The sequence below is a fragment of the Scleropages formosus genome, chromosome 25 (assembly GCF_900964775.1).
Source record: "Scleropages formosus chromosome 25, fSclFor1.1, whole genome shotgun sequence".
Lineage (NCBI taxonomy): Eukaryota > Metazoa > Chordata > Actinopteri > Osteoglossiformes > Osteoglossidae > Scleropages > Scleropages formosus.
This window is the reverse complement of record NC_041830.1, coordinates 10452925-10556968: the sequence shown is the minus strand read 5'-3', so window position 1 is coordinate 10556968 and position 104044 is coordinate 10452925. Positions and strand designations below refer to the sequence as shown.

At 44.1% G+C, this 104044-nt stretch overlaps 4 protein-coding genes and 1 long non-coding RNA gene across 6 annotated transcripts; 2 read left to right on the top strand and 3 right to left on the bottom strand.

Annotated features, from left to right (window-relative positions):
• Nucleotides 1–10434: 10434 nt before the first annotated feature.
• Nucleotides 10435–17806, bottom strand: LOC108921484 (G protein-activated inward rectifier potassium channel 4-like). Its single transcript, XM_018730957.1, has 3 exons — nt 17744–17806; nt 16564–17437; nt 10435–10775 (listed from the first exon to the last, which is right to left on the bottom strand). Exons 1-3 carry the CDS (start codon nt 17804–17806, stop codon nt 10435–10437), a joined length of 1278 nt encoding a protein of 425 aa, XP_018586473.1.
• Nucleotides 17807–29759: 11953 nt separating this feature from the next.
• On the top strand, nt 29760–34883 carry LOC108921485 (ATP-sensitive inward rectifier potassium channel 1-like). Its single transcript, XM_018730958.2, has 2 exons — nt 29760–29777; nt 33765–34883. The coding sequence occupies exons 1-2, from the start codon at nt 29760–29762 to the stop codon at nt 34881–34883; spliced, it is 1137 nt and encodes a 378-aa protein (XP_018586474.2).
• Nucleotides 34884–38338: 3455 nt separating this feature from the next.
• On the bottom strand, nt 38339–55004 carry LOC108921725 (Friend leukemia integration 1 transcription factor-like). Of its 2 annotated transcripts, XM_018731374.2 has the most exons (9): nt 54856–55004; nt 51282–51487; nt 50815–50966; nt 48636–48839; nt 44968–45036; nt 41682–41729; nt 41025–41084; nt 40534–40581; nt 38339–40345 (listed from the first exon to the last, which is right to left on the bottom strand). In XM_018731374.2, the coding sequence occupies exons 1-9, from the start codon at nt 54871–54873 to the stop codon at nt 39843–39845; spliced, it is 1308 nt and encodes a 435-aa protein (XP_018586890.1). In that variant the 5' UTR covers nt 54874–55004; the 3' UTR covers nt 38339–39842. The 2 variants fall into 2 exon arrangements, with proteins under 2 accessions (XP_018586890.1, XP_018586889.1); XM_018731373.2 differs by lacking the exon at nt 54856–55004 and having other exon boundaries at nt 51282–51695.
• Nucleotides 55005–73285: 18281 nt separating this feature from the next.
• Nucleotides 73286–97171, top strand: LOC108921688 (protein C-ets-1-like). The gene is made up of 8 exons (XM_018731298.2): nt 73286–73507; nt 86726–86845; nt 87349–87549; nt 87737–87811; nt 87944–88171; nt 89606–89866; nt 93740–93858; nt 94172–97171. Exons 1-8 carry the CDS (start codon nt 73447–73449, stop codon nt 94385–94387), a joined length of 1281 nt encoding a protein of 426 aa, XP_018586814.1. The 5' UTR covers nt 73286–73446; the 3' UTR covers nt 94388–97171.
• Nucleotides 87465–90663, bottom strand: LOC108921689 (uncharacterized). The gene is made up of 3 exons (XR_001965078.1): nt 90349–90663; nt 88530–88668; nt 87465–87539 (listed from the first exon to the last, which is right to left on the bottom strand). It is a non-coding gene; the product is annotated as an uncharacterized LOC108921689 (long non-coding RNA).
• Nucleotides 97172–104044: the final 6873 nt, after the last annotated feature.

Here is a 104044-nt window from a genome sequence, read left to right as displayed (position 1 = left end):
GACCAAGCAATACACAGTAATGTGAAGCAGCCAGGTGTGGCCTTTGTCACATTGTTGAATATTTAGGGAGAAATATGAATCATAAATAACAACACTGCATTTCAGTGTCTTCTGAAAAAGATGGGAGACAAACATCTTCCAGTGTCTCTGCAATTACTGCACCTTAACACTTGAAACCTGTATGGGATCTTCTGAAGAACAGAGAGCAGGCTCCCGCGTTCTTCATTCCTTAAGAATGGATCCTGTATCTCACTAGACGCAACGTTGTTACATGTATGACGAAGGTCTTTGCGAGCAGAAGGCTGGCCCAACCCGTGGTCAGTTTCCTGATGTTCAGGTATTGTTTGTTGTTTGCCAATATGAAGTGTACATTAATATATGGACCTCATTTATAAAAGTGGACACGGTTCAAGTTTTATACATTTGTGCGATGAATGCCAGAGCATATGGTGAAGGAAACTAACTGTACTTAAGTCACACATCTGCAGCTATGTCTCTTTCTGCTAATGTAATGAACACATTGTATTTTCTACGAGATGTACGTAAATGTAAATGGGGACATGTATATGGATTTCACTTAAAATGACTGTTTGTGGGTTAAAAAAAAAAAAATGAAAATACTGGTTTATGAAACCAAGCTGATGTGAGGAGATGGCCAGCTCCAGATTTGCCATCACAAAGTTCCCTCATGCCTCAGAGACATTAGAGGGTGCATTTAATGCCACAAAAAACCTGTTTGTCCCTGGTGTCTGGTGTCGTGTTGGTGTGACTGTATGAAAGGAACTCATCTACAAGACCTGATCACTCACTACACCCCAACCAGACTGGTCAACTTCTCAGGGGAGAAATGAGTGCGAAAGAGGTGAGTTTTGAGACCCTCTTCTGAGAGCCCCTGATCTCTTAAGTGCACGACAAACATCAAAATGTTGATATTTAATAATTTTGTGAGTAGAAATGGTTGAATAATGGATGAACTTTTATGCAGTTACTCATCTGATGTGTACTGGTTCATACTGACAAATTAACTGTACTCTACAATCTTGTGTCTGCAGCCAAATCGCTCCTTCTCTTGATGTAACGTACCCATTGTATTGTTTGTATTTGTAATTTTCTATGAAATCTGCATCGCTGTGGAGGAAAGCATCTGCTAAATGCATAAATGTAAATATCAAGGCTCCACACGTGGATGCGTAATGTACTGTATCAAGTAGCTACTCTCTGATACATAGTGTAGGGTCAGGTATTTTTGTACCATCGGTGTAAGGTAATATTTACTGTATGTTACAATGAACAAACGTTTTCTACGAACTGGTGTTACAGAAGTTGGCCCAGCTATAAAAAAAAAAAAAACAATAAATATTTGCAACAAAGGCAAAAAGAACTTTTTTCGAAGTCCAGCTGATTATTTCATTGATTTATGAATTCGGCGAATTCATTTAATCATTAATTTCATATACATGTATATTAATACAAATGAATAAATGATCAAATAAGTTCGTAATGCAGAATGGATCCGTGTTGGAAGCACACACACAATTTCCTTCAAGCCTCATTATGTCATGAGTGTTCAAGTTCCTCCTTCAACCTCTGACCTCCGAATCCTGTAATATGTTTGCTTTTGACTCGTAACTTCTATCTTTGTGAAGATTAGTTGGCTCCACAAAAGCGCTGGGCTGTGTTTGGGTGACGATCCTTTCCAAAACATCAACCTACTTCTCCCAATTATTCCAGGAAGGAATCAATATCTTAAAGAAATATAATTGCGCTGATACAGTACGTGTATTCATTTACCTGACGCTTTTCTCCAAAATGACTTATAATGTTAAGGTTATTACGAACTTACCCATTTATCAGCCGCGCAGCTTTACTGGACCAATTTAGGGTAAGTTTTTCCTCAAGGGAACTACAGCCAGAGGTGGGGATCACACCCGCAACCTTTAGAGCCAAAGGCACTAGCGCTAACCTCTACACTACCAGCCATCCCCGGTCTTTAAGTAAAATATACTTGAATAACTTTTAGGTGAAATACACTTGCATAACCTTAATGATCTGTTCTGTCGAGAACTCTCAAAATTTTCCAGTTGGGACTCGACCAATGGCTGTGCAATATTTACACGTTGCTTTATCCCAGACATCCACTTGGTGGCACTAACTGTGCAAGACAAGTGCGTTGGCAAGAAAACTTTGCGCGAGATGTCATTTTCCTCTTGCTGAGGTCCCTGAGTTCACAGGGACAGGATAAATGTCCTGCGTAAGCTGTGGATCTTAAACCTCTTGATGATGGCTCATACGGTGTCTTTAACAGCACGTAGGTCATTCAAGGTCAACAGGAGACTTATTCGGGCTGACTTTTCCTAATTTCTGACGAAACCTGCAGCCAGGAGAGTTGGCTTTATTTCAGCTGGTGCGTGAGTGTTCGCTGAAAATGAACGAAAAGGATCTTTGTTGCCCGGACCATCTAACTGGGGAGGGGATCGATCCAAATAATTCTATTTCATAAAATATTTTGCATCTTAAAAATCATTCTATTAAATTAAACATATATAGCTTCTCCATACATTTCAGCCCAAAATATGACTCATGTTTTTTTATTTTATACATGAATTTTTGCTCATTTTCAGGAAGGGCGACACTTCTTCTTGAGATCACTGTAAGTGGTCAATGAGGGACCGCACTGACTCTGCAGATCTCAACAGCAACAAGGAATCAATCCATCAGATCACAAAGTGTATTTAAAGCAGGGCACTGAAAAGCAAGTCCCAATATGGCTCATTTTCCAGTCAGTAATTATGAAAAATATAAGTAATTATGAATATTGGGGAAATGTGAGAGGAGTATGAGATGTATTCAGGGAATAAATGCGACATCAGGATAAGCAAGTTTACATTTATTTAGCAGACGCTTTTCTCCAAAGCGACTTCCAATGAATTCTATGTAGTGTTATGAGCCCACACACCTTATTCACTGCAGTGATTTACACTGCTAGATACACCACTTACGCTGGGTCACTCATTCATACATGAGTGGAACACTCTCTCTCTGTCCCTCACACACTATGGGTGAATCTGCACAGCATGTCTTTGGACTGTGGGAGGAAACCAAAGCACCTGGAGGAAACCCACACAGACATGGGGAGAACATGAAAACTTCACACAGGCTGAGCAGGGACTGAATCCATGTCCACTTGTACCACCAAGGTGCTGTAAGACAGCCACGTTAACTCGCTGTGCCACCATGCTGCCACGATCAGTTATGAGTATGATAACCATAATCTTGAACGGTGTCCCCTGGAGGAGTCGGTTTACACCAACCCCATCTGTATAACTCCGTACTGCTTCATTCACGATTCATTATTCGAATTGACTGATAACTTAGATTTCATTAAATTGACTCAAAACAAATGAAAATGGAAAAAATCAATTCACAAGCATGAATTTAACTGGATAGGAGGGATTTTTCTTTATTTTTTTTTTTTTGCTCAATTGCACCAGGCCACAGCAACAATCGCCAGTCTTTGTGCACAGTGGGCTGCGAAAGGGGAGACAATAACATGACACCACAATCCAACAAAGAACCACATAAAGGACGAGTGCCGCTTTGCGGCATGGTCTGTGTTTACTGTGTTTTACCATGTTTTCTACAACACGGGACTAATGCATGTGGAAAAGGAGAGCTACACCTCCTCCAAGGGTGAAATGCAGCAATTCAGCTGCATTAATTGATTCAGATTTTTTTTAACTGTTATTTTTACAACTCAAGCACTTCATGATGCATGCTGTTCAATCATTTCTTGAGCGCACACACTGTCTGATGCTGTTTGTCTCAAGCGGGGTCGTGGCAAACCGGAACCTAACCCGACACCACAGGGCACAAGGGGATATACCCTGGATGGGATGCCAGTCCGTTATAGGGCACTCCAAGCAGGGCTCGAACCCCAGACCCACCGCCGAGGAGGACGCGGACAACCCTGCTCCGCTATTGCGCCCCCCGCAGTTCTTGAGCAGTGCACTGGTTTTCACACCTGCTTTTAACTTTTTTTTGTCATAAAAACATGACTTCTCAGGCCCTCATGTACTTTACCAAAGATGTTGGAATGCAATGAATTCTCACTTGTTGGCCATTATGTAACGACTGGGTTATATAAAAAGAAACGAGTTTCAGAGAGACCATCCATTCACTTCTGTGGGAAATTATGTATCATCTAGGAGTCTGGTTTTGTGTGTTCGGACACCACCGAGGTCCTTCTGAGACACCTAAACAGCTTACTGCTTGAGGAATTCATCTCTAAGGCTGTTCTGCACCTGACGCTCAGCTCCCTTCAAATACCAGACAAATTGTGGTTTAAAATAGAATAACCGCAACAGCACATTTTGACCAGGAGGTGGCGTAGCGGTTAGGGGAAAATGTGCCCAATTTGAATCTCTCTTCTGTTATTTTAGCCTTGGTCAAGGTTCTTAGCATGAACTGATACAAAGGCATGATAGTGATGGTAGGTAAAAACTAACTAACTGTTCATTTTGGGCTTGTCTGGTATGTTTCAGCATGTTTATGTGATTCTGAAGTGACTGCGGGCACAGACGTAATTCTTCAGAGGAAAACACTAGCGGTTGGACTTTTTGTTATGGTTCTTGGCAGAGAAACTCGAGGACTCCTGAAACACCGCGGCTCCACGATACCCTGGAGTTGTGCCCACGAGTTCAGAACGCCGCCCAGTTACAGACACGGTTCCCGGTGATGGCTGTAGCGGAGCTCCCTCCTGAGGAGACACTCAAGAATGGACATCTATACTTCCTGAAAGTCCCGTTGTAGACATGCAAGATGCTGGGAGGGTCAGCTTTGTTCACCTTTCGGGGTTGGCCCTCCATGAAAGCAACCACCTTATCCAGAAATGGCCACAGATCCTGGGAGAGGAACAGCAGTTCTCTGTAGGAGGTATGCAGAGATCTGACGGGGTCCACAGTGACTCTACGAAAACAGCATATTGATTCGTACCGCAGCAGGAACGTGGTTCAGTCCTGCAGCGTGGTAAACATCCCCTTTTGTAATCTGCGTGTCGGTCCGTAGGAGGGAGTGGGCTGCTGGATGCTCTTTGGAGTTCTTGTGAAGAAAAGATTCTCACTCGGTGCCTATAGACGCGTGCTGTGTTTCAAGGGCAATGTCTGCGTTAGACATCCCAGACAAGACCGTGGCTTCGACATCACGTACTGGGAGCATAAACACGGTACACTACTGCACAGAAGAGAACAACAGCATCTTCATTTGCACACTAGAAAAGCTTTTTTTTTATAGCGCAGCCACTGCACCCCCCTCTTTGCTAAAAGTATTTACTCTCAATTAACATAGTAAAAATTACCCAGTTGTAAAAATGGGTACATCAGTGTAAGTAGCTTAGTGTACAGATCTGATGTTGTCCAAGTCACCTTGGGAAAAAACGTATTATTATTATTATTATTGTTTATTAATGAACCGTTATTATTAACAATAATAATAATAATAATAATAAAACACAAACTTAGAGATGGGTAGAATATGGAAAAAACACACACACACATTTGCAGAACCGCTCATCCCTTACGGGGTCACGGGGAACCGGAGCCTACCCGGCAACACAGGGCGTAAGGCCAGAGGGGGAAGGGGATGCACCCAGGACGGGACGCCAGTCCGTCACAAGGCACCCCAAGCGGGACTCGAACCCCAGACCCACCGGAGAGTAGGACTGCGGTCCAACCCACTGCGCCACCGCACCCCCTCGTATTGAAAAAACAGTGCTCAAGTAAAATGATACAAGTAAATTAAAAAAAAGGGGTAAAAGAACTGCTCAAGCTACTTTGATTCGAATGAGTTATTTTCCAAGCCGATAGCAACATTATCAGCTTTAATATACAGATTTAACTCAAGCAGAAAGTATATTTATATTCCTTTTCATTGAATAAAATCTGTTATGCCAATAAAATTATGTAGATACTGTCGATTAGACTAAAATAAACACAATACAAATGAAAGGTCACAGTCAGCTAGTTACTGTTGACCATTATTGGCCATTATATATAAGGTTTGCACTGTGGGCTATCTACAAGTATTTACCCAAATATTTCATACAGCAGAGTTATTTTTACTGTGTCGATTCAGGGTACAGTACAGCAGTAGTGGAGAACCTGTGTCCTTCTAAGTGCAAGGTGGCGTCTGTCACCACTATTCCACCTGGTGTATCAAACAAACACCTCTTCATTTGATATTTTCCTGACACCTTTATCTGCAGTGATTTACAGCTGGAGCAGGATTCAAACTGACAACCTTCAGGCTACCAGTCATTCCCCCTACCTGCTACAATAATGATTCCAATAATAGGAAAACCCAGACACAAAATGTGCGGGATTCTCCCATAATTGCGTTATACAACGCTTTTCACACTTTTTACACATTCTCATTATACATGGCCAGCTGTTTACCTGAACTATTGAATGAAAAGGCCCTTCAGTGAATGAAAAAGATGGAAGCGGCCCTGGGGCAGAATGATCTGCGCCCTCATTTCTTTTAGTCAACTAAGCGCATGTTGACACACACACACATATGCACACATACACGCACACACACCCAGACCCTGGTAAACTGTGCCATACAGGACCAAGATGTCCCGAATGTTGTTCTGCAGTTTGTCACAACAGATTACCGCCTTTTTCGGAGCGCGAATCAACACACGAGCGCTATTTCCAATGACGTCCGAAGCACGTTTTCCATGCACCTCTGACGACAGCGGAGGAGTGGGGATGTGGACGTGCTCAAACTCTGTCACCTTCACTCATTTCCCAATACCACTTTGATTTATCCAAACCTTGCTTAGTTATCTCTCAGGAATACTAACAAAAATTATTAGTTATCTATGTTGTCCAAAGCGGTTTAAACCATTTTACCGAACTACAGAGCTGGGAAGTTTATACTGCATCAGTTCAGGGTTAGGACCTCAGTCAGGAGTACTACAGCAGGAGCTATAATGATAATAATAATAATAATAATAATAATAATAATAATAATAATAATATCCCTTGTCCCAAGTGGGGTCACTACAAATCGGAGCCTAACCCGGCAACACAGGGTGGAAGGCTGGAGGGGACACACCCAGGACGGGACGCCAGTCCATCACAGGGCACCACAAGCAGGACTCAAACCCCAGACCCACCAGAGAGCAGGCACAGGCCAAACCTGCTGTGCACCGTGCCCCCTAATAATAATAATAATAATAATGATACATTTTGCCGATGCTTTTCTCCGAGATGAATTACAATATTACCTTTATACTGCAAGCTACTTACTGTGATTTACCCATTTATCTAGCAGGGAATTTTTACTGTTTCAATTCAGGGTGAGTACCTTGCTCAAGGTAACTAAAGCAGAGTGGGGATTTGAACCCAGAGCCATTAGCTTAAAAAAACCCCCCAATCATCCTGTTCCCCACTGTCCTTTAATGGAGCAGTAAAATCTGTAACATTTATTAGTTCCATTGTGTATGTTTCTGTTAATGTGTTCATGCTTCACCATACATTTTAGGTTAATACAAGAACACAGTAGTTAATGATGAAATTCTTCAAGCCTAGTTGTGTATAATTTTATATAAAAGGTTAGATGATGCAGCAAAAGTGTGATTTGTCTAAAATGTGCTTGTTTTTTTAATATAGGGAAATACCTGCATAGCAATAAGTCAAAGTGTTGCTAACATGGAAAATACACTTCAGAAGTGATGATTTGTTTTTATTGTCAATCTCAGTTTGCCAATAATAATAATAATAATAACGCATATTCGGAAATATGAGAACTGCTCTGTCTTCCTTCGTTTTGCCCTTCAGCAACACCCCTGGCCTGTGGTTACTGCCGTAGGCGCCTCCCACATAAGCTCTCCGCTTCCAAACTGTTACAGTTCCCGCTGAAGTGAATCACGCTTCTCAGAAATGCCTCCGATTATTTTTGGACGTCCGCGTTATATTCCAGTTCAGGGGAATCAGGGGTTCGGAGTCACGGCTGCAGCAAGCACTTAGCCCGTTCATTGAATTGCAAATTCTGAAAGCAGAAAAATAACTCCTGTTAAAGCGATTGTAGTCGATTGTTCTAGAAGAGGAAGAATGCGCTCGCCGTTTTGTCATCGCCCGTCACCCGTTTTCATCTGTCCGCCGTCTTCGACTGCTTTAAGCCCCCACGGGCACCGGTAATTACACTAATTCATTTATCCGACAATTTCCTCGAAGGTGGCTTAATGCATTAGGGTTGTACTTTAACTACCTACAATGATTTACTCATTTATACACCAGAACAGTGTTTCCTGTATGAATTCACAGTAAGCATTCAGTTTATTTTTATAGAGCGCTCTTCTCACGCAGTGACACAGAGCGCTTTAACACAGGCATGAGGCAAGAATAACAAATAGATCAGATAAGAAACAAAAAAGGCAGTTGACTAATGACTACCATAATAAAGTACTTTCATAGAGCTATAAGTATGCCTACCGGCCACGGAGGAAAGGAACAAAAACTCCCAACTGAAAGTTGAGGGAGAAAAAAACCTCTGGGGGTCCAAGGGCCAGTGGTTGCCCACCCCTCCTGGGGACTCTAGATTGAGTAACAATCCTAAGCCAGTTAACAAGTAACAATGATATTTTTGCTATATGGTACCTTGAATCCCCAGCTCAGCATGGAACGTCTCATCCATCACGGCAGTTGCTCATCATCTTCAGTCAGCATGGGATCCGTCCGTCACCGCCGACCGGCCTCCTCAAGTCTTATGTAGCGAGGCCGTGCTCAACAAGAAGCACTTTGACCAAACGTACCACAGCAGCAGGTAGGGTTCGAATCCCAGTCCTTCGATTGCAAAACAACAGCTCCTACTGCTGCGACACCCCCGACATATTCAGGAGGAGTCGTATAGGGGTAACAAAAACTTTTTAGTAATTCACATCATAATAGAAGAATTAGAATGCAGTACTGTGCATTGCATACCTTTGACCTTTTTCATTTTAATTTTTCACTGAAATTTTAAACAGTCTCTCTCACACACACCTGTAAATGCACCAAAGCTAAGTGAATATGAAGGATTCCATACTGAACAGACCAAACAGACACCTGCATTTTATTGAAAAATCACAGATTTTAGTATTTGAGCAATTTTAATTTGGCAAAAAATTGACCATTAGACAGGATAAATGTAGACTGTATACAGTAGATGAATGTAACACTTTCGTAATATTAAAAGCTACGGTGTGTAACTGTCGGTACTATTCATGGGGCCAAAGAATAAAGTAATGTTAAACACATAAAAGTCAATTAACATAATAAGTCCCATGAGGAGTCATGTTTAACCATAAATGAAGAAGCTGAAATGTGCGAATAGAAAACGCTTTGTGGGGAGGGAAGGGCCTGACTCATCGATAAATACAAGATGATGATGTTACAGCTTCCTTCCTATGTTTCATGTATTGTTCAGCGCTCATACATCATTTTTACTCCAACCTGCCCGTGAATGTGCTGGCAGCGCTTTTAAATGCAGAACATTTCCATGTACTTTCACTTCAGCTTGCCTGCATGAGTGACATTTCTCTGTCATACAATCATACCTGGGGACAGAACATTTTCATATTTAGCCAGCACTTTTCTCCAAAGCAACTTCCAATGAACTCTATGTAGTGTTATGAGCCCACACACCTTATTCACCAAGGTGACTTACACTGGGTCACTCATCCAAACATCAGTGGAACACACTATCTCTGTGTCATTCACACACTATGGGGAACCTGAACAGCATATCTTTGGACTGTGGGAGGAAACCAGAGCACCTGGAGAAAACCCACACGCACAGAGGGAGAACATGCAAACTCCACACAGACTGAGCAGGGATTGAACCCACATCCTTCCACACCACCCAGGCACTGTGAGACAGCAGCGCTACTCACTGTGCCACCATACCACTCCGCAGGAGAACAGGAGAGCTCCGCTGCTCACGGGGCCACCGCTGCTAGCTGACACCAGCACTTCTGATATGGTCATTATTACTGCATCACTTCAGGTTAAGTTCCTTGATCAAGGGTACTACTGTACAGCAGGAGGTAGATTTGAACCTGGGACCTTTAGATTGGAAAGAGACAGCTCAAACCACTGCTCCCACTTGTACGGTGAGGGAGGATGAGCACTGAGTATTTTAACTCTTTAGTAATTTAACTGGCACTTTTCTCTACTCATTCATACAGTAAGGTTATTGTTACTGTATCAGTTCAAAGTAAGGGCCTTGATCAAAGATATTACAAGAAGAGGTGGGATTTGAACCCAGTGTCTTTAAGTGCAACGTGGTGGTTCTAACCACTATATCGCCTCCTGCCATGATCAAAGGCAGTCACTGTCCGTATCACTGACAAGGAAACCACCACCACCTCCACCAACCCACACCCCGCAGCCTTCAGGACCGGTGTGGATTGGCAACCGTGGAACCGTTCGCCTCCTCCAAGCCCATTTCCTCATCACACTCCATGAGTGGCAGGTTGTGGATGGCAGGGAGGTCCAGAAGACGAGGTCTGTGCTCCAAAGGGAGGAGTGGAGGCTGGAGGGGGTCCTGAACCCCCCGCTGCCCAGCAGCCAGCTCCCTGGCGCTGCATGAGGGGGTGTGGGTGGCGTAGATCTCATGGAAGCTGTTGTAGTCCACCTCATAGAAGCCCTGCTCCAAGGTGAGCACAGGGGTGAAGCGGTAGCCCCACAACACCTCCGTGTCCAGGTATGAGCTCCTCGCCTGACAGGTCATCCCTGAATGGATGGCGGGTGGTGAGAGAAGAACAAGACAGGTGTGAGATGTTACATGTGCTGCTTCAACAACCTACACTTATGACAGCTGTCCAATTAACCTTCTTCCATAAAGCGACAGCTTACAACGGGGGGGGTTGCCACTGCTGCCTTTAGGTCCAAAGGTTGGAAGTTCAAATCCGACCTCTCGTTTTAATACCTTTAAGGAAGGTCTCTACCCTAAATTGTCCAACTGTATCAATTGGTGTAAGTGGCTTAATATCATAAGTGTCTTTGGAGGAAAGCGTCAAATAAACACATTGCCTTTGAGTCCCAAAGGTTGTCCGCTATGTCCAAGGATGACGTCGGCTCATCGAGTATTTAATACTGTCTGCGTCTCAGTCAGCGTCTGCATGTCTAGTAACCACTGTTCATTGTCTGTAAAAGACTTGATTTGTGATTCTCTACAAGTTATTTTTTCTTTAAAATGGCTAGGAAACAAAGAAGTGAGTGTTCTGGTGGTGCCGAATAGGAAAAATGACAGACAATTGATTTAGAAATGAAAGTGAAAAGAGTAGTACTGCATGGAAATACAATGCTGTACTGTATTCATATCACTATTCTATATTAGTATTATTTAAACACAAATAATATATGAAATCAGGGCCCACTGTATGGTGGGTCTGGGTTCGAGTCCTGCTTGGGGTGCCTTGCAGTGGACTGGCGTCCTGTCCTGGGTGTGTCCCCTCCCCCTTCAGCCTTGCACCCTGTATTGCCGGGTCAAGCTGCGGTTCGTCGCAACCCTGCTTGGGACAAATGGTTGTAGATATGTGTGTGTTTGTGTGTAATATATGAAACTGATAAAGAAAAACATTGCAAAATCTGTGTAAAGGAAGGTATGCAATCCTGTTGTAAGTGGAAGATCACCTGTATAATAATAACACGGACCTTCTCCCTCTGCTCTTTGGTTCATCTGAACGTCAAGTATCTGGACTTATGATCAAAACGTCCACAGTTGAGCTCCCCGGAGGGCTCTGCCTCCGAACCCTTTGCGGAGTCCCTCGACCTTGCCCCCTTCATCCAATACATCTAACTTTTTTAATAAATAACACTTAAAACATCATGATGTGAGCAGGTGAGTTTAAACAAACATCTCAGAGGCAGCTTGGCTGCTCGAAGTCATGAAGAGCCGTGTTCTTGTGACTCAAAGTCACTGTTCCAGGTCACTGTTCCTGTACCGCTGGTCATGTGAAGGTGCAATAATTGCTTTGCATTCATTTTGCTCTAACATAAATAACTGATTAATAACTTGGGCCGTGCGCTAGCTGTCTGACTCAGACGGGGGGGGGGACGGGGGGTTGAGGGCTTAGTTTGCATCTCTGCATAACAAATTATATAATAGCGGAGACCTGTTTTTACCACCAGCAAAAAAACCTCTCCTCTGAGTTTTCTTTGGACTGATTCAGGACTGCACCACGTGCTTCACGAGGCAGCAGGTGGCATAGTGGTTAGCACTGTAGTGCTCTGGATTCGGACGGGGCGAAGAAGGGCGCACGGACAGCATTTATTACGAATGTTTATTGGAACACCGGCACACAGCGAGAAGTATGGGTGCGAACTCATGGAAATAATACTCTTGGCCCAAAGACCCCCTTTCCTCAAAGACCTATACCTCAAACCAGCCTTCCCAGCCTGTGTAGCCTTTCTCAAGCTTTCCTTCCTCTCCCACACTGTCCAACAGACACTCACCTCCTCATAATCCTCATGAGACCCCACAGCGGTTGAACAACTATGTCACATTTTACCCACAATTCTCAGCTATTTACAATAAGCATCTTTTCCCGGTCGAACACGACACCCCTCAGTAACACGGGTCGTTACAGCACCATTATCTTCTACTTGAAGTATTTATGTTTGAATCTCACATCCCGCTGCAGTAACCTTGAGCGAGGTACTTACCTTGAATCAATACAGTAAAAAGTTCTCAGCTGTATAAATAGATGAATAATTAGTAGCAGCTGAAGATTGCAGGCTGTTTTGGACCAACAAACAAGCAAACAAATAAATAAACTCTTCAAACTCCAGACAAGGAGGTTGAAGAGAAGTTTCCCCTTGCTCTTCGGTTGTAAGATACAACTGGGCTACTTTTCTTTCACTGGAGCAGTTCTTCAAGGGCTCTGTAGTAGGAGACCATTGGCTATGATGAAGTGCAAAAGGAGGGAACTTCTCTTGTGTCAGAGGAGCAGAGAACCATGATGCTGAGAAAGACAAAAAGACGGTGGAGAAGTTTGATCTGGCAAATAATGTCTTAGCCCTTCCGAAGCGTGTGGCATCTAATCTCATTCCTGTGGCTTGATCAGAGTCCTCGACTTACGAGGTATGCGACTTACGACAGCCTGGACTTACGACAACTTTCTCATCAACCTTTTATAATTTTTGAGTCCCGATATTTGGTTACAAAATATGAAGACGATTGCTCTATCTGCTGTACGATGACATCGGCTGGCCGCGCTACAACGACGCACCGTTTTTTTTTTGTTGACTGCGTGTCGTTATTTACAGAAACGAAAAATCCTACAAAAATGCTATGAGATCGATATTGTAAACTCGATGCTTTACCATCCTTCGGAAGAAACTACTAAGGAGGGCATCTGAAATTTTAAGATTGACCTCAAAGAAGGGATCTGGTGAAAACTGACTCCAGTCGTTCTAGAAGGACCCTATATGAAAAGAATTTCTTCCATCCAGGATGCATCACTGAAACTGTGCTCTGCCAGGGTGCGTCCTAATTATTGCCGAAACTGGAGACCTGAGAATCACAGGTACAGGAGTGAATGGGAACATTTCACCACAAGCCACTGAATAAAACATGACGGAAACGGAATGTTTTACCGCCCGTCGGAAAGGGCGATGGCAGAGGTTTGTCACTTGTTAAAGGGAAATGACGCATCATCAGATGTCACACCTCTGCAAAAACAGTGCCGGCCTCTTTTCCATGCGCAAGATGTCAGATGGCAATTTAATTCGCGAAACCCTGAGAATGTCAAGGAAAATGAATGAGACATTTAAGAAATGGAACGTGCAATTGTATTTTTATGTCACTCACTTACATTTACAATAATTTAGCACGTGCTTTTTTCTGAAGTGATACACAGCTCAAACAAAAGTAAACAAAAGTGCTTGAACAGCTGGCTAAACATTAGACGATACTTTTAGCTCTTATTTTTCACCTCGGCACTTGCTTGTCAAACAGAGCGGGTGTCCAAAATCAAAAGTACACGTGTCCTTGATTTTGCCCCCAAAATGGCTATCAAGCTCTCTCTGTCTCTCAGAACTGCTGAATCCCTCCCAGCATTCAAGAAGGGTCTCAATCCCAACTCTTTCAGACCCATGGCAAAGCAGGGCGGCATGGTGGCAGAGCGAGTAGCGCTGCTGTCTCACAGCGCCTGGGTGCTCTGGTTTCCTCCCACAGTCCAGAGACATGTTGTTCAGGTTCCCCCATAGTGAGTGAGTGACAGAGAGAGTGTGTTCCACTGATGGATGGATGAGTGACCCAATGTAAGTAGTGTATCTAAGCAGTGTAAGTCACCTTGGTGAATATGGTGTGTGGGCTGATAACACTACATAGTATCTATAGGAAGTTGCTTTGGAAAAAAACGTCTGCTATGTAAATAAATAAATGTAATGTATCATATAATCTGACCTGGATTAGACTGAGTATAATAGTGAAGCAGTGCAACTTCATGTTCAGTGCCAGAAGTTTCTTGAGGGGTTTACAGGTCTGTGAAAAATGCACCCATATGTTGCAGGATAATGTGTGCGATATAAAAAACTTGCATTGCAAATTGTGCTTTGATTTGAATAAAGTCTCTGGACTGGCCTTGGCATTAGGCAAATAAATTACCAAAATTGCACTTTGGGCCCCATTATCTGAATTAATGATCTGCTGGCTAGTGCCCATGAAACCAGAGTAAGGAAACAATTAGCAGGGAGAAATAGTCATGAGGAATACAAGAGTTGCTGTTTTTTGTTCTTGGCAATAGACATTGATTTTCTGATGCTTTTTTTGCTTACCTTATATTTTCTTTTATATTTAAACTGCAGCTGGAGGTGACTTCTGAGGGTTTTGTATAATATAGCAGTTATTTTTTATTTAAGACCCCCTAAAAAATTAACGAAAAATTAAAAAATTAAAATTCCTATCACTTCAACTTGAATTAATTAAAAAAATGTTGTGTAAAATTTTACGGACGTCAAGTATTTAGGGCAGAACAATGGTTAGAGCTGTGACCTTGCAGTTAAAGCTCCCAGACCTTGTGACAACTGATCCTCTTTGCCAGTGCAGTTTTTCAGGGATTGGCAAATGTTGTCGTTATTTTTTAGATAGTTTCCCATGACAAATTAAATAATTTTGCAGTTTTTGTGACAGATGCAACTGCAGCTTGAGCAACTTGGGCCCTTTGGAACTCTATTAGTGGACTCATGCTGCTTTGAAAATTCACATATGCAGTAAGTATTAATTTTCAGATCTTTTTCATAGCTGACACACACTGCTCAATAGCGAACATATTGTGCTTCTGTTGTTTTGTCCACTCCCTGTACATATCATCGTTTTCGCATTTTCAAAGATGTTATTCAAAAACGTTCTTATTTATTATTCTTTGTCATCAAAAAATCCAAACAAACCACTGGTGTTTTATAAAATATATAGCATTAAACTGGTCAAAGAATATAATCAGTTACAACATCACCAAAAATCCATCTGTAGTCTACCTCTATTTACATTGATTTGGTGCTTTTCTACAAAAAGACTTGCAGTGGTGAGGTACTTTCAATGATTTACCCATTCATCCAGCTGAGTAATTTTCGCAGAATCAATTCTGGGTAAGTACATTACATTTATTTATTTAGTTGACACTTTTCTCCAAAAAGCAGATTAGAATGTTAAGTTACCTAAGAATTATGCAGCAGTTATTTACCCATTTATACTGGTGAGTAGTTTTCAGCAGAGCAGTTTAGGTTAAATACTGTCTCTAGGGTACAACAGCAGGAGGTGAGATTCAAAGTGATGATCTCTAAGCCCACAACCAGCAGTACTTACTTCTATGCTACTCGCAGTCTGCATAAGAACCTTGCTTAGGGCTATTACAGTAGGGGGTGAGATTAAAAGCTGGGACTTCTAAGTTTTACCACATAGCTTACCACTACACTACCCATAGCCCTCATCGATGTCTACAGTGACTTTTGTTGAAGTGGTTTGAAACGTCACTAATTCATCAGAAGTGAGAAACAAGAGCGTGTGAGCAAGGACAGAGAACAAGGGTGGATATGATGTGGAGAACATGGACATGTTACTGGAGTAGACGCATCCCCTGAATTTGAGGATCAGACTTCCAGCACAAAACTATATTTGCTTATATGAAAGTCTGGGTTAGCTGACCTGTGGCTGTATTTTCTGGCATTGTCATCTTACTTCACAGATCCACATTAAGCAGTCAAACATCAGAAGTGTGGACAACTTTGACTTTGGGTTGTTCAGCAATAGGTGTATGATCAGATTCCTCAACTCTACGGTATTCTTTCCAGCTCAACAGTTCAACACAGGTACTCCTCTTAACCAGGATTTGTTGCAGTTGCCATGGCTGAATGGCTTCATCATGAAAACACATCACATGGGCATCACTGAGGCAAGCTTTTGAAAAATGGTCAATATGGTCATACATGCTTCACAAACACCAGAAATGAAATTGAGATGAACAACAGAGAACAATCTAAAATAAAATGTGTTACAGAGCTATTAGCAAAGACCCACCTGTGGCCTCCACCATGCCTTCCAAGATGACCACGATCTCAAACTCCTCCTTCTCCATCCTTGCCTGGCTCCAATCCCAGAAAGGACTACGCTCGTTGATCTCGTGGGCGATGATGAGCGGTGAGACCAGGAACAGGCGGTCGTCGCCTGTGTCAAACCCCACGTTGATGTCTGTTTGGTTGAGTGGGATGAACTCGCCCTCAGAGGTCTGCTGTGAGCGGATGAGCTTGGCGCGGATCGAGGCCTCTACAATGTGAGAGTTGCGCAGGTCGCCGACCCGGAACATGAGGCAGAGGCGGCCATTGCGCAGTGACACCACAGCCTTGTGAGAGAACACCAAGGTCTCAGCTCGCTTCTTGGGCTGCGAGATCTTCACAAACATACAGCCCACCATCATAGCATTGACGATGGAACCCACGATAGCTTGCACGAGCAGCAACACAATGCCCTCAGGGCACTCGTCAGTGATGACACGATAGCCGTAGCCGATGGTGGTCTCCGTCTCAATAGAGAAGAGAAAGGCTGACACAAAGCTGTTGAGGTTCTCCACGCAAGGTGTCCATCCCTGCTCATCGCCATGAACTAGGTCTCCTCGGATGTAGGCGATTAGCCACCAGAGGAAGCCAAAGAAGAGCCAGGTAACACAGTACACCAAGGTGAAGACGAGGAGGCTGAAGCGCCACTTGAGGTCCACGAGCGTGGTGAAGAGGTCACTGAAGTAGCGATAGGTCTCCTGGACATTACCATGGTGCACGTTGCACTTGCCATCCTTTTGGACGTAGCGCTGCCTTGGCTTCTTGATATTGTCAGCAATCAGACACGTGCAGTCAGTAGCCACATGGGCCTCTCTTATGTGTTTAGGGAGCCTCTTTACCTGTAACACAGTGACATGGCGAGATGAGCTACAAGTTATCTTTTTATTGACAGGGTTTTACAAGGTCACCAATTTATATTGCTGAGCAATTACTGGGACTTTGTGTTACAAGCTTAGATCATAAACCCCTACTGTCTCACTTCTCATTGCATGTCGGTGTTCCATTTATGAACCTCAGTGGAGGTACAAAAGATATAGTTTCGTCCTCAGGTTGAATCCTGCATGTCAAGATTAACATACTGCAGTTATATTAAGAGGTGTGTGGATCATAGACGTGTTCAGAACCAGTAACTTTGTGTATCTCACCTCTGTGGCCATAACTCCTGTCTCCATGTGATGATCTGTGTATGCTTGTGAGTCACCAGCCATCATCAGCTGGCTTCCTGGACCAGGGAGACGGAGAAACAAGCTTCACTCACTTTTTCCCAAGCTGCAGAGGCATGTGCATGGCTCAGTGGTTAGGGCTCTTGGTTTTTAGTCAAAATGGGTAAATTTAGAGCAGGAACTGTGTTTCTGTGATTCAGCAAATATGCTCAAGCATATAGTATTTATGTATAAAGTTGGATGGGTCTGGGGTTCGAGTCCTGCTTAGGGTGCCTTGCGATGGACTGGCGTCCCGTCCTGGGTGTGTCCCCTCCCCCTTCGGCCTTGTGCCCTGTGTTGCCGGGTTAGGCTCCGGTTCGCCATGACTCCGCTTGGAACAAGCAGTTTCAGACAGTGTGTGTGTGTGTCTGTGTCTGTGTGTGTGTATAAAGTTGGCCAGTACATTACTGTCTCCTGACAAAAGCATGTGCTGGTAGTGTAGTGGTTAGAGCTGCAACCCAAAAGTGACAGGTTTGAACCTCACCTCCTGCTGTAGTACCCTTGAGTAAGGCACTTACCTTAAAATTGCTCTTATAAAATTACCCAGCTGTGTAAATACTTGTAAGTACCTCAACGTTGTAAGTTGCTTTGGAGAAAAGTGTTAGCTAAATGAATAAATGTATGTACATTAAATTGACTATCTATGTCTCTGAATGTCACTTCTATAGGCAACTACTCTAGTGATTTGAACCGGTAACATGATGGTCTCCGACAAATAAACTGTGCATTAATAATCTTGCATCTGTATCTAAAGTGCTTTGTTTGTTATTTTGTTTCTTTGCAATTTTCTTTGCTCTGAGTTGTGCATAATTTGAAAAAAATTGTCTGACTAATAAATATAAATATCTATATAATTATAAATATAAATATAAATAGAAATGCAATTTGTAGCCCTGGTAACGTATGTTCAAGTGTTTTGCATTTCATCACTAATTAGATTTGAAAAGTGTCAGATGTACAATTTAAATGTTAATTGATTTAACAGGATTTAAAGGTCATTTACATTTGAATGTCAGAGCTCTTGTCCCCATCTGTGTAATAATCAGAATGAGCTAAACATGCTGAACATCGGAAGCGATCCTGATTTTTATTGAGGTTTTTTCGTACTCATGACATATAGGTTTTGTAAAAGAGCTGCATGCACTCTCAAACCCTGCCTTCCACCTATTGCTGGACCCCAAGGAGTAACCCTTTCAAGTTCATTGTGACTCAAGCTCTCGGCCCACCACCTTCCCACCGGCTGGACTTGGGCTCCTTGGGGGCCACCTGCGGATGTGGAGGGTCCTTTCTGCCAAAGAGAGCAGAGCACCTGCCCATTCTGGGGCCGACACCGAGCGCCTCGCGGTGCCCGCGCTTTCACATCTGCTGCGCCTTTCCAATCACACGTTCGCTCCCACGCACAATATGTGCCGTTTGAGTCGAGACGCTTCGGCTCCGCAAGAGCCCGGCTTTCTGCAACACAGCTGTTCTGGGAGCAAATTGCAAATCAAATGGATCTCGAACACGCATCGGAATAAAGGCTTGCGAAACGCTGCCTCGTTCTACGCATCTCTTGCCTGCAGGTTTCAATGTCTATCATTTAGAGGAGTCGTCATGATACTGTACATTTAGTATGGAACTGCAGAGGTCTAAACAGGCATATTAAACATAATAATATCAAGCACATTTTCCAGTTGCTCGGGGCATTATGGTTTTCTGTAGGGACTTCTGTAGATAAGAGATGGAGCATAGCAGTTAAGAACTTTAAGAGGGTGTTTTGTTGTACACTTCTTAATATTTTCTTATTATTTAGATTGACTATGATGTATCTGATGCCTTCTCTAAAGGTCTAGGTTTCTAACAAAGAAGCTGCTTCTTTTTTTTAGAAAAATTTAAAGAAAAAATTTAATTCTTTTTAAGATGCTTATAATTTGTTTATACATCTTGGTAATTTAGTGTTCTTCTGATTACAGGGCAACAGCTGTAACCGCTGTGCTTCTACTTGTCACAAATTCTGTATCTACATCTTAGTCGCTATGTTCGTTTCTGTGAGCGAGAACATGGGCCATGCAGTGTAATAGTACAAGTATCTCCGAATTAAGCTGCCTTTTGTTTACATGTGATGCTGCTAACAGTGGTTTGTGAAGTGATGCAGTGACACACGCACACACACACACACACGCACACACACACACTCATGTCCACATTGTAATTCCTTCCAGTGGGAAACGTCCTGCAATGCCCTTTGGAAACTGTTTTCTCACTCCTTCCTTTTCGCTTTGAAAAATGAACATCTAGTGATCTTTTATCAAAATAAACCATCCAACAAAACATTTATACATATATATATATATAGGAAAATTTTTTGTATAATTAGATATATTGCATATTACACACACATTCTCTCAGTTTTTGACACTTCTTGAGATTAAATTGTCTCATGTCTTTTTGTCAGTTCAAGAAATATATGAATGGGTGATATTTGAAATATATGTGAAAAAAATAACGCCAATATTGTTTTAACATAATTTCTGTATGTAGGAGGTAGTGAGATGTTCATTTCTTGAACTGTCACACTTTCGTTATTGCTTTTCTGGTATAAACCAGTAAGTTCTACTGAATTCCATGAGTGCTGCCTTTAATCTGCTGATGCTAACAGATCTCTGCTTCCAAAGCAATTACAGATGCATGTTTCCGGTAAGGCAATTAAGATCTGCTTGAAGTACTGAACTGCACTGCTACTTCTGGGTTTTAAAAAAAGCAAAATTTCGGTCACAGTTAACCACAAGAACAGTAGCTGCCGTGTTACGAGTACTAGATTGCAGAGTGTGGACCTCATCATCTTTCCCTTTCATTGTAGAAAGTGTTTGTGGGTCTTACCTTCGGTTCCTGGTGGGCGACACTTCCAGATGCTTGGTGTGGCATCACCTGGCTGCTCCCCCAGCCCCTCTTCTTCTCCCAGGCTCCCAGATCAGAAGCCTCCTGGTCCTCTGACTCCTCAACCGCCTCCTCCTATCTCCTGAATGTTTGTGTGAGAGTGATGTTGAGTTGCCTCGCCTCCGTTCCTCCGCACCTCTAACTTTGTCCTGCGAGTGTGTCAGTGTGTGTGTGTGTGTGTGTGTGTGTGTGTGTGTGTGTGTGAGGTATCTTTTTTCTCTGTTTCTACATCACAGCTTCATGAATTTCTGTGAACCTTCAGTGTGTGAGTGGATGCCTGAGAGACAATGCATGAGTCTCCCTTCCTCTCTCCCTCGCTCCCGGACGGAGGTCCCCTTCGCTCTCATTGTGTGTGTGTATGTGTGCTTGTGTGAGCATGCGTCTGACTATCAGCTCCATGGAAATGGAGAAGAATGCCCCCGGACAAAGAGGAGAACATTGAGAGGCTTAAACCTCAAGGCATGCTCCATCCATCAGTGGCGAATCTGACTCCAGGAGCAGCTGACGCAAAAGAAGAAAACACATCAGAGGGGAAAGCTGGAAGGCCAGAATGCTGCCAGAACAGCTGGAACCCATCAATGCTGTCCACCAGACGTTCAGGTAGGATAGATGAAGTGGATGCACTTGTCCAAAAGGGGCCTCCAGGGACTCAGCTTGATGAGACTGGCTGGGTTTTACAGCGTAAGCCATTATTCAAACCCCACATCAATGAAGAAGAGGCCCTCAATAGCAATGGGGCAAACGGATTTTTGTGGTACAAGCCACCCTCAGTTCAGAATCTGGAAACAGTCCACTACATGGGACTCAGGGGTACCTCAAGCAAACAGGCCAATATGTAGACAAGATCTCGGGAATTTTTTAAATAAGACTCCTCCCCGTTCTGTGACATGTGTGGCCACTAAAGACCCATTTAGTTTCTCCTTGACTGAGTCACCGAGGGTCACGGCACCAAGGATTGAGGGACATTTCACACGGACGGCGAACCGTATGCTTGAACAAACTCTTTATTCGAGCAATTGCGCTGGTGAGGGTCAGAACAATTCTGAAGCGGTCACACTGAAGACTTGTTGACGCTGGTTTATGTAGTGGTTCATAGCATAGGATAGAATAAATCACGTCACAGGAATGAATTGTAGGTAGTCAACCCTGGACCATTATAAAATCCACCACCCTGCTGTACAACAACCTTCACAGTAACTGTTGTACATTATTTTTGAGACCCTACATTTGGTTGTAAGGTCTAACGACAGCTGCTCCATCTGCTGCATGGTAACATTAGTTTGTCGTGCTGCCACAGGGGTAAATTGGTTGGCTGGAACAAAGTGGACTAACTGTGTCGCTAGCCACCCGGAGGCGTCTGGTTCGTATTTTTGAGAGTTGTAGTGCTCCTCTGGGCTGTGCCTGTGATCTGGAAAGAGAACTGTACCTGCAAACCTTATTAGTGTGGGTAATTCTGTGCAGACAGCTAGCACTGTAGTAGTTAGAGCTGCTGCTGCTGCTGCTGCTGCCTTTGGCTCTAAAGGTCACAGGTTTGATCTCCACCTCTGACTTTAGTACTCTTGAGCAAAATACTTACCCTAAAATTGCTCCAGTGAAAATACTCAGCTGTACAAATGGGTAAATAATTGTAAGCTTGTGATAATTGTTACCTTAACATTGTGAGTTGCTTTGGAGAAGAGCATCAGCTAAATGAATAAATGTAATACTGACACAGTAAAAATTACTCAGTGCTGTGAAAGGGGAAAATCTCTGTAAGTGTGCAAGTTTCTTATTCTAAGGTGTCTTGGACAGAAGTGTCAGATGAATATGAATTTTGTCCTTAGGACAGGAGTTCCCACAGTTCTGATATGAGCTAAGCTCAGAACCATGGTAATTGTCACAAGACCATCCCTGTTTTTGTTCCATTTCCTTTCCTCTGCCCCCTTCCAGCCGCTATTCCTCTGCGCTTTGTTAAAATTACGGTTGGACTTTGCGTTGAACGACCCAAGCACTTTTATTTAGACAGCCCGTGCATTCCTCTCTTTATCAAAGACCTCCTGTTTATATTACCCATTTTCAGAGTACGACGTGTTATTATAAGCAAACTGTAGGCAGACAAAAAAATCCGACAGAGAGCAGAAACATTATGGTGAAAGGTAAAAACGCTTTAGGGTCGGACTTGAAGATGATAGCTTAATGTGACACGGGTCCATTAGCTGAAGACTAGGGTACAAACACACCGGCCAGCGACGCCCTGTGGAGATCATGGGTATCGCAATGTCCAGTGAAGGCGAGGCAACGGCACCGGTGATAAGTGTGAGTCCACCTGGGCAATCTGGTCAACCCTTATATGGGACGCACCGGACAGATGGGTGAAAGAACAGTGGCCAACAAGTGTTCCACACACACACATTTTCAGAACCACTCATCCCATACGGGGTCACGGGGAACCGGAGCCTACCCGGCAACACAGGGCGTAAGGCCGGAGGGGGAGGGGACACACCCAGGACAGGACGCCAGTCCGTCTCAAGGCACCCCAAGCGGGACTCGAACCTCAGACCCACCGGAGAGCAGGACTGCGGTCCAACCCACTGCGCCACCGCACCCCTCTACACAAGTGTTCCATATCTATGGAAATTTATTTGGGATGCTGGGCCACTTCCTTCTCAAAACTGTTAGCCAAATGCCTTGTTAGTCTCCTCCAAGTGCGCTCACACTTTTGACTGGACATCACAGACCTGTTCATTCCGCATTAGTATGAAAAGAAGTTCCAGTTCACAAGGTTGTCCATAACAACATTTGTCATGTGCTGGGGGCTCCAGCTCTGAGTTTCATTGCGGGACCATGATTGTGAGCTGTTCTGGTTGCACCAGGTTTTTAAAAATAGCTTAGAGTAATAATGAAATCACATAAATAGACTTATGCATATAAACTTTCACATCAGTTGTAAACTACATATGGTTTATCCTCACACGGCTAGACGCATCATCTGAATGTCTCATGTATGTGATTTTTTTAAAAATCATTTTGACGTAATAGTAATTTTGTGTCCCAATGTTTCTCACTGTTCATTATAATTTTGACAAAGCAGGATATTATATTAATTATAAGACAGAATAATAAAATAGACATTATAGAAGATGGCACAGCGTTTGCGACACTTCCTTACCAAATCCGCCATTATAATAAAGTATTTGATGCTGTTATTATTAAAAATTTTAAAAAGTAATATCAAAATGTCATTTTTGTCACTCTTCGCTCATTTTTTTGAACATTTGAAAAATAAAATTAAGCTGGAGGATATAGGAGGTTTCTGGAGGAAGTGATTAATCTTCCTGCTTGCATTCCGTCTGCAGAACCCCCCAGCGACACCAATACCAAAAAGTAACATTGGAAACCAGCAAGAAATACGGGGTGACCCACAACTGGGGCTCGACGAAGCAAGGAGGTGTACTGCAAAATAGAAGAAACACACAAAAAACAAACTAGACCTGTAATATGAGGTTTGTAAGAAGAGAACTGCCCTGAACTGACATTCAGCTTTAAAACTGTGCAGAAAAAAGTTAGTCACCCTAGATCAGTGTATCCATAAATCAGGCACTAAACTAGAGAGCGAGAAGCAGAATTCGTGTCTCAATAAAATATAATGCGGAGCCGTGACCCGACAGGGAAACGGGTGACTGACTTCCTAAAGTCACATGTCTCTGTATTGGAAAGTTAAGTAAGGAAACTAACCATGTGATTATTTTGTAGAAATGAATCCTCACAGACTTGTGTCCCCAACCTAGTGATCGAAAACACCAAAATTGAATTTTAGTTAGGTATAAGTGCAGAACGAGATGGATTATTTGTATTTCTTATTTGGCAAAAATTATACAAAGCAATTTAGCAAGTTGACAATTTTATTTAAGAACATACTGTAAATCCAAAACCCTTTACACCAGAGACTAGGTCCAAGCCCACTGTTACCTTTCCTGCCACCTGTGTTTAGGGTCCATCCAGATTCATTGTGAATTTAAAACCCTTTATTAGCTTCTCCAGCTATATTTCTGCAGAAGGTGATCAGGTGCATGTGGTTGTTTTACTGGGTCATGTTCTGGCTGTGTCTGTCACCATCTGTCCTGTCCTTCAACTCCCTCTGTAGCAATGAATTGTGGGAGTTTGAGGCTTCAGAGTGTCCTTCATGTCCAGCTGGTAGGGTGTCCTTCTTCATATCTCACATTGTTGTGCCTCTCTTTGGAACAGTTTTGCCCAGCAGGACCCAGCTGGAGACTTTTCAAAGAGGACAAACAAGACTGGTGGACAGAGAGTCTAGACACACCGGTTCTGCAGCTCTGTGGTTCCCGGGCTTGATCTCAGGCTCCCTGCGGGGCCCAGTCCACTCTTGCTCATGGGTCACTGCTGCTCCAGACAAACACCTCTGTAAATCTTCATACCTGCACACATACCTACGTACCTGAAGGGGAGCTGGGACCCGGGTCTCTCAGACTTCCGCTCGCCACGATCCTCTCCATGGACCAGGGCAGCCCGGATGATCCCCTTCAACTCGAGGACTTTTTCCAGGTTTTTCTCATGAGTTTGCTTTCCCAGATCTGGAAATCTACTGTTAAGAAAATGCATGAAGGAGATGCATGCGGTGTCTTATTTAATTTTATTTTGTATTGAAAAGTTTGAGTAATGCTTAGTAGTGTATTTAATAAGTGTAGTGTAATGATTTAAAACACCAAAAAATGCCCCCAATTAACCTCTATTCTAATGAAGGAACAATATTATTCTCATCAGATTTTTTCCAAATAAAATCGATGCTAATGCACCACACAAGTGCTCAGTCCTGTAGACGAAAGAGTAGGAGACCTGAAAGAAAAGAAAGCTTGTCTTCTAATTTAATTAAGTCTTTGGCAGAGTGTGACCTTTTTCTCTTTTAAAACAAGGAGGTTTTGCTGACTGAAGCCCTAGAGCAACAGAAAGGGGGCAGAAGATTCTGAAACGAGAGTTTTGGCGCAAGCTTTTGGACAGTCACAACTTGAGCTGTAATACCATGGTACGAAGTAGGCCCACAGAGGAGCAGACCTGGGAGGTTCTACCACTCATCAGTCATTGCAGGGTTGCTTTGTTATATGCGATCACGTTGCCTTCACAAAGGAACCCAGCACTTGCTATTAACAGGCTTCCTGGTCCCTGTGTGGGTTGTGGGGAAGGTGCAAATTCCATCATTGTTTGAGAAACAGCCTGGCTCTCCTCCCAGGCATTGACCCCACACAGTACTGTTCACACATCTATGGGTTTTCCTGGCAGGTGACCAAGCCATTGCACGGGAGCTGTCCAGTGCTTAATGCACTGCAGGGTGACTGGGGATGCGGACCGTGAATGCGGCCCGTGAACTCTGCCTCACTGACTGTAAACCTGAACATTTTCCTGGTAAGGCAGACACAACACGGCACTGCAAGGACAAACAGGGCGAGTGGTCAAATGGAAATTTACAGTGTGTTGACCACTGGGGGACAACAGCAAACGCAATGTGGTGTATACAATAGGAGTATCATATTATACAATCTCCTACTACGCATGAGCATGTTCAGTTTGTTCCATGCCTTTTCCTAAACACCCAACAGCAAATTTCTGTCAATTCTGAAAATTTCTGAAGCAAAATAAATAACATATTGAACACAATTTGTTATCAAATACAAATGAGGATGAGTTTTATTGGCTAAGTCTGCACACGCATACAAGGAATTTGCTGTGGTTCTTGATGTTTCCAGTATTTACAGATGATGCAATAAAACAAACACAAATGTACATATATAAAATATGTGGTATATTTTAAAAGCACGGAATATCTTCTGTAAGGTGCATCAAGACTCGACATTGTAACATGTACAGCTTTTGAGACACACCTAAAAAAATGTCCCCTACAGTGGACAAAAATGTGAATGGCTGGTCCCCAGGAGCATGATACAATTAAATACATTTAATTAATTTAATTTTCATTAAATACATTTATCAACAGATATTTTAAGGTAGGGGTGGGGTGGCGCAGTCCTCCTCTCCAGTGGGTCTGGGGTTCAAGTCCCGCTGGGGGTGCCTTGCGACGGACTGGCGTCCTGTCCTTGGTGTGTCCCCTCCCCCTCCAGCCTTGCGCCCTGTGTTGCCGGGTAGGCTCCGGTTCCCCGTGACCCCGTATGGGACAAGCGGTTCTGAAAATGTGTGTGTGTGTGTGTGTGTGTGTGTGTGTGTGTGTGTGTGTGTGTGTGTGTGTGTATGTATGTATGTATGTATTTTAAGGTATATCATAGTACAATAATTTTGATATGTGTTTTAGTACATATGGAAGCAGGCCAATATTTTATTTTTCAAATTTTATCTATTTGGTAGTTTAATGATAGATACTTAGAGGGGTGGGGTGATGCACTGGGTTTGGCCAGGCCCTGCTCTCTGGTGGGTCTAGGGTTCAAGTTCTGCTCGGGGTGCCCTGCAGCAGACTGGCGTCCCGTCCTGGGTGTGTCCCCTCCTCCCCCAGCCCTACTCCCTGTGTTGCCAGGTTATACACCGGCTCACTGCGACCCCTGCTTGGGATAAGCGGTTTCAGTCTGTGTGTGAGTGTGTGTGTGTGTGTGTGTGTGTGTGTGTGTGTGTGTGTGTGTGTGTGGTAGATACTTAGTTAATCGGTAGAACCAGTTAAGCCTCCAGATAAACCATGTTTCAAGAATGAAGGTTTCAAGCGGCAAATGAACTGAAAGGAACAGCCCCGTGTTTACTTTACTAAATCCCCATTTCTGGCTCCGTGTTCCTCTTTGTTGAAATCAAGAATGGTTACCTAATAGAATTAAAGGGACTGAATGAAATTGTTTACTGAACCTAAGAATAAATTCAAACCCAAAGTATTACACCTGAAAAAAGTGACAGGATTAAATTATTTCTTTATTATCTGGAGGAACCTGGGGTGACATGTTGCACCATGGAGGCCTATACTGTTATGAATAAATGGGGCTCTAGGTATTATCTCTGAGCTTAGTTTGGTTCCAGCCAGTTATCTGTGGGTATTTTACTGATAAGGTCTAGAAAATTGAAAGAAAAATTGTCCTGAAACAGCTTATAGGTATTAAAAAACAATACCACCCAAGTGTGAGTAAACCAAGCATGCAGGTTAAATCAACCTGTGAAATAAACTGAAAAAAATGGTGAGCCGAGCAATATATTCAGAATTCAAATGTACTAATCTACTATGCAAATTACATTCCCATCCTGTTGTTTTTTGACATTACAGAACATATTTAAACCTTCTGTGGGGACAAGAAATTAAATCAGAGACTGCAGTCCCTTTCTGAGAGTTAATTTGAGTCACCTTCCTTTCATTTGGGATTGTTGTTCTGAAGAAAACTCATGAAAATCATGAAGGCAAAAATCATTATCATCACCCATAACTCTCTTTATTTTAATAGCAATGTTACCAAAGTATTTGTCTTCTTCCTGAAAATTTTTTAAAATTGTTTAAAATGGTTAAATTTCACTTGTTAAAAGGGATGTCACTGATGAAGAATCCATGGTTGCTGTCAACCAGCTTCTTTCTGCCACTGCATCCTCTTCAGTCATACAACGTGTATTTAGCTCACCGCGACCCTGCTCAGGACAAGTGGTTGTTCACAATGGATGGATTTAATTCATTCATGTAAGTACTTTGTGCTGATAGTTTCCTGGAATTTAAAGCTTTCAAGTGCTTCTAGACGTACCAAATAAACCTTGTGAGACTTACTAAACATGGCATGCTGGCACAGCGAGTAGCGCTGCTGTCTCACAGTGCCTGGGTGGTGCAAGAGGATGTGGGTTTAATCCCTGCCCAGTCTGTGTGGGGTTTGCATGTTCTCCCCGTGTCTGTGTGGGTTTCCTCCCACACACCAATAACATGCTGTTCAGGCTCCCCCATAGTGTGTGCTAGAGAGTGTGTTCCACTGATGTATGGATAAGTGACCCATTGTAAGGAGTCTATCTAGCAGCGTAAGTCACCTTAGTGAATAAGGTGTGTGGGCTTGTCACAGTACATAGAGTTCATTGGAAGTTGCTTTGGAAAAAAGTATCTGCTAAATAAATAAATGCAATGTAAATATATTGAAAAAAATCTGGAAACTTGCTTTAGATCACACACACACAATGTCTACAACCACTTAGCCCAAGCAGGGTTGCGGCAAACCGGAGCCTAACCCAGCAACACAGGGCACAAGGCTAGAGGGACACACCCAGGGCAGGATGCTTGTCTGCTGCAGGGCACCCCAAGCAGGACTTGAACCCCAGACCCATCAGAAAGTATGACCTGGCCAAACCTACCGCGCCACCGCATCAACGGTTTAAAAAGAAAAAGAGATTTCATTTAAATCATGATTTGAATCGGTGATTTAAATCGGCTAGCTCTGGTGCTCTCTCTGTTTTTTCATAATTTTCCACTCTGTGACTATCCTTTCTATACCCCCTTCACCGAGAGATCAGGGTACCCACGGTAAAGTCTATCATTTTGAAAATTCTTCAGGAAGAAAATTTTCCAGTAGCAAAGTATGCAATTAAAAAGCAGTCAACTTTCCTGCTTATCCCCCCGGACCATTAGCACATGGGATCATAGTAGTTTTGAACCGTAACCCTTTTGAAGACCATAGCCCTTGGCAACACCACCTTCTGAGAAACAGGTCATTTCAGTTTTCGTGGAAAATTTGTTTTCGTCAAGAAATGCTGCTGAATGTGTAAAGGGTAAACAGCGTACTGTGTTGTTACATCTGGAGCTGATCACTGATAGATTGACTGCCGTCACCGAGGGGGTTAGTCAGTTCTCAAATGGTTGCATAGGTGGTGCAAAAGTAGCCTGGGGTGGGGACACCTGATGGGCCACCCCAGTTGTGGGGTAAACACGATACTGCCCCACATTTTTCCATGCCACCATATAGTTCCAGATATGGGCTTGCAAATTGGAAATGTTTCAGGTGGGTAGGGGGCAAATAGGGGCTGGGTGTGTGGGGGGGGGGCTTTCATGCCTCACTGGCCATCCTGCGGCACCTATAAAAAGACACAGGTGTGGTGGCACATGACAAAGCACTTCCCTGTAAGTAGTGGAGTGACCCCTTCAGCAAAGCATACCTCCATCAGACTGTGGTCACCACATCTCTGCTGTCTGCCTCCTTCACAGCACCTTGTCTTCTGAAAGGTAAGTGCTCTTACTCTTGCCTTTCTGCTCCGGAACAGTGTTACTAACACGGACCTTAGCCAGACCTCTCATCTATCATCTATCATCCATTGTCTATCATCCATACGAGTTAGTGTCATAGTCTCCACTGGAACTTTTCAGTTTATCCACTGCAGCTTCAGATGATCAGGGAGTTGTCAGGTAGATAGTTTGGTCAAAAAGTAATTTGTTGAAAACGTTTTTTCGTAAGAACAGAGAAAAAAAAACAATTCACATCATTATTACTTTCAAAGAAAAATGCTTAGCTACTGTAAATGACAGTCTTTCATGCAAAATATCCTAATGAATTCCAGATGGAATGCTAAACTAATCAGTCATGAGTGTAATTAATGCTTTGTTTTTCCTATTCCTAGGACTGCTCTAACATTATGCTAGTGTTAAAGAGTTTCTGTTTTTAAGTGTGGTCCTGGAACATGTGTAATCCTGCAACAAAATATAGTTCACGACTAACAGATTTTTTTCTACACGAATGTAGTTCCTATTTTGCAAAGGAGAGGGGTATGCGGTTAAGTCAAAAGGCATCGTTTTAAATTGTCGCTGTCCGATTTATTCTACCGAGCACACCTGCACTACTTAAAGTCCAAATGCATCATATAGATGTTGGTATGAAGTTTTAAATTGTCACCAGCCCAGTACTGACCTGCAGCTTGTAACAAGCTGATATAAGTTTGACCAACCACATTCTCGTTAAGAAAGGAGAGTGCACTGGACCGACCAGGACCAATACTATTCTGGATGTCCTCATTTCCATGTTGTGTTCTTTCAAGTGCGAGCATGATTATCAGTACATTTACTACTCTCACTCATTTCAGTATTTGGTTAATGTGGCTAATGTTACAAATGCACGACTGAATAGATGAATGATTAAAGAAACCACGTAGAACAGCAGATGGCATAATGACTGGAACTGTTACCTTGCAATTAAAGATCCCGAGTATAAATCCCACCTGATGTTGTATCCTTTATCAAAATAATTTCCTGAGATGACACAGAAAAAAATTGCCCAGCTGTATAAATGGTAAATCAATGTAAGTAGCTTAGTGTACGAACCTAACATTCTAAGCTGCTTTGGAAAAAGATACCAGATAGATGTTTTTTCAAACACTGCTAAAATATAACACATTACTTTCTGCAAACCGTCACACCTCCTTACTCCTTACACTACACCTCCTTCCTAAAACTGTAAAGTGAGCCATGAAAATGACCCCATGCAAAAATGTATGTTCAGCAGTTACATTTCTTTAATTCTCCAAATTCCTTTAACGTGACCATGTGGAAAAAGATATGGGAAGTTTCCCATTGAGAAAGGCATCATGGTATGCTAGCATCACAAATGCTTTCAGAGCATGTATTCCAAACAGCACGTTGGAATGGAGTCTGCAAGCAGTGCAGACACGTGGTATGTGGTACAGTGTTGGCGACCTTCCTATGTGTCCCTGAACTGCCGGACTGCGACGGACTCATGACCCTTACTCATGACTTCCTCCGAAACCTCCTTCCTTTCCATACACCTGACTGCATCTGTGTTCAGTGAGGAGAAGTCAGTACTGCACCCTGGTTGGGAATTTCTACTTCATGAGGACACATTACTAATTCCCACTTAAGACCTGCTAGGGGCGGAAGTGATTAAGGACACAGGTTGGATGCAAAAGATTCATGTCCAAGTAGGTGCCCTGTTTGTGAACATTTCTTAGGACGTGTGTTAATTCAGTGAATGATTCAACTATAATAATCTGCTAAAATGGCGAAATACAAAATCCTAGATCTGGCAACCCTTGGTAAAGAATGAACCCTCATTTCCCACACTGAAATAAGGAGCCTTAATCACCTACAGGGCAAGGATTATGCAGGATTGTCACAATAAGAAGCGCAGCGAATAATGTTACACTTATGGACTCATAACCTCAACTACCACTTGTAACCTGAAATTTATGAATGATTACTTTTAAAAATATGTCCCGATATAGTTTTTAACAAGGTGCTTAATCTGAATGTCTTATCAAAATATCTACCACATGTGAGTAGAGAAGTTCAGTTCAATTCAGTTCAGCTCACTGGGGCAGAATGTTCTGTAGTACTTTGAGCTTCTGCCTTATACCTAGATTTGAATCCCACCTCCTGCTGTTGTACCCTTGCTCAAGGTAGTTACCCTAATTTGCTCTGCTAAAAACTGTCTAGCTGTATAAAATGGTAAATTGCTGTAAAGTAACTAAAAAAAAAATCTAAGTTGCTTCAGAGAAAAACACCAACTAAATATGAAAGTGGCGTTTTGAAGCTGCAGAACCTGCAAAGTCCTTTTACCCATTTTTACAGCAAGATTATCATTTACAGTATTCCCCTTTTGGGACTGAAACTGGCAAACTGTCCTGCCAGAACTCAGGATGCTATTACTGACAGAGCAAACTGTTATTGTTAACTGCAGAACTAATGTCCCTTTGCTTTAAATGCCTAAGTGTAACACACTGCTTTTACAGGGCTGCCATTGTAGGGGGAGGGGTTCGGGGGTCCTAGCAAATGGGAACAAAAAAAGCAAAATGGGCTTGAGGGAAGTTATTGTGTGGTGACGGCTGGCCTTCTCTGCAGCCTCAGAGGGGTTCCATGCCAGCCGCACTCTCCTCTGATGCTGTCAATAGGTCGGCGACTGCATTGTCCCCTGGTGCAAAGAGCTGATGTGTGGGGGATGGTTCAGCACCGCCTCCTCCTGCCTTAATACCCGGTGGACCCACAGCTTTCTGAAGGTCTTCTAACGGATGCGTTCCCTGCACTTGGCTGAGTGGGGGTTGCAGTGTTGAGGATTGCCATGGTGGTGGAACGCAGTTTGGGGGGCGTGAGGGTCAGGCACACACTCACATCAGGATGGCTCAGCAGGACTGCCCGGTAGCTTTGTGTTTGCAAGCAGACATGTGGACACGTGGGCCGTGAGCAAAACGCGTTTGGACCTGGAGCCTGGGCCTCTGTACCAGGGCACCATAAACTGTGGCATGTGCCTGGGATTAGAGCATTTCACCAGGGATTAAAACACAGAGCAGCTGCAAGGCTGCAAGAGGGACCTCATTGAAATCTGACTAAATCCCGTCTGCAGAGTTGGGCAGTGGGCATCAGGCAGCAGGTACGTGAAGCGGGTCTTATGTATTGGTTGTTTACTGGCTGGTAGTGTGACAACCGTATCATTTCAGCAGTCCTTCAGGGATCTGCATCCAAATGAGGTTTCTGCAAGAAAACGTCTCCTCGCAGCCAAACTTTTCTCCACTTAATTTAATTCCTTAAAGAGTTTTGCCTCATTGGTTTTATTAGACTGCCACTGACCTGTGTTAAAAAGTAACTAACATTTTTCCACTGCTGATTTACATATTGGTCATAAAACTCAGGGATGCATTATTTATGTTGAATTTATGAGGAAGTGTTTCTGCTGAACGTTTTTGCACCACATTTGCTTTACCTGTAACCGTGAAGAACTTATAGGGAAATATATGCACCACATGAGCGTTAAAAAGTTGGCATGAATTTCCCTGAGCAAGTCTGAACTTAAAGATACTAACAAGAGAAGATAAACATCACATAAAAAAATACTTTGACAGTAATAAAATGCATATTATCTCTAACTGGTTATCAGTATGGAGAGAAAGTTCATTTGATTTTGTTTTTTCTCGGTTCGCACCCAGTCATTTAAATATATATAATGAAGAAGTACTTTTTCTATTTATTCATTTTGAGGAGCTGAACTTTCTGTCCTCAATGTTTTAAACTTCTTGCAACTTAATTTCCTTCTTTATATTTCACACACAATTTCCTAAATTGTGGTGTTCTTGCTTCTTTCCAAGTTGGAAGATGTTCCAGTCCCTTCAGAAGAGGCTCCAGAACCGGTTGATGGAACGCAGGATATGTCAGAACCGGCTAGTTAAGAAGGATGGCCATTGCAACATCGAGTTTGGCAACGTTGACTACCATAAGCGATTTGTCTTCTTTGTGGACTTTTGGACCACTGTTGTGGAGACACGCTGGCGCTATGTGCTGTTCCACTACGTGGTCTCCTTTGCTGGCAGCTGGTTCATTTTTGGTCTGGTGTGGTACTGGATTGGCAAGAGCAACGGGGACCTCCTTGAGCAGAATCCCTCAAAGAACCACACCCCATGTGTGAACAACGTCTATGGCCTAACCACTGCCTTTCTTTATTCCCTGGAGACTCAGACTACCATTGGGTATGGCCTACGTGCCATCTCTGGCGTCTGTCCTGGCTCTGTTGCCCTCCTCATCATCCAGACCCTCTTAGGTACCATACTCAACTGCTTCACCTGTGGTGTCATCTTGGCCAAGATCTCCCTCCCGAAAAAAAGGGGGAAGACCATCAGCTTCAGCCAAATGGCTGTCATTTGTCCGAAGAACAACAACTTGTGCCTGCAGATCCAAGTGGCAAACATGCGCAAGTCACTGCTGATCGGGAGCCAGATTTACGGAAAGCTACTGAGAACAACCATCACGCCTAATGGGGAGACCATCATTCTGGACCAGGTGAACATTGACCTTGCTGTGGATGCTGGCAAGGACAACCTGTTTTTCATCTGCCCCCTTACCCTCTACCATGTGATCGATAAGTCAAGTCCTTTATATGAAATGACCGAGGACACCCTGCACCAGCAGGATTTTGAGCTGGTGGTCTTTTTGGATGGTGTATCAGAGTCCACCAGCATTTTCCTTCACGTCCGGACCTCTTACATCCCACAGGAGATCAAGTGGGGGTACAGCTTCCTGCCTGTGGTGTCTCGTACTAAGGAGGGAAAGTACTGTGTGGATTTCTCCAACTTCTCCAAGATGGTGCCTGTAGCCACACCACACTGTGCCCAATGCCTCCACAACAAGGAGATCCATCAGGATCGCAATAACCACCACGGAGCAAAGACAGGCATTGACAACCATGGCTTTGAGGTGATTGACATCCTTGATTCGGGTTACCACACAACTATTTGAGACAGGATGGCTTTCAGATTTTAGCTCATAGGAATTTAAGGTGTTTGGCATGGAAAGTCATTGACTGACTTCCATCAGACTCTGGAGACGGAATCACCAAAGTCAGTTGGTAGGGAAATTGGGGTGTAAATAGACAGACTAAATGTTGTTGTTCTAGTGACACCTTTGTCACAAAAACATGTTCACAAAGTGGGGAAACGGAGAACTGTGCCTGATGCCTGTGATAAAGATGTTACTAAATTCATAAATAATATTACTTCCTGTCTACCATGGGGAGACTGACTGTGCTGCTATTTCTTGAGAACATATGAAACTACTGTAGGGTTTTTAGCTTTTGTAAAGTAGTTGTACATCTGGCCAAATGGAAAAATAGAGGAAAGAGATATGTTAAGAGGCCCCCCCCCACCCCTTTAGCCTTGCGCCCAATGTCTCCGGGATAGGCTCCGGCTTGCCGCAACCCCACTCAGGACAAGCGGTGCTTGAAATTGGTTGGTTGGTTGGTCGATATGAATTACACACTTGCAAGCTTTCCGAGGATCTTCTGTGTTGCTGTGAAAGTTTTTTTTCTTAAATGTGACAAAATTTAAATCACAGAAGCTGAAAAGAACCCTGAACTTGCTTATAGATCCTCTTAAAAATCCACTAGCCTATAACAGAAGAATGGTTCATACAGTGTCGGCATACATCGTGAAACAGAAGGGGACATATCATGGGTGAACAGAGGAGGATTATGAACTAAGTAGTTTTTAATGAAATATTTAAAAGCTGAATGGGCAACAACTCTATTATTGCCTGCATTTTTGGTGTGTGCTTCCTTTGGCGGTCTCAAACAATAACAGAACTTAAGTATTCTGTAAATACTCATTTTTAACACAAAGGTGGCAGAGTATAGCAATGACAGAAAGAAGTCAGAAGTTATAAGCCATTTTATTAGCTGTGAATTTAGAAAAGTACCTCTGAATTTAATCTCAGGGGATGACATACTAACACAATAAGAGCACATGGTCATAATAAAGTTATTTTTGAAATAATTGTTTATTGTTTTTATTTTATCTTTACATATTGACAGAAAGGCAGAAACACACACATTATGAGGATTTCACACTGACATTAAGTGCAACAAATGATGTCCATCCATCCATCCATCCATCCATCCATCCATTTTCATTAACTACTCCCTGTCCATCAGGGTCAGGGTTATGGAGATTCTTAGCCCATCCCAGAGAGGTGTTGCTTCTCTTAGTTTCATTAAAGAATCTAAAATGAAGACCTTGTGGTGTTAAATTAATCTTGTGGATGAATTAACATTTTTATTAAACTAAATTATGACAAAATGCAACATATAAGCCTATACACCAAATGGTGTTGTTTCAGCACACTGATATAAATGAAGATGTTATAGAATGTGTGAATTAGTTTACTAAGGATAAGAAAATCATGTTGTAAATTCTGGGATCAAATAAACAATTAAAGTTGTGAGCTTGTTGGTTCAAACCTCATTCCCTGCTATACTGTAATAACACTGGGCAAGTTGTTTACACTGAATTTGTTCAGTAAAAACCCAACAACTGTGTAACTGAGTTAACCGCTGTAGGCACTTAGTAAAAACACCACTTCAGCAGCAAATCAATGTTTCTGATCTACCCAGAGTATTTGTTTCTTAACATCTAGGCTGTGTTTTGCCTTAAAGCTTCTTTTGACATGAGGCAGAGAATCTGAGAAGGATCAGTCATTGAAAACTGTGAAATAGCTGCTAGATGAAAGATAAACAATAGAAAATGGTTTCTGACATGGTAACCTGCATTACTGTTTGACGACGCTGACAGGATTAATTTGAACTCGATTTCAGAGGCAGTCTTTTTCGTTTTTATTTGTCATATCTGAAAATTTTAACAGAAAATATTTGGTAGAGGAAAAAAGAAAATTAAACTGTTTTTTAAGGAAAAGTACATTTTTAAACGAATGTTTGTTTGAACACGTCAGAGGCGCTCGCGATGCCGTCTCTGCGTTTCGCGCCCTTTTCTGTCCCCTGCGCTACGTATCACGCGGATGCTGACCTGAGGTAAGTAGTGTGAAGTACAAGATTTAGTGTTACGTGTTATGAAAATGTTAATAACTCGCAGTAAATGTTAAAACGCTAACCTAAAATGAAACACTGTTGAGCTACTGTTGAAACACTTCGAGAAAGTTGTTATTCGTTTTTTAAATACGATAATGAGTTTTGTGGAGCGAATATTATATATATATAGCGCACTAGCCCACCTCCTTCAATCATGTTTGTACTTTTGAAATGTGCCTGAAAATGGGAATCTTGTTTACGTTCTTATGCAGTTGTTAATATATTCTCTCATTTTGTCTTATTTTCAGATGAGCAACTTTAAAGTGATTCACCTGTTTTATGCAGCACTGAATAGTTCTTAACGGAGTAATTCAGGATAAGTACCTTGATCAAGTGTAAAAGCGGGACAGAACCAAGAGCCTTTAGATTTAAAGGTGACTGCTCTAAAAAACTAAACTGCCCACAGAACTTTGCTTGTATTTTGAATTATATTCTTATTCGAACAAGTTACATGCGCTATATTCAAATCACCTTAATTCTCCAGCCGTTTGATCTGGGTACAGGCAGGACTGATTGGAATCCATTAGCAGTACATGGGGTTTGTCCTTGTTCTATTAGTATATACTGTAGAGTAAGTACAGTAGTGCAACCGCTGTAAAGTTAAATTCAACTCATGGTGACTGAGAGTTCACATGGGTTTTATTGTAAGGGTGGATATGGAAGTGGTTTGGCATTGGCTTCTTTGGAGCATGTCTTTCGATTGTGAACACAGGAAGATCACACAGAGTCTGTACACACTGAGCCGGATTCAAATCCGTGCTTGAATGCACAGCTCTTGCACTGAGAGGCACCAGTATTACTGCTATGCCACCATGACTGAGTTGTATTTTCTGTACATATACTGATACAGGTGGACTGGTTGCAATGCTAACTCAGAGCAAGAGAGTTAAGGGCCTGAATCTGGCCTGAGCTGTTTCTTACATTTTCTTTATATCAACTGTAAGAGTGACTAGGTGACATGAAAGGCCTGCTGTTCAGCTGAATTGGTTACTCTTAATTCCCTTTAGCGTGTGTGGCCTAATGATGAACTCGGGTCACATCCCGGCTATAGCTGTCTGCCCTTCCAAGCTCACCAAGTGGAGTAGTAGGGACAAATCCAGCTAACAAATCAACATGGCAGTACTGGTCACACTGTGAAAAGGCCACTTTCAATAATGACACATTCACATCTCCTAAAGAAAAAAAGAAAATCTTCCTGCCACCCTACAGTTAATCTATGATTTACTGAACTTGAAATCTTTTTGTTAGGAAAGGTAGCATATACACAAAATAGACAAACTCGAAAAAGAAACATTTATTTTTTATCTTCTATACAACAGCCTTTAAATCTCTCCTGACCCACTGGAACCAGAATAATAAATTTATTACATGTAACTAATAAATATTTCCTGTTCAGTGTCCATTGCATATATAAGGTAACACATTCACACAGTCATGACAAGAAATATGTTGATCTGCAAGTGTTTATTTCTGACACAATAAAAAAATATTTTTAATGTCAGCAAGTATAGAACAAATTTAAAATTTATTGTGGGTGAAACTGAGAACAGGCATTTTATTCAGGGCAGAAAATACGGTCGTATTATTTTTAATGAGCCCATCATAAAATACACCTGTGGATCTTTCCCTTTAGAATATTAAGAAATATGTAATCAAACTATCCTAAATTTTAATCCAATTTTTAGAAAAATGTTCATAACTTTAGAAGGGGTTGAGATTATGTTTATTCCTTTGTCAGTACAAAGGACTAACAGATTAGTTGTAATTAGTAATAAATTCAGTTAAAAAGCTCTTGCCCAATGTACAAATACAAAACAGTAAACAGATGTAGTCATTATACATCAGAGACTCCTTTCGAAAGTAAGAAAAACTGCATTTCCGAACAAGGTCAACCCTAGTTATTTCTTTTGTCGCTTTAACGATGCATCACATATGAAAATAACTCTGCATAATTTATACAGTAAGTTGTTTTAACAACTGTCCAAAGTTTAAATCAGAAGAAAAAGCTTTGATGAACGCACAGCGTTCGCAAATTAATCTGAGGATTCCTGATCATGCTATCATCCTCATTCATCTCCTCTTGTTTGGTTTTATTTGGATAGACCTTCACCTTAAGACAGTTTTAAGCCTGATAACTATGTATGAGATTCTTTGGTTTACAGGAAGCAACCCATAAAAGCACCCTGAGAGGAACGGGAATCTACAAAGGGTAGAAAATACAGATGTTCACTAAGAAAAAAAGTAGGATGGTACAATGTAAGAGAGAATGAGAGCCTCAGGGATTTGATTAAAAAATGCTATGTGCTTCAGAGATATGACTCAAAACTCAGCATCCTTGACGTGAACATTTCAATTCACTTGGTGTCATTTCAAGACCCCTGAGACAGACCAGAATCTTTTGGGCATCAAGGTAGATACCAAGCTAACTGCGACTATGTTCCCAAACTATCACCGCTGTCGGTGTGAAACCAAAAAGTGCTGAGAACATTCAGGGGAAGCATTAAGCTGTATTTAGTTGAAAAGCTCAGACTGAGAGAGGGTGGGTCTTTGTCTGTTCCAGGATGGAAAGCCTGGAATGACACGCCTCTTTGTTTCAGGAACAGGTCTTGTTGTCCTTAACATTGACAAACAAGGAACAAAGTTTACCTTACAGGTAAGCATGTGGTAATTCATTTGGAACCCGTTTTTGTTTACATCCCTTTATGAACAGTTAATTTTACTCCATCAGTTCAGGTTAGAACATCTTGAGAAGGACATCCTACTCACCAGCTTCTTCATAGCCAGTGCTGACAGCTTAAAGCCTGTTTCTGTGCTTGTGGACATGGAGGGGCTGGATGGCTTCAGTAATAGCTGCCTGGATGGGATGGCATGTGAGTGCTGGGAGCACGAGGAATGGTAGGACCCGGGTAGATTCCCCCACTGGGGGAGCTCCAATAGGGAGGTGCGGGACCAAAGAAGCTGGAAGAAGTGACAGGCATGGGGGAGGGGTGATGGGCGTGGTAGGGGGGTGCATAAGCCAAGTCTGGTGGGTACTTGTAGGTGGGTGGTTCAGTTGGGCTGGGCTGCAATGCCTGGGCAATGCCATGGAAGTCAAAGCGGTAGGCGTAGCGCTTGCCATGGACCTTGGTCATAATGTTCTTGTCGTAGTAGTAGCGTAGTGCACGGCTCAGCTTGTCGTAGTTCATGTTGGGCTTGCTCTTACGCTCGCCCCAGCGCCTTGCCACCTCATCCGGGTCAGTCATTTTGAACTCGCCACTGGTTCCCTCCCAGGTGATGATGGGAGCGTTGGCACTGTCCGACAGGAGCTCCAGGAGGAACTGCCACAGCTGGATTTGGCCGGAGCCTGTGTGTGTCATGGGAGGAAATGTTAATGAGGGTTTAAGACAGTGCTCTACAAAGACCAAAAATAGCAAAAAAAAAAAAGAGTACTGTAATAGAAAGCCACATTAAGCCTTATTTCTGCTAAATGCATTCCTGCTAGCATCTAAATTCAGGAAAAGTATGGAGAGGCTCCAGCGCAGATGAACTTACCTGGGTTGGCCAGTCGGCTGCTGGTTGGACCAAGGATCTGGTAAGGATCTAATTGGGAAAACATTCAGGGAGTTTGAGAAAAGGAACCCCAAAACCAAGCAGTAGTCTTCACTTACTCTTTCTGTAAAGAATATTTTTTTTTGTTGCCTGGTTTTCATGTTAATATATAAATTATGGTAGGGTTGAAACAAATCTCTGAGTAACTCAAGTAACTTGATTAAGTAAAGTGCTCTATTCAAATTTTCTGCCTCAAGGACTTGTTCCATCTATATATACCTTCATCGCTATACCGGTTACTGTGGAACAGTGACATTGGAGTGTGTGGATGGTCATTCCTGTTCTGCCAAGAGCTGATGCTGTTGATGTGATGTGACTGTGTAGGTTGAGAGGTGATTTTTTTTGTTGGAGAGGTATGTACTTTCAGGAATAAGATTGCAAACTGAATGGCTGCATGTGTACACATAGAGCATTTCTGAGTTTAGAGAGCTTACCTGGCTGGGACCGTGGTTGCTCGGTGGTCTTAGACACGTTCTGTGTGACTCCTGGCGAACCTGTAGGGGGGTGAGAGAGTCATGAAGCTGATGACCCCAATTGTACAATGGCACATTTCCTGAGAATGAAACTGGGAGGCTGAACATGTCATGTTGGTGCTTTATGGCACTTGAGGGAATTTCAGACCCCTGGTCCTGCTATCAGCTCAGTGCTGGAAATGGTTCCACTGGCAATGTACATTAATGTGTACATTTTATGTGTCACATACTTTAGCACCCTTAATAAGATGGTTACTCTGAACTGAGATGGTAAAAATTACTTTGCTATAAAAGTGGGTGAATCATTGTAAGTAGCTTAACATTGTCAGCTTCGGAGAAAAGTATCAACTAAAGGAATTAGTGAATAAATAATATTCTCAGGTTCACACCTTGGCAGAGAAATCTGTGAAACCTCAGACCTTCTGTTATAGTGATGAAATATGAGGATGTTAGATCACACAAGAACTTGATTTTTCCCTCAATAAAGGGTAGAGGCCATCATTAATGACTTCTCCCCACATCAGGCAACCTACCTGATGACTTGGTCCAGACCTAACAATCTGACACTTGCACTGAAAATTTGCATCTGTTCAAATTGGCCTTGCACCTGTTGCTCACCTTTTCCACCGTGCATGTTGCTTGGCCATGTTGCCTCATACGAGGGATCTGTGGGAAAGAAAGGAGGACTTCATTCCATGTGCTTTACTTGAGTTTTGATGGAGAGCTCAGATGTTCATGCTGTACCCTGTGTGTGCTCCTAATTTTTTTTTAACTGCAAGATCCCAATGCTATAAAGCTTGCCTCCTGTAAGTCTGAAATGCAGAGCACTGCTGCCCTCTTCTGGGAGGTATACACACACACACACACACACACACACACACACACACACACACACACACACACACACACACACACAGGCTAAAGCCACTTCTCCCAAGCAGGGTCAGAGCAGACTGGAGCCTGACCCAGCAACACAAGGTGGGAGGGGACACACCCAGGACAGGACACAAGTCCATTGCAAGGCACCCCAAGCAGGACTCAAACCCCAGACCCACCAGAGAGCAGCATCTGACCAAGCCTGCTGCTCCATTGCACCCTCCCCAAAGGTACATAATACAGTGTAATGGAATAGTAACATTGTCACAGTTAGGGCATTTAGTTCAATAATAATACTAATACAATAATATAATAATGCAGATATTTGTTTTCAAATGTGGCTGACTGAGCTACATTTTCAACAGTCTCAATAAAAAAAATAACACTGGTTTTAACATGCTATACAGAAGGTCCAAAAAAAAAAAAAACCATTAGACAAAAGCAAAGTGAAAATCAAGGGAAGACACTACTGTTCCCCTTCACCTTGGCAGTTCATCAACTGATGGCACCATTAACTGCATTTATATACAGTTATTTCTAAGACTAATATCTTGATCCTTTACTGGTGAAATATCCTCCTTTTTGTCCAGAACACTGGCCTAGTACCATTTTTCTCTTTTAGCCGAGTTGAGTTTGGCTGTGTGCGTATTGTCCTTGGTGGGGGCTGCTAGGAGTGGCTAGATATCCAAGGTCAGTGGGCGGAGCTCCAGTTAACGATGCTGTCAGCTCCAATTGGAGGCGCGACGGCAGTGGAGCGGCCCAGAGAGACTTGTGCTTCCTGCCTACCTCTCCTCCAGACAACCCCTCTTTGTTTAAGAGCTGTACCCCCTCCTTGTTACCCTCCAGACTAGGCCTAGTTCTTTAACACAAGGGCAAGGTCGCACCTCTCGGGGCAGGGGTGTGGTGTGTTTTTTTTTTTTTTTTTTTTTTGATGCGTGTAGACAAAGAACAACGTCGGAATTCAGAAAGAAGAGCAAACACTAGAGGAAGGGTTGCATGTGCCTGCCTCAACAGCAGCTCTCCTGTCTCACGAGGGGCTGCAGCCTGGCGACAGAATCACGCAGAGGGATCGTCTGAGGTCCCTCAAGCAAGGGCATCATCAGGATGCAGGACAGTGTGGGAGGTCGGCGCACAGGCATGTGTTTGGGCCAGCTTTGAAAGTGTAAGCATGCAGTGATACAGTGTTGGTTCTAACTTTGCATAAAACACTATCCTAATTTACACTGTATAACACTGCAAGCTTTGAAGCTTTCCTTTTAGAAGCTGAAAAAGGGGGTTTCCTGTCAAGGTCCAAAATTGTAGAAGTGTAAAAATTACGATGTCAGCCTGGGCTACAAGTGTGAATTCCAACTCTGATGCTTCTCTGTAATGTTGTGGATGGCCCAGTCTTGGAGAACTGACTACAGGATAATATATTAGAATCAGCAGCAGGTTCTCCATCTATCCATCCATCCCAGTATTTTGGCAGAATGGTGCTGTGGTCACTATCCGCATGACTGAAAGTCAATCCTTAGCATCACAAGGTAGCAAAAGGGGAGGAACATGGATAGCAGTTGTGGATGTGTTTGTCCAGCTAATTCAGTCTAAAGCACCAAGACCTCTTCATTGTGTTTATTTACAATCTTAAGCTGTGAATTTTGGACCCTCTAGTGCTGAAACGAGGAGTGGTCAGGTGCATTGCAGAGTGCAATCATTTAACACTTCTGAGAACCATATAAGGAGCATTACCCCCTCCAAACCTGGTGAGAAAAACAGCAATCACACACACACAAACATACTCCCTCTTGGCTTTACGTTCTTTGACCAGAAACCTCTTCAGCTTGAACTCCCACTGCCTAATTTAGGCAGACAAAGGTGCACGTGCTCCTCTCCTTTTTTTTTGTATACCCCCATAGATCACCTGCTTCTCCTGCGGCGCCATTAGTGAATCCACAGCAAGGCGGGTGCGAGCCTTCTTCATAAATGTGCTCAAATGCACTTGCCTTCCTTTTTCCTTTCAAAAGTGGAGTCCCTGTGAGGCCCTTTGTCGTACTAAAGCCACCCCTTGTGTGCAGGTTGGGCCTGATAATCAGATGGGGGTTACCATGTCATTATTACCTGCACAAAGAGGCCATCTGGCCGCTCGCTCTGCTCATTTGCCACTGTTGGACAAACACTAAAAGTACGCAGGAGAGAGGGACTTGGGTGTCATTGCCAAGTAGCCTTTTGAACGTCGTGCCCGGGGTTTTCTTCCATGTTACAAATCACTCCTCCGCATGCTGGGTATATGCCAAAAAAAACCATGTTCACTTTTCTTTCTCTGGAAGCCTTACATTTTCAGGGTGTGTTTCAGACCAGGGTCTTTAAGAGTCAGCGTCAGATGGCGCATATATCTCCTCTTCACTGGCTTCCTGTAGCTACCTTCATTAAGTCTGAGAGCCTGCAAATCGATCAAAGGATCTGATCACTGCCTACACCCCATCCAGAGTGCTGAGCTCGTCCACCACTGGATGTTTGGTGGTCCCACTAACAAGAGTCCAAAACCTAAAGCCCAGTGGTTCTCCCACTACCTGCCCCTCAGAACTGCTGATTGCTCCAGCATTGAAGAACAGTCTCTGAATCCATGTCTTTCTGGTCCATTTCTCTCCTAATTTCTGAAATCTTTGTAAGTTATTCCCTGTACCTTTTTTATCTACCTACCTTCCTATTTGTACGTCACTTCTACAGGTAGCTATGGGATTATTTGTGCCGTGACAGCGACTATTTTGAAAAAGTAAACTGTGCTTCAGTAATCGTCAGTATGCATCTAAACCCTCTGTCCCTTGTGGGACACATGTTTATTTTCTCTGAATTGTACATTGCTTTGGAGAAAAACCTCTGCCAAAGGTCTAAATATAAATGTGTATACTGCAGGTCCTAACTGTACCAAGGAACTAGTCTGTGAGAATTTGGTCCCCTTCATTTTCAGAGTAGCCACATGTGTGATGTCATGAGGAGGTGTTTGGAGCTGAATACAACAGGAGTCCTGGAGCTCTCATAGCTGTCTCACCTTTCTTGCTGGCCAGGTGAGGAGGCTGGTCTGTGTGAGATGGGGCACTGTAGGCTGATGAGGAGCTGCCTGTGAAGGAGTAGGGTACAGGTAAAAAGTGAGTACATTCTGTGGAAACATTTCTTTTTGAAACATGTCTTCCCAGCTCTTCTGCATCAGTTGCCAGAGATGTGGGTTGCCAGTTGACTGCTTTGCTTTCATTCTTTTGTCCAGTCTGTTCTATACAAGTACAGTTGATCTGTGCATGACCTGACAGATGAGTGTATCACAATATTAGTTTTCCAGATTTATCTTCCAAAATTACTGCTACTGAGTTTTATTATTATTATTTTTCGTATTTTCTAAATTATAATAAATGCGGATTTGGAAAGGAGTTGTTGTAAATACCATGCCATCTTCCAGCATGGCATGTCTCTTCTATTTTCTTGTTTTGTAATATTCTGCTGTTTTCTTAAAATAAAACATTTTTAAATATAACAAGACTGCTTTTGTGTCAGAAAGATTAAAAAGAAAATGTAAATCATACATTTGAGTGACAGGTGTGTCCCTGACCCTGTTATTAGTCCGGTCATGTGAGGATGATCTGTATCTGCCAGGTTGCCCAGGTGGACTCATGCTTTTGACTAGTACTTTAACACTTTGAAAATGAGGCAGAAGCACTGGGAGAGGATTCACTGAGGGCATCAGCTCATTGGGTGAGAGATCCCTGTTTTGATTTGTGGAAACGTCATCTCTGTTCCTCGCTGAGAAATTACAGACACCATGTGGCTGCGCTGTGGCCGAGGACGTGTTGTGGCCTGGTGACCGGTCTATTGTGTCGTGTCATTATTCTCCATGTGGCCTGGGAGCAGAGGTCTGATCCCTTCTCTCAGTGTGTGGAGCTCGACTTGGGACTTTCTTTATTTGGAGAACAGAGCCCAAAACAATAAACACGTCAGATGGGTTTGATTCTCATTCTTCTATGCCACATCTGGATTTGATTGGTGTTATGCAACTGTTTGTCCTCAGAAAATGTGTGGTAATGTGTGTACAAAGAAACAAAGCAATTAATGATAGTAATGACGCGTTGTAAAAATCAAGCCTTACAAATTATTCAGAAATACTAACCAACCAACAGACTGAATTAGAAAATCTCTCACTACAGTAGGTAGGAAAACGATATTTATTTTGGAACGGTAAGCTTCGTTGTGTAGTTTTGAGCATCAGCCAAACCCTATTGCTAAGGTGTGGATGGACAGTGCTTGAGGAGTAGAGGTCAGAGCTGGAAAGGAAGGGAGGGAGACAGATGGAAATGGTACAGTTGTCCTCCCAGAAGGTAAGAGGTAGCCTCAGCCAGACTACCCCTACAGGAAACTGGTGCCAACAATGACAGGAGTGGGTTCCATAAATCAAAGAGCAGGAGAAATGTCCTGAAATGCTCCGTGGTTACGTTATGCTTGAAACGCAGAGGGACCAGGGTACATCAGTGGACTATAACTCCTATTCAGCGCACTCTCCACAATGTAAGGCAAATGGAACGTGACAGTTCTGAAGAAGTCATTCGCTTCTTAGTTCGAGCAGTGAGAAGCTGTGGTGGATGACCAAACAGTGACACCTACAGTGAGAAGCAGTGAGAAGATGTGATGGATGACCAATATGCATAGCTACAGTACGTTTGGAGCCCTGGTGCCCTTCACTTCACAACAGGAGAGTAGCGGTGAGCAATGACTGCAACTACATCTCGTCTGAAACACAACAATGCTCCAAAATTTGAGCAAGCCCTTTACACTTAAGGGGACAAAAATGTCTGGATGGTTGTTTCATGAAAATTATGAAGATCTGGCTTGGCTTGGATACCTTTAGGTAGGTGAGTGGGGTTGGGGTTCGTCCTGCATCCTGTCAACGTCTCCACTTCTAACCCAAAATGTTAATCAAGAGAAGAATAAAACATGAAAGTGCACAATGAATCCAGTTTGAAAAGGAGTTATTTCCCAGGACTGTCAGGATAAATGACACAGGGCTTTCCGTAAGTTCCAGGGGCTGACTTTCAGTTTTTATGAAGCTGGATGCACATCTCACACAGCTGTTCCTTATCGTCCTCGCTCACTCTCCTTCTCTACCTCAAAGAAAGCTAAACTTTTTAAGAGGCAATGGGGGACTTGCACTTAAATAAAGCAGCAGCAGATGGCCTACCGGTTAAGGTGTTGAACTTCAAGTGTAATGCGTGATGTTAATGTTATTAGTGAAACACCATCTACTGCATCCATGAGTAAAGCATCTGAACTAATTCATGAAAGATCAGACTGTCAGTAGATAAAGTGAATAACCAGATATTCTTAGAAACCCAGGAAGCTGAATTCTTACTTTTCCACAATGGACAAAGAATGTCTGGTAGTTCTTTTGAAAGTTAAATACCATTTATCTGGATACTGTCTCTGGAATCATTGTGGAAGGGATCCAAAAAACAACTAAAGACTTAGATATGCGCTGTATACAACTTCTCTGTTGGGTGTATCGACTGGAAAGTCTGCGTTGGCTTCATGCTCTTTCTTCTCATGGAAGACTCAGCACAACTCAGAAGTGTTGTTCTCCACTGCCAGCCTGCCAAGATGCTGGGATCTCATCTCACGTCCGCTTCACATGAAGTCACGAGTATAGATATGGCTTCAAAAATCTGGAACCCAAGTGTTTGTAACACATGGCGTCCGTTTGAAAGCTGTAAAGCGACAACTTGAACCAAAACAGGAAAGGCATAATCTGGCTGATTCGTAACTACCTTGACAGATTTGTAGCATGCATTTCAACCTACAGGAGTAAACTCCTGTAACATACTGATGGCACAATGCTGGTTGCACACTTTGGTTTAAAGAACCATGGTTAACATTGTTATCATCTGGATTATGACCAAAAAGTTTGTGATTTACAATCCTGAAAAGAGCACTACTGTTACACTCTTGACCTTAAAAAAATTCCTAATATCCCGATGCAGTGGATCCCTCCACACAGATGAACAATGCATGGTCTGTGTTGGGAGTGGATAAGTGAAATTTAATGGTTCCTATTTTTCCTCACACTTTCACAGCCTGTGCCAGTGTCTTTATCCGTGCGCTTGTAATGTATGGAAACTTGACCAGGTACGTCTGAAAAGTCTTTCAGAACAGTCGGTTTGGATCAGGAATATGCTGGCTCAAGGGAAATGTGCAAAACATCTTTGAGGAATACTTTCTGAGGAAAGAAAGGTATATCAAGGCCATTCAGAACATGACAAATGTGACTGTTGGGCAGGAGGTACCTCAGCCTGGCCAATTTTCCAAATTTTAGAATTTGAACCCTCAGACTCAGTGCCAGAATATTAGTGATGAAACATGCAGCCCAGGCTATGTTTCTGTGCTGGGTGAGGTCTGCCAGATTCTTCTAGCAAAACGCCACTGTAGATACAATCAAAACGCAGGAAGACTACAGCGAGTGGCGTTTGACTTAATGCATATCTTTTCTAAAAGTATGCTGACTTCTTGTTGACAGTTGGTCTGTCCTGATCTTATATCCGAATGCCTAGACGTATACTCACGGACGTAGCGCTTCTGGAGGAACTGAAAGCCTCCTAAATAAATCCACTTCTGGCCCAGGACAAGATCAGGCCCTAAGTGAGACCAAATGTTTAGAACCTCTGAGGAAAGGAGACAACTTACATTCCCTGAGGTAGTTGAGATGAGAGAGAAGGACCTCGGCGTTGTACGCAGATGTGAGGCGCAGGAGTCCATCTTTTCCCATCCTGCAAAGCTCTTTGCCGTCGATGCCTCTGAAGACAGCACTGTCGGCGTCCAGCAGCCCATATTCCCTGGAGGCCCACTCCACCCACTGGCGCACATGGTCTTGGGACCAAAGGGTTGGGTCTGTAGAAGATGGATCAAAGTCATCTAATAGTTAACACCCTACAACGTAATGTCAGTGTCTCAGAAGACCCATTGTTGATGATTTCACTAAGAGTCTTTACGTTGATTCTTTGTTGAAAGATTAACCGGTATAAATAGGTTAGCCTCTCACTCAAGTGTACGACAGCAGCGTCCCACTACGGTGTCAGATTGCAGTCCTCTAGTAATTACTGTTCATCCAATGTACCATATACGTGATTTTTAAAAATCATTTTCACCTATATATTTTGACTTTGATATTTATAAATACAGTGGAGCTCGGTGGCACGGTGGGCTTGGGGGGGTCCCGCTCTCGGGGGTTTCAGTCCTGCTTGGGGTGCCTTGCGATGGACTGGCATTCTGTCCTGGGTGTGTCCCCTCCCCCTCCAGCCTTGTGCCCTGCGTTGCTGGGTTGAGCTCCAGTTTGCCACGACCCCCCTTGGGACAAGCGGTTTCAGACAGTATGTGTGTGATACTTGATATTAATCTTATGTGTCAATAAAATTCATCCTTAGAAATGACTAAATATAATTTAATTTAATTTATTTAAAAAAAACAATTGTGCTCCACTGCAAATTTTTTAAAAAAAATTTCTTTAATTCTAAAAAAATACATATAAAAATAGCAATGTGATGCACTGCCTGGTTCTTTCAATACATGGCCACCCAAGGTCCAGTCATGTGCAGATGAACTGTATGCCACTTTTTGGTTCACATAGCTATTGGACAAATGTTTTTCTCACGATAACACTGGTGTTTTGCCTCTTTGTGGACATTAAAAACAACAGCACACATCTCCCCCGACACCCTGGGAGCTCCTGCCGGGTCTGTAATTAGCCATCTCAGCCTCACTGTGCAAATTAATTAGTTAATCTGAAATTTCATGGCGCTCGTTCGGCAGCAAGAATAATTCATTTAGTCAAAGGTGGGCAAACTACATATTGGCATAAAACAAAAGCTTCAAAGGGGCTCAGAACTGAACAGATGCTGGAGCGACGGACGCAGAGCGCATTCATCCAATAACGGTCTGAAACGGCGGCCTTCCAGAACGTGACTATATTGTTACCGTAAAAACGAGACAATGAACGCAGAGAACCCAAATCAATGGATAAAAAGTGGTTTCCTGGAAAAAAATAGTGCGCAATGAGCTGTCTGCTCTGGAGGTGTCTTAGGGGGTGTGCTTTGCTGGTGACAATTGTCTCTACAATATAACAATGAAACGCTTATTACAATAAAAGGAAAAAATGCAGATCAAACTGGGGTGTAGAAATCTAGTACAGTAATACCTCGCCATACGTCGTTAATTGGTTCCAAAGGGCACGACTTAAGTCGAAAAACGACGGAAAACGAAATAACCCCTAAAAAACCGATTTAGACCCCCTATAAACCCCTAATAAGCATTCCCCTTAAGCATATACACTTCAATTAATGCTAAAGTACAGAAAAAAAAAAAAAGGCAGGTAAATAAGACTTTTTTTTTTTATTTTTAAGCTTTTAATTGATTTTATAGATTGCAATATATTATTTTCTATATTTTAATGTTTATTTTTATATGTTATTACACTTTTTTATTGTTTTTAAGTGATTTTTAACAATTTTTAATATTTTGAAGACGAATTGTATTTTTCCATATATATTTAACAAAAAACCGACGTAAAGTCGAAATCGAAGCAACACGAAACAATGTAGGGCGAGGTATTACTGTAACTTGAATTTTAAATATTTTTACATCTCAGTTCACCCATCATCAAACAACACAACACATCTGAACAATATTAATTCACAAATATTTAAATTATTGTAGGGAAATATTTTTGTATTATATATGTATTTCTTTTGCCATTTCTTTAGTCGATAAACATATTCATGGACATGAGCTCTACCCTCCTGTTGCTGGGACGTTGGGAGTGGGGGTAAAAAGGCAATACTCGGCCGTTGGAATCTGGTCCCTGCCTTACCGGCCGGGACAATGACTCTCCTCTCGTTGTGGGTCACGTTTGAAGGTGGGCCACATTTCTCATCCGTGTAGCCAGAGTAGGCCGCGTGCGGAGCATCAGCCCTGTTATCCATCTTGCTGCCCCTCCCTGGACCATGGTTTGATGGTGAGTCCCTGTCACATAAGCAGCAAGGTGTTATCCGTGAATATGGTTTCCGTACACTGGATCACGACATGGCTGCTGAGCCCCACCAAACAGTGGGACGTAGCAGGAATTCCATCGAATTCCGACATTATCCGTTCCATGAAAATTAAAATTCCGAATTATCCGCTCCATGAAATATTGAAATAAACAAAAGAATAGCTCCAAATTCACCATTAACAATAACCGAAAGGAGCCAGAAAGTGGCAAAACAGGAAGCAGGCTGGAAATTAAGGAAACAGAAATAACAGGAAGAAGAGCAGGGCTTGTACAACCATGAACCCAACCTGGCACCTCCGTTGATATGGTCATACTCGCTTTTGATGCTGACACCTCGGGCATGGCTGAGCCACTCCTGCTGGGGGAGCAGCGGGTGGATGTCCTGGGGTGGACCATAATCCTGGGACCCTGATGCCGTCATGTCGGACTTGGCAGCGCTAGCATATGGTGGCTCAAACAGGGACTGGTCTTCGCTCACCACAGACAGTGCCTCCTGGTGGTTAGGAAGGCACAAAAACATTTAACCCTCATTCAAGCTGGATACAGAACCAGTCAGGTTAAGAACTGGGTCCAGCAACCTAGAAAAGCAACATGCAACTAGCTAACTGTCCCAAAGATGCAGCACCTGAAAACAGGGAAATTCAACTCAATCGTCTAACCGTAACAAAACACTTAAAAAAATGTTATTTAATGAAAGTCAGAACTCATCATACATAATATTAGCATATCACTCATCAATGGCAACCACAAATACACACACACACGCACGCACGCACGCACACATTTTCTGAACCGCTTGTCCCATACGGGGTCGTGGGGAACCGGAGCCTAACCCGGCAACACAGGGCGCGAGGTTGGATAGGGAGGGGACACACCCAGGACGGGACACCAGTCCGTCGCAAGGCACCCCAAGCGGGACTCGAACCCCAGACCCACTGGAGAGCAAGAACTAGTCCAACCCACTGTGCCACCACACCCCTGGCAACCATAAATACTTAAAAAAAGTAATATTCCAGTTATCACCAAAGATGTAAAATAGGAGAATTTTTGCGATCAGCCAAACAAATCAAGAGCAGTATATGAACAGTGGAGAGTGGACTCCAAATATGAGCTCCAATGCCCTTCAGCGCTCCAGTGAAGTTCTTTCTCCTTTAGCAGAAACAACCTTTGGCATACCTTCACAGCCCACTGAAGGAACTTGGAGTAAATGGCTTAGTATGTATCTGGCCTTTCCTTTCAGATCTGGAGGTTGGTTTTCATCCTGTAACAGCCGTTTGATGGTGTCTGGGAGGGTGGCGAGGGGGGTCAGCTCCACCAGGACTTCCTAGGAACCATTCTGCAGTAACTCTCCAGATTTATTAAAGGAAACAAACTGTGGGCACAAAAAAGGCTGAGCACCACGCTTCCTCAAGAGATCCCCTTGTGCTTGTCAGCATCCTGCTTCACCCTCCACTGCAGACCTATGCAAGAGAGGAGGACTCTCAACGCTATGGGCCTGTCTTGAAATACTGTGGCAGCACAGGGGAGAACCTCCGTGATTTTTGTAATGAACCCTGACCCCCTCTGTATACAAACTGACTGGTGGTCCCGAGAGGGAAGATGTGAAAGGCACTGCTGGAGGCAACTGGACCAACATCCTCAAATATCCATCAAGCATGGCGTCTGTAAGCCGCCATCCTTTCGGAAGAGTAGCCGATGAATGAGCAGTTACAGAAACTCACATGTAACCGAGAGGCTGGCCATTCAAGCCAGAGAAAGTGCTCTTTCTACCCTTGGAGAAGAGGACATAACATCCAGTACTTCCTCTCTCCTTTACCAGATTCAATGTGAGGGAAGGTAATACAAGCAATTCAGCAGTTAAGCTCATATTTTGTGAATTATATACTGCACTTCCGTGCTGTTGCCTACAGAATTTGGCATTCTTTGATCATGTGTATTTGTTTGCTGGTAGTTTCACTAAGACATTTGACCAAGCCATTGTTGTAGAGGATGCATATTCACTCATCATAGCTTGTTGCGGGTACATAGAAGTGGAGTGGAACTGATTGAAAGCGTACAGTGAAACTGAAGAATCATGAGAAGAGAAGATCCACATATCAATAACTGGAGACTATGCAAGTTGTGTCTGTCGAGGATATGGATTGGATTCTCGGTCAAGCCAATGCCACTACATCTACGCTGCTCAAAGTTCCTCTTATCCTTGAACTGTACAAGCAGGTGCAGAGGAGAAACCACATCTTGGCGGGATTCATGCACTACCCATCTAACGATGCTTATTCAGGCCCTCGGTTTTATACTCTGTAATTTTAGCCATGGTGATCCGCTGGTCTTCAGCTCCTCACCGCCACACTGCACTCTTGGTGAAACAAATGAAGTATCCAGGATTTTCAATTAAAACATGCAAAACTCTGTGCCTGGAACAGACTGCAGCCCAACTTATGCTAAAAACATGTGAGGGGAAACCTCGATTTGCGCTTGAGGAAAAGCTGAAGAAGAGCAACCGAAGAGGAGGTCAGGGGTGGGGTGTCGCTTTGGGAGGGGGGCATTCCTGTCTTTTGTTTGAGGAGGAAAAGGAAATGTGTGAGGAAACCAGATTGTGCTGAGCAGGAAGCCTCGTACGGCGCGATAAAAATGTCCTGTTGAACTAGCTGGTTTCACGCAGTTCGGTGCCAATCAGGAACGTGTCTCCTGAATCGAAGCTCGGTTCGGAATGCGTTTTCTCAACTCGTGGCCTTGCGAGCTCATCGCTGTCGGCTCTGCTTTTGCGCCTGCGCGTTCGGCTTTACACAATACCGCATCGACAGCGCAACACAATGCAAACTCGTGAAGTCATGAAAGAACCGAACAATGACGTCCAGAGAGTCCATTTATCCCAGGTACTTTCAGGTGATTTCACAGCACTGACACACACTTGATTGTGGTGGATTGTTGATTTGATGACAATGACTTATACTGTTTGAAGTACTTCACAATTCTTTCCTTCGTCTATATTAAACCTATTTTATCCTTTAAGACCTGTGTATATATATATATATATATATATATAGGTTACTTAAATACATATAATATATATATTAGGTTACTTAAGATTTTTTCAATTCACATATTTAAAATGTGTACCCAGAACAAATGCACCTAGCAAAAAAAGTGCAAAGTCCTCAGGTTCTTTTCAGTACTGGACTTTGCATTAATTTCTACAATTTATCAGCGGAACACAGGTGTGTGGGACCTACAGTAAGATGATCCATTGTGTCCGCACATCCTGGGCTATCAGAACCCTAGGGTTACACTGTTACTCATAATGATGTTTACATTTGCACCTGCAACACTGTCCATTCTTTAAAGAAGCCACATTTAAATAATTTATTACTTATTTTTCTTTAAAGTCACAGAGCTGTAGAACCTTACAGTACATAATAGTAAGAAAAAAAATCCTGCCTATATTACATGAGTTCAAGCAATTTTAACCGAAACATTTGCTGGAATCAGTCTTGTATCTGCATTTCTGTGCAATAAACTTTAAGTAAAGGTGTGTTTTTAAGAATACGCATTGAGTGTTGCTTTCAACGGGTGGCGGTGAGGGAAACTAAGGGACCCTATTGTACATGAGCTAAAAGCGGAGGGAGGAAGCAAATGATGTCCGATCTGCTGTTCAAGTTCTTGTGTGTCAGGGAAATACTCACAGAGAAACATAAAACATACTCCTGCCCTCATATGGAACTGGGAGCCCGGTGCGGTGTGTCTGCCTCGGGGGGCATCACGGCCACCGCGTAGCAGCCCTGCCAGCCTGGGCATCAGCGGCACCATGGAGACCGAGAGAGCGGGGGGAGGGGAGGGGGGGGGGTATCGCGCTTCTCCTACCTTAACGGTTCCGTCCATCCCGGAAAGCTCCCGCAGGATCCCGCCAATATCGGCGACATGACCCGCAACTCGCGATATTCCCAGTGAAACACGGACGGTCCCGGTGAACAGAGTCCCAGTCCGAGCGGGCAACGCACTTTCTCTCCCGTAGTTTTTGGGAAGTGAAGCGCGCGCCGCACTCTACCGCCGCCCCCCCCCTTCCCCCCCCCCCACTCCGGCCCGAAGCAGGATGCTCCTCCTCGTGCGATAAGCGCGCAAAACAATGCACTGCTTTTTCCTTTTCAAAACATCCAAATTCCCCCGTAGACGTTTATTTAACGACAGGAGTCGGGGCGTCAGATGTTTTTTTTTTTTTTGAAAATTTTTTCTTTTTTTTTTTGAAAATTTTTTTTAGGGACACGTCGCCGGGATAGCTTCTCCACCTTTCTGAGTCAGTTCACCTCCACACGGAAAGGACCGTCTATACTATAAAGCCCCCTCCGTTTTAAAATATGACAGTCACTGCACACATATGAAGCCGAATTCACATTTTGTTTCGTGCCAGGTATTCACGAGAGAAGGGAATGCCGGGATATTTTAGAGTAACGGGGCAGCGATGTAAGAGACGGTCACTGTGGGTTCGAGTTCATGCGAAGCGGGCGATGTGTGTGTATGTGTGGCATGTACGACACAGAAACAGCCCCGAAAGCGAGCAGCTGCGCTTCGTTACGCTGCCAATAAACGGCCTGTAAATCAAACCGAAGGAACGAGGGTTCGAGTTCGAACAGCCTGGGTTCGAAGAGCCTCGGCCGCGCAGCGCACCTCCACGGCTCCCTGAAACAGAGCTCGTAAACCCCCCCCCCCCCGGGCCTGGCTCCTCAGGTGTGGGCCTCCGCAGGGGGCCGCAGGGGCCTGGGTACACTCTATATCCCCCAAACGGAGGGATGGAGGGGATATTGCCTGGGACTTGAATAATAAAAGCCTTGTTTCCAAGAGGAGGCCCACCCCTCCCAGCCCCCGCCCCACGATGTGACACGGCACGGTTTTAAGGTGACAATTAAAAACAGCGCCGGTAGAGACAGCGCTCAGCTCAGGGGCGACTTACCTCCCTCATTGAAGTACTCACCGTGATCGGCGTGAGCGACAGAACAAGTGGAAAATCCCGCATGTAATCTGCTTTATGGATGTGACCGTTTATCGGCACACGACATGTAGCAGGTATTACCGATGAGGATTAACAGGTGGCGTCCTGCTTAGAGCCGCCGCTTTGGAAATGAAGGAAAACAAAGTCTGAATCCCACCTCGAGCGGTAGTAGGGTACAGCACGGTAAGGTACTTACACTGAATTGATACGGGAAAAATTACTCATCTGTACGAATGTGTGAATAAAGCAGTTTGAAAAACATCTGTCACTTTTCAGAAAAAAACGAATCAACAATGATAATAATAATAATAATGTAGAGGAATCAATTGGCTTTTTTCCTGTAATTAATCAACTGCATATTTTCGGTTCAGACAGTAGAACTGGAGTCCGGTGAACATGACCTGAGCGATGGGGCACTCGGGAACACGGCTGACGCAGGGCCCGACCCGTCTGCTCTCCATTTGAGGTTCTGCGCCGGGAAAGGGCCCCTGGGGACCTCCACATCTGGATCCAGCGGAGGTCAAGGCCCTCACTGCCTGGGGCCTGTTCTGCGCTGTGTAATTAAGGAGATGGGGGGGAGAGAGGGGGGGCTGCTTAAGTATTGGTGGCTGTCATTTTTTTTTGGTGACGATTCTTTCATCTTTTTTTGAAGAACACTGTTTGAAAACGACAGTGAGTCTGCAGACTGCAGTAATGAGTGAACCTGGGTAATAACATCAGGAAAGTCCTGCCTGTTGGCTAACGGTGTACATTCCTATATCATAGCTTCAAATGGCAACAGATGCAGACATTACTCTGTTCAGCTGCCATGTACATCGGAAAAGACATTTCAGCGATGCATTTAGCCTTTTTAAATAGGAATGTCAGTATGAAGTTGATTTACAATGGTAGCGTAAGGAGCAGCAAAAAATCAGTGGGATATTAATGCGTTATTTAAAAAAAAATATTACATTTACTTATGCAGTTTTTCTACAGAGAAAATTGCAATTTTTAAAGTTGCTTAGAATAATTTGCCTATTTATACAGCTCAATAAATCTTCTGTACCAATTCAGGATAAGAACCTTGATCAAGGGTATCAAAACTGGTGGTGGGATTCAAACCCAGGTCCGGTGAATGTTAAGCAGCAGCGGCTGTAAACATTTCATCAACCACTGCCCAAAACAAGACTGGAATTTTGAAGAATTACAAAATAAGATTGCGAACAAGCTCAAGGCTGTTTTTTTTTTTAACATTGTTTTTTACAGGAATTTAGAGCCATCGTCAGGTTAAAGTAGCTCCCAGTAATTCCTTTCCCACTCTCCGGTGAGGGGAGTAAAGGTAAAGTACTAATGGTAAAAAATGCAGACAAATGCAAGACACAGTCTGCAAGACACAGGCCGGGACGGAATGCCCTCTCGCCGGAGGCCATAATTAATTTGAGGTTTATTTTTACTGGACCGTCGGAGTCTCGTCTGACCTTAAGCAAACAGAAGTGCAGCTCGGCTGTGGATTCGCTTGAATGAAGCGGAATATTTCTTGGGATCCCAGCCTGGTTCCCATTCTGAGCCGTTCTGACCGACATTTTGCCCCGGCAGAAATAACACATCTAATCACAGTTTAAGTTGTGTGAGGCCGAACTCTGGCTGCATTCCTTGAGAGTGTAATGGAGGTGCTCAGAGCGCCGAAAAAATCTCCAGACCTCAGCAGATGAAACATTTATCACTCATATACAATGTTGAACATTCAATAGTCTATAAATATTGTTAAATTCAGCTACAATAATCAACATAACTGTAAGTCCACTAAACTCTCATTTTATCATACCCTCCTGAGTAAATTTTCAATAAATCATTACAGCTGGTGGTTATGCGGTAATAAGGGGGTCGCGGGTAACATGGTGGTGAGAGCCATGTACCTGTAATCAGAACGTCTCAGGTTCGAAATCTGTGATAGGACCCTCGATAAAAGTTCTTACCATGTACGAATATAGTAAAAATTTCCCTGCTGTATAAATGGATAAATCCTCATAGTAATTTAGAGTTCAAGCCCAACAATATCAGTTGACATAAATAAAAGCTTCAGATAAATCAATAATATAGAAATGTGAAAAATTTGTTTCAGCTTGGTAACATCTTACAACAGCTCAATTTTGGACTGAACTGAGTTACTTAAGAGAAAAAGAAGTTTTTAATAAAAAAACAAAAAGGCATGACCGTACAAATGAAATATATTTCAGTTGCAGTAGTTATTCATAATATTCTGTGTATGAAATGCATAAATCCATTTTTACTAAGAGTTTTCCCAATTCAGGATTTGCGGTGAACCAGAAAAAACTAATTTCTGCCATGGTAATATAGGCCCAGGTTGAAATGGTGTTGGACTCGAACCCTGAACCCATGCCAGCTCTATGATGCAATAAAACCAGCTGGCTGGCCTTGCTTCTGCACCCCTGCCTGAGACTGTGTGTCATGTTGTTTGCCTAGAATGTAAATAGAATGGATTTTAAAAAAATCAAAGCGCAGGTAATTCACATGATCTGCATAACAATATATTTTTTCTCTATATCAAACACTGAAAATATCAGTCACTGGTGTTGCATGATACCGCAGCTCTCAAACCACAGGAAAACAATAATTTTCCTTCACTTTTTTTCTTAAACTTTTGGCAATTTTTTATCAAACTTAAGACACATAGACATGAAGATACCAGCAGAAACACACTACCTTCACTTGTTTCATTCTACCTTTGGATCTAAACCCCAGTTAAAAATGGTGACCTTCCCAAAGAATTGATCATAAATCTTCAGCTGTGGAATAACAGAAAAGCACCTTAACTTTTTAAATATCTAACATATAGAGCCTTATCGCCTTAAGTTGTCATTGAGAAATTAACCTCTCCCTGGTCCATCTAAACATGTTTATGGCCCATAATTTGCTGGAGGAATTCGACACTGTTCTATGTGATCCCATGTGCCGTTGGGGAACATGTGCGCCAGATGTCTGCTGTTGGGTTTGTTGACATTCTTTTGGGTTGTTGGAGAGAAATGGGTGTAGTGTGTGATGTCAAATATGATAATGTGTTGAGTAATCAGGGCATTTCAGGGTAGAAGCTCAAGCCGCTGCGAACATCCTGACGTAGAAATGAATCACAGTTTAAAGCCCTTTTAAAAAGTGTTAATGGAAAAAAACGTGGTGATTCATCCTCTGTAACATCACAGACTTTTGCTGATTTGCCGGTTGAAATTAACAAAAGATTCATGATGAGTTGCATATTTATTTGTATGAAATCTGTGTGTCAACAACAGACAAAGAGCTTCAGACATATGATCATTGACTCACAGCTTGTTTGTGTGATTCCACCATGTTGCTGGTTCACATCCCTCAAGTAGCTGCTTATAGAGGTGACATTCCAATAGCGAATACATACATAATCAAAGCAAATGGTGTTGGACTCTTTTGTGTAGCTACCAGGAGATCAGGAGAGAAATGGTTCCGAAAGAGACGGGTTGAGATCCTTCTTGAATACTGGAAGGGATTCAGCAGCTCTGAGAGGCCGAGGAAGTTCATTCCACCATACTGGAGTCATTTGAATCCCTTGTTAGACCACCAAGTGACCAAAGCTGGAGGAGCACACTGTTTTTTCTGGGGTGTCGGGAGAGATCAGACTCTTGAGGTATTAGACTTCATATTCTTTAGGCTGCAACTAGAGTCTTGAACTGAATACCTGGAGCCACAGGAAGCCGATTGAGAGAGCTGAGGAGGGGAGACACATGGGAACTTTGAGGTTTTTTCCAAGTAAGTTGAAGGTGAGATCTTCACCATGACCAAAAATAAGGTGTTGGGGAGCATTGGAAACACCTTGGTAGGGAAGAGTCACTTAAATGGGTTTTACTTAATTTTTCTAGTGTTGAAGTATTGAAGAAGAAGGAAAGAACAAGCAAAAAATAAAAACAACAACAACAGACTAATAGGTTCATTTCCAAAGTTTAACGATTCGCTCATCTGAAAAGCAGGATTAATTTTCTGGGAACGCACACTACTGGTTTCACTAGTGACAGCAGAAGCTTGGCGAACAAAATGACATCGACCGTTCCTGAGACACATGGAATCCCTTCTGTCTTTAATAAGGGCGACTCGCAGAGTCGGAGGTGAAAGGGTAGCGTGAGGACAGCATCTCTTAGACCGGGAATCAGCACATAATCGCAGATCCCACGGGCACAACCACCATTTCCACAGACGTCTTTTGTCTTAAACGGACAAAAAAAAACACAATATTCAACTGGAAGACCAAACGAATGCAAATAAGACACAGCAACAACACAACTGGCCTTTTCTTTTGCCAAAACTGTGCTTTTCTGCCAGAAAATAGAAGTTGAACAGCAGACCCAAACCCTATCTCTAAGGTGGAGCTCCTTTATTAATCCAATTACACCACACACACACACACACACACACACACACACACACACACACACACACACACACACACACACACACTATATCTACACAGCCTATAACATATCAATCTAAACCACACGTTATGATTCTGAATTATTTTGTTACTGGCATATTACTATAGTACTCTTCAGGTTAAAGTACCATAAAATTGTTGACCTGTGGCTACAAGTCCAAACATCTGGAAAGCGCATGCTTTAAAATTCTTTGCTCAATTGCGCAATGTTATTTAAAAAGTTAATTACCCTTAATTAAGTTAATTACAGAGTGAATGGAATGGGAGCAGATACCCGTTTGTCGCGCTGGGTGAAGTTTTGCAAGAATTTAAACTGCAAGAAGACCTCAAAACGCGCACGGAAATAAAAGCGGAGGCGAGGTAGCAGCGAACGGGTCGACTGCGGAAAATACTTTTGGGAGATGCAATATTCTGTTCCCGTCGTCCTATAAAGGTGCGGTGTTCATATCAGATAACCGACTTTATTCAGGCAAGATCCCGAGCTACGTGTGGACGCCGAGGGCCATTAGACGTTATTATTCCATGTCAGAAGGATTTTCTTTCCATCTCGCAGGCCAGCGCCGGGATCGACCTGCAGCGTTTCTGCTTCTAAAACGCTAAAAGGCCGTGCAATTCCGCATCTGCACCCAATTACGAGGCCCCGGGGCCCGCGGGGACCTTCCTGCGGGGACACCGTGCATGTCAGAGACCCTCTAGTGTTACACTTTAAGCACCTCGCCTTTGCACGAGACCCCCGTAGCCCTTCTCCGCCATAAATCAGCGCCGCCTCGAGCTGGAAAAATCGTGCGGCGCACACCGTGAGAGCGCCCCCCCATGCACACCTTGGTGCACAACATGCTTACAGCGTCCTTTGTGGATATTATAGTGACGGCACATGCACCTTGTTTCCCCCCCCAGAAAAGGCCAAAAGGAGATGCAGGTACATATGGGGCATACAAGGGACTCTTTACAAGACTAAAATTAATAAGATGCACCATATTACACCGTTAAATACACTGGTGATCAGAGTCAAGCTTATTAGCGTATTTGCATAATGTATTTCCCATGTGTTTTGCAATTTTTGGTAAATGATGAGCTACTGTTTTACTATTCTTTCTAAAATATGGTGTTACTCTGTAGACCCCAGTATTACCCTGTTCCCAAGAACACACACATTTTCTGAACCGCTTATCCCATACGGGGTCACGGGGAACCGGAACCTACTCGGCAACACAGGGCGTAAGGCCAGAGGGGGAAGGGGACACACCCAGGACGGGACGCCAGTCTGTCACAAGGCACCCCAAGCGGGACTCGAACCCCAGACCCACTAGAGAGCAGGGCCTAGTCCAACCCACTGCGCCACCGCGCCACCGCGCCACCGCACCCCCCGTTCCCAAGAACCAACCAACATAAGAAAAGGTGAGTTGGAGAACATTTTAATAATTTTAACATTTAATCTATTTATCCTGCTGTGGACTGGTGTCCTGTTCAGGGGACACCAGTCCATAGCAGGGTAAATAGATTAAATGTTAAAAATACTTACTTTTGGTGGTTATGTTAATAGGTACAGATGACAATACTGAGATGCTGCTGGGGTCTACAGTATAACACCATAGTACATAGAGAACAGAAGATGATGCGAGGCTATATAAGATGATCCTGGGGTATAAGGGTAATACCAGGGTATAGCAGATGATGCTGGGGTTTACAGATTGATACTAGGGTACGGAGGATGATATTAGGCAACAGAGGAAGGTTTTGGGCTGTACAGGATGATGCTGGAGTCAGCAGCCACCAGCCAGTGGGGAAACCAGGCAGACCTTCAGATCCCGCCCAAGAAGAGGGTCCCACACTGGAAAGCAGCTGAACCATGAAACAAGAACCGCGTCATAAAACTAAAACAAAGCAGAGCCACGTATGGGGAACTGAGGAAATTGGGTCCCGGACTTCCCGCTTCCTGCCCAGAGAAGTCCCATGGATCCCTGCGGTGGCTTCAGGCCAAATACAGAAAGAATAGTAAAACAGTAGCTCACCATTTACCAAAAGGTGTGAAACACATGGGAAATACATTATGCAAATATGCATGTATGTTTAACTCATGGATAAAGCGTCCAGACAGGGGAATCGTGAAGGACGCCTCGGACCAACCTCACCGAAAGTGCGGTTAATGTCACAGAATATTAAATAAAATACCCCACAGTATGTCGGAAATACTGAAGTTCAAAATTAGTTTTTTTTCACATTGAAATGATAAGATTTTAACAGGGCCTGTTGGTGACACAACCTCCAACAAACACACAAGCAAGTGGAAGCCTTTACCTTCTGAGTTTTCCAGCTGGTGGGGAAGGTGATACAAGGATCCGCTGAATTTTAAGCAACAGGTTGCTGCTCAGATTCAAGCACAATTATATTTTATATTATTATTTATATTTTTGATGTGGCTGATAATAATTCATCAGTCTGTCCAACGACATTCACAACATCAATCAGCTATACAGTAATTTAACCATTTATGCAGCTGGAGGTGGGATTCAAACCTGCAACCCTTGGATTGTACCTCCAACCACTATGTTACCAACATCTTACTGTCTGTGAGACCACCTGTCCCTTCATTTAGCCATTTATATAGCTGGGTAACTTTTTACTACCTCAGTTCAGAGTGAGAACCTTGATCAAGGGCGCTGCAACAGGAATGAGGTTCCAAACCTGGGATTTTCTGATTGCAAGTAAATGGCTTTAACTGCTACGTCACTTGTTGCCCCTAATATAATAATTCAATTTCCAAAAATAAAATCTATCAAAACTTATGCGAGAGAAGATGGAACTTGCTGACACCCAAGCTGGCACCCTTCAGAACTTGGACCCTGGATGCGAAAAACAAGGCTGGCGCAACATTTGCATCGGTTGTTTACTGGAAAACAAGCTGCTGTTTAAAATCTGAAAATATAGAAACCACAACAACAGAAAAGCATAAATCCAGTAACCATCCATGAGTCAAGCAGGCCAAAAAATTCCAAGAAAAGAAACACAACAGAAGAAACATGCGGCCGCCGTTAGTTTTGGACAGTGTTTTATGTTCCCTTGTGAAATGAATGGAGATCACTGTTATGTTAGTGTGCGGCCTCCCCCACTTCGCCTTGAGGCCCACGTCCCCCCCCAGACACGTCTGAGAGCCCAGGCTTCATGTGGGCTGCTCACCAGACGACAAAATTCCTTAATCCGTGTCTTGAGGAGGTCAAATCTGGTTCTAATAACGCGGCGACTGTATTGATCGCACTGTTCTGAGTTTGTTGCTGATCCTGATCTCCAGTAGAGGGCGATGTCCTCAAGGCTTGGCACACCGGTTAACATGTATTTACACCGGTATTTATTGAGTTAACCAACACTTTTCTCAAAACCAGAAACAAGCTACCTATAATGGTTTACTCATTTAAACAAGTGAGCAATTTCAGTTGAGGGTAAGTACCTTGCTCAAGGGTACTATAGCTGGAGGTGGGGTTCAAACCTACAACCCTTGGGAGCAAATGCTGCAGCACCGACCACCACACTACCAGCTGGCCTGTTTATTTAGATTTACTCAGCCGCTGATGACAGATGAAGAGCGTTATATGGAGACAGGTAATCTGGGAGGCACAGTTTGTCCAGTACCACCGTTTTGGCTGTCACATTCTACACAGGTAGCTGCATAAAGAATGCATACAAATAAGTGAGGTAGAGGTGATTGTGACAGATGGTGTGATGCAAATTTACTTTGCTGTTAGGAAATCAGGAGAGGAATGGCTCTGAAAGAGATGGGCTTTTACCCTGCTTTAATACTGACAGGGATTCAGCAGCTGTGAGGCACAGAGGGAGCTCATTCCACATAAAGAGCTGTCATGCGTGGGACCACCACGCGGTGCAGAAATTGATGAGAAGAGGCACCAAACGGGCATGATTGTGCCAAAGAGCAGACCAAACCGCAACTCGCCAGCATGGGGCCAGCCAGACAACAAAACCAAAGTACTGCTTTCTGTCATAATGCCCAGCGAGCGAGTGCTGCAGAAAAGCAGCGATGGGTCAATAAGTTGCCGGTTCCAGGAGTGGTTGCAGGAGTCTGAGGACCACAGTGCCGGGAGTGTGGACCTAACCGCAACCTTCCTCGCCCTCTTGAAAGCACCGCTGAGAAGGCTCCACTCACACTTTCACTGAGCAAAAGGCTGATGAATGTCTTGAAACACCTTCCGCATCATCCCGGTACGCACAACGGTAACATGGGAAAAAATCTAAAAAGGAACCCGAGGCCATATTTAAGATACACTCATTTCTCCGGCCAGGTTTGTCTGTTTACTGAAATACACTGTGGTATGAGACAGCGTTTTTGGCGCTTCTTCCTCCCAGTCGTCATACCATCTTGAGCAAGGTAGTCTTACCTGCCACTGCTAGGGGGCGCCATTGAGTTGCCTGATCATTCTGCAGAGCAGTGAGTGTTGAACACATGTCATTACGCACCCTGGGCAGGTAGACCACAATGGTATGAAAAAGCATCTTCTTTGGGGTTCCAATTGCGGGGGGGGGTGATCAATCAGGGGTGGGCTCCACGCTATTTGCTCATCATAGGTGGTCTGCTCTTGAAGATATGCTGCCCTTTCTGATTTCCCTTAATTTGCTGTGTTTTTACCCTATTGATCCTTGCTTAGCCACAGGTTTCCTATGTCCCCCCCACAAGTGCAACAGCAGCACCACCTCATTCACCCACTTGCCTCCCTCTTCTTCCTCTTTCATTCTCCCTAATGGCTAAATCATTCATTTCCTGTGGGTTTTAAAAAATATTTTGCATCTTAAACTTAAAACCAAAAAACAACTCTCATTTTGAAGCGCAGATGAATGACTCAGTGTCTGATCTCATCTAGGGTGGTCCCTTATCAAGCACATGTATGACGAATTGACCATTAAAAATACTTGCTGCATCTGATCTTTATCCACAACTGGGAAACACACACACACACACACACACACACAGGCTGAAACTGCTTATCCCAAGCAGGGTCGGGGTGAACCGGAGCCTAGCCTGGCAACACAGGGTGCAAGGCTGGAGGGGACACACCCAGGACGGAGCACCAGTCTGTTACAAGGCACCCCAAGCAGGACTTGAACCCCAGACCCACCAGAGAGCAGGGCCTGGCCAAGCATGCTGCACCACCACAGCTCCCTATGGGGTTAGTATAAAATACTAAAATGAATGGGGGGTGCGGTGGCGCAGTGGCTTGGACCGCAGTCCTGCTCTCCGGTGGGTCTGGGGTTTGAGTCCCGCTTGGGGTGCCTTGTGACGGACTGGGGTCCCATCCTGGGTGTGTCCCCTCCCCCCCGGCCTTGCACCCTGTGTTGCCGGGTTGGGCTTCGGTTCCCCGTGACCCCGTATAGGACGAGTGGTTCTGACAATGTGTGTGTGTGTACTAAAATGAATGAATGAATAAAATGTAAATTTTAAAACAAACTTATAAAATGAATAAATGATTATGACTCACACACATGACTCATTCAACACTGAATAAATCTCATTCGAAGTCCAGAATATCAGAAGTAATCCAGGCTCCTTTAAATCCAAGTTTAAGACACACACGTTCACAATTGCCTGTATGTGACACATTTTTGTGTTCTTCTTTTACAACCCTTTTCTCCCATCATTTATCTTTACGTTACTTTCTCTTTCTAATTTGTTTTATTCTGCTATTCTTGTGACATTGTTACAATACTTTGCTATGTGAAGGAAGCCTGTGTATAGAATGTCACACGGATTGACGGACTCAGTCGCAGTGACACGACCATGCCCACACCTCAACCAGCAGCGCCTGACTCCAGTTAAGCACCTGACTTCAGCTGAAACACTTGGCCACGAAAACCACCACCTGACCACCTTCCAGTTGCGGATCCTCTTAGAGACAACAGTTCCTTCTGCGTCCATGAGCCGTTCTCAGCTACTCACCTGGCCTTCCTCCATGTACCCCATTCCTTGTTTCCTCGCCCGCCTCCTTGTCACTGCTCCTGTTTCCCATGGTATCGACCTTCGTTTCGCTTCGCTTCATCAACCACGTCTTCGGATTCTCCCCTCGGACCGCATTTGCACCTCGGATTGACCCATGCTTGTTCCCGACTGAGAGTACTGCCTCATCCTGAATATCCTTGGAAACCACGATCCCGCAGTTGGGTCCGCACACCCGGGTATCCTGTCTGGTCTGATGACAAACAGTAACAACGGACACACCCCTTTCAACCCTCAGAATAGAACATTCTGGAGGTGCCACATATAGTATATATGCATGCAAAGAGTTGGCATTGAAAGAACTTGACAACAGCGTAAAAACAGATTTGACCCATGATATGGTTTCTTGTCAAGTATAAATGTTTTGTAGGCCTTTATATTTTATGCACTTGTGTTTATATATTTAAATACACACACTTTTGGTTGCTAATGGTTACTTATGGCTAAATAGCAAACGGGATGAGTCAGCAGCAATACCAGAGGTGTTTCTTTTTTGAATTCACTGCTACACTTTTGTACCAGTTTTTATTAGTCTTATATTGCACACTTTTTTATCTCTGGTAATTCAGTGGAAATGACAGCGCTTTAAATTTAAATTCCAGCAGGGTAAGTTTTGACAGTCGGTCAGGTCCACCGAACCAAGGTGTTTTCAGTGTGCTTTATATATGCTATATTCGGTTGTTGCATGTCTACCTGTCACGCCTTGTGGCAGAAAAAGAAATGCAATACGCTGAGCTGAGCAAACTGAGAACTCAGCGTTCAGAGTAAAGTGTCCAACCCTAGCAAAAAGTACTATTTCTTAGTCTCAATCGATGGTGGTGTAGTAAAAATACATCGCTGCTTTATGCATCAGTCTAAAAATAGCTGAGCAGGAAGGCAAACGAAGCTGCAGCGTATGGGACGCGACCCTGACCCCTTAAAGCGACCGGGCTCGGAAATGTGTGGCCCGAAATAGATGTTTCCTCCACAAAGGCCCCTTCTTCAGTGCTGGTCTGCAGTGCAGCAACATCTGCGGGCTGGTTTGTTTAGGGGAGTGGACTGAAATGCTTATTATAAAAAGCTGGAGATAGACGGTGCGGCGTTGCACTCGAACCCTTGCCAACCCCTAGCAGCCATGCACATGGAAAAATATTTATGTGATATTTCACGTTGTACAGCAGAGGTTTTCATTCATAGAAGCTTGCACTGCACAGCAGAGCCTTTAACCAAAGCAACCAAAGGACAACAGCAGGACCCCCTTCTATGGGATGTGAACTAATAACTGTTTGACTCCAACCAAAGTCATGATTTTGAACATTTGGCTAAATCTGTGGACCTTGGCTCGGTTCTAGAGCTCGGCTGGGGGGAATCTGCCAGCGCACCGCCGAGAAGGTTAATAAATGATTGTGCTGTTCAAGTCGGTCATGTTTCTAGGCAACCAAACAAATAAGAAGGTAAAAAAGACAGTAAATTACCGAATGTAGATGAGGTGGGTTAGGGTTAGGGTTCTCCCTGATCTTACTGCTAACTGGCCACAGCAGTGGTTTGGAACCCCTGTCCCTGTCCCTTGTCTGCGGTGACCTTCTTCTTAAGACAGCCCCTCCTTCCGGGCGACAGAGGAGCTCAACAGACGGATGACAGAACACAAAAGGCACTTGATAAAGACGCGGAACAACTGTGTGTTGTTGTAGGAGACTAGCTTTGTGGGTTTTTAATGGCGGCTTTTCTTTGCCGATGTCTCCCTGCGGTGGGACGGGCGCTGGACTCGGTGTCCAAAGCACCTTTGACCTCCACACGCTCCAGTACAGAGAACTGAAATCAACCCAAAACTGAGGGATCTCGGTGCCTCTAAACAAATACGTGTCTCAGTTTGCAGTGAAGCAGTGACTCCATGGGTCTCCTGCAGCCCGATAGATAGATAGATAGATAGATAGATAGATAGATAGATAGATAGATAGATAGACATCTTTACAGTGATTTACCCATTTATACTTGCTCCGCACCACTACAATAGGAAGACAGCCTTAATCGTTATGCTACCCACCTTAGGCACCATAAAGTGAGGTTTGGCGTAATAAAGTAGTGTGTGCAGCAGTCCCAGAGGTGTGTGAGGGGTCACGAAGACTAGACGTATGCACCCTCGGTCCTAGCCATCTAAGCGTCTGCTCCACCTTCATGCCCTCTTACCCTCTATTACCTGGATGGGCTGTAAAGTGCCCCCCCCCAACGACGAGCTCCAGCCTGCCAGGCCCCTCCCACACATCCCAGCGCCCTCCGGGTTTGATTAGCCACAGCAGCACACTCACACACTCAGACGCACACATGCACACACACGCAAGCAGGAGTGAACCTGCCCTGAACCCTCCCTTGGAGGCCAAGGCAGTTATACCTCGGAAGTTTTCGAAGGGCTGGCGGATTAATTTCGGCGTTGGATCTGTATTAAGAGATCAAAACAAAAACTACATTCCACGCATTCCGCTTGTGCTTGAAGGACAGAACCTATTACCGCCTGTTTGTTTATTTTGTGAGATTTTTTTTGTTTTGTTTTATGATGAAAGAATGAGTGTCCCTCCGGAAGCAAGGAGGAAAGTGGAAGGCAGGGACAAGAGTCCGTCTCTGTTGTATGAATGTGACACTAAACTGTACCGTGTTTACCCCCAAGCTGATCGATGGCAGCAAATAGCGCCCAAACAGGAGAGGAGTGCTGGACCGCCTTAATTCACCTCGCTTCCACAGTGTTTACAGCTCATTTTTGGTGTTCCTGGATGCCAGTGGTGAGTAGATGGACGAGAAATGCCCCGCACATTTATGGGATGAATCACTGGACAATCAGCACTGACTAGGACTTTGTGAAGATTACATTTTTATTTTCAATTATTCTAAATTCGCCTTAATTTTAATGTACCGTAAATTAAAAAAAAAAAAAAAAAAACTTTCAAAGTATTTTTAATAATTATTTAAAAATAATTACAATAAAACATAATTATGATTACAGTTTATATCTAGGATTTTAATTTAATTAACACCTTCCTTTCATGTTGCCATTTAATTTTTTTTTAATTTTGCACACCGTGTCGCCTTCTTCACCTGAGAATCGTTTTTCGTTTTTGGTTCCCTCACCAGTTTCTTAAGCCACCGATCAATTTCGGTCTAGTTACCAGAATTCAGGTTGGGAGTCTTTGACCACAGATGCATTATATCCACATAGCCTAGCCCTTTTTCAGCACTTCATCCATCATGTGTGGCACAGCAAGTAGCACTGTTGTCTCACAGTACCTGGGTGCTGTGAAAAGATGTGGGTTTGATCCCCACTCAGCCTGTGTGGAGTTTGCATGCCCTTCCTGTATGTGTGGGTTTCTTCTGGGTGCTCTGGTTTCCTCCCACACTCCAAAGACCTACTGTTCAGGTTCACCCATAGTGTGTGAGTAACAGAGAGCGTGTGTATGTTCCGCTGATGTATGAGTGACCCAGTGTAAGTAGTGTACCTAGCAGTGTAAGTCACCGCGGTGAATAAGGTGTGTGGGCTGGTAACACTACATAGATTTCATTGGAAGTTGCTTTGGAGAAAAGTGTCTGCTAAGTAAATATTGATCATCCGAGACTTCTACTGCCAAGGCTCCAAGTACATGGGTGTGGTTTAAATGAGAAATGGCATCACCCTCTTCCTGACAGACTTCAACAACAGAAGAACTGCTGATGAGTGAATTAATCAGATACGAATGTCATCATTTTGGGTGTTTTGGTTATTTTTGTTCCGTCTGCCGTGTTTCTGCAAATCCCATGCAAAGTTTGTCTCTAGGTGCTTAACACACACGCAGATGCACATGTGGACACCCCAGGACACCAGCGAAGCAATGTGCTCAGCTATATGGGGCTGCGGTGGCCAACAGCTGCACATTTTTCAATGCCGGCGGCTGAGCCACATTTCTGCAGCTGGAGAGCACTGGGACGGGAAGTGTCACAGATCTGATGTCCTGCACTCAGCACGGACGACGGGCCACGTCCTTGTAAGAACAGGCCCTTTTTTCTCCCGAAGGCGCTCAGATGGTCGGCACGGGGCTGGGGGGGTTATGGGAACAGAGGAAATGACCGCGCTAATCAGACCGATGCACACTTCCCCACGCTCCTGAAGACCGAGCTCTTTGTTAAGGGGCAGGGAGCTCCCAGGCCTGGACACTGAAGTTGTTTGGGTCGTAAACCTTGCTCGAGGGAAAAGCTGTAGGGCTCCTCCTGGGTTCTGGGTCAACCTTGGACCCTTTTCTCACAATATTCCGCTGCAATTTTACATTTTTTTGACATTGCGGGTAGCAACACAGTGGAGACAGAATCACGATTTTTATTAAAATCGCTTCGAATACTTCAGTGAATGTTACTTCAGGAATCCAGTATCCTCTCGCATTCCCACAATTAAACTGTGAACGTTTCTGCTTTTCTTTGCACTCTGCATTGGAGGCTAGTCTTGGCATTTCCCCAGGAGGTTGTGGGATCCAAGCCTGGAAGGGGTTGTGCTGTCACTAAGCTTTGTCTGACTTCAAGAATTGCCTTTGGGATCACTGTAACACGGAGTAGTTTGCGTTTTGGTCGAAAGCCTCTACGAACCGAGTCATCGACGGTCCACGCATTCAGAAAGGACCGAACCGTGGTGATCGGCGGAGTCGCTGCTGCCCTGCTCTTTGGCTGCTCCCCCACAGCAAGCTCAGCTGCAGCGCTCTCATTCCAAACACCTACGCGTTTCTCTCCCCTTCCCCCCAGTCTACCAAATTCCCACACGTGTGGAGGAGCGCTCGCCTTTGGAGACGGGCCGCGCGATCTACAGGCGGTGGGTAGAAACGGGGTCTCCGGACAAGAGAAAGCCTGACGACGCCAGCATGGTGAGGCTGTGGAGACAGCCGGTTTCTGGGTCCATCATAGGTCCAGGGTTCATGGGAGTCACCTTCGGATTGCGGTGCTCCACCGTTGCGGCTGTTCCGAACCCCAATCTGGCGCATGGTTTAGTCACTCTGTAAACATGGCCATGCATCCTGACAGGTTGTTTCAACACCGGCGGATATGAAGCTCACTTTCCACTGGTGCGGAAATCGAATCGAAATTCGGGCCTTTGTTTGTGTTCGGCAGAAAGGAGCCGCTCTATCATCCGATTGCAATAACTGCTTTGCCCCGACTAGGGTTGCGGTGATCCAGAGTCTATCCTGGAAGCATTGGGCACAAGGAACAGGGAGGGGTTCACCCTAGATGGATTGCCAGGCAAAGGGTAGCCATACTCATGCACATCACACATTGAGTCAGTAGTTCAGCTGAAAAGCCTGTCTTTGGACTGTGGGAGGAAATCAGAGCACTCAGAGGAAACCTATGTAGAGACACGAGGAGAACATGCAGACTCCACACAGACTGAACAGGGATTAAACCCTTCTTTCACACCACCCAGGCACTGTAAGGCAACATTGCTGCTCGTGGCACAACTGTGCCACCCCGAAATTGTTTCTTCAAAGCTAAATTAAACGATAAGACACAGACACAGTCACGCAAATGTACAGTCACTTTTGTTGTTCATTTTTCAGTCGTCTTCCTGCTTTTCAGTTTGATCTAAGCATTTTGGATGTCCAAGGATCTCACAACAACAGTCGTATTTATTTTTGTTTGTGACACGGATGGCGAGATGGGCAGAGCTTCACCGCTTGATATGCAAAGTCCTCCACGTGGCCAGAGTGTCAGTGAAATCATCACATCGAAGGTACCATTTTTCCATGTTCGCCTGGAAAAAAAAAAAAGACTGTCAACATCTACCCCCAGGTAGGTTATGACTTGGGTTGTCTTTCAATGAGTAGAAATTAAGGACTCATTAAAGGGAAAACAATGGGAAGTAATGATGTAGGGAGGAAGGGCCTAAAAGCACTTAAATAAATAAATGAATAAATAAATAAATAAATAAATAAATTAAGCCCATTTCTCTCCTGATCTTCTGGCAGCTACATAGAAGAGTCCACCACCATCTGCTATGATTATCGATGTATTTTCTATTTGAATGTCACTTCTATAGGAGCTACTTGAGGGATGTGAACCAGCAACATGGTGGTATCAGACAGACAAGCGATGCTTTGAAAATCCCCATTCTGTGTTTACGGCTCTTTGCCCGCTGTCGATGCACTTCTGCTGATGTTGATTTGTACATCGCTTTGGAGAAAAGTGTTTGATAAATGAATAAACGTATCACATTTTAATGAGTTTTTTTTTTTAAACAGTTCGCTAAGTACAGGTGCACACCGTGGGTTTTGGATGAGCAGATTTTTTTTCCCCTCCTAATCGGACACCTCAGCGAATGCTCTCAGTCTCCAACTACACAAGACAAGAGAAGAGAACACAAGCAACCAGCTGAGAGAACATCTTTTTCAACGTAAAACGCTTTGGATAAACCCATCTGCTTATGGCTTAAATGATGTCATAAACATGAGAGAAATTAGAGCTTTCCAAGAACATTCAAGGACACTTCTGAGTAACGCTGGAGATGCCGGATTCCTAGAGCAAATAAGCCCGTCTTCAAGCTGAGCTCATCCATCGTCATCAGTGTGTGATGTGTTTCTGATCCCTCGGGATGGGGGGGGGGCTGCTGGATACGCTTCCGTCACAAGTTCGGTACCCTTGTTAAAGTGGACTTTTCAAATGTTTATTGGTTCATATCAGCCCTTAAAGTTGACTCAGACTCCAGAGATGACAGAGGAGGGTGAAGACACACCCAAGAAATGGGAGCATGGCAAGAGGAGGGTGATTGTGTGTGTGTTGGGGGGGGGGGGGGGAGGGGGAGAGAGAGAGAGAGAGAGAGAGAGAGAGAAAGAGAGAGGCTGCCTGTTGAGCACTTTACACATTTCTTTACTGCCAACTCAGTTCATTGACAGGCAGCAGCAGGCAGGTCTCTGCGCGGTCGGGCTCCGCCTGTTGGACCGTTAGTTGCGCTGTTCCGCCTGTTGGACCGTTATCAGCGCTGGGCTGCGACACGACGCTGCTCTGGACTGTGCCGGACGGTGAAGCTGCGATCGCGGGGTCACCATGAAGGCGGCTGTGGACGTGACACCCGCCTTGACGCTCATCAAGTGCGAGAAAGTGGACGGTGAGTTACGACGAAGACGCGGCGCGAGCGAGCGGTGCGTCTCGCGCGCGGCGCCTCTACCTCTCGCGCTGCCGTGTACACGAGTCGTTCCGTCTCTCCGCGTCTGCGGCGCCGCCGTGACATGATTTGGTGCAGCTCGGTAACGTCTTCGGTCACTTTTTGCGCACCCGACGTGCCCGATCGATGCCCGATGTTCAAACTGGTCCGGACGGCGCGCGCCACCTCCGGCTCCGGCCCCGGGTCCCAGTAGGGGGGGGGGCGTCAAGGGACGGGGGACGGAGGACGGAACCGTTTGGGTGCTCAGTTAGTGACAGAGTGTCTGACGGCATCACAGAAACAATAATAATAGCGGTCGTTTATGGTGACGATAATTATTATTGGCGTATAATAATCGTTGGTTTTGTAAATTTGGTCATTTAGCGTCTCAGTGAAAGGGTGCGAAAGTGTGCAGAGATATTTATACAACAAGGCTGAGCAAATATATACATATTATTACACACACACACACACTCAAAGCACACAAAGTGATTACAGTCATTATTATCCGACTGTATCATGCGCACTGACAAACCACTGCTGTTTTAATAATAATATTCCTGCATGTCAGAGATGCAGGATCAACCCAGAAGAGGGGAACAGTTATTATTATTAAGTTATTATTATTGTTAACATGTGTTCATGCAATTTTCTTTGTTCAAACTTAAAAGGGTTGAATACTCAACTTTGCAGTGTTTTCCTCATTTACGCAGCAGGGTATTCGTACTGTGTCAGTGCAGGGTTAAGTACCTTGCTCGGGGGTACTGCAGCAAAGGGCTCCCAGCACCGCACCACCTGCTGCACCGGTTTCGGAGCTGGAGCATCGCTGCCCACCTGTAGTCACCGAGGCCGAGCACGCTCCATCGGCGTTTATTTATATCCAGCCAAATGCTTTTCATGCAAAAGTTCTTCCGCTGCTTTACACTTTTTACAGCTGGCGATCGAAGCCTTTGTGCTTTCTCTCAGCTATGTTTATTACTGTACACTATTCATGACACTTTGCTCCAAGTGACTTACAGTGATTTACCCATTAAACAGCTGAGCTCTTTTTCCTGCATCAGCTCAGGGTAAGTGCCTTGATCAAAGGTACTGCAGTAGGATGGGGGATTCGAACCAATCTTCCTTTGAGTGTGAGCTGGTCACTAACTGATGTGCTACTGTGTGACTTTCGGAGCGGAGTAGGACACGTATGCGGCGTGGCTGTGTGTCCACACGATGTTCCGAAGAACCGCTGCACTTAGTCAACTAGCTTAAGTACACTCCTCTAGGGTAAAATAGTAGGTTCCTATCTCAGAATCTTTGTATCGTCTGTCCAAATAAGTCACCGCTTACGCATGAGAGGTACGCGATATCGCTGCATGTTTTTTTAATCTGCTAGTAGTGGGGCTTCTTGTCATTCAGGTGATGCAACGTTTACACACCCACCCCCCACGTGACCCCAAAACCGAACCCGTGCAACCAGGAGGGTCCTATGCAGAAGTTGCAAGATCACGGAAACCGTGTTCAGCGCCGCACGCCGCGATGCGCTGCCACTCGAGGCACCTGCTCCAGGCGGGGCCTGGATCACACAGCGGCTGCGGGGACGAGTGCGAGGTGCTGGGGATGTTGTCTTGCGCTATCGCTCTTGATGCTGCCGCGTGGGTTGCCTCACACCTCGGCAAAGATACGCCGGCGCCTTACTGCGTTAAAGCTTTAAGATAAGCGTGATGTGCTCCTCTTCCGGCGCGCAGAGGCGGAAGTCCTCCTGTTGGACCCTGATGCTGGATGGCGACGTGCGCCGACACTCCGCCACCATCCGCTGCTTGCAGGCGGCGTTGCTGAGCTGCGCTCGGCGTGCGCTGCGGTGTGACATCACAAGTCATCTGGCTCCTTTGCACATATGCAGATGCATATGGGTGCGTGGGCGAGGGCGAGGGCGAGCAGGCGCGCGCGCGCACACACATACACACGCACAGATATCTCCGCCGAATAATCTGTACAGACCTGGTGCTCGGAGGCCGCACTTGGATATGTGCCCAGATTTTATCAGCTGCAGTGCGGTCCGTCTGCGTTTAACAAATGTACTTGGGGAAGGATTACATTTCGTCAGAGTTGCACAACATGCTTCGTGCTTGTTGAAATTGATAAAAAAAAAAAGAAACGTATCGGGAGTTAACAGGAAAAGGCAACACTGATGCAAGCGGAGCACCTCGGCCGGGGCGCTGCCGCGGCTGTTTTTGGAAAAGGAAGCAGGTGTTTCTTTAAACTTCATTGTTTGGGAAGTCCTAACCTGGCAGCTGGTTTCGCACCCAAACAGCACGGCTTTTTCTCGATTGTTTGGCCTTGTCCCTTGGACTCGCAAACCAAACATTGTAACGAGCGGGCGATTTCCCACAAGCGGTTTACACATTGTTAAGAAAACTCTCTGATAATACGTTCATTAATTTAGCTGACAATTTACTCATTGAGAAAGCTGGAAAAATTTTCTTGTTGCAATTCAGGGTAATTGACCAAGAGTCGTACAGCAGGAGGTGGGATTGAAACCCACGCCCTTCAAGTCCAAATGCAGCGGTTCTAGCAGCCTTGCTGCCCAAAACTATTCAGAAACATGTATTAAAGCAGTTAAGGTTGCGCACCAAGCTCGGCAGTGAAGCAGGAGTTCGCGGGGTTGAACCCCACAAAATTCTGGATAGAGAAGCAATTCCATGTCCATGTCCTGGAAGTGTGGCTGTCTGTAGCCAAACCCGTTCATGAGTGGGCCGCACAGACACTTACTTTCAAAGGTTCGATGGAAACCTCAAACGGCCAAAGAAGATCACAAAGACTGTGTGATATCAACCATGTGCCAAATTGTGGTTTAAGGTCATGAGGTTATGGATCAGAAGCTTGCAGCCTGGGGTTCAAAAGGCAATTGTTGAACATGGGGTCTGGTCCTACACCCACAGTCACTGGTGTGTCCCCGAGTGACCCCTGACAGAAGATGAATCTCGCATGTCGCTGGTGAACGTGTGCCGGAGGATGATTTCCACAGCTGGAATGCGGCCGCAGAGACTGCGTGGCTTTGTTGAGCTGTGTGATGGTTATTCATAGACAAATCTGCATGACAGCGGGCTGTATCACAGCGACCGTGAATGGGCGCCATGTGTGAAGGCATCTGAAATAAACATTACTCCGTATCATGAACATATGATATGGCGTTGGGACTTTCTCCATAAATTGTTTTACTCATAACTCCAAAACTGCTTTCATCACAAAGTCAATAAAATCAATAAAGGCTAATAATACAGGTGGTCCCCGATTTATGATGGGGTTACGTTCCACGAAAATATCGTAAGTCGAAACGCATTTAATACACCTAATACGCACCTTTGCGTGACAGGCTGGGAGATGGGGATCGATGCCGCTGCCCAGCATCGCGAGAGCGTATCGCACCGCATATTGCTTGCTTGGGAAAAATCAAAATTGAAAATTCGAAGTACGGTTTCTGCTGAATGTCTATCGCCAGCTCACCGTCATAAAGTCGAAGAAATTGTAAGTCGAACCATCGTAAACTGGGGACCAGCTGTGCAGAAATCCCTCAATTTATGAGTTGAGGTTCCGTAAAAGTCTTGGCTATAGCTATAAGAATTAATTATTTGCGTTGCGCTAAATTTCAGTTAAGTCTAATTTAAAACGAAAGAAAATTTAAAAAAAAAAAAAAACCTGGTCTCCACATACTTTTATGGCGGTTGTTCACCGATTCGCTCCATAAACTTGTGCGACATTCCTCATCTTGTTACTGATCGCTGACGTTCGGAAACACCAGACACGAGCTGTGAACACCGTGTAAGCGAGCTGAACGAAGGCTGCCTCACGCTTCGATTGCGTCTGAGTGCTCTTTAGCGCCATCTATCTGCCTGGGGGGTGAACTTTGCTCTGCCAAAAATGGAAATTTTACATAAGCGAAGAAAATGCAATGGAAAATCGATGAATAAATCTGAAGGTGTGCTGTACGCTCGGAAATTTGTAACTCAGCTGTTCATAAGAGAAGTGATGGGGTCCCACACAAAATTGCGTAGCGGGAGAATGAAGTCTGTGGGTTTGGATCATGAAACGATTCTTTCAGGGGGTCTCAACGTTGAGAACATCCCTCTTACGTGTTATAAGTTATTAAATTCTATATGACCTCATCAATGCCGTGCTCTGCGGTAGCATCGCAGTGTTCATCACCCTCTGTGATGGATGTCATCCACTCTCACTTAAGAAGCTACCAAACCAGTGTGACTCCTTACTTTTCCCGGTCACGCTGAAATTATTCATAACGACTTTTAATACTTTTTACAAACATCAGCATCCAACTTTTAACCATCCGCAATCGTTTTTCCACACTTATTTTTTTGCCGCTGCCTGTATATCTGGATTTTTTTAACACGGATTTTAGCCTCCTCATCTCTCTTAGATGCTTTTGTACACACACATACACACACACACACACACACACACACACACACACACCATAGATTCCCTATGCGTGTGTGTGTTCCCATGGTGTGGGAATGCAGCCGTCTCCTCTGGCGGAGTCTCGCCACTGAGTCATGGCAACATCACCGTGTGCTGTCGATGCCGCAGGGCGCTTCTGGTTGCCGTGAGTCACTGGGCCACATCACTGGAGACCCATCGGGTAATCTGTGGCCCCACCTCCCCCACTACTGGGCGGCTGGGCACTGCCACTTCCCATGGCTTGCGTTTCTCCCTACCCAGTTTGACACCTGTTTCACACCTCACCTACTCAGGTACAGTTTTTTCCCTTGCTTTTCCTGCCATTCGAACATCTGGCCAGATGTGGTCCGAATAGACATATTTTGGGTACTACGGCGATCAAGGAGCCGCTGGTGTTTCGTGTCCACCCGTCTGCCGTTCCTCTCATTACAAAGAACAAAGACGTCATTAGAGATCTCGTTGGTTCCTTGGTTCGGCCGGAACACATTTTATAAGGAGGCAAATCTAAGCAATTATCCAGGGCTCAGCGAAATTTGGTAGCGCCGCATTTTGGTACTAAATCAAAAAATAAATTATGACTCTGGGAAAAAAAATGTTAAAAATCCTGGCTAATAAAGAAGAATCTGTTTTATTGGAAAATGGAAAAAAAAAAAAAACAATTGCTTCCTTTTGCGTGATATAAATATCAGATGATATTTATCTGATGATATTTATCGCCGCCCCGTGTCTTTGAAATGTTGTAGCTTTGTAGGCGACATTTTCTATGAAACAAACTGTCGCTCTTCGTAGTAAATATTATATACCTACTGGTTCCCATAATAAACTTTTGTCTTGAAAATAAGTTTAGTTTTCAATCCGCTTTCAGTTGTTAGAGGATAACCTTGCGTTCTATGCATATATAATGCACACATGTGCGTTGTCATAATTACATAAAAATGTATTTATTTACAAACCAAATTTTATTTCCCTTTCATGATCTGTATATCTGTATGAGAATAAGAGGGGGAATTTTTTTTTTTCACACACTGACACACACATACAAACACATACATGTATGCATGTATATATGTGTATCTTTATTAATTTATAGATAAAAGATATATAATAAGGGGATGTTTGGCCTGTGCCTACTCTCTGGTTGGTCTGGGGTTCGAGTCCCGCTTGGGGTGCCCTGCGATGGACTGGCGTGCTGTCCTGGGTGTGTCCCCTCCCCCTCCAGCCTTGTGCCCTGTGCTGCCAGGTTAGACTCCGGTTCGCTGCGACCCCGCTCGGGACAAGCGGTTTCAGTCAATGTGTGTGTGTGTGTGTGTGTGTGTGTGGTAAGGGGATGGATTCATTTCATTGAACTGGACTGGACTGGACTGGATTGGATTGATTCTTCCCTAGAGGCACCAACCCTGTTTGTGACGCATCTCTGGCCCTTTGGTTGGGGGGACCCGGTTGTGACATCGGGTGTCTCGCATGACGTAGCTCAAGCGCTGGTTTCCTGGAGAACATCAGGACCGCAAATCTCCTTTGGTCTGAAGGACCGTAACTAGTTTCCGCTGCCTGGAAGCGCTGAGATCTGGAGAGCTCCTGGGTTGGGTTCCTGGAAAGAGAGAACAGAATTCATCAGAAGGGACATACTTGTGGGGGAAATGTCTGTGTGTGTGTGTGCGTGTGTGTTTTTTTTTCTTTGCGTGTTCACACAGTTTTTTCTTATTATGAACAGTCAGTGGTGGCAGTGGAGGAGTTGCGCCATACGTGGCTTGCGTTTGCGGAGGAGCGGTTCCCCCCGTCGCGTGCGGCCTGCTAACATTCGTTGCTCAGGGCTCGTTTCTCCCGCGCGTGCGTGCGGAGGTGCTGCGCTCCGCGGAACGTCTCGGCTCGGTCGGATCTCCGCGCCGCTTGACCAGCAAGTGTTACATTTTTCCGCTGCGTACAAGTTCCTGAGTCAGAGCAGTAAACACGTTGTTGTGCAAGTGCTGAAAAATGTGACATTTGCTCAAAGCGGAGCTGGAGGCCGAGCGGCTGAAAAACACACGCTTTCTGAGATCAGAGGCTGTGAAGGAGGGAATTGGAAAAAAAAAAAAAAAGTCAATAAGCTGCGTTTCAAAATGTTTGAAAGAAAAAAGGTCAAAATAAATACACAAGCAAAACAGGGAAAGGTAGCGAGCGCTCAGACGGAGCTCGTGCGAAATGATGCCCTCATTAATTATAAGTGACAGCTACGCTTACGGTCGTCTCCATGGCAACTGCACCACGGGCACTCTGGTATTTGACGCACTTGGGCGTAGAAGAAGCGTCTCGCGTGTGCATGAGGACGTCACGGCGCCGTCGTCGTGGGATTCTGCTTTTGTTTACTTCCAGGCCTCTGCGTTTGTGGGAAACTCCAGCATCACCCCCGACCCCCCCCCCGAAGGTCGACCGCCGGCCGACTCCGGTCGAACCCACCGACTCGAGCGTGAGTCAGAAGCGGCTACAAACAGGAGCGCGTTGAGAAACTCTGCAGCATTGCAGACGCCCCTGGCCTCTGGGAGCTGCTGCTTTGCTCATTCATATTTCAGTCACGGACGTTCATTCATAAGGAAGCCCTACTGTACGGCGCGAGCGAGACCCTAAAGCCGCGCTGCCGCCGTTCGCGTACCGCTGCTTTTTCAAGGAGCACAAACGCGGGGCGCCTTACATGAGCGATGGCCTAGCTCTCACGGAATGCATGGCATCCAGCACAAAAACACAGCCCACGAAGGCCACTTTATTACCCATTAATATGTCATGATGTCTATATTCATATCACTCACATTATCTTTATAATATACCACGGAATGTCCAAATATATTTACAGTAATTTATCTGACCCCGACTTAAAATGATTTGCCCATTTATAAAGCTGGTAATTTTACCAAATCACTTTAGGGTGTTGCAGTGGTTAGGGACTTCGATGGCTGTTGGTTTGAATCCCACTCCCTATATTACTCATAAATATTATGTTGTCTAAAACGGGTGAGCAGTAAATTGCTGTTGATCTAAGTGTCAGTCAGCTGAAGATAAAATAGTCGTCTTTTAGGAACAGTATGTAGTACAATGGTTACAGCTGCTACTGTTGGACCCGGTGGTTACAGGTTCAAATCCCTTCTTCAGCTCTAGTACTCTTGAGGAAGGTACTTACCTTAAATTGACATAGTTAAATTACTGAGCTGTGTAAGTAGTAGTTACTGGATTAACTTTATAAGTGTCTTTGGAGAAACGTATCACCTAAATGAGGAAATCAGTGCAAGGAACTCAATGCTGTAAATCACTTTGCAGAAAAGTGTTGAATAAATGAGAATGTAAATATATTTACCTTGCCAGAGGGTACTACAGCAGAAGGTAGGATTCAAACCTGTAGCCTTCAGTTCTAAGGTTACAACCTTAACCATAATGCCACCTGCTGACCTATGGGAGGTATTGCATGGAAGAGGCTTGGATGCTGCTGTCTGCATCCTGATGCTTGCCCTTAATAGGGTCCTGTCCCAGGCGGACCCCCAGCGGCTCTCCACTGTGTTTACTGGTTCATTTGCCCACCCCATTAGCGTTTCTAGTAAAACAGCACGCTGAAAATTCAGTATATCTCAGCACAAAACTGGATGTGATGGCATGTCCAGTATCAGTACGAACACTCCATCTGCCTGCCGCGTGTTTGCTTCTGTGTCTAAACATGTGCGCGTTCTTTCCGTGGAGATGGTGAGTGTGTTTCTGGGCGGCGGTGCATCTCGGCGGATTGTTTACTGCGATGAAAACACGTGACAGGGACTGATGGTCGTGCTGAGCAATGACACTGACCACCTGTCAGCAGAAGGCCTGTCCTCTCGCACCCTGGCACACCAGCATCAACTCCATCCTTTTTTTCGGGAAATCGCTAGATTTTTTTTTTTTGCGTTTGAATTTAATCGCGATGTTCCGTGATATTCCATGATGTTTCGCTTTCCTTTCAGCATGCAGTAAAATGTTCACGTGTACCATTTAACATAATCTACATGTAAAATATGTACTGTAGTAATAATATGAATACAAAGCTCCTCAGCTTAAGGTCACAACTGAGATAAGAAGTCATAGGGTAGCCACACACACACACACACACACACACACACACACACACACACAGAGAAACACACACTAGCTCAGCTTAACTGCATGTCTTTGGACTGCGTAGGAAACCAGAGCACCTGGAAAAAACATGCAAACATATTGTGTTAAAATAAAAGAAAATTTCATTTAAAATGGCAGCAATTACCTGATCTCCACAAACTCTTATCGAGTGCCAGTTGTGGACCGATTCATCACATTCATCAGCCATATTCAATGCTTCCCATATTTTGATCGCCCACCGACACTCAGGAACACCAGACATGAGTCGTAGACACTGTGGAAGTGAGTTGAATTAAGGCGGTGCCGTGCCTCTCTTCTGTTTGGGCGTTCTTTGCTGTTATCTGTCAGCTCGGTGGGTAAACACAGGTGGTGTTTGATCTCCTAAAAACAGAACTTTAAACGCACTGAGCTAACTGCTTTTATGCGTTCTCTGGTTTTGTGCTTGTTTTTTTTTTTTTTTTTTTTACAGAAGCAGATCCAAAGTACAACGTCAAAACTGCAGCTGCAAAGCTCTCAGTGACACGTCCAGCCCAGAAAACCACCATGTAACCTGCTCACATGTTTTGCAGATGCGAGCGCGTTGGCTTAGGCTCATGCGACCGAGAGAGAGAGAGAGAGAGAGAGAGAGAGAGAGAGAGAGAGAGAGAGTCGGTGTGATGCAAAGCAGGGATGCAGCAGCACTCATCTGGTCTGGATACCATTTGCTCTGTGCTCTCTCAGCTCTAGGCTGTGAAGTCGGTCTGTGTCTCTGGCTCGGATGAGCGGCTGTAGCGAGATGACTGTTGAAGGCGTGGATCAGTCATATGAGGGGGAGTGTTGGTCAAGCGAGGGAGCGGCTGGGTTAACCCCTTTCGGTTTCGCTGGCCTGACCTTGGTCGGTCAACCGCCCTGAGACGCCTGTCCCGAATAGGCTGCGTTCTCGCGACAAAGGTCCCCAGTTTGGCTGACTACAGTTAATTATAGTTTGTTGGGTCACGTCCCAGGTACTGCACCCCCTGGGCATGGTACACGACCCAGAGCTAAGAAGAGGACATAAAAATAAAATATTAAGGTGCATAACTATACGCTGAACCCAGTGTTTCTTCCGGCTTCTCTGGTCTCAGATGTGCAAGTCTTACTATCACTGTCTTCATATTGTTGGGTTACGGTGGAACTCGGCGTCAAACTGATGTTTCGTTCCTGTCCTGTGATTGGCTGGTCTGAGAGCTGGTGCTGACAAAGGGATTAACGTCAACTCCCGGCGGGCACCTCCCCTCGTGGGGGTTTTCCACTTTAATGAGAAGGACACCGTCATACAGAAAGCATCGCTGGGCCGTGATGGGGGGGGGGGGGGGGGGGGGTCCTGACTCAGACCGAAAGCTGAACAGGAGGGCCTCCGGTACTCTGCACGACTTCAAGTTACACCACTTACAGAGCCGTCTAGCACGCAGCTCTCCGCACAGCACTTTATTAATCCTCCGGAGCGTTTTTTAAGCCGACGCACTCATGCGTATGAATCAGTTAGCAAAGCGTGAAAAGGTTATCTATGAATTAACTGGCACCTTTCTCCAAGGCGACACGTTGTGTCACGATTGTCTGGTGGTGAGGAATTGAATGCATTCGCTAATATATGAAAATCATTCACAGTGTAGCTGACATCTTTCTCAGCGGCAACTTACGAAGTTAACTTCGCGCACCCCGGTACTCACGCTGATTTACCCGTTCATACAGCAGGGTAAAGTTTAGTTAGCAATTCAGGGTAAGAATTTTGGTCAAGGCTACTGAGGTGGGGGGGAGGGGGCAGTGGTGCAGAGGGTTTGGCCAGGTCCTGCTCTCCGGTGGGTCTGGGGTTCGAGTGCCATTTGAAGCGCTTTCTGACGGACTGGTGTCCCATCTGGGGTGCGTTGCCTCCCTCTCCAGCCCTGCGCTGCCGGGTGAGGCTCCGGCTCACCCCGACCCTGCTCAGGACAAGCAGCTTCAGACAGTATGTGTGTGTGTACTGCAGCAGGAGTGGGATTTGACCCACAGGTTCTTGATAGTGAGTTGGTGGCTCAATCTGCTGTAAAGCACAGTGCATTTCTGTAAATATTTCATAAATAACTTTACAGAGAGACTATCCTTGCAGCAGGGCCCATACACTCCCCACACAGGTGTAATTGGTTACTCCATAAATCAGAGCTGCGATATTATTCCATATTTATGCATGTAGGAAAGCACAGGTCCTCAGCCTATGGCTGTTTTCAGAAGTTTTCTTGAGTGAACCCTCCGACTAAAGCATGTTGCACGAGGAGTTGGGTTCGAGGGGGCGGCTCTGCTAAAGCGCAGACAGGTGGCTCTTGATAAGATTTGCACGAGCGCAGCCAGGTCGCCCAGCGCTTCGAAGCGCCTCACTCTGCACAGACGTGCCAGGTGGTGGAGCGCCTCTCCCCTATTGCTGTGTGTCTGTATCTCTGTGTGTTTATGCGTGTTTGTCAAACACCCACACGTTGGTTGGGTTGAAAGTAAGTTGTCGGAAAAAGTTTGCTGCAAAAAACTCTGGTGCAGTTGCTCTACACACCTGATATGTCCCAGCGAATCTTGCACAGACGATGGGCGTTCAGTTCAGAAACATACTATTACTGCACAAAAAATACAGTGCGATGCAATTTATTCTTACATTTATTCATTTAGCTGACACTTGTCGCAAAAGCAACTTACAGCGTTAATGCACCTACAATTACTTACCCATTTGTACAGCTGGGCAATTTGTTTTACTGGAGCAACTTAGGGTAGGTACCTCGCTCATGGGTTCAGCGGTTGGAGGTGAGATTCAAACCTGTGACCTTTGGGTCCAAAGGCACTAGCTGTTCCCCTGTTCTTATACAGTGCTGCTTGAAGGTATGTGAGTCGTATAGGGATGGTCATTTTTCTGGCGTAAAATATTAAAATAAACATCAGCTGTAGTTCTTAAGTGTTAAATTTATAAAAAGAATAAATGATTATGAAAGGTGGCGCAGTGGGTTTGGCTGGGTCCTGCTCTCTGGGGGGTCTGGGGTTTGAGTCCTGCTCGGGGTGCCTTGTGATGGACTGGCGTCCCATCCTGGGTGTGTCCTCTCCCCCTTCAGCCTTGCGCCCTGTGCTGCTGGGTTAGGCTCCGGCTTGCCGCGACCCCGCTTGGGACAAGTGGTTTCAGACAGTGTGTGTGTAAATGACTATGATTTACACACCTGATTCTACTTACCTTCTTGGTTTAACCAGTGCAACCCTGGCTTCACTAATTTTTGTACCTGCACTACTTGTGTGTTTCTACTACACGCACAGTTTCCTCTAAAGCAACATATGGAATTGGTCATTAGACACCTATTATGTCACACGGGAAACACTGATTCTCATTAAATGAGCAATTTGTGGTAAAACTAAGGGACACAAGGGCTTCACATACTTTCAAGCAGCACCGTACAGCGCTATATGCTGAAGACAGATTCAGTACAGCTCAAATTATAGAGCAAAAAAAACTGTTAAAGAAATTACATTTACATTTATTTAGCAGGAGCTTTTCTCCAAAGCGAGTTCCAGTGAGCTCTACGTAGTGTTATCAGCCCACACACCTTATTCACCAAGGTAACTTAATAGATGTTACATTAAATACACAAAAAATCTATAAACCATGATGACAAGGTGGTGATTTTGTACAAGGTCACTTGTACCCATTTATATAGCTGTACGCATCTTGTTCTGCTGTATCAATTCACAGTAAGTGCCTTGTTCACGGATTCCGTGTTCGGAGTGGGATTCGAAACTCAGGTCCTTTGAGTGCAGGTGATGGCGTGAACTGCTACGTCACCTGCTGTCCCTTTTTGCTTCATATGATGGGACAAATACCGCTTGTGAAGGCCCAGCTGCAGGGTCCCGCCAGAAGTAGGATCTGGAAGCTGTCACGCGTCCAGATGGGGTTCTGATTTTTGACGTAACTCGTATGTGGTCGGATCCCTCTCTCTCTCGGCCTCTGCCCGTGGCCCGGTCAGCCCGGACGTCGGCCTGCGACGCCTCTTCTCCCTGGGATCTCCCACAACCTCCCACTGCTTTTCACCCCTTAATTTAACAGTCTTTGCTCCTCCAGTGCACCAATGAGCCCTTTGTCTCTCGCTGTGTGTTCGCTGGGGCTGAAGGGGTGACACACTGCCCTCGCGTGTGCTAGTCGCCTGCCAGGCGCTTCCCCAGCAGACATCACCATATTTCCCCCTGACCTCTGACCTCTGACCCGGGCCCCATTGTGTTGTGTTACAGTGTCTCTTCTGTGCACGGTCTTCATCCAGTCCGTGCTTCTCTAGTGCGTCTGGAAGCTGAGGAGGCTGTGGGGGGCACTGACTGGTCTCACCCTCACACAAAGTGTGTTTGGGCCAACGTGGGGCAGTGAGGGGAAGGACTCCTTGAACCCAGCAGCCTTAAGGGGTACTCCGAAGGTTAATAGTCCATCAGTCCGAGCGCAGCTGTCGATCTGCGACCTCAAAAAATGGAAAATCAGCATCTGTCACAACGGTGCTTGGAGGACATGGGATTCGAGATCACGTCTGGCCGTGAATGTGCGTGTGTTCGTAAGCGTGTCTGCGGGGCCACGCTTCATTGTCTAAGCCCTCTCCCTGTGCATCTGCCTAACAGATCTGGAGTGTGCAGACGTCCCCCTGCTGACGCCCAGCAGCAAGGAGATGATGTCACAGGCCCTGCGGGCCACCTTCAGCGGCTTCGCCAAGGAGCAACAGCGGCTCGGCATCCCCAGAGGTACAAAAGGAAGTGGGGAACCACTGAGCACGTCGCTACACTCCTCACCCTTTATTAGAAGCGTTGCCTGCATCCCCATGGTTATCTGACTGTGGTGAGAAGGGAGAAAGTCACCTCTTTACTGTAATATTTCACTCAATGGGACTTTCTAATAAAACTGGATCAATTTCAAAATCACATATCATCTCATATCAGGTTGATAGAAATTAAATGCATTTTTTATTGTGTGAAAATTGTTGTTATTTCACTGACATTCTTCTTAAAAGTTAAGCATTTATTCTACCCACACCACACTTATTTACCTATTCAAACAGCTAGACACTCTTTACTGTACCATACAAGGCTGAGCATCTTAATAAAGGGACTTGAACCCAAGTTATTTGGCTGAAAGGTAACAGCCCTAAGCACTATGCCACCTGCTGCTTGGGGGTAGCTCAGACTACAGCACTCACTGAGGCAGCCTTGACCCAGCTGACCTGCCTAACTCCCAGCTTTCCCTGCAGATCCCCTTCAGTGGTCAGAAAGCCACGTGGCCTCCTGGCTGCTCTGGACCGTGAATGAGTTCAGCCTGAGAAATGTCGACTTCCGGCAGTTCTGCATGGATGGTGCCACCCTGTGTGCACTGGGCAAGGAGCGCTTCCTGGACCTGGCGCCAGACTTCGTCGGTGAAATCCTCTGGGAACACCTGGAGATGCTACAGAGAGGTGAGAACATGTGAACTTGTGTTCCCATAGTACCATGTTCTTATTTGATACCTAAGCTAAGATATGAGATATGGCCCAGTTAGGCCACAGTTTATTAGACTTCTATCTTTAATGCCCTTTGGTTGGTTGTCCACAGGACAACCAAATTCTCTCACAATTCCCTAACAACCCTTTGTCTCTTGTGAAGATGCAAAGCACTTCCCGGTCAATGATTTGATGTCCACTGTGCAGGAAACATACTACACCACAGATTACTTTGTCAGTAAGTATGACCATGCGACCCACATCAAGTTGACTTTCAACGTGAAGTGTTGTTGACTGTTGATTGGGCTTGACCATCTCTTGAAAGCTCAGGCAAGCAACACCATGCATCATTATTCCCATCTCATTCCAGACTATGGAATTGAGCATGCCCAGTGCGTGCCACCCTCGGAGTACTGTGAACCGGGCCTCATCACAGAGTCCTACCAGATGCTGAATCCCATCAGCTCGGAGGACCTGCTGTCGCTCAAGTATGAAAATGGACACAACGGTGTTCTCGATCCCCTTCCTGGGGAATACCTGCCTATCAAACAGGAAGTCATCTCCCTTGACAACATGTGCGTTGGACGCATTAGCCGAGGTATGACTACCAGAGATACTGCATTTTTACCTCCATGCAGAAAGGGGGCACTATAGCTGACATAGTTCACTGTTTCATGACCCTTAGACGGATAATGACTCGTGACTCATTACATAGCATGCGTCACGGAAAATGTAGCCCCTGTTAAGGCTACAGGATACGTTTAAAACAAGGTATTGGAGCATGAGAATTTGGAAGCAAGCAAACAAGGCTACATAAATGATTCCTGAAAGTCACTTCGGTTGATTGCATCACTGATCCTTCATGTTTTAGTCGTCAGTATTTTTCATAAAGCCAACAGCAGAGCTGAGAATGGCATCTCACCCAGAAGACACCAAACACCATCAAAAAAACATACGTGAATAGATGAAAAATCTGAACCGCTAATCAAAATCCCCAATGAAGGTTGTGGTAAGTGTTGTGTGCTAGGAAGTGTCTCTGGTGTTCTGCCCTGGCTGTTCCACCCCTCAATGCTCCGTTTGATCAAGCGCTGTCCTCTGTAAAGAAAAAGACAAAGAGAAGAAGAAGCCCTCAGTTGTGGTTCCCCAAAAGGCGACCCTTGACAAAGTGCAAGCGCTGCAGAAGCCACACGCTTCTGGCGTGGTGTGAAGTTTGAGAATGAGGTGCCCTTTAAAGTGAGAATCTTTTTCAGACCTCTTCGAATAGAGGAGCTGGAAGGTCTTTACAGTGATAAGAGGTGTTGGGGGAAAGTACAACAATACACGCTTTGCTTCTGATAATTTTTTGGAAAAATAAGGGCAACGTGATACATAAAGCAGTTATCATTTTCTGACATCGTATTGTCAGTAAAAACACGATAGACCGGGATTTATCGTAATTTCACTACTACGGTACTCTCACTCCTTAAGTCATCGTACAGACAGTAAATCCTGAGGTCTGAGCGCTGAAATTATCGCTATAGAAAAATACATGCGCCTCCAGATTTTCCGATGCGATATTAATAGCTCACCGTGTTACCTTGCAGGTAGGAGCAAGCAAAATGTTGGTTCACCAAATTTCCTTTAAACCAAACAATTTTTTGTTTACAGACCTGTTCAATATGTTGTTCATAAGCCAGAGAAGGAGAACTGCGAAACAAATGTTTCTATATTCTTTAGAATGGCAGCGAATAAAGACCATTTGTCCGAAAACAAAATTTTACTGCTGATGGGGTCAAAGGCAATTCATACAAAATCCAACTGACTGAAATATTGTGTGAAATGCAAATATTTAGAATACTTCTATTGCACCACTTGGTAGATAGTTCTTGTTAATTAGTAGCTCACGGTCATAAAAGTGGTAAACTAAATGCAAAGTTACACCCAACTTGAAGTGATCCATTTTTAGCTCTTGGACAACTTGGCGTTGTATTGGAGCAAACCTTTCTCAATGGTAGCATCCTATCCTGGGGCTCATACCTTCGGTTCTCCACAGGAAAGCTGGGTGGCCAGGACTCCCTGGAGAGTGTGGAGAGCACAGACAGCGCAGAGCGAGTGCCTAACAGCTGGAACGCCCGATCCCCCTACAGCGGCCTGCAACGGGTGCCCTCATACGACAGCTTCGATTCAGAGGATGGTCCCCCACCTCCATCGGCACCCCGGGCCAAGGGCACCTTCAAGGACTACGTGAGGGAGCGCACCGACCTGAGCCCTGACAAGCCGGTCATCCCGGCTGCCGTGCTCGCCGGATACACAGGTACCTTCCTTGTGCTGGGCTCAACGTGAAAGAGTAATATTTCTTCATGAGGTTTCATAATGATAGTTCCTTTCTGTCATTTATTTCCACCATCTACCATAGTCAAATCCCACATGTTTAATCATAATAATCTTATTTTAAAAAAAACTGCAGCTGTCCTGTTATCTCACGACATTTAGAAGTGGTAGTGACACCAGTAGTGACACCAGGACAGATGCTATCACATATAAAGCCATTCATCTGCAGCAGCACTTCTGGAAGACATTGCTTCTACACAAACCATTAAAGTGGTCAAATACATTACATGACACTTTTCTCCAAAGTGACTTATAATGTTAGTCTACCTACAATTATTTACCCATTTATACAGCTGGATAATTTTACTGGAGCAATTTAGGGTAAGTCCCTCACTCGGGTACTACAGCTGGAGAGGGGATTCGAACCTGTGGGTCCAAATGCAGCAGCTCTAACCACTACCTTACCTGCTGTTCACGTTATTGATGCTTGGCTCGGAAACTGAAATTTGCTTCAAGTTGAAAGATCCTAGAAGTTGCAGCAGTCCTGTCATCTCACAGCTTTAAGAAGAGACACCAGTGGTGAGAGATACCAGTGCCCACAAAGCTTTCCTGCAGCACTTCTGAAATGCATTGCTTCTCCTATAAGGATATCAGTAGTGCATAAAGTCATCAGACAGGTTTGCGATTCATTGTTCTTAAGCTGTGAAAATCGAAATGCACGACAAGATTCCTCAGAAGCCGGTCGACCAGCGAGCGCTGCCAGTGGGAGGTGTATAAAATGCCGACTGTGGGGGATTTACCGTGCGTTAGTATTTATATTCAGCGGTCTGCTTATTCAGGCCCGATGCCAGTTGGTGTCTGCTTTCAGCACTTTGCTCAAGCTGAAAGATTTCTGCTGAGAAATGCAGCTCTTAGGAGCTGCAAGAGATCAACATGTCATCCTGGTTAAAGTTCGGTGTTGGCTTTGAATGTGGGCCGGGTGATGGTTACACCTGCTGCTGTGCCGCGCGTTACGGCTGCCGGCTCCGTCACCTTGTTTACATGGTTTTGACAGCGGCGAGGCGTAGATGCACGCTTTCTGTGTGGGATGCGCGGAGAAAGTGGAGCGATTCACAGGAAATGAACGCAGACCCCGCTTCATCCCCTGCATGAGGTGCTCATCTGCACCGAGCATCTCAATCCCACTTCCTGACCCATTTGTTTGATCGCCCCGGCAACACAGGAGCTAAGTAAAAGAAGTACACAAGCATACATGCGTACAAGCTATCAGTGCTTTTCACAAGCAGTGATAAATTTACCACCTCGTCTCACAAGACTTTTCAACCTACATTGCAAAACCTATTTTTTTTTTTTTTTTTTTTTATTTTGAGCAGCAATAAATTTACCACCATATCTCAGAAGGCTCAACAACCTACATCGCAAAAACCAGTTCTTTTTTCTTTCTTTTTTTTTTTTTTTTTTTTTTTTTTGGAGAAGAGCAAGCGTTTGATTCCAAAAAAGGAGAGAAAGTTCTCCACAATCTAATTTGAACATCTGCACAAGCAGATCGTAGGTGTCGAAAACATGTGGTTAGACCTGACAGCTTGAGACATGAGGGCAGCTACGCAGCGATTGCATCGGCGTAGTGAAGGGTACGAATCTTGCAGGCTTTTCAAACTAATGCCGAAGCCAGATTTAATATGCGCGGTGGCATTCGATTTTGCTGATGGGCTGAAGATTGTTCCGTCGTCTGTGTTTTGCCCCCTTATGCAGACAGCTGAACCGCCCAATCCGGTAGCCGTGTGCTCCGGCCTGTTGCTAACGCTACATGAAGCGGCTAATTTAAAAATCCATACTCATCCATAAGCAGGAGAGTGGCTAACGTGACTTTTAATGATTTGCAATACGGCTGGAGCTGAATATCAGCAGCAAAAATGTCCTGCTGTAGGTGGGCGAGGCATGAGGCGCTAAGATATGAGAGTCATTTGGAGTTAAAAAGGTTCTGTTGAGGAGCCACAGTAAAAACAGAAGTAGTGAAACGGTCGAGCTCTGAAACAAGCTGGTATGCAAATCGCGAAGAGTTAACGGCAAGGAACGCAAAACATGAAGAGGTATTCAAACCTGTCCAAATACAAGGATAGCTGCTGTGAGGCACCGGTGCTACTCGTTGGGCCCGTCCAGGACATACGGGGATGTTGAGATAACCTTCAGTTTGCTCACATTGAATCGACATTACAGGGCAGTGATCTTACAGAAGCTGCACCAGATACTGTACTTTTATTCATACCAACCGACATCAACAACCGCTTGACCCGAGCAGGGCCGCGGCCAACCCGGCAACACAGGACGCAAGGCCAAAGGGGACGCAGCCTGGACGGGACACCAGTCCATCGCAAGGCACCCCAAGCAGGCCTCGAACCCCAGAGTCACCCCACAGGGAGCACTGGCCAAACCCGCCGCATTATTCATTTCAGTCACATTTTACCATATTCTTATTATGAACACATGATCCTATATTTACTGCTTGTATTTAGTGAGTCACACAGTAGAGATTTCCTTATCGAGGGATATTATGAATGATATTTAAGTAAAGAAAGGGCAATAAAAATGAACTGGAAAAGGTTTCTACCTTCAAAAATGTATAACTTGGCTGTTAATAACACTAGGAGGCAGGGTATTTTTCTGATTGTGCTGCTTTATTTATTACTGGGTAAAGAAATAAGAAAAATGTAACTCTTGAATGGCTTGAGGTTTGCATTAGTTGTGTCTGTAACCACTTTGTTTTTCATATCAAACACATCAGTAATCGATTTGTTTTTCTGAAATGAAAATCAGAGGCACCCGACACAAAATTAACAACCGAGAAAAGACACGAGTAGGTGATCGGAATGGATCCAAACAACGATGCCTTTCGCCCTCCTTTCCTGTGATGTTCTTTTATGGTTATCGCTCTTTCTCCTGTATTTGAAGATGAAATGCTCGATAAGAGCGTGAAATATGTGAGAAAGCCTTGTGTGGGTTTTCTGATGTTTTCTTGTTTTTCACGGTTCTTCAGTACCATCGCTAGCCTTTCATCAGCATGCCAGCAAAGGTGTGAACTCTGGTCATGGGTGATGCGCTGCCGCAGGAAAGCTGAACCCTGCTTTAAATACTAATACTAATGCCTGCTACCCATCCTTCTACCGTTTCCTAATGAACAGCGTGGCAGATTTATTGCTCTGCTGCATCTGGTACCAATTCTAAATGCTCACTTACATTCTTGTGGTTGTTGGGGGGTGAAGGGGAAGGGGTTATCGCTGATTTATGCAACTTTTCAGTCAACGACCACCAGCCCTTTGAAGGCATTATAAGTGAAATTAATAAGGACCTTATTAAAGAGCTGTGCTTAAATCCTCAGTGACAAGAGACAAGTTTCAGGTGTTCTGAACACTAATATGTGGAGTAATGTGTTTGCTCACAATGTGTTGGAGGTTAGTGTTAACTGTAACGTGACAACGGACAGTAATAGAATTTGAATGCTTTTTTTTTTTAGCGTTCGTATTGATTTTCAATGCAAATAATTCTTGTACAAGCATAACGTTTTGTTTTTTAAAAACACCAGCCATCTGGGGAGATAGAACTAAAAAAAAAAATTGTTCCAGTAAATGTTATCCAGATGAAGGTTTTTTATTTGGTCTTGTTCACTTACAGAACACACTCACATTTTTACAGATAATGTAACTATGGAGTTTGCTCCCAGAAGGCCTTGGATCTTGTAACTGAAATACTTTGCGGGATTCATAAGAAATATATTAAAAAATAGTGAATGAACTGTCTCTCGGAAACTGGGTCTCTGAAGCTCTGCTGACCTTCCATCACTATATCTGTGTCCAATCAGGAAGCGGTCCCATCCAACTGTGGCAGTTCCTTCTGGAGCTCCTTACGGACAAATCGTGCCAGGCGTTCATCAGCTGGACGGGCGATGGCTGGGAGTTCAAGCTGTCCGACCCAGACGAGGTGAAGGGCCACATCGGCCTGCTTTCAGCCAGGACCATGACAGCATTTGGCATCTTCACAACATGCCATTATACCAACTAGACCAACCAGGCTTTACCAACCTGGATAAAACTTCATGTTGTACAATGAAACTGAACCAAACTGGTATCACCTGCATTATTAGTTCTTCCCCCAATGTACTTATATCTCATTTGAATATCGATCTTGCTTTTACGCCTCACGTTGCAATTGTCCTAAATTCTATAATCAGTTAAGTAGTCGCGGCTAAATGAACAAAAATTAACCATTTCTTCCCTCTCCTACCCTTTGTTAGGTTGCACGGCGATGGGGTAAGCGCAAGAACAAGCCCAAGATGAACTATGAGAAGCTTAGCCGAGGCTTACGCTACTACTATGACAAAAACATCATCCACAAGACGTCTGGCAAGCGCTACGTGTACCGCTTTGTGTGTGACCTGAAAAGCCTGCTGGGATATGCCCCTGAGGAGCTACATGCCATGCTGGACGTGCAACCAGACGGCGATGATTAACAACCCCTCGAGTGGGACAGGGCCTCTGATTTGTTTGCACCCGGGCTGAATCAGGCTGTGTCTTTACTTGTAGCTGGGACTCCTTCCTTCCCCAGGAGTGGTCATCGGAGGAATGTCCAAAGAGACGCAGAGGACCGCATCTCCAATGTGCTCCTGATCTCAGACACATCAATGTGAACATGGACACTTTGACAAGGTCATCCGGAAAGCTCTCCGTATTCAAAATATTTTCTTAAGTGCCAAACCTTTTTTTGCAAACTTAGCATCGGAAAATTAACAGAGCGATGGAAAGCAGCAAAGTCGTGGACTTTGGGGCAGGACGTGGACATTGATGGACAATGATGGACCATTCAAACTGACTGTGAAATCAAAACAAACTATACAAAATACAAGTCCTCTTTGTCTGTATGTCCAGCATTACTGTTGGTGGAAAAACCCAGGGCACTGAGTATTCAGCTGAGACCAATTTTTTTTAATTTCATCATTGTCTTATTGCCAATATTACATTTTTCATCTGTTGAAATGAATATCTTTGTTGTACTGCTGTGGTGAAATATTTCAGTCACTAATTTTTTCTCCAAAGAGGGCAGAAATCCAACCATAGAGCATTTGGGTTGCTTAGAAGGACTTTTCCAGGGGGAATTTAGAGCAAAAAAAAAAAAACATTTCTCTGACAACACTGGCTACAGTGGGGGGTGTTTTGTAGATGTTCAGTAGAAGAAAAAACAAAACTAAACTACTCAAACCCAGAGTAGTGCATTTGCGCAACTGAAAGTGACAGTTGTATTTGCTTTCCCCTTCACAACCGCACTGTTTGGCTACACACAATAGAGTGACAGACCGACCGTTAAAGTACCCTCAGACTTTTCAGGGAGGTACACCACTTGTGCCTTAACCAATTCCTTGAGAAACCATCTCTGTTCCACGAATGTACTTTTCAGAAAATGCCATAGGATCAACGTCCCTGTCTGTAGCAGTAGGTCAAATGTAGTCACGCATTGCACTGCAGGAGATGAGTAAAACGTTCTAAATCATTGAATACAACGTCATTTTGAGCCATACTCTTAGGATATTGTTGTAGACCTCAGTTTGGATCATGCTGGTTGAAGGTACTCTGGTACAGCTGAAACTGCTGGCTAAAGAAGAGTTTAGGAAAGGATGGCCTGTGTGTGTTCACTCTGTATTCAGGTGTAGGGCTTTTTGATGAAGAAAGACCAAGAGGGTCTAAAGAAAGCAGCCATGAAAAAACTGGGGGACTAGGCAAGATATGAAGGAGCTACTTGGTTTCAGTTTGTCTTGATGGGTATAGACCTGAGTTATAAATCCATATGGACTTCAGACAGAAGATCATGCAGACTTGAGTTATAAGGCTATGTAGTCTTGAGCTCTAAGGTCACGTAGACTTGTGGTTTAAGGATATGTAATCATCAATTATAAGATCAGTGGACTTTGTCGCAAGTCCATTAGTGGCCAATGGAAAGGAAATTGACTTGCTACATGCACTATATACATTGGAGGGGCTGTTCTTGTATCTTTGAGAAAGGTCTTTGGCCTCAGTTGCTTTAATATCTAAAGAATGGTGTAAGAATGGTGTGTTTGCTGTATTTGCTTTTATTGCTATTATTAAATAATATTCTATTCTAATACGATTACTTAGTGGAATAGTGATAATAGGATGAACAATGTTCATTCAGACTTTGAGAAACATAGTGAAAGGTCACTGAAAAGTTGACATCAATGCATGTGAAGTCATACATGGGAGTGCTGTTGGGTCTGAGTTTGGAAACCACACAATTTTGCATTAAGAGGGAACCTTCAGAATACTTGCAGTCTTGTTGGTTACTTGGAATTTGGTTTCTAGACAGTTCTGGACAATTCCCTATGCACACTGTGTTTTTAAGAGACTGTAAAAATGTTTCTTCAGACAAAGACCTGTTTGTCCACCCAGCCCAGCTTTTCAAGTTGACTCCAGTTCTCTGGACAATGAGCTAGCATTGGGATTTTTCCACAAAGTACCACTTCTTCTCAAGTTCTACATTTGGGTTGTTCTCAATTGTCAAGCAAATAGCAAAGCTAAAAATTCAGGTCAAAATGCTGTCACTTCTGTTTTGAATTTCCTGTTTTCTTCCAAAATGTGTTTTATTCATGTATTTGAGATATACTTGTGAGGATGCAGTGTTAGAGATTAGACAAGTTTTGTGTAATACGGTTTCAAAAGTGAATTTTAGAGCCAACATCCAGTGACTTTCTGTTTTCACCAAAAGTGGCAAAGACTGTTCATTTTGTTTCATAAGAAGTATTACTTTATGGCTCCCTGTAGTGAAGTTTCAGTAGCATTTCGAGCCATATGGGTTTTGCACCAGCTTCCGAAGAGTAGACACTTAGATAAGTATATCTTTGGACCAGTAGCAGCTTTGGAACAATATAGCGTGTAACAAGGAGCGCTTTGGACAATCCTTCTGACGAGTGGTATCAAAATAAGCATTTCTAATGAACAGCAGCTGAAGCACACAATGGAAGCACACCACAGAGTATTCCTCGAGGAAAATCGTTTCCATTATGTTACTTACTGCACTCTCTTCCTGGTTTTCTACTCTGTATGCATTTTTAATGTTTTTTTTTATATATGAATAATTTATATTTTGTAAACTTTGAAACAGGACATGCAGATACACACCTGGAATTTTATTGGTCAATCTGAATAATTAGTAAATATATATATAAAGTATAAAAAAGGAAATGATTTATACAAAGGCTGATGCTGGCCCATCATAGATTTTTACAGAAAAGTTTTATAAACTCTAGGTTTTTACTCGTTGTATTGACGGTGTTTTATGCTATTAAAACATAGAAAACCAAAAATAATTTGTGTTTTGCCATTGTTTCCCAACAATCATTTGACTCATTCTGTTGTACTGTTGCACAAACTGGCTCAGAAACAGCAGCAACAAATCAGAGCTGCCATGAAGAGTATTGTTTGCTGATGTATGGACCCAGTGGGACCCACACACAGTTCCTGGCAAATCTATTATCCCATGACAAGAAGAGTCATACTCCCAGCATTACTTCTCTGTATCTGAATAAACCAGAAATTCACAAATGTTTCAGATGTTTAAACCGTTAAAGGAATGTTCCAACAGAGACAAAAAATATTCCAATGGTAAGTCATGAATAGTCCATCAGCTTCTTTGTAGACTGAGTTAGACTTTTCAGAAAGGCTGGTTTAAGAACACAGCTGGGGGTAGAGTGCTAAAATTTCAGTCTGTAGGAAGCAAGCCTGGTGAAATGAATATAAGTGACTGGTGGTGGATCACATTGTTGAGGGAACCACATATTTCAGAGCCAAATCTGCCTGTTAAAATATATGGTGGCTTTCATTTAGTGGTATTCATGTTTCTGTAATGAACCAAACTATAGGTCTTCATGGGTTTCATACCTGATCCTTCCCAAGTCATCGAATTAAACTCAGACTTGACCAGGGTATCTGAAACATGAACCAAACTTAACTAAAGACCCAACACAGACTCAGCTGCACCAAATACAGACCCAGCTCCCCCCATTTTGGACTCAACAACCCATCATAGACATAACTCAACGCGCAGCCAGCTCACCCCAAACGTAGACTACACTCAACCCAACATTGACTCAGTTCAACCCATCACAGATCCAGTTCAGTGCTACACTGACCTGACACAACCCAGCATTTACCTGACTCAACCCAACGTAGACCTGATTCTGCCGGACTCAACCTAGCACAGACCCAGCTCAGCTTAACGTAAGACTGGATTCAACCTAACACAGACCTGAATCAATCAGAATAAATAAATAAAACACAGATCTAACTGTCTGAGTTACGAAAAGTTCATTTCTGCATCAACTACAAATCCCAATATCATGGGTCCAGCTAAACCCAAAACAAACCTCAATCAGAGTAAATGAACAGACTCAACCAAAGATACACCTAACCCTGTCAAGTAAGTAAAACACAGTCTCTACATGACTTGTTTCTTATCTGCACATTGGAGGTATCGTCTGGGATCAGAATGTCCCCAAGATCTTCCAGCTGCTGCCTCCTCTATCCTAACAAGCATGTCACCACGTTGCCGAAAGGTGACGTCAGTACAGAAACACACTGAGCCCATTCATCCACACACACCCCTAGACAGCCATAAAACATGCCTTGCAGTCTCCCTTTCATATTCTCATCTATCTGTCTTGCTTTGTCTTTATGAGTCTGTCTTCATACTGGGGGGAGATCTAAAACTGGATTACATCATGTATGTTTCAAGCAGAGTGATTACGGAAGACTTTGAACACTTGAGATTGTTTCCCATGTGAAAATTGGCTGTGGTTGGCACACTCCTTTGCATGTGTGAAGTAATGAATTTCTACATCTCAGGCAACTCCACTGCACAGGTACAGCGCCAGATGGATGGAGTACCATGATGGAAAAGGAGATGACAGAGTTTATCAGTGGTCAGCTCCAGCGTCTCCAGTGTCTTTAATGAGTGGGCAGGCTCTCCTCTCCTTCCTCCACCTCCAGAAGTGTGTCCAACCTCAGTCTGATGATGTGAAACTTAACTCTTACTCTTAGAGGTGGATTTCCACCTTGCTCCACCCCCAGGTCAAACCATCTACTCCATATCTCTACTTTCCTCTAGCCCTACCTCATCCGCTCCTCATGGGTCTGCTCTCTGTATTGTTCTGACCCGTGCCCATTTTCCTTCATTCCAAATTCTGGTTTTCTCCTCTGTTTTCACAGACCAGGAAACCATATCCAGAGAAAGGGGTTCAACAGTATCATAGTCCAACAAAAAATTCCCACGCTTCTTTCATCATTTTATAAAGAAAAGTTACAGCTTTTTTCCTTGTTAACAATACAAGGAATTGGATGTCGAAATACGTAAAGAAGTTTTGGAAGAGTAGGTGCGTGCCGTGGTGGAGCCATCAGGGAAGCTGCCAGCTACTTTCAGCTTTGGTTCCAGTTGGTAGTTTGAGCTGTCTTTGTGGGCAGTCCCAAGACTACTGTGGATTCCTACGCTCAGAGGGCTCAAGGGCAACTGGTAAAGAGGTGAAAAGAAGGCACTTATTGAATTGCCAAAATCAGCGACACTGAGCACTGAACTCACTTTCTCCATATCTGATCTTACTGTAAATTTAATGGATGGGTAATGAATATAAGTGCTTTCATACCGGTCTCTGTTTGTGCAGGTGGATTGTATCTATGTACTTGTGACAGTCCATGCAGCTGGGCCGGGGTGGGTTTTGGCTCTCCTCCAGTTGTCGTTTTTCATGTTTTCTCATCTCATACCTTCTGGATCGTTAGAGAGTTGGGACCTTCTCCAGAACATCTGCTATTGGCGCCATGTGTTCCAACTCGTAACCCAATCAGGAGGCTTGACTGTCCCCCAGGCCCTTCCATAGTCACTTGTGATTGGACACAAAACATAGCTTGAAGTTGTCAATTCTCCAACAAGAGCTGTTCTTTCTTGTTTGCCTTTGTCCCGACCCCTTCCAACTTCTGACTTTAATCATTCTGTTTCCTGGTGAACTCTGGTGCAAAAAGCTAAGACCATTATGAGGATAATGTCCTCGCTAGAAAGGGACAGATTCCCTGAGCTCCGTGGACCAATTGCATGCAATTCCAGAAGATCATTCAGGATGTGTATGTCTTGTGGGACAACCGTTGTACACCGGCTCACTCTGCCAAGATTCAGAACCCCCGGATTACCTTACACTGGATTATTCATTCAGAAAAAAATGACCATAGATGAAACATCAGAAGTCAAAAAAACACCAGGCTCAGTCACACCTCCCACACACATGCCCTCCTTCATGCTAAATATGAAAATGTCACTGAACTAAAGAGCAGGTTTGTTGAGTTTTTGGAAACTATGATCAAAAGCATGCAGAGTAAAGTACACTCTGTTCTGCTCATCCGGAAATATTACAGCCAAACAAACTCCTGTTTTAGCCTGAATGGATAAATTGAATTAGAAAAGGGCAACCTAAAAGCATCCATATTTAAACTTAGAAAAAAAAAAAGGTCTGGAATAAGACAACATTAAACAAAATGAAATCAAGTCTGGGCTTTATAAATTATAAACATACACAGAGGTTCTTCAAAATAACACTCTTATGCCCTGTCATGTTATGTAACTTTATATAAACTTGGAAAAGCGGTTTTAGGTTGTCTAATTTACGACTCCAAATCTCCCAGAGAAATCTGTCTCTAGTTTTCCTTCGTTTGTTAAGAAAAGGGATTGTGCTCTTTCATGATTCGGAAAATGCATGGGACTCTTGTTCTTATTATGTGCATTTTGAGCTTGCCGCCTTCTTATACCGGTTAACAACTGGAACCGATGCATTTTCTCGCTAATTTGGAAAGTCTGCACATGACACCACTGGGAAGTTCTATGAGATGGGTCACTTGAAGGGTTCCCATGAGGAAGCGCTGGTCGTGTCATTCCCAGACACGAACCCTGTGCTGTGCGTCACATTTGAATGAACTTGAGAACATCGCCCGTGTCGTTGTTTCTGAACGAGTCAGACAAAGCCATATGTAAGAGTCAGTCTATTCATTAAAAATACTGATGTTCTTAGCAGGACTCATACATGAGCTCAATTTCATTTCAAGCTTGGAAACATGACAAACATGATGAGTGAACTGTGAGCCATTTATTTGATTCTTCTACAGTGAGAAAGAGAGAAAAATTAAAGCACTTTCAGCAACGACAGAGTCATCACCAGGATATGCATGGTCTTTTAAGCTCATATACTGTATGGTATAATCGTTCATGATGATGTTCGGATCAGTCCTTTACAGAGCCACTCCTGCAATGTAACATAAATGTTTATATGTATCTCAAAAAAAAAAAAAAAATTATACTAGGAAGTTCATTAGGAATCGGCGATATTCTGGTGCAGTTTTATACAACTACTTGTGTGATGAACATTGGTTCATATGGTGAAAGATACAAACTAGCTGTACTTAAGAGTCACACATCTGCAACTATATCTCTTTCTCCTAATGTAATGAACACATTATATTTTCGCTGAGATGTACGTCGCTTTGGAGAAAAGCGTCTGCTAAATGACTACACGTTAATGTAAATGTGTGAAGGCAAGACCACTGCAGATCCTTCTCACCTTGTTCGTCACACCTTTTCCTGGGAAGCAAAACCGTACAAATGGGACTCAAACAAGAAAACGACCTTTTCCCTCAGACATCGTTCTTTGTCAGCCTCTGAGGTGTATATTATAATCCATAACATGCCCCACTGAACATACATTAAAACTCCATTCTTGGGATTCAGCCCTTAAACCAAAAGAACATGACTGGGATTTGGCAAAGTTGTCATGTCGTGATCCCCCTTCTGTCCACCCCACCGTTGTCGAAAAACATTGCAGGCCCCGAATATATACAATACATACTTAATAACGAAAATACTCGGTCTTCCTAAAGGTGTTTAAAAAATTTATTCTGCTGCATAATAAAAAATATGTATTTTTTAAAATACAAGACGTCACTTACTAAGGAATTTTACACGTGGCTCTCAAACCAGTACAAAATAGTAATTCTGGCCCTTCACAAAAAAAGGTTGGACACCCCTGACTTAGAGGCACACATCCACATTATTGAAAATATTTGGACTGTTTGTACAGTACTCCTTTCTTCATACTTTGTTACTTGATAGCTACCCTTCCACTTTGACGCTATTCTGTACGCTGAAAATGTCCAACCTGTCAAATTACTTGAACGTGTCAGTGTTGTTGATCAATAAAGTGCTCTCTTTAAGTGCATTCAAGGACCTCGGGTATTGCTATTAAGATCCAAAACATGCCATGTTGGTCTCTCCCGGTCTGTGGAGTCACCCGAGACAATCTGCTCATCATGCGGCACCTCAACAGGCTTAACCCTGATGCTGGAGATCAAGTCCACCCCGGTGTTTAAGAGAACGAGAAGAGCCTGGCTCCTGGACACAATCGCTGGACTTTTTTCGCCAGCGCATTTTGCAATCGCACGCATTTGCCAACTTTGCGCTCGGCCCAACCCTTGTTGCACATTTCTGTGCTTCGTTCAATGTTGCCGTAACGCAGCAGCTTTGCGTGAAAGACACTTACACAAGAACGACGATGTTCTTTTCAGCACACACGTGATGGGAGGTGCCACTTCTCTGATCTCGCGTCAGCCAAATATACACACTTCCCTCCCTCACAGTCACAATTTTTGCTGATTCAAGAAAAGTGTGTAAGCTTTCTCTCTCTCTCTGTGTGTGTGTGTGTGTGTGTGTGTCATTGATGGTGTCCTCCTTGCATCTCACTCTCCTCCTGTTTTAAGGAGTTAAACCACTATAGATTTTTTCTTTTTTTTTTTTTTACTCTGCAGCTGCTCACTTTCCAACTTTGGCCTCTGTAGATCCCAGAAGACACTGCTTTTTAACCAACTTGCTAACTGTATATGCGCGACTACAGTACTCACATGAATACGATTACATACCGTACTTAGCTGGGTTCGTCGGAAAATGCTAAAATCTTCAACGCTTCTCCATTTGCTTCAAAATACAATACGCATACTCTTTTTCTTCTTAAACATGTGATTGCAGATGAGACTTCTCGTGAACTCTACAATCTGTATAAGAAAAACTGAACAGAAGAAGAGATGCAAATCATTATATATGTTTATATTTTGATACGCCCATGTGTTTTCTAGGTCTTTTATATTTATATATTTATATGTGTTTTGAGAATAGAAATGTGCTTTCAATGGGGTGTAAAGTTAAGTATAAACATACTGTATGAATATAGGGCAGTTCCCCAAGTCATGGAGCAATTTTCTATCCCACGGCCTTTTGGGATAAGATCTTAAAATAACACACAACAAAAAGAAACTTGCATTTTTGACAGGGACATTTCAATCACATGAGCCTGTTGCCCTGACTGCCCCTAATCTCCTTGCCACTTCATGTGAAAACAACATCATGTGCAGAGGACCCTTAATACACCATTATTTGCATCTTATCTTCATGGACTTGTTTAGTTCTTACTCTGAGAAATTTAACATGGTTATGAAGTTAGGACCCAAGTCACTGATAAAATGTGATTTAAAATATTAAATTTCAAAGGTCCAAAATATGGTCTGGGGACTGGATGACGAACCTATTCACCCCCAACTATATAAAAGTTCAGAAGGACATACTATGATGCTGCTTGTCCAGTCTGAAAGACTGGTATACATTGATAAAATATTCAGATCACATCACGGATTTACACAGCTCAAATTATGCATGCTCAGAGTCTGAATAAATGAATTCTTAGGCTAATTCAGCAGAAAAGAAACCTTCTAAATATGCAGTCACAGTGTGAATATCACCTCGGTGAATAAGGTGTGTTGGCTGATAACACTACATAGAGTTCATTAGAAGTTGCTTTGGGCAGAAGCATCTGCTAAATAAATAAATGTAATGTAATAGCAAGTGACTGAATCAGTGATTAATAGGTACCCAGATATGGATGAGACAAGAAAACAGAGCTGAAAAAAGTAAAAGATTGTAAAGGGGTTTTTTGGATGGCACAGTGACACAGCAAATAGCGTCGTTGTCTCACAACGCCTGGGTGGTGCAAAAGGATGTGGGATTAATTCCTTCCCAGTCCGTG

Excerpts from the sequence above, each read along its gene's own strand:
- LOC108921484 (XM_018730957.1), bottom strand. The coding sequence starts at position 17,806 with ATGGCTGGTGACTCACAAGCATACACAGATCATCACATGGAGACAGGA. Across the intron at positions 17,438-17,743 it reads CAGGAGTTATGGCCACAGAG|GTAAAGAGGCTCCCTAAACA; the intron begins GTGAGATACACA and ends ACTGTGTTACAG. Across the intron at positions 10,776-16,563 it reads AGGCATGGTGGAGGCCACAG|GGATGACCTGTCAGGCGAGG; the intron begins GTGGGTCTTTGC and ends CCATCCATTCAG.
- LOC108921725 (XM_018731373.2), bottom strand. The coding sequence starts at position 51,514 with ATGTTTTTGTGCCTTCCTAACCACCAGGAGGCACTGTCTGTGGTGAGC. Across the intron at positions 50,967-51,281 it reads CATATCAACGGAGGTGCCAG|GGACTCACCATCAAACCATG; the intron begins GTTGGGTTCATG and ends CTTATGTGACAG. Across the intron at positions 41,085-41,681 it reads CAACATGCACGGTGGAAAAG|GTTCGCCAGGAGTCACACAG; the intron begins GTGAGCAACAGG and ends ACCCCCCTACAG.
- LOC108921688 (XM_018731298.2), top strand. The coding sequence starts at position 73,447 with ATGAAGGCGGCTGTGGACGTGACACCCGCCTTGACGCTCATCAAGTGC. Across the intron at positions 73,508-86,725 it reads CAAGTGCGAGAAAGTGGACG|ATCTGGAGTGTGCAGACGTC; the intron begins GTGAGTTACGAC and ends TCTGCCTAACAG. Across the intron at positions 89,867-93,739 it reads CGTGCTCGCCGGATACACAG|GAAGCGGTCCCATCCAACTG; the intron begins GTACCTTCCTTG and ends GTGTCCAATCAG.